At 51.8% G+C, this 124,781-nt stretch overlaps 22 protein-coding genes and 13 pseudogenes across 22 annotated transcripts; 20 read left to right on the top strand and 15 right to left on the bottom strand.

Annotated features, from left to right (window-relative positions):
- Nucleotides 1–5,408: 5,408 nt before the first annotated feature.
- On the top strand, nt 5,409–7,886 carry SAPIO_CDS7949 (Alcohol oxidase; the record flags this gene model as incomplete). The annotated part of the gene is made up of 7 exons (XM_016789702.1): nt 5,409–5,601; nt 5,657–5,689; nt 5,757–5,998; nt 6,068–6,203; nt 6,264–6,716; nt 6,799–7,514; nt 7,569–7,886. The coding sequence occupies 7 exons, from the start codon at nt 5,409–5,411 to the stop codon at nt 7,884–7,886; spliced, it is 2,091 nt and encodes a 696-aa protein (XP_016640682.1).
- Nucleotides 7,887–8,333: 447 nt separating this feature from the next.
- Nucleotides 8,334–16,490, bottom strand: SAPIO_CDS7948 (uncharacterized protein; the record flags this gene model as incomplete). Its single annotated transcript, XM_016789701.1, has 6 exons — nt 8,334–8,756; nt 8,822–8,878; nt 8,944–8,984; nt 9,404–10,572; nt 10,628–15,046; nt 15,148–16,490. The coding sequence occupies 6 exons, from the start codon at nt 16,488–16,490 to the stop codon at nt 8,334–8,336; spliced, it is 7,452 nt and encodes a 2,483-aa protein (XP_016640681.1).
- Nucleotides 16,491–17,189: 699 nt separating this feature from the next.
- On the top strand, nt 17,190–19,565 carry SAPIO_CDS7947 (annotated as a pseudogene; the record flags this gene model as incomplete).
- An 84-nt stretch (nt 19,566–19,649) lies between these two features.
- Nucleotides 19,650–27,533, top strand: SAPIO_CDS7946 (uncharacterized protein; the record flags this gene model as incomplete). Its single annotated transcript, XM_016789700.1, has 3 exons — nt 19,650–23,489; nt 23,551–25,876; nt 25,930–27,533. The coding sequence occupies 3 exons, from the start codon at nt 19,650–19,652 to the stop codon at nt 27,531–27,533; spliced, it is 7,770 nt and encodes a 2,589-aa protein (XP_016640680.1).
- Nucleotides 27,534–27,881: 348 nt separating this feature from the next.
- SAPIO_CDS7945 lies at nt 27,882–29,501 on the bottom strand (annotated as a pseudogene; the record flags this gene model as incomplete).
- Nucleotides 29,502–31,682: 2,181 nt separating this feature from the next.
- On the bottom strand, nt 31,683–32,712 carry SAPIO_CDS7944 (uncharacterized protein; the record flags this gene model as incomplete). The annotated part of the gene is made up of 3 exons (XM_016789699.1): nt 31,683–31,918; nt 31,978–32,192; nt 32,258–32,712. 3 exons carry the CDS (start codon nt 32,710–32,712, stop codon nt 31,683–31,685), a joined length of 906 nt encoding a protein of 301 aa, XP_016640679.1.
- A 587-nt stretch (nt 32,713–33,299) lies between these two features.
- On the bottom strand, nt 33,300–35,721 carry SAPIO_CDS7943 (uncharacterized protein; the record flags this gene model as incomplete). Its single annotated transcript, XM_016789698.1, has 5 exons — nt 33,300–34,333; nt 34,427–34,515; nt 34,596–35,239; nt 35,532–35,542; nt 35,610–35,721. 5 exons carry the CDS (start codon nt 35,719–35,721, stop codon nt 33,300–33,302), a joined length of 1,890 nt encoding a protein of 629 aa, XP_016640678.1.
- A 1,117-nt stretch (nt 35,722–36,838) lies between these two features.
- Nucleotides 36,839–38,833, top strand: SAPIO_CDS7942 (annotated as a pseudogene; the record flags this gene model as incomplete).
- Nucleotides 38,834–40,228: 1,395 nt separating this feature from the next.
- Nucleotides 40,229–42,490, top strand: SAPIO_CDS7941 (uncharacterized protein; the record flags this gene model as incomplete). The annotated part of the gene is made up of 5 exons (XM_016789697.1): nt 40,229–40,831; nt 40,933–41,392; nt 41,458–41,744; nt 41,814–42,119; nt 42,182–42,490. The coding sequence occupies 5 exons, from the start codon at nt 40,229–40,231 to the stop codon at nt 42,488–42,490; spliced, it is 1,965 nt and encodes a 654-aa protein (XP_016640677.1).
- Nucleotides 42,491–43,130: 640 nt separating this feature from the next.
- SAPIO_CDS7940 (uncharacterized protein) lies at nt 43,131–44,657 on the bottom strand (the record flags this gene model as incomplete). The annotated part of the gene is made up of 3 exons (XM_016789696.1): nt 43,131–43,870; nt 44,044–44,082; nt 44,258–44,657. The coding sequence occupies 3 exons, from the start codon at nt 44,655–44,657 to the stop codon at nt 43,131–43,133; spliced, it is 1,179 nt and encodes a 392-aa protein (XP_016640676.1).
- Nucleotides 44,658–46,759: 2,102 nt separating this feature from the next.
- Nucleotides 46,760–48,028, top strand: SAPIO_CDS7939 (annotated as a pseudogene; the record flags this gene model as incomplete).
- A 1,196-nt stretch (nt 48,029–49,224) lies between these two features.
- SAPIO_CDS7938 (uncharacterized protein) lies at nt 49,225–50,077 on the bottom strand (the record flags this gene model as incomplete). The annotated part of the gene is made up of 2 exons (XM_016789695.1): nt 49,225–49,578; nt 49,637–50,077. The coding sequence occupies 2 exons, from the start codon at nt 50,075–50,077 to the stop codon at nt 49,225–49,227; spliced, it is 795 nt and encodes a 264-aa protein (XP_016640675.1).
- A 1,515-nt stretch (nt 50,078–51,592) lies between these two features.
- Nucleotides 51,593–52,456, top strand: SAPIO_CDS7937 (uncharacterized protein; the record flags this gene model as incomplete). Its single annotated transcript, XM_016789694.1, has 2 exons — nt 51,593–51,970; nt 52,055–52,456. 2 exons carry the CDS (start codon nt 51,593–51,595, stop codon nt 52,454–52,456), a joined length of 780 nt encoding a protein of 259 aa, XP_016640674.1.
- A 4,179-nt stretch (nt 52,457–56,635) lies between these two features.
- Nucleotides 56,636–57,083, top strand: SAPIO_CDS7936 (uncharacterized protein; the record flags this gene model as incomplete). Its single annotated transcript, XM_016789693.1, has 2 exons — nt 56,636–56,645; nt 56,716–57,083. 2 exons carry the CDS (start codon nt 56,636–56,638, stop codon nt 57,081–57,083), a joined length of 378 nt encoding a protein of 125 aa, XP_016640673.1.
- A 1,492-nt stretch (nt 57,084–58,575) lies between these two features.
- On the top strand, nt 58,576–59,208 carry SAPIO_CDS7935 (uncharacterized protein; the record flags this gene model as incomplete). Its single annotated transcript, XM_016789692.1, has 3 exons — nt 58,576–58,732; nt 58,803–59,124; nt 59,190–59,208. The coding sequence occupies 3 exons, from the start codon at nt 58,576–58,578 to the stop codon at nt 59,206–59,208; spliced, it is 498 nt and encodes a 165-aa protein (XP_016640672.1).
- A 423-nt stretch (nt 59,209–59,631) lies between these two features.
- On the bottom strand, nt 59,632–59,976 carry SAPIO_CDS7934 (annotated as a pseudogene; the record flags this gene model as incomplete).
- A 92-nt stretch (nt 59,977–60,068) lies between these two features.
- On the top strand, nt 60,069–60,539 carry SAPIO_CDS7933 (annotated as a pseudogene; the record flags this gene model as incomplete).
- A 3,388-nt stretch (nt 60,540–63,927) lies between these two features.
- On the top strand, nt 63,928–65,424 carry SAPIO_CDS7932 (annotated as a pseudogene; the record flags this gene model as incomplete).
- A 627-nt stretch (nt 65,425–66,051) lies between these two features.
- Nucleotides 66,052–67,626, top strand: SAPIO_CDS7931 (Ribosome assembly protein rrb1; the record flags this gene model as incomplete). Its single annotated transcript, XM_016789691.1, has 2 exons — nt 66,052–66,256; nt 66,353–67,626. 2 exons carry the CDS (start codon nt 66,052–66,054, stop codon nt 67,624–67,626), a joined length of 1,479 nt encoding a protein of 492 aa, XP_016640671.1.
- A 668-nt stretch (nt 67,627–68,294) lies between these two features.
- Nucleotides 68,295–71,747, bottom strand: SAPIO_CDS7930 (WD repeat domain-containing protein; the record flags this gene model as incomplete). Its single annotated transcript, XM_016789690.1, has 4 exons — nt 68,295–70,896; nt 70,992–71,134; nt 71,220–71,368; nt 71,576–71,747. 4 exons carry the CDS (start codon nt 71,745–71,747, stop codon nt 68,295–68,297), a joined length of 3,066 nt encoding a protein of 1,021 aa, XP_016640670.1.
- Nucleotides 71,748–74,885: 3,138 nt separating this feature from the next.
- On the top strand, nt 74,886–76,097 carry SAPIO_CDS7929 (annotated as a pseudogene; the record flags this gene model as incomplete).
- A 1,034-nt stretch (nt 76,098–77,131) lies between these two features.
- SAPIO_CDS7928 (uncharacterized protein) lies at nt 77,132–78,274 on the top strand (the record flags this gene model as incomplete). The annotated part of the gene is made up of 4 exons (XM_016789689.1): nt 77,132–77,203; nt 77,284–77,294; nt 77,380–77,437; nt 77,534–78,274. 4 exons carry the CDS (start codon nt 77,132–77,134, stop codon nt 78,272–78,274), a joined length of 882 nt encoding a protein of 293 aa, XP_016640669.1.
- A 253-nt stretch (nt 78,275–78,527) lies between these two features.
- SAPIO_CDS7927 lies at nt 78,528–79,700 on the bottom strand (annotated as a pseudogene; the record flags this gene model as incomplete).
- Nucleotides 79,701–80,194: 494 nt separating this feature from the next.
- On the top strand, nt 80,195–82,020 carry SAPIO_CDS7926 (uncharacterized protein; the record flags this gene model as incomplete). The annotated part of the gene is made up of 2 exons (XM_016789688.1): nt 80,195–81,677; nt 81,758–82,020. 2 exons carry the CDS (start codon nt 80,195–80,197, stop codon nt 82,018–82,020), a joined length of 1,746 nt encoding a protein of 581 aa, XP_016640668.1.
- Nucleotides 82,021–82,746: 726 nt separating this feature from the next.
- On the top strand, nt 82,747–84,234 carry SAPIO_CDS7925 (annotated as a pseudogene; the record flags this gene model as incomplete).
- Nucleotides 84,235–84,679: 445 nt separating this feature from the next.
- On the top strand, nt 84,680–85,429 carry SAPIO_CDS7924 (annotated as a pseudogene; the record flags this gene model as incomplete).
- Nucleotides 85,430–85,857: 428 nt separating this feature from the next.
- Nucleotides 85,858–87,003, bottom strand: SAPIO_CDS7923 (uncharacterized protein; the record flags this gene model as incomplete). The annotated part of the gene is made up of 2 exons (XM_016789687.1): nt 85,858–86,031; nt 86,143–87,003. 2 exons carry the CDS (start codon nt 87,001–87,003, stop codon nt 85,858–85,860), a joined length of 1,035 nt encoding a protein of 344 aa, XP_016640667.1.
- Nucleotides 87,004–88,149: 1,146 nt separating this feature from the next.
- SAPIO_CDS7922 (Cell cycle control protein) lies at nt 88,150–89,917 on the bottom strand (the record flags this gene model as incomplete). The annotated part of the gene is made up of 5 exons (XM_016789686.1): nt 88,150–88,625; nt 88,699–89,162; nt 89,255–89,696; nt 89,775–89,819; nt 89,905–89,917. The coding sequence occupies 5 exons, from the start codon at nt 89,915–89,917 to the stop codon at nt 88,150–88,152; spliced, it is 1,440 nt and encodes a 479-aa protein (XP_016640666.1).
- Nucleotides 89,918–90,594: 677 nt separating this feature from the next.
- Nucleotides 90,595–91,232, top strand: SAPIO_CDS7921 (OHCU decarboxylase; the record flags this gene model as incomplete). The annotated part of the gene is made up of 2 exons (XM_016789685.1): nt 90,595–91,110; nt 91,182–91,232. 2 exons carry the CDS (start codon nt 90,595–90,597, stop codon nt 91,230–91,232), a joined length of 567 nt encoding a protein of 188 aa, XP_016640665.1.
- Nucleotides 91,233–92,032: 800 nt separating this feature from the next.
- Nucleotides 92,033–93,409, bottom strand: SAPIO_CDS7920 (annotated as a pseudogene; the record flags this gene model as incomplete).
- Nucleotides 93,410–102,987: 9,578 nt separating this feature from the next.
- On the top strand, nt 102,988–105,673 carry SAPIO_CDS7919 (Uncharacterized protein; the record flags this gene model as incomplete). The annotated part of the gene is made up of 3 exons (XM_016789684.1): nt 102,988–103,089; nt 103,217–103,547; nt 103,629–105,673. The coding sequence occupies 3 exons, from the start codon at nt 102,988–102,990 to the stop codon at nt 105,671–105,673; spliced, it is 2,478 nt and encodes an 825-aa protein (XP_016640664.1).
- Nucleotides 105,674–106,374: 701 nt separating this feature from the next.
- SAPIO_CDS7918 (Uncharacterized protein) lies at nt 106,375–108,653 on the bottom strand (the record flags this gene model as incomplete). The annotated part of the gene is made up of 2 exons (XM_016789683.1): nt 106,375–107,967; nt 108,066–108,653. 2 exons carry the CDS (start codon nt 108,651–108,653, stop codon nt 106,375–106,377), a joined length of 2,181 nt encoding a protein of 726 aa, XP_016640663.1.
- A 5,199-nt stretch (nt 108,654–113,852) lies between these two features.
- SAPIO_CDS7917 (Uncharacterized protein) lies at nt 113,853–116,660 on the bottom strand (the record flags this gene model as incomplete). The annotated part of the gene is made up of 2 exons (XM_016789682.1): nt 113,853–116,417; nt 116,481–116,660. The coding sequence occupies 2 exons, from the start codon at nt 116,658–116,660 to the stop codon at nt 113,853–113,855; spliced, it is 2,745 nt and encodes a 914-aa protein (XP_016640662.1).
- Nucleotides 116,661–117,371: 711 nt separating this feature from the next.
- Nucleotides 117,372–121,097, top strand: SAPIO_CDS7916 (ATPase; the record flags this gene model as incomplete). Its single annotated transcript, XM_016789681.1, has 2 exons — nt 117,372–120,275; nt 120,339–121,097. 2 exons carry the CDS (start codon nt 117,372–117,374, stop codon nt 121,095–121,097), a joined length of 3,663 nt encoding a protein of 1,220 aa, XP_016640661.1.
- Nucleotides 121,098–121,615: 518 nt separating this feature from the next.
- SAPIO_CDS7915 lies at nt 121,616–122,344 on the bottom strand (annotated as a pseudogene; the record flags this gene model as incomplete).
- Nucleotides 122,345–124,781: the final 2,437 nt, after the last annotated feature.

Below are 124,781 nucleotides of genomic sequence, written 5' to 3'. Positions count from 1 at the left end.
TAGATATATAAAGTAAATTATAGTTTATATAGATATTTCCCTTTTAAGCTTTCCTTAAAATTAGTTATATTTTTAATTAACTAGTTAGTTAGTTATAAATATAACTATTCTATTAATCCTCTATTTAATTAATTAGTTAGACTTAGTCCTATCTAACTCCTTTATCATATAATCCTTTATTTTATAGTACTATACTACTTCCTTATGACCTAGTTGTAGCTATATTGTAATAATATCTTAATAAGTAAAGATATTATTAGGGTTCTATTATAATATAACTATAGATAATAAGATATAACTACTAGTAGCTACTAATACTAAAAGAGGAATAATACTATACCCCCTCTATATTCTTATATATAGATTTTTATATTTCTACTCTAATAATATTATTTTCAAAGTTACCTATAGTCTTTATTTTCTCTTAGTTCTTCTATTAGCCCTCTCTTAATAAAATTATCTATCTAATCTTTAAATTATAGATTATAGAAACTATTAAAGCTTACTATAATTCTACTATCTACTATATTATCTAGAAAGCTTAAACTTTCCTTAAAAATACCTCTATAATATATTTTTATAATTTATATACTAGGAAGAAATATATCTTCTTATTTAACCTATTAGAGGCCTTCTCTTAAGATAGGAATAACCTCAGCTCTCTCCTCTACTAAAGCAATTTCAATTTAAATTAGTAGAGTTTTAGTATTAGTATTAGCTTTTTAAATTATAATAGCTCCCTTTAGTCTCCCTTTTCCTCTAATCTATTTTAGTTTTAAAATAACTTCCTTTAGCTATTCCTAGCTATTAAAATTAAAGTTCTTATCCTATTACTAGTAGTAATAGATATTAATAATTTTAAGAGGCCTCTAGTCTCTAATATTTAGCTAGATTCTATAATAATAAGGAATACTATAAGTAACTATAATAAAATAGAGATAGTAATCTTAAAAGCTTCCTTAAAGATCTTTAATTCTCTTATACTTTTTTAGAAGATAGAAAAGACCTTAAAAAATAATATACTCTCTAATAAAATAGAAGATCTTTACTTAAGCTTATATAAAAACTTTATTTCTCTAGATATTATATATAGTTAAGATATTAATAACTTAATTATTTTAAAACTTATAAAGCCTCTAAAAAACTATCTTTAAATCTCCTTTAAAATTATAAAAGTAGCTCTTAATAATAATATAAGAAAATTTAATAATAAAAGTAATTTTATATTTAAAGTAATAGACTTAGTTAATCTAATAGAAGATAAACTACTTTTTCTAAAGCCTTATCTAAGTCTTTAAAATATAATCTACTACCTTAACTAGATAACTAGTAAACTTAAAAAAACTAAGCTATATTTTAAAGATATTAACTATTAAGCTTCTAATAAGTTTCTACTAGTCTTAGAAAAACTTAATAAAAGTTTTATAATATTAGATCTCTTTATTTAAAAGCTTAATTAGCTTTAGAAAATATTTTTTTATATTAGTAAAGATATTTATATTAATATACTATTAGTAAAGAAGATATAAGATATATTAAAATATTTAGTTTTTACCTAGTACTCTAATTAAACTAAGATCTTAATTAATAATAATAGTTATTAGTAACTAAATATAATAATCTTAGAAATAGTAGCTAAAGTAGTTTAAAGTTTAAGTAAAGTCTACTTTCTTTTTAGTAAATATAAAGATTATAGTAACTTAGAAAGTATATTAAATATTAATTAAGTTTAAGATATTAAAAAGAGGTATATTAAAGTAGTTTATCTTATAAGTATAGTTAAGAAGAAAAACTTCTAGATAATCTTTAAAAAGTTAAAAATAGCTAAGAAAAGTAATAAAGAAGTAAGTAATATAACCTTAGATATCCTTTTTATAATCTTAGAAATAAGATAACTTCTAATCTCCTCCCTTTAATTAATAGATAAGCTATTATATTAAAGACTTTTTATTTAGTTCTTAGTACTTATAGAAAGCTAGGAAGTTTAAGATATCCTAAGTAATTACTTTTTTAAAAGCTTTATCTTCTTCTTATAAAAATAAGAAAATAACCTTTAAAATATATATCTTATTCTATATACTAAAAATCTATTAGCTTCTAGTTCTAATAATAACTATTCTATATCCTACTATTATAAAGGCCTAGACTATTAGATAATTATATATTTCATAATTAGGTATACTATTAACAACCTAAGAATTACTAGACTTAGTAATCTTAACTTAGAAGAAGTAGCTAGTCTTCTAAATAGAAATATTCCTCTATTTCTTCTTAAGCAGTAGCTTTTTAGGTTTCCTTAACTTATATATACTATATTTCTTATAGCTAAAGATAATCCTATTTAAGTCTTTAGTATTAGAGAATTTCTAGGTTATAATAAGCTTATAGCTATCTTTTTGAGCCTGTTTAGTTAGAGCCTCTTCTACTATATTAAGGTTATTAATAAAGTCTTTGGAATGACTAAACTTGGCTCTAATAAGTAGGTGATATTAGCTTATTTTAGGCCTCTTGGAAAAGAAGGTTTTAGTTGGAAAAATTTTTCTTAAGGCTGGGACTGTGGGTAACTTTGAAAATAATATTATTAGAGTAGAGGTATAAAAATCTGTATGTGGGAATGTAGAGGGGGTATAGTACTATTCCTCTTTTGGTATTAGTGGCTGCTAGTGGTCATGTCTTATTATCTGTGGTCATGCTGTAACAGGACCCTATTATTAGCTTGCAAGGTGCAGAGGAAGACACATTCAACCTTAATGGACTGTGAGATGCTCTCTTTGAGAATGGACCCTTATCGCGGTAGATGATCAGCAGAGACCTGAAACCCTTTATCTTATTCACCTCGTATATTGAGATATCAATGATATGCGTCTGAGCCCTAGAGCCATTCTATTATTAGAATCTCTCACACGACAAAATGCGCCACGCAAATGTGGGTTGAAATTGGACGACAAACGCTGCGCCACACGAAACACACGATGGATGTTCAGGGTTGCATTTCCATCCATGCGAGGAAGGATCAGCCCGTCACTAGCCCATTACTTCTTGGCCACCAACACCGTATCCAACGCTCCGCATATGCAGAGGTAAAAAGGGGCGCGGTTCTGGTGTTCGTGACTGGGCCAAGGAAAATAGAAGCGGACAACTAGGGGACCGACTCATTATAAGCGAGACGGCCGCACCACCGCAAGCAGACCTCTACCTTTCTCACTCAAGCCACCAATCAGCGATAGCTTGGCTCTTGGGAAAAGGAACAGCAAAAATGCGCTCCCGACTTCCTTCCAGAATCGGCATCTTTCAGTTAATCTTACACCTAATATCCATAGTCGTCGCTTTCACCGCCATAGGGGGTACAGGATGGAGTGCGAGAGAGATTGTTGATAAGAGACGCACCAACCTCTTCTTCATTGTCTACATAGCAGTATGTTCTCTAGGCTTACTTCCATCCGGCATACAACTGAAACGCGCTGACACTTCGTCTTTTGACGTAAGTGTGCCTGGATAATTATCCTTAGCATTTCCGAGATCGTCCCGCTCGTAGACATGAGGGAGAAGTCGAAACGCCTCCGCCGCACCTACCCAGGTTGTCTGATATGCCTCCACTTTTGTTCCGTCGCCTTGGCTGGTGCTGGTCTAGCTGCGTTTATGCTCGCAGACTGGGGCTTTTACGAAGGATATAGAACGCCCCAGGAGCGAAAGCAGTTCCATGGCCCATGGACGGAGATGACCCTTGCGTCTCTTGTGGTTTGCATGTACGCTTTGACGCCGCCCTGGTCGTTGTATATATATATATATATATACAGGTAACCATCGCTAACCTCAACCTCCGCAGGTCGGTCCAGTTTCTCTCGTGTATCATCTCGTGTTGTTATACGTGTCGCTCAGCTCGCCAAACGAGGAGGGAAAACCGAGCTGCTGACCAAGCTGCTCGAGAAGCCTTCGAGGCTAAAAAAGCGCTAAAACAGGCTGCGGAACACAGCAAACCCAATGATCAATCCCCTCTCGAAAGTAGAGCGTGATAACTGGGCGATAAATTATAGGAGCTCGGTGGTGGCGATATTAATACTACAATTGTACTTGAATGTCGTTACTTGGCCATGAACAGAGGTGTTGTTCACTGGTGAATTCAGCATTAGTCAAATCTAGCTACAGAATCGGTGTCGATAAAGTCAGCTCATTAATACTGTGAGCATCATAACGGAAAGGGCCCTCACGACGGTTTCCGTGGCCGTTTATCATCTAGCAATGTTATTCTATTCTTCGTTCAGTTTGACAACGGCCACTTCACCATCAACTTTGACCCGTATAGTATGCCCTCATCAGTATGTCTACCAACATCCAGCGCGTGCCAATCGATCGGGTCAATTTCTCGTCCCGCAAACGGATTGAGTTTGCCCGTGGAATGTAGGCTCAACGTAGCTCTTAGGACTACAATATCATTTCCATCCACGTAGGTGGAAATATATTTCGTTTTTGCATCTCTCGTTCGTATCTCCCAATGAGGATTAAGTCTGTAGTTTGCCAGTAAGTGGGGGAGGGTTGCTATTCATGGCAAAATCGGTGCCTAGGTATATTAGACGCCGTTGTACCATCTGGAACGAGGGAAATGATATACGGGCCATTCGCTAGTGTTTCGCTCCCCCAGGTCCGTCCCAGGTTGGCGAGTTGACAAAGGCGGCAAGCCACATGAGTCTAGGCAGCTCTTCCCCCACAGCGGTATTGCCTCATTGTGGTGATAGGCAACCTCTGTATTGTCCTGCGATGCCATTTACGGTGTAAACTATCCCAGCTCACCATCCTTCCAACAAGGAGCAAGGGACTTTCTCGAGATACGACTTTTCTATTTTGACCGTCGATGTTTTATAGGAACTCCGTCAGGCGGTGAGGCCGAGAGCCATGTATCATTTCAATGACACGGGAAGACCCCAAAGACCCCCTCGGTGATCCCGGGCCCGCACACAGGAGGATCCGGACCTGTTCCTTGCAGGGCCCAAATACAACGCCTACTATTATTACGGGGCTACGGAGTATCAATATTGATGAAAAGAGGTCAGTGGTAAAAGGGGTTCATGATTACTGTATTTTAAGCGATTATAATGCTTTATTTGTTTAATACTTGATGTGTTCTGTTCTATGCGCTTTCATCCCGGTACCCAGTTTTATTATATTAGATAGTAATTAGTCTATTAGGCGGAGAGCTGATCCGCTACTATACAAGTCATTCACCTGCATCGGCAGATTTGCTATGACATGACATGAGCTCTAAAAGAGCCCAATAACCCCGCCTCGGTGATTCCTTGTTCTGAAATGATGAGTCCCTCGGTTTATAAAGTAGAAGGATTTTTCCGACAAACCCGTATTTTCTGGCATGGGACATCTCTCTTCTCTAGCCTTTCAAGCATCGCTCAGTCACCATGGTCAAGTATTCTGGAAAATTCTTGCTAGCCTTTCTTGCTCCATCACAGGCGGTCGCTATTCCCGCGCCTTGGCTGCGAGCAAGGGTCGTCACTAGCCAGGCTGAGCTCAAAGACTCATACGATTACATTGTGATTGGGGGTGGCACAGCCGGCCTAACTATCGCGGACCGACTTTCGGAGTCATGCAAACGTCGGTTAGCACAAGAAGCCGAATTATGTGTAGAAGCTAACTTTGGACTGTGCAGACGATGTCCTGGTCATTGAGAATGGAGATTTCTGTAAGTCCGTGATGTGGTATGCACATGCTTGGGCCGCGCCTGGTTGGAGCTCTAACATGATACCAAGACGACGCCGCCAATCCTGGGGCCAACCGAGGGACTCGCCAATACAGCATACGATCGGTGCCTCAATCGGGACTCAACAACCGGACAACCATCGTGAGCATGGGCTTTTGCGTAGGTGGAAGTTCTGCAGTCAACGGAATGGCAGTCATGCGAGGCACAAAGACGGACTACAACATCTGGGCTGAGCTTGGCAATGAAGGATCCACCTGGGGCTGGGATGGGATGCTCCCATACTTCAAAAAGGTAAGTCTATACTCGGGAAGGATAGTGTTGGGCACCCATCAAGACCGAAGTACGACTAATTTCGGGTAGGCCATTCACTTCGTACCTCCCGATGAGGTGTTTGCGGAGGATTTCAACATTACCTACGATATTGAGGCGGCTTGGGGCCAGGATGAGAACACTCATGTTTACGCTTCCTTTCCCGGAGGCAATGACCCAAGGATCAGTGAGTCGGCACATCCCTAACTTTGAATGGTGGGTTCTAATTGTTCTTTTCAATGTTCAGAAATCCACTACGAAGCACTGAAGAGCGTTCCAGGAGTAGACTTCCCAAGGGATGGCCATGCAGGTAGCCAAGGCGTATTCTGGTACCCTGTGTCAGTGGATCCGGAGACACACCAAAGATCATACTCACGAACGGGGCACTGGGACGGGCTTAACAGACCAAACTACGACCTGCTCACCGCGTCTCGTGTCAACAAGATTCTGTTCGAAGAGGGCGTAGCAACTGGCGTTCAGTTCATCCCTAGGGAAGGTGGTGAGGAACCCACGGTGATAACCGCCAATCGGGAAGTTATTCTTTCTGCAGGAAGTATCCACACACCGCAGGTTTTGCAACTGAGTGGGATCGGCCCTGCGGAGCACTTAGAGGCGGCGGGCATCGCGGTTCAGATGGACCTTCCTGGTGTTGGTGCTAACTTCCAGGACCATCCCATCGGCCCCGGTATCTCGTTTACATGTAAGAATGGAACTCACCCCCGAATCACTGCAGGGCTGCCTATTTCTATATCGCGTACTACTTAACTAACATGTTTATCTAGGGGGAGAAACGCCGCTAACTCCCGAAATTAAGTCTAACCTCACCGGCGGTGTCGGTGGTGGTCAAGGTCTTGTTGCTTTTTTGGATCTCCCCATAGCTGCCCCGGACGAATTTGAGGAGATTGCGTCCCAATACGAGTCCCTCAACCTCGCTGAGTACGTATCGCCAGATACGGCCGAGACAGTCCTCGCTGGATACCGAGCGCAGCAGGAGATTTACGCGCGGGAGATGCGCCAGAGGGGTCTGTCATTTATGAATTACATTATTGGGGGTGGTGCAAGTGGTTCACCGATCAACTTGCATATTACCTCTAGAGGTACAATTCGGCTTAACACAAGCGATCCGGAAGGTGACCCCGTAGTTGATTACCGCGCATTGTCAAACCCGACGGACGTTGATCTTATGGCTGCATATCTCAAGTTCCTCCGTCGATTCTTTACCACGGGATATCTTGAGCAGTACAACGCCACTGAAATCAGACCCGGAGCAGACATTGAGAGTCGAGAGGATTTCGAGGAATATATTCGAGGAGCATATAACCCTCAAGGATGGCATCCGGTGGGAACTGCCGCCAAGATGAGGAGAGAGCTTGGAGGTGTCGTTGATGATGAGCTGCGGGTGTATGGTGTTAAGGGCCTGCGTGTTGCTGATGCGAGCATTATGCCTACGCTTATTAGCGGAACAACTCAGTTGACTGCCTATGCAATCGGTGAAAAGGTAGGTTCTGACGGAGATTTCAAAGTTCCGGTGTATGTGCTAACCTGTTGCTAGGCGGCTGATCTAATCAAGGCAACTTGGGAGAATGAGGAAGACGGGGTGTGTCCTGAACTAGAGGTGGAACCAATTACAGATGGGAGTGAGGATGAGAATGCCGAGGGAGACGGGGGAGGCGAGGAAGAAGGAGAAGATGAAGACGGGACAGGCCAAGGGAGTGGCGGGGATGAAGATGAGGAGGAAGTAGGAGACGAAGAAGAAGAAGAAGGAGAAGAAGGAGAAGAAGGAGAAGAAGAAGCAATAGTGGATGATGATGATAATGATGATGATGAGGGTGGTGTAGAAGACGGCACGGGCAATGAAGGAGAAGACTAAACGTATCCAGACGAATATGGATGACGGGAAATTCTACCCCTACAGACCTTTTCATTCCCCTTCATTGTCTTTCCACCAATTGCCTGATCAGCCCTCCTTCTCGGCGATGGTTTTTGCACGGCTTGCCGGGGCCGCAGTCATCTTTGCTTGGCTAGATAGGGGAAAATGTTCATTGAAGTGAGCAGAGTCTGGAAGCCTGCCATCCTAAGCTAGAAATAGTGACCGCCTGCAGGGCCAAAACGAGAGCCTAATTCTGGGAAGGTCGGGGTGGAGAAAATTCTCGAAGGAGGAAAAAAACAAAAGAAGAATAATAGAGCCGATACTGGGCCTTCCTTTTTCATGACACCGTCACTTGAAGAGACAGACAGGAGCACTGGCTTATCAGGCCTCCCTGCCGACCCTGGCTGCGCCCCCAACTATGCCCCCTCTATCACTCCAGCCAACCACTTAATAGAGCCTCTGCTGCCAGACGCGCTTGTAGTACGTATCGGGGTTATATGGCGGCGGCACGGCCATCACCGGAGTGCGCTCAGGACTCTGCACAACGGGCCTGTCAGAGATCGATTTCCCGGTGCCCCCCTCAATAATGCTAATAATAGACGTGTCCACAGCTTTCGGCACGAGATCGAAAGGAATGTCATGTGACACGGGCCAGTCAAGGGCGGTACTCAGCCCACCAGGATTGGATTTCCAGAGCGATGTGTCTCTCACTGTGGAGTCACTAACGTCGGCGGGTTGCCCGATTGTAAATACGGCACTAATAGAGGCGCCTTTCTCTGTACTTATACCTCCCACGAGTTCGAAGTTTAGGGGATTCCGACTGCTGTGCTTGGTGAGTGTAAATCGCATCGAGGCCTCAATCCCTTCATTCTTTGAAAATCGTCAGCAGCAGGGCACTTCAGGCTCCGTGAATTGGGGGAACTCAGCTATCTTACAAATTTCCAGTTCTGGCCAGGGGCAAACGTGGTCTCCTGTTTGTACCGGAAACCAACCTGGGGGATAGCGTTAGAATGTCTTCAACGCATTTCCGAATCTCAAACCGAGACATGGCACGTACAGTCATCCAGTTCAATTTATCCTCTCCGATTGGGAATGTGGCTGACGCGCTTGCGCCAGCCGTTTTGGACATCTTGTCCTCACGAATGTCAAAACCGCCCGTCAGTCCCTTCATGTAAAAGATCGGAACGTCGTTGGGTGCATGATTCATTATTCAACTGACCTCCGACTTAAAAACCATATAGACATCAGGCACAGGTTTAACCCCTATCTGTACTGATCGACTAATCGAGAAAGATCCTTTATATATCAGCTTCCCGAGGTCGGGGTCAAGTTTCAGCTAAGGTTTGATGGCATTGTTAATTTTTGCTTCCTCTTTACTGTCTATCCTGAATGTTCAAGAGTGGGTAGTGCTCACCTGGAAATTGTCTCTCAAGTCGGCCTCAAAGCCATTCCTTCACCCTTCAATTCATAACCCCCCCCCCCCCCCCCCCCCGATGCACCGAAGGCCGAAACATCACCTAATTTGAACCGCGACTCCGTAGGCGGCTTTTCGTGCTCTATCGATGGTTTCTCAGGCAACATTGGTGTCCCATCTTCCTCCTTCTGCATCGGCACCGCCTGTGTACCCATTGCGTCGCCCAGAACCACTGGGTTATTTCGCGCGTATGCATACAAGTTCGTTCCATCTGCGAGACCAAGTGGATCAGCGCTGGTCCAACGCGCGAGCCACGGCACCAAGTAGCGAGCGCCGTGGTAACTCAAGCCCGTCTCGGCATCGCGCTCGCGCTGCAGGAAGTGGTACCGCTTGGGCGGGCACCAGGGGGTGTTGACTGTGGAGGTGGCAAGGTACGATGTTGCGCCAAAGGGGAAATACTCCTCGTACGTGAGAATCTCGGCCGACGGGAGGAGTTCCATCGCTGATGACGATTGCTGGGTGTTAAGGATTTGGTAGCGAAGCACTTGGTCTGTGGGAAGTAGCATGGCGACTGAGGAACTTGGTGTTGGCGAAGGGGAGGACGAAAGGGGTGGTGGAGATGGAGTGAGGCGTGTGTCGATTATAACTGCCGATGGCGCTGCTGTAGAAGAAGGAAGGTCGCTGATGCGTAACGTCTCAACTGCTTCACTAACAGTGCGGCCATCCCCGGCATAGCGTAGATTAATTTCATAGCCCTGACTCAGATAGATAGTCTGCGACTTCATGGTTCCCGTGGATGTGGGCGAGCTAGGAGAGACTTGGTTGACTGATACTTTACGCACACGCTGGCCGCCCGAATCGTACGAGTACCACGTCCTCTCGGCCGCTGTCGTCTGTGACCGACATGACGAGCGTAATTGATCCTTCCAGTCCCACTGAAGTTCCCGAACTGCCGGCATGGACGTCATGTTGCCCCTCTCGTCGTACCCATACTCCTCCCTAGTTGATCCAATGTACGTTGCGGTCAACATATTCGACATGAAAGACGGGTCGAGCAGGTTGGGCTGAGCATACTCGTATCGTCTCGTCCAGCCGGGGTGGTTTGCATCACTGCCCGAGTGCGCGAGAGCCATTAAGTTGCCGACAGTATCATACGTATACCGCTCCAAGTACTTTGCAACCGCATTGCCGTCACCAGGATGGTCAATGCGAGTATGGAACTCCCCAGCGGCACAGCGGCCGCGAGCTGCCTCCATTACCGTTGGTTGTCGCCTGTCCAACATGTTCACGCCCCGAGGCCTCGATGAGTTGGTATGTGGCGTCATACGTGTATTCCCACTTTGGCTCCACGACTGTGTTTCGGAAGAAGATGGTTTGTTGAGATTTGTCAGTGACGCACGTCACGTTACCCATTGGATCGTAGAAATACTCGAGGGATTGGAGCAAGTACCGCGTCGGGAATGACGACCAGTCACGTTCTGTGGTTACTGAGACGAGCTGGAAAGTTTCAGGATCGTAAGAGTAGGTTGTGCTGACTTTGTTGCCGTAGTCGACCCGCTCGCGCTTCCGCCTAGCGTTGTATAGGATGCTGGAGACGACTGTCGTCGCGACTGCCTCTCCGCGCACATGGGCTGTAATACTGTTGACGAGACCCCCATCGTTATAGCCATACACGACGGTGGTGGAGTCGGGTCCTGTTACATGACGGAGACGATTAACGGCATCATATTCGGAATGCGACTCGAAGAGAGGGAGGTCGGGGTCCATCTGCGCTAGCGTTCCATCGCCCCCATGATCGAGAGCCTTGTCATACACGGCGGCAATCTGGCGAGAGCTAGCTATACCATTCCCTTTGAAGTCATATTCATCGGTAACCACAACTCCAGACTGATCGAACAAACGAAGTGGTCGGCCGCGCGTGTTTCTCCGACGCCCATCTGTGCCGTCAGTTAACTTCTCGCCATATTCCTGCTTCTCAACTAGCAGCTCTCTTGCCCCAGGAGCATCGGTAAGACATTGACCAACGAAACGCCTCAACGCGTCGTAGACCCATCTAAGCTGACCACTGCGGCTATCCCATTGGTATAAAGGCTTCCGCATGACGTCGACCAGGAACCACCGCTCTCCTTGCTCGGCGGTGGCATGGTGAACAAGATCCCCGACCATGCTGAATCGCGATTGTGAGACGACAGAGCCCTTGGCATCCAGAAGCCTGGATACGTTTCCCAAGACATCCAACATGGACGTCGTTCGCACCTGCTGGAGCGTAACACCTCCCGGTGGACTCGTTCCATCTCCGTATATAGTCCTATTCAGCGCGACGGTGCAAAAGCTCCTGCCTAACACATCCAAGTGAGCCGTCGATGGTGTGCCAGCATGGTAGCCTGCCTTGAGAGCCGCCGTCTTGCCATTGGCACCTCTTAATCCCTCGAGAAGACGGGACCCCCAGGTCGGAACAATGTCCGCTCGAGGCAGCCGTGCTAGATAAGGACCCACGTCCGTGTCGGTTGTCGGGTCTTCCACATTGACCGTGTCACTTCTGTCCCACGACTTGACGTGCCAAGCGCCGTACACCGTCTTGGTCCATGTCCGATCGGGGAACCACACGGTAGCGATGCGATCAAGAGGGTCGTAGAATATAATGGGGCTTACCCCGACCCTGTGCTCAAACCGAAACGCGTGCGTGTCGTCGAAGAAGGGTTCGAACTCGCGCACCGGCTTGCCTTTGTTATTGAAGACAGTCCAACCTAGTGATCGCCACCGCGGCGAGACGGCCGCGGCACTATCTGGAGTTAAAGTCCCGTCTTCGACGCGCTCTTTAGTTTGAACAACCCGGCCATGGCCGTCCATGTAAGAGATTTCCAGACGCAGACGTCCCGGACCCAGTTGCCCGTGAAATTCGCGCTGAATGGATGCCGAAAATGCCGGCGCTGCTTCGTAGTCGTACAGGAATCTCTGTGTCGCTGTATCGAGGAGGGAAGAGGCGGCCGAAACTGGGCCAGCCGAAAACGTTTCAATGGCTTGTTTGTCGAGGAAGGGCCGGAAGGTGGTGTGGTCAAGAGCGTCGCCCTCAACCAGATCTGGCTTACCCCCTATCGCGATGCAGGCGACATGCCCAAGTTCATCGAAAGCTAACTCGGAGCGGTTGCCGTTGGGATCCTGCATCACGTATGGCTGGAGGGTGCGGTAGTCAATGGTTGCCTGGGTCGTATTGCCCACCTCATCGGTCGTGGAAACGGGACGGAGACTGTACACATCGTAATCTACGATGGAGTAACCCTCCGAGAAGGCAGTGTGGAATCGACAGGGCAGGAAGAAGTGCGAGCGGGCTTCATCAAGCTCGATGTCCGCAGGGGCGCTTACGGTGGGATGGAAGAAATGGCGGCTAGAAGGAACCCACCAGTTCCCATCTCCGTCGAGATCGACGTAACCTCCCTGTCGTTCAGAGATGCCTCCCAAGATGGATGCAGGCGGGTCAATGAAAGCCTTGGCCGGAGGCGACGCCCCAGAGTAGATCTCGGTGACCAGATCAGCCGGGAAGCACAACTGATATGACTGGCCGTCCAAGGCCAGTGATTCGAGGGTGCCCAGGGGCAACAGATTTAACAAGTCATTGCTCCGGTAAACCTTCCTGCGTTTTTCAACGAGCATCCGCGCCTTCGCGTTCGTTTCTCCGGACATCCCTGTCCCGAACGGCACAGTCGGGATATCGCCGATATGCCGAAGTTCTTCGATAATATCCTCGCTCGCATCTAGCTTCAGGTTATGGAATCCTTCTGCCAAGGGTTTCACCACCCCTGCAACCTGCCAAGTGGTGTGGGCCGCAGGTTTTGGGACAAGCCATGCGTCGTCCTCATCCACCCAATTCGTCCAGGATGTCTCTTCGTACATAGTGATACTTGTCTCCTGCGCCGCAGCCGCCTCATCGGTCGGCTCGGTACGCCCCTTCGCTCGTCCATAAGCAACAGTGGCCACCTTTGTCGGGTTACCAAAGGCGTCAACCTCAAGAACCAGCTTTTGAAGAACGCGTGGGTCCTCAACATCCACACGCTCAATGCGAGTGGAGATGCTCTCGCGGTCCGTAACCAAAAAGATAGCGTGCTGCGTAGCAGAGGGAGAAATGGGCTGGAGAATATGGACGGTGAAACTGTGTTCCTCGACCACGTACGGCACCTCGGCATGTGGCGTGTCATCAGCCCCATATATCTCGGATCGCAATACATGGCCCTTGAAAGATCGGTAGGCTTCTCGGGTAAGCTGAGGGGACATTGAAACCGACTTGGAAGTTGGGGATAGTCGCGAAAGCCGCGATTCATCCAAATGGAGAGTTCCAGAGAGGTTTTGCAGGCTACTGCGTGCACCAGTGTGATACCATGTCTTGGTCACCTTCGGGGAGACAGCGGTCGCCAAGTCCTCATTGACCCATGATCCACCACTAAGGACGACAAAGGACTCGGTGTCGCGCGTCTCCACCATGGCAAAGCCCCTAAATTCTCTCTCCACACCGTCAAAGTAACCATCATGGTAGCAGTAGGTTGTGATAAGGCGAGTTTTAGCAACGTGGTCGTATTGTGTCACACTTTCGACACACTGGACTGGTGTCGGGAGTCTTGTTGTCCAGGATCTCCCAGCCTGTTTGTCTTTTAAGTAGAAGCTTGTGGACGCGGCGTACTGGATGACCGTCTCGGCACCCATCCCGTTTCTAACTCCGATTAGGAGATGGGGCTTAACACCTCCCATGAGATCTAAGTACCGCATTCGAGGCGAGCTATCCCCAGGGAGACACGACGTCCATACTAGACAGGACGTCCCGTTCCCCAGAAGATCGACGGCTGTCGCCCTCATAGAAGTCTTATCGTAGCCGGTAGGGAAGCTACCTAAGAAAACCGCATTGGTGAATGCATTACCAGCTTCATTAAAATAGCAGTTTGCTATGCCGTCGCCCGTGATGTAAATGAGGTCAGTGGTCCCGGATCCGTCTATGTCAGCAAGAACGACGCGCGTCTCCTTGGGCATTGCTCCAAAACCGGAGCTCGATTCCAGGAATGGGCTGTTACCCATAGTGACTTCTGCCCCAAAGACGCCATAGCCCATGTTGGGCCAATAGCTAACGGAGCCACTGCGGATACGAGCGATGTCTATAAGGCCATCCCCCGACATGTCGGCCAGGTAGATGCTCTCTTCAGGGGTTGCAAGAACTAGCCGTGGTCCCTTGTCCGCGTCTGGGCAGGCCAAAACAGTCTGCCACTCTCCATATCCACTAATGCCTAAGGATGGACACCATGTGAAGATTGAGGGCTCGTCAGCCAATAAAATGTCGGCAAGGCCATCGCCAGTGAGATCCATGAAATGGCATCTAGGACTTTGCGAGTCTATGTGCGGGAAGGCGGGAAAGGGTGTGAAATTGTCCCAGCCTGACGCCGTGTCGCCGGAAGACGGCGTTGTCCTGGCCCAAAAGCCCCATGCTTCGTCGTTGGGTGAACACCGAACGACGTCCAGTGACCCTTCCCCCGCCACATCTGTGAAGGTGACCTCAGCCATGGATGTGCTTGGCTTGCATGACACCGTTTCGCCTGGTGTGAAGTGGGGAACGAGTTGGTCGTTCTCGTCCTTGTTGGCGGCGCTCTCATTCCTCTTGTAGACCCATGCACCACCAGGCGCGAGCTCGGTAAGGATCCCCGGAAGCCCCTCGCCATCGAGGCCGAGCCAGCGGTAAAACGAGCTATCGGAGGGAATGCCCTCGAGGCTTTCAGAATCAACATCACGCATGGGGACCCGGCTCATCTCTTCCAAAGTGGGACTTGGGTGTAGCTGAACTCTAGTGGCGGGAGACTCTTGCTCGCGTACACCGGGCGAGAAGAAGCTAACGACCCCGTCCCGGACTGGCCACGCAGGGGAGCAAATCCGATGTGGGCAACCTTGACAAGTTTTGTTGCCACATCATCCTCTTGGTAGCTCAGTTCAGTTGCAGACACAAGAGTCGACAGCGATCCAGAAGCAAATCCTTCGGTTGGAAAATGGTGGAACATGAGGATCCGTCGACAAAGGCGATAGGTTCTAATCTCAAACCCGGCGCGGTACGACGAAAAGGAATCTTCCCGGCTTTCCCATGCCAAAGTGGCGTCATCTGGCAGCGGGCTCGTAATATCATGCTCTCCGTAGTCAAAGACCACTTCAAACATCCATCCGTCGGCCGGTATACTGGCAGCACGCAGCCGACCTGTTTCAGCTCCTGGAACCTGATTGGGCATCTGATTCCCGTACTTGATACTCTCGAGATACCGATTCCGCGCTCGGGAGCTGGTCGTGCGATTGGATTCACATGGATGATCAAGCGGCACATTAGCAGAGTCCTCCTTCTTGTACGAGTACCAAGTCACGTTTCCTTTAGTGTCGTACGTCTCCTGCAAGAGCCATGAGAAAATCCTCTTTCGTGTTCCACCAACGTCGCCGTCGCTTCCGTCATCAAAAATTTTGGCCTCGTCCGTCAGACCGTAGACACTGATCGTACCATCCCTAGACAGAGTTCTCCACCAGCAGTCATCGGCATTGTCGACATTCATCCACCGCTCGACCCGCGAGAAGGCGCCTTCAACTCGCGGGACGTATTGCCTTACACGCCAACCAGGTCTGGTCTTATCCTCGAAGACCAGGTTCCCACCGCTGTCGACAAGTACCTTCCCGAGGGCATCAGTCCTTGCGCGGCGAACGAGATCTTCGGTTCCCGAGAGGACAAAGACGTCATCATCTCCATACCGCGGGACACCTTTGTCTGTCTTTCTCGTGACGTGGGCAGCGTTGATGGAAATGTCCCAGCCAAGACCGAAGGCGCTGTTGCCGGCGCCAGTCGAGTAAGTGAGGCTAATGCTAGGGGTGGCCGACGGGCTACGCGATGGTGTCGTGGAGATTGGGACTGTTAGCGACGCCGAGCCCAAAGAAGGATTCACGGCGAACTTTTCTCCCATAGACCGCAGGGCTCCACCGCCTTTCGGGAGCGTGATGGCCGGGAGGGCCGGTGAGGTCTCCTCTAACTGGGCTCTCGCGGAGGGGAATCCTCCCGTAGACTCGCCGGTGCTACCAGCGGCGTGCAGCTCGGATTGAGCGATAACGGACCAGCTTTGATGGGTAGTTGCCGCCACGTCTGGCTGGTTCTGCTTTGGTTTTGTATTCGTGGGCGTTTTCTCAGGCATTTTGGTAGTTTCCCACAGGAGCGCAAGATATACCTAATGATTACCCCGGTTGTGCTTGAAACTTTCTTGACGTGTTTCCAGTGTTTCCGACGGGGGATGCTAATTATGAATAATGGAGCGGAAGATGAAACCGAGTTGGGAGCCCGAGAAGAATACCTAGGTAACAATAGCATTTCCGCGATCGCCTACTTTTGCCGTTGATATGGTTGATATTTTGTCCTCTCCAAGCATATCCAATCATGGAGCTCCGGCATGTCATGAAGTCTCCAGCCATGGGCCATGATGGTCATGGTCAGACCACACCTGCTTTGACCTCCAGAATGCATCCATTGGATGATCGCGATCTCAACGCCCTTCAACATACGGTCAAAGCAGCAGGATGCTCCCACTCGAGGCCAAAACCGCTCATGACGATTCTCACGATGATTTTCATGACGATGCATGTGATCTCAAACATGCCACCCTCGAGTCCCCAGCCGGGCAAAGAACTCATGCCTGGAGAAGAGAGACCAACTTATACGTCCCAAACAACAAATACGATGGGTGCACAGATCCCAAGCCCATCACTTCCTGCTTTTGCCTGTTCTCTTGTTCTTAATCCGTGCACTTCTAGTTTACAATCACTGCCACCCAGCAACACTTGGACGTTGAGAATTTTCCTACGATAGAAGAAACAAGCAAGTACTGTTTACGACTGAAATGGCGCCGCAAAAACGAGAGGTGTGGCAGGTACAGACGCCCTACAATGTCGGCGACAAAGTGGAATACGGCGGCGTGCTGTATCGGTGCATCCAAGCACACACTGTTTTCGACGCATCGTGGACCCCTCCACAAATGCCGGCCTTGTGGGTCCGGGTGGATGACGACAACGGCGACGAGGAACCCGAGCCGCCGCATCCTTCGGGACGGTATCGTGCCCAGGGCGTCGTGACAACGGTCGAAGGGACGCCCTGCATTGGCTTTGTCGTCAAGCTAGTGGACGTCGAGCTGCGCACGGAGACAGAACTCGGCACAGCAACCACCACCGCGGAGCCGGCGGGCACGTACTCGATCGAGTACACACTCGACGAGCTGTCTCGGCCCGACAAACTGGCCGCAGATCTCAAAGTCTATGCGTACAGCTCCGAGGACGATAAAGAGCCCGCGGCGGTCTCGGTCGTAGCATGGGATGCCGGGGAGATTACCACTCGAGGCCCTGTCGTGCTGGAGACGCCGCAATTTCAGGCCCTGAAGAAGCGTCTAGTGCCTCTAATGGGCAGTATTGACTTTGACCAGCTGGGAAAAGACGAGTTGAGGGACGACATTGCCTTCTTGGCCGAAAAGACGGGCGAGCCCCAGGAGCGCATCCAACGGCTGGTTACGGCGCACCAGGGCGAGAAACTCACTGGCATATCGGCTGACATCCTTTACGGTCTCTCTCAAAAGGGTACCTCCGAAGACATTACCACTCTTGTGTCCCAGGACGGCGCCGTGCTTAAAGGGGTGCTGAATCGTGCAATCAAAGCGAATCTTGTGCCATCGAAGTCGGAGGCAGAGGTTGACGACTTCGTGGCGGCGGCCAAGGAGGCCAGTATCCGCCTAGCGTCTGGGGACATGGAAGGAGACACCTCTCGTTTCGAAATCGGGTCACTGCTGCGGTCGGTCATCTCAAATCCACAGCAGTTTGTTCGGGACTTTGCAAACTTCTCGGGAAATACCATCTCTGAATTCTGGAAGACCATCGACGAGAAGCCCGAGTACGCCGGCAAGACAGCCCAGCTGAAGCAAACGGTCCGTCTCGGTATTTTGGCTTGCAACCATGTGCCTATGGTAGACGCGATCCGCGAGATCCTACCACCTGAGGAGACGACCAACCTGTCTTATCTCACAACCATACCGCGGAGCCAGTGGCTGGAAAGAATCGATAAGCCAACCGTTGGTGTTCCGCCCGAAACCCGCGGCAGGACCTCGTCTGAGCGCAAGTTGAGCTATGTCAGGTCGATTCAGGGACAACTGGAAAGATCCTACCCCATGGACTTCCTAGTCAACCGGCTGCAAGACCACGAGGCCTTGAGCCCGTTGCCGGCTAAACCGCAAGTCATCAGCTTCCTAGACAAAGCCAAAGCCCACGTCGACCTGAGCACAACACCCCTCATCAAGTACCTCAAGGAAAATCCGTCCGCGGTGGACGACTTGGAGGATGCCCCGCTGGTGACAGATACGCTGCGTTCCGTGCAACGCATGCAAGCCATATCCGGGTCGCTCTCGTGCGGTGCCGGACTCGTGGCAGCCGGGTTCCGGTCAGCCTACGAGATAGTGCGATTTGGCCAGTCCGAGTTTGTCGACTTCGTCGCGAATAAGGGCATATTGGAGAACAAGACTCATGCTCTTCTGACCTTTGACAATGCCATCCGAGCCAGCTCCATGGCCATGACGCTCGTGGCAAACTACGGGTGGTCTCGGTCACAGCCGAGTCTTGCGGCATACAGAGACCCGCAGCTCCCTTCGGAAAGCGGTGGTGACACCGATAGCATCGGGATTCCAAACTGGTCTACCCTCTTTGGTGATGAAAGTACCTGTGTGTACGATGACACTCAGGCTGTAGACGGACCGCTTGCCTACTACGTCGATCTCCTCCAGTTCCTGGGACGGCAAAGCAGCAAGGTCGAAGGCAAGACGGCTCGCGACATTCTGTTCGGTCGCCGGCCAGACCTAGGGGACGTACAACTGACGACTGCGAACGCTAAAACGCCGCTTCCGTACGTCGATTTGGTCATCGAGACACTCGAGGACGCCGTTTCCCCGCCCCCCGTGTTCCAACCCTACAGTATCCCGATGATCCCGGCAATACATTTTCTCGACCGTGGCAGCCTCGACTTTGGCCAGATCCGAAGTAAACTCTCCTTAAGCGACTACGCAACCGTCGTCATCGTCAAAAAGGGCGCGGCCTGGAATATCGAGGACCTCAACTACACTTACTCACTGACCTTTGACACCAAGAAGCTTCAGATCCGCATCGGGAACCGCAGTAGACAGACGACGGGCAGTGCCGGGGAACGAGCGGCCAAACCGCAGTACCTCAACGTCGATGCCTAGGATAAGAAGCTCGCCAAGTCTGGATACCCGTGGAACCATCCCTTTGATCTCTGGACCGAAACAACACGCGTCTACCTCAATCATATGAGCGTGCCTCGCCACGTCCTGATGAAGGCCATGGCAGGTCCGTCGGGCCGATGGACCCTGCAGATGAAGGTGGATATGGCCCTGGAGCGATACAATATCAGTCCAGCCGAGGGCAAGCTCATCATAGGGCCCGCTGTCTGGCCGGATGGCGAGTCATCCAATGCCGACTTCAAAATGTGGGGATTTCAAACGGAATGGCTGGAGCCCATTCATGACCCGCCCATTGTCGATCCGCAGAACAAGTTCGCGTTCATCGAATCAGGGTTGTGGTACTCTGTCTTGATGGGGCGCATTGACGTGCTGCTTCACCAGTCGGGGATGCAGTACGCCGAGCTCCTCAACGTCATGCAGTTCCCAAAGCTGCTTGGGGTCGGCCAACTCGCCATCTCGGCCCACCCCGACGCTGCCCCTGATACATGCAAACTCAACGAACTACAGCTCGACGGGGCCACGGCGAGTTCATTGGTCATCATGTGCCGCTTCATGCGCCTCGCTAGGAAGATGACTGACTGGTCCATCCTTGAACTTGGGTGCGCCCTAACCGCCTTCGACGAGAACTTCGTCTGGACCCCTAACAACGTGAGGACAGCGCTTGTCGACCTATCCGGAATAGATGATATTGCAGATCTGCTGGGGCTAGACCGCGGAGATGTGTTTCCCTTCTATGGTAACATCGGCGCGGTAGCCTACGTCGATTACCTCCAGGACATGAGTGTCGACGCGAGACAGCGAGCACGCTCCTTCTATGCAAAGCGATTCTGCGACCGCACTGTCGTCGACGATCACCTTAACCCGCCAATCTTCAACGATGATCCGGATACTTTAAACGGGCATATAAGCGACAGCGCGGTTGCTCTTGCGATGGGTCTCGAGATTGCCCCGACGGAGGTCTTGCTGCTGGCCGAATTCCTAGGCCTCGACATTCTCTCCCTGCAGTCTCTGTCGTCTCTGTACCGCCACTCCGTGCTCGCCAAGGGACTAGGCCTCGAAATTGTTGACTATACTGAGCTCGTGTCCATCACCTGGGCAGGTTCCCCAGAAAGTATCTTTCAGTCGCCAGAAGCCACGCTAGACTATGTGCGACAGGTCCAGAGATCTCTGTCAGCGGGTTTCTCCGTTGAGGAGCTCGACTTCATCTGCCGGCACAAATTTCGACCCGAGAGCGGCTTCTGTTCTTCTGACGATGATCTAGTCGTATTTTTCTCCGACCTGAGGACTGAGCTGCAGAAGATCGTGACTTCAAACACCACCAACTCGTCAACCCCTGACAAGTACCCCGACCTCCTGCGATCCAAACTCGCTCTAGCCGTCCCAGACTCGGCCATTGTTTCACAGGTTCTGTCCATCCTACAAAATACATGTTCCACCACCGTCTCGGTCGCCGGTGGCATACCCGATGATTTCACCACAGCGGCTACAGCCTCCCCGGCTGGACTGTTTCGGAATATGGCCCTCGACGCACTCACCTCGACCATCTCGTATACCGGTGCCATGGAAGACGACCAACTTCAAGGCCTGCTCGGCCTCGACGCCGTCAAGGCAAGCAGCGCTTTACAGGCCGCGCTGGTCCAGATCTTTGAGGACCCAAGGCGCTTTCTGACCAGGCAGCTGCGTTTCCTGTCCAGACCCACCTTCAAAGTTCAAGGAGAGTGCCAAGTAGCCGTGGCAGCGATCGCCACTAGCTTGCCTAAGTCGCTCGCCTCTCGGCTATTCTTTGATCCTGCATCCAACACGTTGAACTTCGCCGGCGTCATGACCGACGCAGAACTTCAACAGCTCCTCGCCGCCAGCCCGGCAGGGGACACGGCTTTCGAGGCCGGCATCCGAGCTCTGTACAACGCCGCTGAGGCGGCACAGGTCCCTTCTGATGCGGAATTGTTCATGGATAGCGCCGAAATTGGGCTGCTGTTCACCCGGCTTCAGGACGAGACAGACCAACAGCTGGTCGACAGGAGGATTGGCCAAGTGATCACCAGGCTGCTGCCAAAGCTGTCGCAGATGCTAAGCTTTAAGCTTCTAGTCCAGAAGCTGTCGGAATATCTCAGCTGCGAGCCCAGTATCATGGCGGATCTAGTTCAAAAATGGTGTCACTATGGGGGCAAGCATTTTGGCCCCATTATGCTCAACGCCGCTTTTGTCGAGAGCAACACCAAGGTCTCCATAGCGCGCAGTGAATACCCGCAGATGTTCGAAGCGGTGATACTGCTCCAGAAAACGTTGCTGGTGTTGAATAAGCTCAATCTATTATCTCGCGTCCAATGCGCATGGCTGTACGAGTTCGGGTCCACTGCTGAGGGGCGGGCACAAGGATGGCTTGACCTAAACAGTTTGCCCGTCGTGTCCACGCCATCTACCGCGGCTACTACAGCCGTTACATTCTCAGGTCTGTTAGCGCTGCTGGATCTGGTATCCCTCCAAGATATGCTCCCCTCAGGGCAGACCTACCTCGACAGGATCTACGGGCAAACTTCCCTGCCCGAATCCGATGCCGTCGTCCTTCTCGGCGATCTTTGCGCAGCCAAGAAATGGACGACCCGTGATGCCGAGTATTTCCTTGGGCCCCTCGGTTGGAACACCCCGCTTCCTGTGGCTCTCAGAAAGGTCGACACGTTCCTCGCCCTTCTGGCCGCGATGAGACAAGTCAGTCGTCTCGGCTGCCACGCCGAAGAAGCGTGGGGTTACGCCATATCGCAGCAGACGATGAAGCAAGCACTGTCATCGGTGCAGACGGCCAAGTCTCACTGCGACCAAGAAACATGGCACGTCGTGGCCCCAGGTCTTCGAGATACCTTGCGGGAAAAACAGAGGGCCGCTCTCGTCTCGTACCTCCTGGCTCACCCATCACGGAAGATACTACCCGCCTGGCACGGGACGTACGATCTGTACTCGCACTACCTCGTTGACTGCGAGATGAGCCCAGTCCAAATGACGACGCGGATTCTCCAGGCAACAAACGTAGTCCAGCTATTCGGACAGCGGTGTCTCCTCAGCTTGGAGCCCAACGTAGTAGCGGACGCTCCGGAATGGCAACAGTGGTCCAGCATTAAGGCATTCCGCGTCGCGGGCGCGGCAAGGCGGGTCTTCGTGCAGCCCGAAAACTATCTCGAGTCCCCGCTGCGGGACGACAAGACTCCTTTCTTCAAAGAGTTTGAACAAGAGATGCAGCAGGGAGGCATCGCCAAGGAACTGGCCGAGGACGCATACCTCCATTATCTGCAGAAGATGCAAACTGTGGCCCGGCTCGAGGTGCTGAGCATGTACCGACACCGGGGCGGTACAATAGAAGAGTCGGGCGATGTCGGAGTGGTTGCCGAAGACACGATCTTCGTGTTCGCGCGCACCAGATCGAGCCCGCCCTCGTACTTCTACCGCAGACTGCTCGATGAGGTCCAGTGGACGGCCTGGCAGCCCGTCGACATTGGCATCACGGGCGACCACCTGATCCCCGTCTTTTGGCATGGCAGATTGATGCTGTTCTGGGCCATCTTTACCGATAGACCCGGAACTGGCAAACTTGCTGTCCCGAATCTTGCCGGTGGTTCGTCCACAAACATGGAAGTCTCGATGAGCGACACTGAGTCCTGGTGGGATATCAAACTCGCCTGGAGCACCTTAAAAGACGGCCGCTGGCTGCCAAAGTGTCAAAGCGAGTCGTCTATTCCTGTATGGAAGAACACGTCGAGATGCACGACCTTTAACAAGCCCGCTGGGGGAAGCCAACGAGGGCGGTCCCTCATCACTTTCCGAGTGCACGGCGGGGAGGACGACTCGTCGCTTCAGATTGATTGTCTGCAATCACAAAATATCAGTGTTGGTTATAAGCTGGGAACTTTTACTGTGAGTATCATATCGAGCACGTTCTATTGCATCAAGCCTTGACTAAGAAAAAAAATCGCAGTTTAACAGCGTAAAAGGATCGCCATTCGTTACCTACCCGTCCAGGGAAAGACCTATTCTCTCCTTGGGAATCCCTATTGCCGCCGATCCCAGAAAAAGGATCGCACCTCTCCCGGGGACACGGCTGAGGAACATGGGGTTCGGAGAGGAGGATGATGACGCGGCTTTTGAAGAAGAGGACGATGAAGCGGACGATAAAACGGACCATTCTCTGGTGTTGTTTGGCGAGAACTTCGCATCAGATTCGGGGATGAGCCCAATTCCGAAGCAGTTCAAGGTGCTAGACGATACCCCGGGCTTATTCAACATCATCTACCCGCACCAGACTCTACAGTTCAATGTTGGCCAGCCGTTCTTTTTCCAGCACCAAGATCGCAGCTTTTTCGTCAAGGCGGACATGGTCAAAGTCCAGAGGGAACTCGAAGTGCGCCTCCCCGACCCCAACCCCGCCAACATCCCTTCCATACCTCCTATCAAGTTGCCTGTCACCAAGGTCCCGCTGTTACCCATCCCCGGCGACAAGAGACCCGAGATCTTGGAAGTTAGAAACCCCTTCCCCGATATCTCGAACCCAGCCACCGATCAAGGGCGGCCATCCACCCTGCGAATCCGCTCCCTCATTAGCAACTCCGGGCTTGATGCGACTCTTCTCAGGAGAATCCCTGAGAGCCCCCTGATCGTGCGCCGATCAGCAATGACACCTCGCAAAATTAGCATCACCGGCGGCATGAAGATTCCATCGCTCGGCAGCACGCTCCACATCTACAGACGGGACTTCCCAGATGAGGCACGCTTCCGCTTCCGCACATTCTACCACCCATACATTGACGACTTCATGGACAAACTGTCAAAGACGGGTCTTGACGGGCTCTTGGACCGAGACAACCAAAACCGAGAAGAGATAGACCTTTTCGCTGAAAAGAATCTCTACGGTCCCGACGATGCCTACATCGCGACAGACGGTGGCCATCCCCTCGAGGACGTCGACTTCAGCACTAGCGGGCCTATGTCCGTCTACAACTGGGAGCTGTTCTTCTACGCGCCGCTGCTCATCGCCGAGCGGCTGAGCCAGAATCAGCAGTTTGAAGAGGCCCAGAAGTGGTTCCACTACATCTTCAACCCCCTCGACGCGTCGTCTTTTGAAGCACCGGGACGCTTCTGGAGAACCCGGCCATTTTTCAAAATGCAAAGCGAAGCTTACCGGAACGCGAGCGTCGACATGCTCCTGCGCATCCTAGCTTCCCGCGGGAGTGCCTACGACCAGCTGGACAGCGACAAGAAGAAGATACACGACGATCTCGTGATCAACGTCGACCGGTGGCGCCGCAATCCCTTCAACCCTTTCCTAATTGCTCGCACACGGCCCACGGCCTTCCAGAGGGCTGTGGTTATGAAATACCTAGACAATCTAATCGCGTGGGGCAACCAGCTCTTCAGCCAGGATATGGTTGAGTCCATCACCGAGGCTACACAGATCTACATGCTTGCGGCCGAGATCCTGGGCGAACGCCCAGCCGAGATCCCCGCCCGCGCTGTGCCCACGGTCCAGACCTACAACAGCATCCGTGCTTCTCTCGACGCGTTCAGCAACGCTCTTGTCACCATCGAGGAGTTCATTCCCGTCTCACCCGCCGTGGCGCCATCTATTGTGTCCACCGCAAACAACCCCCAAAGTACCATGACGCCCACCATGCTCTACTTCTCCGTTCCCCGGAACGAGAAGCTCCTCAGCTATTGGGACACCGTCTCGGACGCTCTCTTTAAGATCAGGCACGGCATGAATATCCAAGGCGTCACACGCCAGCTCGCGCTCTACCAGCCCCCGATCAACCCCATGCTGCTGGTCCAAGCCGCCGCCTCAGCCGCCGCATCAGGTGGCACCATGGATCTGGGGAGCATCCTTGGCGATCTCAACGCGCCGCTGCCATACTACCGCTACAGCACCATGGTGGCCCGTGCTATGGACCTGTGCAACGACCTGAAGGCGTTCGGGGCTGCTCTTTTAGCAGCGCTCGAGAAGAGGGACGCGGGCGCCCTCGAGCTTCTGCGTGCCGTCCACGAGAGAGAGGTATTAGACACAGTGCGCGCCGTGAAGCAGGGTGCCATTGATGAAGCGGTAGCGTCGCTCACTGCCTTGCAGCAGGGGCGGCAGGTGATTGAGACGCGTCTGCAGCATTACCGCGGTCTCAAGTTCATGAACGCGAGCGAGCAGAGCCACCAGGGATTGGAGATCCAGGCGCTGAACTTACAAAACACCGAGATGATGCTGTTCCCATACGCTGCCCTCATTGCACTCGTGCCACAGTTTAAGATTGGCGCACCGACTAGTAAGTTTTTTCCACGTTTGAGGACCGCCAACGTGAGCTAACATTCTTGTCAGCCATCGGTGCCGACCTGGGAGGCCAGGCGTTTAGTATGATGGAGAGTACGCTCGCCAAGGTCATTAGCTCCATGATCTCGATAACGAGGGCCCAGAGCGCCATGGTGGCCACCATGGCCTCATACGAGCGCAGATGGGAAGATTGGACGCTGCAGAGGGAACTGGCGGAGCAGGAGCTGATACAGCACGACCGTAATGTCGACGCGGCCATTCAGAGGGTGGAAACAGCCAAGAAGGATCTCGAAGTGCACGCTAGACAGACAGAACACGCTCAGAGAATCCACAGCTTCCTCCTGTCCAAGACCACATCAACGGCTCTGTATGACTGGATGATCGGCCAGACCTCGGCCACATACTTCCAGACGTATCAGATGGCCTTTGAGACGGCCAGGAAGGCGGAGCGCGCATTCCACTTTGAGCTAGGTGACGAAGACGCTTCCTCCGTCTCGACTCCCTTTATCCGCTTCGGCTACTGGGACGGCCTGAAGAAGGGACTCCTGGCGGGAGAAAAGCTAGCGGCCGACATCAGGCGCATGGACCTCGCCTACCTGGATCGCAATCACCGCCAACTCGAGCTGACAAAGTCGGTCTCGCTGGCGCAGCTCGACCCAGTGGCGCTGATCCAGCTCAAGGAGACGGGCGAATGCTCCTTCTCCATCCCCGAGGCCATATTCAATCTCGACTACCCAGGCCACTACTTCCGGCGCATCAAGTCCGTGTCGGTCACGGCCCCATGCGTCGCCGGCGCCTACACCACCGTAGCAGTATCGCTGACCCTGCTGAACTCGACGACACGCATAACGCCGGCGACTGGCAAAACCTACGTGCGGCAAGGCGCTGCCGACATCCGGTTCAGCGACGTCTATGGTTGTGGTGCCGGAGGTTCGACCATCGCGACCTCGTCGGCGCAGAACGATACTGGCGTGTTCGACCCCAGCGGAGCCGACGGGCGTTATATGCCGTTCGAGGGAGCGGGCGCTGTGTCGTCGTGGCGCGTGCAGTTGCCGCCGCCCGAGATAGCGCCCTTCAACCTGCAGTGGTTGGCGGATGTCGTGGTGACGCTGCGGTACACGGCGCGGTCAGGTGGAGACACACTGCGGGCTGCGGCTGTGGATAGTCTCAAGAAGACGGCACTTCGCGCCTTTCCTGTCGCGCAAGGACAGAGCGGGCTCGCGAGGGCATTTAGCATCCGCCACGAGTTTCCCGATGCTTGGAGCTGCTTGCGGCGCGGCGACGGGTCGTCTAATAGTACGAGCATGCTGAACTTGTCGTTAGAACGGTTTCCGTTCATAGTCAGCGCTGCGGAAAAAGTGGTTTTCCGGCGCGTGGTCGTGTTTGCGCGGGTGGCCAACTCTTTGGGTGGAGATGAGGGTGTGGGGGTGACGTTGGCCTTTGGGGATGACGCTATCGAGCTCCAGAACGGGCCGTTCCCCGACGTCAAGGCGGGACAAACGGTGATGTTTGCAGGGTTCAGTCCCAGGAATAAGGGTCCTGGCATGTACAAATTTGGTCTGTCGAGGGGGGACGACGGAGAGCCGGTGGGGGAGGACGAGGTCTTTGACTTGGTTATTGTGGTTTATTATGAAGCGAAATGGAAGCAATGATGGACTGGGACCTTGTATGGATTGGCCCAGATCTCTTTTATCGTATTCTATTTTAGAATGATAGAGTGAGAAGGTACTTAACGGCCGGAGAGTGGCTCGGTCTTGGCACTATAATATTATCGTCCGTCCATCCCCTGGCTTGCCTTGCTGGGGATTCAAGGTCGGACTTTATCGCAGAACTAGCGGTCTGCCTCCTTAGAATCTTTTTGTATTCTCGGAAGATTACAGCCCTCTGTTTTCCAAGGGTCCTAATTGCCCTGACACTTTGAACGCATAGGCACAATGCATAGGCTTTCAAATGGATGATTGAGACAGCACTTCAAGGTTTCTGACAAGAATTGAACATTCCTAAGAAAGAGGGCTCTCGTTCGTTGGCATTGCGTCCCTCAACGCCTTCGCAACTTGGGGTTGGGGATTCATAAGCGCCCAACCTAGTGCCGTTTTGCCGTAGCCATCTTTATGAGCGGGATTAAATTTCCCAGTCTCTAGAAGGAGCAAGATCATATCCACCGATGCGCATGGAGCTGCGTATGCAAGTGCAGTCCTACCATCGCCGGAGACCGCTGCCACATCTACCCTTGGACATTCTAGGATCAGCTTCGCAACTGCCGTGGTTTTCTGCATGGCGGCGCAGTGAACCGCCGCACGTCCCGACATGTCGAGTTGGTTGACAGCAAGTTGTGGGGAGGAGAGAAGTAGCGGGATTGCATCGATGAGGCGGTGAGTGATTGCGAGATGTAGAAGCGTTTCTCCTCCTTTCGTCACCACATCAGTCTCTACCCTGGGAGAATCTAGAAGCAGCTGGAGTATGTGCAGCCTTTTGTGAATAATTGCGAGCTGCACGGCAGTATAACCCATTCTATCCACGGATGAGATGTCGGTCGCTTGGTGCGTTAAGAGAAAGCTGACGACGTGTGGTGCATCGTAAATCACCGCCAAGTGCAGCACCGATTCTCCTTCTTGTCCCTCAAAGTTCACGTCCACCGGGGTTCTCTGCAGGAGAAACGCTGCAACGTTGCCGGCACCCTTGGCGATCGCCTCCCGGACCATTGTTGTAGCGTCGGGAAGGGCTGTTGAGGAATTTTCACGCCTTAGCACGAGAGACGTGCTGGCTGTGCTTGTAGAGTTATTGGAGTTCAACTTGAGCATAAAATCAAGATCGCGTTCCGAAAAGGCTGAGTCCTTGTCGGCTTCGATACAAAGTTGCAGCATATTGGCACTTCTAGCCACTGCTGATGAAGGAGAAGAAGAAGAGACATTCTCGACAAGAAGAGAGGACAATTTCGTCCGCGAACCCTTTAGGAGTATCAGGATGAACCCAGCTCCTGCGTCAACAGCGAGGCGCCAAGCCAGTTCGAGATTCCTCAACGAGCAGCTCTCTATTGCACGTGATTCGAGGAAGAGGCTACACAGGGCGACGTCTCCCTTCGTGATGGCGACATGTAAAGGCGTACGACCATCGATATCCTCGATATTGATATCCGCTCCATGCTTGAGGAACAAGCCGGTCAGCGACCTTGATCTCTTATCTGTGGCATAATGGAGGGCAGTCTTCCCCGCGCCATCGCAGAAATTGACGACGTCAGGGCATCGCTGCGAGATAGCTGCGGCATGCGCGGTGAGGTCGCGCTGGACATAGACGTGCAACAATGATGTGCCGCTGGAGTCTCGGACGCGACAATCTGTATGGGGCCAATTGATTAAGGTTTTTGCAGCGGCCGCAGACTGAGTCGCTAACGCCACTTGTAAAGCTGTATTTCCCTCGGGGTCACGGATATTCGGGTCTACATTGCGGTCATTGAGCGCGAAGGATACAATGATGCTACTGTCACCCACGGCTCCGACGTGTAGTAGAGCCTCTTGTGGCATACGGATGTGCCAGCAAGAGGTCCCGTGAAAGGGGTGGCTCAGCCGCAAATCGATACAATGCCGCCACCTTTGAGCATATCGAAGTAAGCGGTCCTGCATCCACATAGTTGAAACGGCGCAGGGGGCAGGGTTACCGGGTTCAAACAAGGCCGCGAATTCTTGTCCCTCCCACGATATCAACGACTCCCGGTCTTCCGGCCATGGTGTGCTAGTATTCCAGACCGCTGGAGTCATAATTTCTAACAACTCCGGTTTATTCAGCTGCTCGCGAACGCTAAAGGAAATTAGCTCTTGACGATTGTCCAGAACGAGCAGATCCCACTCAATTCCTGGCCTGCTCTCCGACGTGTTATCCAGTGGTGAAGAGGCCACACCGTGATAAACAGTGGACCAGATATTTATGTTTAAATGGTGCAACGTATGGAAGATTGAGTCACGCGTCCCTTCCGACAGATAGGAACTACTTCCAAGGAGGAGCATGAGAAGCGAGCTCGAAAAGTACTTGATGGGATGGCCGTCTTCAGAATAGGTTTGGCCCGATCTGAGTATTGCCTCTAGGGCGCCCAAATCCCACAGGTTGTTATTTGGGTTCAATTCTGGGAGCATCGTTATCAGACGCTCTACACGCCAAAGGCAATGCTCGAACGAGGATGCTCTCGAACGTGAAGATTCCGGGGTCCAGTATGGGGGATGATAGCGTCCCGTGAAGTATCCATCGAAATGGTCTCTTGATAGAAGCGCCCAACCCAATAGACTCATACCAAAACAGTCCGTGTCGTTTACCCCTGGGTGCTGAAGCTGACCCGCTCTCCTCTGAAGGCGTTCTAGAAATGGGTCAAGCGTATCGAGTTCCAACATGCAAGCGGTATGGACTAGCGATTGGCCGTTTGATCGTTGAGCTAAAAACTGGAACGGGACATTATAGGACCATAACTTTTGTGCTTGTGTAGGAAGACCGGCGGGAACAGGGGCTGAACGCCTACCAGGTGAGGCAGCTTTGGCGTTTATCTCGGCGTTTAGCGCAACACAATAACGCTCTGCTAAGTCTTGTAGCCATTGGTCGAGGGATTTGGAAAGACGTAAGAGCTGTATCCATGAACGTTCAACCAACGAAGATATTATCACCGGGCGATGTTTCGAGTCAAATAAGAGATATGCGAGGCAGCCTCCTGCCATGGCTGGGACAACTCCCTCCAAGACATCCCAATGAGTGTCAAAATAGACGGAGATGGTCGAGTGCGCCAATGTCACCCGGTCCCTAACACCGGCCGGGTGCGCATCTAGCCTAACCAGTCCAAGGCAGCAGTCAAGGGTCGTAGTGCGACTGGGGAGATTGTCTTTCTGGAACCTAACATGGTCGGGGTCCAACGCCAAGATGTGTCGAAGTTCGTCTAATGAAAGTGGCCCGATGAAATGAATCCAAGCAAGTATTCGAAAGGCCTGGTCAGCATGAGTATGTTCCCGAATCCGCGCCAAGGTCTGGCCAAATGCGGAGTCGAGCGCCCCTGGTAAGTCCTTCAAAGCCTCTCGGCGGCGGTATATCGTGTTGTGACTCAGAACCAGAGTGGTATGCAATGAGGCAAGCAGGAACCTTTCGTACATAACAAGTTCATATTTTAGTTGAAACCGTACCATAGGTGGACGATCGATGGTGGAATTACTTACATCCCGTTGGCCAGTGCTGATATATATTCCTGTATCTCGTAGGCCAGGTCAGGAGGCAAGAGCTCGGGTTGGCGGGCTCTTTCATGTTCAACTTGTTCAGACACGACGGCGTAGATATCGGCATTTTGAGGTTGTATAGTTTGAACCTCGGCATCCGGAAATACTCGCTTTACCATACTTGTAATGGATTGCCGTCCTATGAAGAAGAAAGACGTGGGCAACGGAAACTCTCGACAAAGCGTAAGCAGATGTTCTGCGTCCCCACACTCGTCGAGAGCGTCTATGCATACAAATAGCCTTTTGACCAACGGCGCCAGAAGCTCCAGAACGCGGTACATTTCTTCAATCGTGGCAGTTGGTCTGCGAAGCTTGATATGAGAAAGACGAACCACCTCAACCACTTTGTCTGGAAGTGAGTCGAATTGGCCAAGAAGCTGCCGAAGTAACGCTCCCACAAGAGCAGTAACAGGGTAATTTCCGGTCCTCTGGTAGTCACAATAGAGGTAAGTTACGTATACACCAGTTCCGGATGCGTTCACGTCACGGAGGTGGTCAATAACGCGAGATCTTTGGAAGGTCGTCAGAACGCATGCCAACTGTGATGCTCGATTATTCTCACATTGTAAAGGTCTTTCCCTGGCCAGGATCACCAACCCAACAGATGGCTTTCGCGCAATTGTCAGTCTGGGAAGGTTGGAGCCACTGCTGAAAGCCGGTGTCACGAAGGATCCATCCACAAGTCCCGAGAAGCCTCTTTGCCTTGATCTCTTCATGTCTTGAAGAAGGGTCGATTGGCGATAGCCATTCAAGAGCTTGGCCATGCAGTTTATCCGCATGGTACTCCGAAAGTTCTGCCATCAGATGTGTCAGGTAGGGTCTCACCATCTAAGACGATTAATGACCAACTGACCTTTCTTCATCTCCTCCAGTTGCGTCAAGCCTATCTGAATACGATCGATACGCTGGGCGGAGTCCGAGATGCACGATGCAATTACGCACAGCTTTTCGAGCATACACTCTAGTTGCGCGGACTGTTCAGGAAAGGACGCGGCCATCTGGGACAGGGTGTCGCCCTGGATCTTAAAGTGAGAGATGACTTCTTTATGTGACTTTGACATTTGCTGACTATGCCAGGACTCATTTAGAGTGGTGACAATACAGATTGCAGGAGGCTCAGATAAAAGTCTTACCAATTTTTCATCACTAGGCAAAATTCAAACGTGCTTTGCATGGCATGCAGCTCAGATATGAGTTCCTGGCATTGCTTCTTATCAAACGGCCATCGAAACCGGGAAAGGGCCGACTTGATGCTACCGGACACTGATTTTTCTGGAGTATTATCAGACGAACCAGCAGGCGACTGAGATCTAAGTTTCCTCGACAGCTCCAACACGCGTGTCTGACAAGCTGAAATCGCTACTGTGAGCGCGGAGTCGTCCGCTAATGTCATGTCTCTGGCTTCATCGGTCTTCAGGAAAGCCTCCAGTTTCTGCAATGTGGCCACGAGCGCGTTTACTGTCTTAGAAAGTTGTAGGGCCTCTTCGGGCGCCGATCGGATGCTGACGGCTGTGTCGATCACTTTTGGGATTTGGATGGCCAAGCTGACCAGCCCGGCCACTGAAGCTGCTACGCCGAGAGCTTCCATCGGGGGCAAGGTTGGCAAAAACAACTAGTCGATTTATTCTCAAAGTATATCCATGATTGAGTGATGCCGGAGGACGGCTTTGGAGGCGGGGGCGGGCGACATAAGACCGATGACCACACATCAGGCTGCTATTCGTCAAATCGTTCTCAGGGCGCTCACCAACATGAGGCGCGCGCATTCAAGCTCTCAACTGCAATCACGTGGGCTGCTGAGCTTAATGTATGTGAATTCGCACGCATGGTCCAAGACGCCCAGCGTGGCTTAGTCGTGGCTATGCCAGGGTGTGATAGCAAGAGGAGGGAATAATACGTCGGGTCGTCGACCAGGATCAGGCAGCCGTCGCCAAATTGCGCTGTTTTAACAATTTTAGTGCAGGAGGCACTGTTTTGGCCTGCTTTTCTGGCAGTTATACTAAAATGGCTCGTACTCACGTTCGAACCCGTAAAGCGCCATTGCCGCTCATTGAGGTCATCCGGTCCATGAGAGCATGGTCGAAGAGGTCTGCGATAATATCTGTAAAAGTGTAATAAACATGAGACATCATTTCTTCACTCCTGTCATACCAACATTAATATACAGATAAAAAATTAAAGATATGTCAGGGCGTTATCCCACATCCACGTCTGGTCCGCGGCTGGCAGGCCGAGATTCCAGTCTGCTAAGCCTACCGTATCATACGACATCGAATCATTTCTGACGATAGCCTGGCCTTCCTGCATTTCGCCGCTTAGAGCCATCTGTGGTACAAACGAGGGTTGGCCCTGTCCTCCTTGTCCGAGATCTTGCGGCGCGGATCCCACCAGCTCCGCAATGTTCAACACACTGCTTCGCACCGTCCCATAGGCACTTTGAGAGGCTTCGTTGGGCATCGCGGGAAGTGCATCTGCTGCTGGCTCTCCAAATGGAGAAATCGCCATGTCGTTCTTGCGGCCAAAGCCAATGTCTCCCCTCGCATTGATCAAATGCTGAGTTTCTTCGCCCGCTATGACATGCATCAAGTCTGTCAAAACCTCCCTTAGCTGGGACCATATCGGCGCCAAAAATCCGGTGTCTTTGGCTACTTTGATTAGCCTCGCAACTCCACGCTTACTTTCCTGCCCTTGATCAGAGAGCGGGTCAGCAAGCGCGATGATGCTGAGGATGACGCCCGCCGCGAGAGCATGGACCCCGGCGTGAGCAGCTGCTGGGCTAACTCGGAGCAGTTTAAGCAGTTCGGCATGCTCTCCGATGAGCGAGGTGCGCACAGCCGAGGACCAGCACTGGTTTCTCGCCTTTCGCTTCAAGTCACGCATCAGCTCCGCCTCGGCTTGTCTATCTTGGTTTGATACCGGTAGAGGGAGGTCGATATGGAGAGGCCTATCTAAGGTTATTAACGGGCGGAATAATATAACTTGGGCGTTGTCGTAAGATATTTGTAGCGTTATGGCCTGCAGCGCAAGTTTCCGCAGAACCGGATCCGCGCCTGGGCTGTCGTAGGAGCGGCCCAAATAAGTCTCGGGTCTGAGTTCATGTCCAATGTTCCGCTCCCAGTCGAGCAATTGCCTGTGGAATGCGGAGATCTGCTGGATCAGATCGCGGGGTTTTCGCCGGCGACCAAAGTAGAGGTCGCGCATAATGGAAGCTATAATTGTGTATAGTTTCGCTTTGTTCATGTTGTAGGAATTGGTACTTATTGTTGAAACAACTCCACCATCACTCACACCATCGACAGTACCAGGGTTATCCTCAAAGCTCAGCGGTAATTCAACTTGGCATTCGTCGATGACTACTATAGGCGGGCGACCATATGAAATTGCCATAAAGCTGGGACCTGACAGTTAGCGTTGGCTAACTTTAGGTGGTTGGTCGCGGTGGTGGTGTTTGGTTTGGTGGGACAAACATACCCCGAGGTGATGAAGAGAACCCACCACAGGCGGCGGCGAACCTCTCGTTCATGATCGTCAACCGATTTCCAAGTGTGCTCCTGGTGCAAACCCATTCTCATCGCAGCTTTGATGGTGGCTTCTACAGTAACGGAAGCAGCGTGCGTCTGACTTACGATGAAGTACGCGCTGCCTAGAAGGTAGTTGTAAACCCTCGCCTCTATCGTAAACTCTTGCATAGACGGCAGAAACCAAGCCCCGGCAACTTGCAGGATTTTCAATTCCAATTGGGGAAAGTCCACACCTTGGCATTTCTCCTCCCTATCTTTCTGCGGCATGAACCGGGCGCCAAAGAAGCAGACAACAAGCATAAGATAAAGGAAGCTCTTGTCATGGGGATCAGCCATGCCACTGACGACGATGGGGTGGGCTCGGGCACTAAAGCTAGGCTCGTGAAATACCGTGAGGTACCAGTGCATGCAGTCGGAGTACGATTGGAACAACGCCCATGTTATCGATGGTGATGGCAACTCCATGCCAATGATTTGAGAAACGGGAACGGGAGGTCGCTTCTCTCGTGGTGTATCCTCAGACGGATTGGCATCGGGGATGGCATCGTGAACCTGGTTCTTTTTACAGTGTGTATATCGATACTTGTGGAAGATCTGCAAGGCCTACTTGTTAGCATTTAGGGTACTCCTCGAGTCAATAGGGATGAAGTCCCCCGTACTTTATCTACTAATCCGATGGCTGATGCTCTCTCACGGGGTTCTCCATCCGCCATTGAGCCGCTAGAGAAAGGTATATCTTCTCCTAGTATGGAAACCTGACTTCGATACGGAAGCGGCCGGTGGTTGTCCTCCAAGATAGGCGAGCGGGCAGATATGCTCAGTGAAGGATGACTTGGAGCAGCATCCGGAAGGGCGGGCAAGGACACTCCACTCTTGGGACGCATACGGTTGGACCTCCTGTTTGAAATTGTCAATTATTGATCGTCAGCAGCCACAGTTCAGGCTCCATCAAGGCCTGCCTTACCTAGTCCGTTCCGTCGCCTCGGTACACGCCTCATTTGCTCGAACACATAAAGGACAAGGGCGCGTGTTATCACACTGGATGCGGAAGCACCGAGGAATATGTTAGACATCATTGCCCACCCGAACGAAATAGGCTCGCTGCATATGACCAGTCGACTCCGGACTGGTTGGGGGCCATATGGAGTCAGTCTCGGACTCTGGGCCGGAGGGTTAGCCTACCTTCAACTTCTGACGCCGGCACCTGGCGCAGGCGTGCCGAATACGCTTGCGTTCCGTCTCCATCACTTTTGGCCAGTCAACGGGGCCTAGGGAATGGAGCCGATGTTCATGGGGAGGAAAGGGCGAAATGATTTGGCGAACCCCACAAACGGATACCGGCTCCTTTAAGTGAGCCGGTGCACGACACTAAGATTGACGTTACCACGGGCTGCTAGACTTCAAATGAACTGAATTGAGCTAAAATCCCCACACTTTGTTATCCTAGTGTCTCCGCAGCGCTTTGGCCGAACTTCCCAGTTAGTACTAGTCCACACGAAATAATGCATCGGCTCCAACACGGCTCATTGCTCCCTGAAATCCTGGGATCACCCGGCTCCTCCTAGGAGCTCAGCCTCTGATCAAGCTCTTACCTGATGAAGTACCACTTGAAAACGAAGTTCCGTCATTTAATTGCTCGAGTCCGTCCGTCCAATATCAGGCCATAAGGTGTCTCCTCGTTCGAGCCATTCCTCCACTTTGGGTGGTCTCAATTGCCATTGTATTCGCGTTGTTTCCTATTCTAATCTACTCTGCGTCTTTGTGAATCTCCCTCAAAGAACAAAATTCCCACCCATAAAGACGTGGAGACTTTTTCGTTTCGGGATTAGCTCACGAAAGGTGACCCCGCCTCCCCGCTTCCATGGGCCCAGACGGAGCCGATGAGAGCCGGTCACATGACTCGGCTTCCGGCTCCCTGAACCAGCTCCAGGCGTCTCTCCATCACCATTTGGACGATGTGGTGTGGATGAAAGGAGGAGACATGCCTCGGTTTGCGCCATATGTCCGGATCCTATTCGCCTCGTGATACTCGGTGTACTGAACGAACTCGGGATATATCAGTATTCATGACTCCATAACCTCACACAATCATCGAGACCATTGTGTTGAAATCATCTAATAGCCAACGCAATTCAATTCACCCATCTCCAAGCCAGCCGACGAAAAAGAGAAAGGAAAATTGCCTCCTACAACATGGCTCCTACCAAGGGTCCTTCGTCCTCCACCGACGGCTTCTTCCAAGTCCTTCCCCGCATCGAACCCCAGTACACCTCCCCCACCCTTACTACGCCGGGATCCCAGTCTGTCCAAACCGCGTCCGACGACCCAGTCCTCGCGCGAATCGTGCGCCTCTACCTCCCCGCCAAGGCCCAAGCAACCGTGGGTGCCGAGCTCCATCGGTTCTCCCGCCGCGTGCTGCAGCCCGCCGTCCTCGATCACGTCGTCGACGCGGAGACGAACCTCCCCTTCCTGCGCCCGTTGACTACCTTCGGAGAGGAGAATCGCGAAGACCCTCTTGTTACTTCGGAAGGGTGGAGGGCGCTGAAGAAGATTGCCGTCGAGGAGCGCGTCGTCCATGCCGCGTACGACAAGTCTGTTACTTCGCATAATCGCCGTGTCGAGCAGTTCGCGCTTCATCATGTTTGGTCTCACTCGGCGGCACTGACTATGTGCCCGTTGTCCATGACAGATGGCGCGGCGACCATGCTTTCTCGCCATCTCAACGACCCTGACGGTGACCAGCCGGGGAGGCAGGCGGTCATTCGAGAGTCGTACCGAAGGCTGATTTCGAAGGATCCCTCTGAGTCATGGACCAGCGGTCAGTGGATGACGGAGAGAACTGGTGGAAGTGACGTTCGCGGCACGGAGACCCTTGCTCGCAGATTAAGCGCCCAGGAGATCGCCCAAGATGCCCAGAATGGGATTTCTCAGGATATCATCGGGCAGCCCCTTGGCCCCTGGCGCATCGATGGCTTCAAGTGGTTCAGTAGCGCCACGGATTCAGACCTGACAGTTCTCCTTGCTCAGACTTCTAAGGGTCTGAGTGCTTTCATGGTTCCAATTCGCCGTAGGGCCGGCAACGGCCGTGCGTACGCCAATGAAGGCGAGATCCCAACGGAGCTCAACGGTATCCGCATTCAGCGCCTCAAAAACAAGCTGGGCACCAGGGCTGTCCCTACGGCCGAGCTTGAAATCAAGGGAGGCCGCGGTTGGCTCCTGGGAGAGGAGGGCAGGGGTGTTAGGGAGATCGCCGCCCTGTTCAACATTACTCGAATCTACACTTCGGTCGGCAGCGCCACAAATTGGTCGAGGGGTCTCGCGATCTGCCGTGCTTACTCCAAGGCACGGACGGCCCGTGGCAAGTTTCTCTGGCAGCACCCCCAGCACCTGTTTTGGATGGCTGGCGAGACGGTCAAGTACTGGGCGGCCACGCAATTTGCCTTCTTTGGCGTTGCCTTGCAGGGATGCGTCGAGCAAGGTTGGAACGAGGCCGTTGACGGCACGGCTGCCTCGCTACTGATTCCTCGGGATCCCGCTGCTCAGGCTGCGCTTTTGCGACTTTTGACCCCGGTGATGAAGAGCCAGGTGAGTCTTGCGGCCATAGAAGGCGTGAGAGCTTCTATGGAGTGTCTTGGAGGCGTTGGATACTGTGAAAATCATGAAGATCACGGTGTCCTGAACATCAGTAGGCTCTTCCGAGACACCGTCGTTCAAGTCATCTGGGAAGGAACCGTTAGTGTCATGGCCGAGGATATCGGCCGTGTTCTCAAGGACAAGAGAGTCGGCGGCGGAAATGTGATCCCGACCGTCTACGCTCAGTGGGTGAACAGCGTCCTGAGCCAGGTGAGCTGGGAGCTCGGTGGTGAATGCGCTGCCGTCCAGGAGCGTTTGCAAGCTCTCATTGACCTAGTCACTTCAATTGATCATGCCGAGCTCGAGTACCGCGGAAGGGATATCCTCCGTCACCTCGAGGTTGTTACCGCCGCTACCCTTCTTCTCTTCGACGCCATTATCGACGGTGATGAGATTGCGACGCACATTGCCAGGCGTTATGTTCGTTCTACGACACTGCCTAACAGTGACTACAACAAGAAGGAGAAGCCGGACTGGAAGACGGAGCTGGAGGTTGACCGACGCATTTTCTTGGGAGATGGCTTCCGCCCGGTTAACAGCAAGGGCAAACTGTAAATCCAAAGTGGATGGTTATATTCGTGCAGTATATGGATGTCAAGTTTTATACGTGTATTTTCTCCCCCCCAGTGTCGTCCCAACGTACCAAATTGGACTCGACTTCGACGAAGCTTGATGTAATTTTATATTATTTAGTCCGTTAGATCCTATTTCTCTCCCGTGTATTCAAAACTAAACTAACACCTGGTAAACACTTGAGAGACCACGTTCATGCTAGCCTAGAAATGGGTTTCTCAAGGCGTTAAAAAGAGACAACGTTATCAAAGAATGTCGCCGAGATGCAAGCTCGCGGGTAGGACAAATGAGTAACTTATCCATAACTGTCGGAGATATAATATAAAAGAGGCGTGCAGCGGGTGACATTACGTCTTACAAGGATGATTTAGAGTTAGCCTGCGGTGGTGAAGCTGGTGGCGATTCGCTAGGATGTAATCTTAAGATTATGACTGTTGCCTCAGATTTCTTTCCGAGGTTGGCGCAACGATTAAACTGGGGAATACCTGTGTAAGGAGCTGGAATACCTTCAACTTGCGGCATTCTGCGAAATCGGACTGAAATGGGACACTGCCAAGGCTGTCAATTCGGTTCGTCATAGTTTATGATCCAACACTCCTGGAAGGAACTCGGAGGCAGTGCCAAAAGCGATATTTATAGAAATCAATATTTCCTGGGGGGTCGGGTGATAAACAGAGCGCGCGGTGGTGTTGTGGTGTCAAAACAGAGAATCACTAGGGCCAAAATAGTCCATCTTCTGCCACTTCTGATTTGACAGGTGGCTCGACCAAAGAGCGTTGTCAAAAGTGGTGCTGTCAGCGCCTGTCACTGGGAGTTTGGTCCTGGGGGCGGGGCCCGCGGGTGCTCCCGCCCTTGTTTCATCCAACGAGTCTTTCAAACGTTCTCTTCAACGGCCTGGACACCGCCTCATGCGAGTCCTGAAGGAATCGGGAAACTCTTGGGCATTCACTCAAAGCGGTTAACACAACGCCCAATTTCGTCAAGACCCAAATCCCCCTGTAGGGCTCGAACAAATTACCTGCCCATCATTGGCCGCAGCGCTGGCGGTGTAGGGCCTGGCGTCTATCTCGTGATGGCGACTGGATATCCCGACCCCTGCGCAAAACCCCTGCGCCGTGAGCATTCAGCCCCAAGAAGGCCTGGCCATGGTTGCATTGGGAGGAGCTCGAGGACCAAATATTGATCCTCTTGCATGCTGACGGTATGCACGTAAGATATTTTGCCTCTTTGGGAGGTTTCGCATCTGAACACGGCAGAGATAAAAACCTCCCGACTCTCTCCCCGAAACAAGTGATCAAACTTGGACCCTTTTTTCCCCCACAGCCCGCATTGGTATTCGAAGTTGCCCGCCCACGACGTTTTCTTTTCTATTTTTCGATGTCATCCGAATCCTCCAGCCCCTCTCAGGACCTCTCGACTGAGGAAAAGGTTCAGTCGGACAGCTCTGGCTCACCCGACGGTAGGAAACAACACTGCAGAAACCTCAGCAATTTGCCCTCGCGTCGCGCCCGCCGCATCGCGCAAGAGCATCATGGAGCCGACACCCGCCCGCATGTCACCATAAGCACGCGACAAATTCTCATCAATTTTACACCACCCGAACCTGTCAAAGATACGGAAGCGAAGAAAAAGGCCCGCGCCGAAAGGAAGAAGGCTCGCGAACAAGTCCGCGCAGCTCTCCGACATGTCCAGCAGCCGTCCTTTGGGAGTCGACTACGTCTTCTCGGCAGGACGCCCACCTCGTCAGACTTGCCGATAAATCGCTTCAACGACAAGGCCGTGCTGGACGCCCGCGATGCCTGCCGCTTCTTCTTTCCTGCGAGAGCGTCCTTGCCCGTTCAGGTTGTGGACTTTTATGAGAAGAGGGCGACGCGGTATACACGTCCGTTGTCGGAGATAGACAACATTGTGCAATCAAAGCCTGACGATGTGGCTGTTCGTTGGGTTCATCTTAACATTGGGGCCGGGCTTCTACAATCTGTAAGACTAAAATTCTGATCCATGGCCAAAAGGGCGATGCTGTGAAACGGCTAAGAATCTGCGAAACTGGGGGCTGACAAACTAATACCTTTCTCCCATAGACACTAGAGGACATTTTTAACTATAGTGGAAGTGCAAAGCATGGGAAGCCGTTCTTGATAGCAGGCCACCCGGCCTGGCCGTATCTTGACAATCTGCAAGTCATGACGTTCTACAATCGCCACATGTACGAGGAACAAGTCGAGGCGTGGAAGTTCCTATCTGAGGTCGAGTCGTTGAAGAACGGTCCCACAGAAGATATGCTCAAAGGTTTCAGCGAGGTCGTTGCTGATGACTTAGAATGGCGCGGTCAAGTAGCTCAGCAGAATTTGGAGTTTTGGGAGCTCGTCAAGGCGGACTTTCCTTACACCATGCGTGATAGGGTCCTCGGAGATCTGGACCTGCGGAACCGTAAGCTGCCGAGCGACGTCTCCAAGCTTAACCAGGCTGTTTCGGAACACCCTGCTTTCAAGGACTCTCTCGTGATGATCTCGCATTGGCGGGCGTTTCACCGAGAAGACGGTAAGTGACATGTCACCTACTAGTCAAGCCTGTCTCCATATGCTCACTCTTGCACCCAATCGCAGGGTTTCTCCTCACCTTCTCTTCTCAGCCCGGAATAAACTACAACAGCAACGAATTTCCAGACTACTTGGGTGACGCGGACGAGATCATGGAAAATCCACTCGCCTCAGCTCTCGCGTATCTCTCACACACCTTCCTGGATTCCGGGACGTCCCGGTGGCATAGAAAGACCGCCGAGTGGCTGGCTGTTTTCCTCATGACAGAAATCGCCACGACCCCGAATAGTACGAGAGCCGGCAGTGGCTGTCCCGAGCTGCTCAATGCGTATCAAGACTTGGCCGTCCTCCTGGTAAGTCAACAAATTCCGTACCCAAAGGCGAAAGGCAATCAAAACTAAACAACGGAAAAAACAAAATAGAAAGACGAGCAAAAGAAGCCGTGGGAGCGTGGAGAAGCCGTCCAGCTGGTTCGGAAGTACCTTCGCAGCATCGACGAACTCCGGGTTATACAGGCCGTGACACTGCGCAAGTTGGATCTAATGGAGAAGCTCGTGAAAGATTGCGAAAGGATGGAACAAGAGTACGAAGCCGCTGGAGAATATGCCAACGTAGATCCCGAAGCTGAGTCGATGGTCGATCGTGCGACTTGGGCCCTGGTCCAAGTCACAGCGGAGAAGACGAGCTTCGACGCGATTCTAGATCATTACCAGACAGCCCTCAACGAGGTACATCCTTTTCCATCCCCCTTATTTGCAGGAGCTCAAGCCAGACTGACAGTATTTGTTAGCTGTTTCTGTTGGGAACCGTGGAGCAAAACGAACTGGCAATCGTGGCAGACCACCAGAACAAGGCCGTCATGCTCTTCACCATCGTCACCATCATTTTCCTACCTCTGTCTTTCTTCACTTCCTACTTCGGCATGAACGTTAAAGGTATCGCTGAGGCCGAACACGACGAGAAATACTTCTGGTTGACTTGCGGCATTGCCGGATTCCTAATCGTGGCTGTATTGTTCCTTTATGCCTTCAGGGTTCAGGCAGCTCGTGCTGCGAAGAGATGGAGGAATTTTAAGAAGGCCCAGAGAAGTAAGATGTAAATCTTATATCTTGGTCACTGGGAAACGCATTCTGAGGAGGCAGTTATATAACATCACGGATGCTCTATAGGCGCTACAAACAGACATTAGTAGATTTGATGTCGTAACCGTTACATCCAATTCAGTTAATTTCCTCCGTGAACTCCACCCTTGCCCGGCAAAGCTTTCATCGTCCTCAAGAAAACGCGATATTGGTGTATGACTAGCGTGTTGAAGTACATCAAATGTATATGCTCCAGTCAAACTTTTCGCCTATTGAAATGCTCTCCGGTGTTGGCAGGATACTCCCCAACTGTCCCTTCCCCCAGTACGAGCGTCCTTGGAACGACCCTCGGATCGTGATGGAAAGGAACGAGGCAGGAGCGATGGGTATTACTAGTAGAAATCTGATTGTGGAAGTTGTCACCTTTGAGTTGGGTCAAGTAAACTGAATTGCTTTTCATTGATTTTCATTTTTACTACTCTCAGTCCACCACACACGGGCGTGCTAACGAGGAAAGGACAAAATTATCTTCGACTATTCCTTTGTTTGAATAAAATTGAAAATCCTGGGTCGAACCCATTGCCCTCCATCATATCTATTCGGAGAGAGTTGAGCTTCCTATTTCCTGCCCCGAGGTATTCACGGATCTGGCCGCAGTTACTCTTCGTCGGCGGCCTCACGGGGGCGTAGTGAAGGGAACAAGGGAATTGGAGGCCCGTCCATTGGCCGAGGAGGCTTCCTAATGAGTTCATCCGCGATTTCTCCAGCGCCAGACAGTGCCGCCATTTGGACAGCAAGCCATTGGGTTTTGATTAGAATTTCGGTTTTATCCAAGTCGCTGCGTTTGACCCTAAGCGAGATTATATGCCCCGTCTCAACTGGCCGACTGGAGGAGGCATACTTCGTCCTAGCCAGTTCCGGAAAGGTCGAGCTGGGTGGCGTCCATGCTTCTTTCAAAGCGTTGCAAACCAAGTTTACCACCTTCTCAGATTTGAGGTCGATCTCGGGAAGAGAACAGTGGTTAGTCCGCTTTAGCTTTCCAAGCCTTCGCTCTAGTGCACCGACAGCATCTCGTGGAAGCCAATGCCACTCGACCTTGAATGTGGCAATGTCATTGTCATTCGAAGTCGGGTTATCGGCTCCGATCCACTTCAGTCCAAAGTAGGCTTTTGACCAGTAACTTTGAAGTTCGGGGCTAAGGGCGATCATATTCCAAGCCTTATCGGAAGATCCGAGCTCATCGGTATCCGGGGCTAGCAATTGCGTTAGCCCAGAAAAAAGGCTAGGGCTTAGCAATCCTAGCGACCTGCTAAGAACCTCTTGGGTATTCGTGAAGTTGTCCACGTTGTTATTCGCGGAGAATGGCCAGATGTGGCAGGTTTCGGGGTGGCTGGATCCTGTGATAACGCACACGGCTCTGTCTCTTTCTAGGGCCTAAGACATATCTTAGCATTTGTTGCTTGGAAGAAGAGAGGAGCCAACCTCCAGTGACCTACAAGTTGTGATTCTTCTTCATTTCGTGGAACCTCATCATCATTTCGATTAGGTTGATATACTTTCTCAGACTCACCCCGTTCCGTCCCCTTGGCCGATGCTAGAGTCTTGGCGACTTTATGTTTTCGCGATGTGGTTGGGTCACTTAGGTGTGAGGTTGGTGTTGGGCGCTTCGATGAAGGAGTTGTGGAAGCTCGCATTTTGGAATCTCGTTGAAGAACTAGAGGGCAGCTTATTAGTACAGTTAACATCAAGAGAACAGGAGACAGCCTCAGGTATATTATACGTACATATTGCCAATAAAGCTTCAGTGGACGTTAGACGACGGTACTGGAAGTACCCCTCAGTTCTGGATATCAGTCTGAGAAAGCCCAGGTCGCTAAATACGAACGAGGATAGCTGGACCAGATTAAAGGCGTAGTCTTTGACATCGTACTCCTTTGTATGTTGGCTACGGATTGATATTTGGGCTCTCCTAGCAAGATGCAGTCGCTCCTCCAAATCAGGCAATAGGTTCAGGCCTTGATCGATTTCGGCCGGCTGGTTGAAAACTGGCTTTGCTTGATGGAACCGGATACCTTGCTCGGAGAGTGTAGTTTCATTGGCCGTGAGAAACTCGTCGCCTTCTTGGTGGAGCTGTCTGCTCTTCATATGGCTTGGAATTCGCATGCACGGACAAAGGCAAACCATGCTGAATGTGGGTTGGTATCGGACTGGACTTTGGAAGAAGGTGAAAGGGAAACAAGTTGCAAAATTCGAACATTACAAGATAGTAGTGTTTTTGTTGTGAAATAGGACTTAGGAGGAAAAAGGCCAGCACAATTGAGGGAAGCCAATTTCAGCGACCGAGCATCAAATCACGAAGTTTATTAGATAAGCCATTGAGCGATTCAATGTTGAGAGAGAAAGAGGAAGGAGGCTCCAATTGTCCCCTCTTAATGTAGTTTGAGGGTGAGGTCTAGGTGTGGAAGGCGCGGCAGGGTATTAATATTGAGCCAAAGAAAATGTACGGTGATGGTCGCTACTTGGTCGACGACATGTTTGAGCGATCCAAACCCAGTCCTTGATCTCTCTCCATGTCCTCTGTCCACTCCTTCCTCCCCATGCACAAGCCAAACATACAGCGTTTCAAAGCTGACCGCAGAGATCTGCCCTAAGATACTGTCGAGTTTGTTGAGCTTAATAGAGGCTCTGATACGCAACCTAGCGGTCCTAGCATCGATTTAACAGCGACCAAGTCCAGTCAAGGCTCGAATTCTTTGACACTAGAAAGCAATTGAGGTCTTTGGCCCGCTTCCCCACGTGTTAGGATTTCGCCGTCAATCAAAACCAAACTAGCACCTCCAGACGAAGGTAATAAACTGAGCACCGATTAGACCTTCCTCCAACCAACAAGGAACCGACAAGGAGCGAACGAGCCTCACCACCTGTCATTTTAGAACAAGGCCTACAAAAGCCCAGACAGGCATCCTGCACAACCAAGGTGTTCTACAAACTGTCCCCTGTTAGGAGACACCCCTCCCCGGAAGATAAAGACCGGGGAGACGGCATTGATATGGACCGTCGGGGATACGGCGATAAGCAGCCACCGGCAGACGTTGGCGGTTGCTGCCGGTGCGTGCCGGAAAAGCCCTGGCCCAGTGGGACCGGGGGCGGGAGACGGAGCAATATTATGTTCTAAAAATAAACTCGGCAGAACTCAGGGGCACGTGATCAAGGAAACATGCTTGAGAAGAGACTCAGGAACAGCTTGTTCCTTCGTACTTCGTATTTTCTCACAAAAGCGTTGATCCTTTCTAGTCAGGATTCAACAATGAAACGTGAGCCGACCGTCTTGTTTAGACTAGTGCGTCCGTGATCTGGTCGGTGGAAAGGATGACAACAGCGAATTCAGCCACCTAATTATGTCGAGGCTGGAACAGACGAGGTGGCCTCATGTCGATACACATGATGGGCAGGGCAGACTCGCACATGCTCCTTGCCTGATGTGATTGATGCAGCGTGCACGTGCAACTTGACCGTTTTGGACCACGAAGTCATACGAAGTCAAACATCGAAGTACTTCGCTCGATCGATGTCCCCAATTTAATCCCGACTCCACTGCCGAGGTGCGTTTCGTGCATTTCAGGGGAACATCCATCTCCAAGGCACTCTGTGGCGGCGTGGGTGGCTGTGAATTACAGGGGCTCGCTAGTCGCTGAGCTGCCCAATTATGCTTCCAACCTCCACCTGTAAGGGATGAAGAAAACGCTCCTGACTCAGGGGCCAGCACCGCCACGACAGGGGCTCCAATCTAGGCCAGGCAGAATCAAGAATGGGAGACACTCAGACCAAGAATCGTTGATGATCATTCTGGTAGTATCCGGAAAGTTAAGATTAGTTCATAACTAGTTTATATTGAGCCCTGTGGAACCATAATCCAATCGCTTATGCCGCTTCATTTCTGGGCGTTTTTGGTTTTTTTTTTTTTTTTGGTCCTTTGTCAAAACGCGGGTGCAGCCCAGACCGCATCCCAAACTTTGATTGTTGATCCATTGTGTTTTCCTCATTCGGCCAACACTCCAGGCTTTTTGGAGGATTTATCCCCAGTATTGTAATCCGATGCTGTCCACGAAAACACACACGATAATTACCAAGAGAAATAGGATCGGGTTTTCGTTCTCTTTGCCTTCCATGGCTTTGACACGTCCACCAAATCTTGATCTCCGCTAATCCGCAATTCCTCTTTTCCCTCTCGGACTCTTGGCCGGCACCCCTTTTCCGGCTCACGAACCCTCTCCCTCCACTCAATAATGGCCTTGGCCCGGTCCTTCTCACCCAGCTCCCGCCGGATATGGTCCTCGACGAAGTGCCTCCCGAAACCCTTCGTCCGCCTCCTCGTTGTCTGCCTCGTCTGCATCATTTTCGTCATTTACCTTTCCACACGACAACCACCCAACCGCCCGCCCTTCGAGCCGCCGAACCTCGACCTGACCATCAATGGACAGAATATCCACCAAGTCCCGACCCTATACCCGCTCCACCCCTTTCCCCACACGCCGATCCAGAAACCGCTGGAGGACGAGAATGACACGACGCCGAAACCTTGGCTGACCGCGGTCGTCAGCGCCGCGTGCGATGTGGAACGACGCATGCTAATCCGGTCAACATGGATGCACTTATACCGAGACCTTCCTTTCGACAGACGCTTTGTCGTTTCGAACCCAGGCCCGAACTGGACCGAGATTGTGGCCATGGAGAATCGCACGTTTGGGGACATGATTGTTCTAGATCACCTGCAGGAGGACCACATCACCGCGAATACTGTCAAAACGCTCGAGCTCTATAAATGGCTTCTCGGCCAAAATCGTACCTACGAATTCGTTTCCAAGATCGATACGGACCTTTGGCTTAACGCCCGTGGATTTTGGGACAGGTTTCTCGTTCCGAGGCTATCTATCAACGAGGAAGGTCGCGTTACTAGTGCAGTGGAGAGGACGATAATCGGGCAGCTCTATTACAGCAACAAAGGTCTCACATTTCCACACGGATCAATATACACGGTGACATGGGATATCGTGGAGCTCCTGGTCGAGCTCCAGAACCAGTTCAACGTCGTGGTGCCCGAGGATATGGCTGTCGGGCTGCTCATGCTCAAGGGGCAGCAGACAGTCAACTTTGTCAACTTCAGGGGCACGGAGAAATTCGACTACGCCGACGGCGACTCACGCCAGGATGGGACGGCGTGGGCGAGGAAGGCCACACATTCTCAGGGGAGCCTGCATGCGCTGTCTGGGGAGGATGTGATTGCCGTCCACCAGCTCAAAGATAAGGCGTTGTGGTTCAAGGTGGCCGAGTGTTTTGATGAGAGCGGGCTCAAGAAGATGTCTGAAGGACCGGAGGGGAGGCCGAGCAATTTAATGCTCTGGCACGATTTTTGGAACTGGATGGGCGTGGACGGGCCGCTGAGGCCAAGAGTTGACAGGATACCCCAGCATTTCTGGAGTGAAGAGAATGGTAGTTGGATAGTTGACGGTGTGTGGAACATGGGCAAGACGAAAACGGGATACATAGAACCGTAGGGGACGGGGCGCTTGTTGCATTAATTGTTTTTAGATGTCCTTTTGTACTTTTAAGCGATAGCATTATAATAGCGATTTCTTTTCTATTCAGAACTATTATTTATGAATGTGTCGAAGAAATTGAGCTAGTTCAGCTTCGCGTTCAGAAGAGGTTTCCTCAATGTTCTCTGGCCTAAGTCGACAGCCCGGTAGCCTACTCCTCAAATCGACACTGCTTCTCCGTGGCGAGTTCTCGTCTTCTACGGCAAGATGTGAGAGAGTTGACGGTCATTCCGAGACTCTGACTCTATGAAGTTGTTAGATGGTACAGTGTACTAGACTATCAAGTATTCGATGAGGGAGGTGTTGTTATCCGTCCAGGAACACCCCTTTGTCTGAGGGTGTTGTAAACTGGTATCGGTTGATAAATACCGAGATGTAGTTATGTCTTCTGCTGGTGGCCTTCTACAAATGTTAGCCTACCTCCCTTGCGTGTAGACTCGAGTGGGACCAAAGTTCTCCAGGTCGAAGATGATGATAGGAAAGATACTAACGATATCTTGTAGAGACTAATAACAGGGGAGGAAGAGAAATTTTAGCCAGTCACCTTTGTACAACATACGAAATATTGCCTTAGCTGATTGACCGCTCCGAACCATCAAAGAGAAAACTACAGCAAGGGCAATAGGAACAAAGGGAAAATGACTAAAAAAGACTAGAAGAAACTAAAAACGACCCCGGATAAAAAATAAATAAAAAGAGACAGGAAAGGATGGGGGGGGAGAGAGAGAGAGAAACACACAAGACAAAAGAGACAAAAGGAAAACGCCAAGTCCAGATTTTCAGAGAATGATCGATAGTAGTTGTTCTTCCACTGCCTCTTCCCAAAGCCCGTTTCCACATAAACAGAAGCAGTTACCCTAACGTGCTAGCCGTGAGGGTGGCTCTTCCCCTGGGATCTCACTCAACATCGGATTGAGCAATGACTCGGTATCTCCAACTCCGGGCCCTAGACGTACCCACCGTCTGCCATGACCCGGTATCCCTAGCTTGTTCACGAAGTACATACATGCCCACTAACTGGCTGCGGATACTGGCTCTCGTCGGGTCTCCTCGTCGAGGAGGAGGGAAGAATGGAATATCAAAGTCTAGAAATACCAAGTTATTATTATCTTCAACGCAGAGGTTCGTAAATCGCAAAACGATGGTAGGTAAGTCTACTCACGTCCTTCCACGAATCTTCGGACAAACCGCTCGGGTACTTCTTTACCGTATGCGGCCATTGACATATTAGTGAAGATGAAGGGGGTGCCGGCCCTGGGGGAAGTGATAGCAGGCTGCGGGTTAGAGTAGAACTCTATGTGGCCCCCTATAGCTATTCGTTCCCAGAGATGGCCAATCTCGCCTGGATATCCCACAACCCCAACTTGCCGAGGAGTTACAGGCCGACCGTCGCCTGTGAGGAACGACGTAAAAAAGTGCATGATTTCGTGTGCCACAGAAATCGTCATCTGAAATAGGAACTTCTGATATTCCCAATCACTGTTTGTATTGCACATAGACCCGATTATCTGAGTCATGGTTAGTCAAGGCGTGAAATGGTTATTGTTATCAGCAAAGAAAGCTCACATTTCGGTGAAGAAGCATCGTGCCAGCATCGGGTGGAGTGAAATTCTGCAACTCGCTCTCTTCCTCTGCCGTAGCCCACTGTTGCTGAGTTCGATTCGTAGCTGCTTCTCCATCATCCACCCAGCCCAAGATCACATCGGGAAAGTTGAGTTTCATTTTTTCCAGGAAGAGGGCTACAGTAGCAGGAAGACGGCTGTAATCGGGGTTTCGACTCTTGGGATCGAACAGACACATGTCATTCTCCCGACGCCGTTGGTGGATAAGTTCTTTGGCGGCACTGACCATGGCTGCTTTTCCGGATGGTGACTGGATGAGGTTGAAAGCACGGTCGAGGATATCGGTTACCTTCTTTCTCCTATTGGATTGTGGACGCAGGAGCTCCAGGCTCCCGGCTTCGTCAGAGAATACATTCACATTTTGGAACGTAACTCGGGCGGACATGGTGCTGAGTGATATCGAAGAGGGTATGGTGAAATAAATTGAAACAAAGTGAAGTAAGAATATCGAGTGGCTTAAGGAAAATGGAAGTGTCTGAGGTAAAAGGGAGGTATCCTTCTATTGAATGAATGGTCGTTGCAGAAGAGGATTCGGGAAGTGGACGGACTCCATCGCATCCTTTATATCAGACGGGAACAGTATCGAGTGTCTTAGTGTAGAGACCCGCCGCTTTGGTGTTCTAATTTTGGCCTTCCTTCCCACAGGTCGATTGTTTGCCAGGTCCAGTCGGGAATTCGGTCCAAGCAATTTCTCGTTTGATTAAGCGCCGAATGCCATCGCCAAGTATCATTTGAGGCAATCACAACAGGCCTGCGCCGGGAGCCACGGAAAAGATTGGGTGCTATTTTAATCTGGGCGCCAGCCGCCCCCTGCATCACGTTTCACGCATGCCCTGGCCGCCGTCGTAGCCGCCACTTGAGTGATGGTCGTGCGATATTATCCCATTCCGGCCCATTCCTTCCAGTGAAGCAACAAATTATGGCGCTGGATCGGCGACAACCTAAGAATCCTGATGGTTGGAAATGCATGTTTTCATTTTGCTCTTTCCAGAGATTTCTATTTGTTGCAGTCTTTCTATCTTTCCAGCGTATACTATTTATAGGTGCAGTTGTGACTGGTACCGTTCGAAACATTGCTTTACATCAGACTGTTTTACTTCAATCGTACTTGTAGCCCGGTGACTGGCCCAGACAGAGCCAGCTGAGCGGTTAACTTCGTTCGGTCAGAATATGTCGTGCCATTGGCACCACAGGCAGTTGATTCGAAACTTCTTGGCACAGGAGATGTTCCTCCTTCTGCATATTAATACTTCCATCCAGTGGACCACTAAGATAGATTATCATATTGAGGCACAATCCATCTGTGTTGGTCAAGATTTGTAAAAGAAGCCGTTCGTGGCGGGTGCACAAGTCAGACCTGTGACTGGTCATCGGTCACCTGACAGCCATTTGTCCCCTCATCAAGAGCAATCAATCAGCTTCATCCAAGTTTTATGTCGAGTTCATATCTGCCCCAACCCCATCCGCAACTGGCCCAGGACCATTTTCACTGTCCGCAAGATGACAGAGCTTCCGACTATTTCCAATGAGGGCTCCCGTCCTCGACCGTTGATGGCGTCTGTTGAATCGCTGGGCCCGAACCATAAGGCCCACCTTGTCAATGCAGTTATGAATGTTCTCTCCACAGATATCGCCAAGGCAACATTGGCCCAAATTGTAGACGGAGCACCAATAGCAAGTGTAGAACGGGATCAATACGGCGGCTCGAACCTTCATTATCTCCATCCACTTTATGAACGACACCAAAATCTCTGCCCAGGTGCAATGGACCGACTGCTGGAGCTGAGCGCGCAATTTAAACTCGATAGCCTCAAACTTGCCGCCGAGGTAATGCTTTTGCTTCCCTTCCCAACAAGTTGATAATGGAATAACGTAGCAACGTTAACATCTTGAAAAGCCCATGCACGCATTCATGACAGCGGCGCCTGGATCGAGAGAGTTCAACACAAGGCTAGTCGAGCTCGTCGCCCGGGCAATACACCAGATCGCCGTCAACCTCAGCAAGTCAGAACCCGGTTTTCACAAGGACGATGACTTCACTACGTGGATGCCGTCCAAGACGGACGGGCACGGAGACGATCGACTGGGTGCGATCCTCTTGGAAAACTACCAGAGTATGATGCCCCTGAAGACGCTCTTCGTTCACCGTTGGTACACGAACTACGATGGCTACCCCGATGGGGTTCATGATGGCGTTGGTTATTGGGCAGAAGCACGTATCATGGGTGGTGTTGTGTTATTTGATCGGCGTGATCCGGCGAAGATCCCTGATGCCAATGTACGAGATGGTCCTCTTTGTTCTCGCGCCCCCCCCTCCACTCCTAGCCTTTAAAAACAAAGCCGAGCGACTAACATCAAAAAGCCCAGTGATATTTATTTTCATTCCGACAGACTTAACGTCACTTACCGCATCTACTGCCTCCTCGATGAGCAAAAGAGCAAGCTTCTCGAATTCCTGCTCCGTCAGAACGCTGATGAAACGGACTGTCCTCTACCGATCCTCGGCGGTCAGGAGAACCGCAAGAGAGTCGATGCCGAGGAGCCCGTCTTGACGACGGGGATCTACCGGGATCCGTGGGAGAGGAAAGAAATTTCGCCAGATGAGGATATTAGGCGGACGAGGAGGCGTATCATGGATGGGATCAACTACAATAGCTGGGAAGATTTCCAAGCTGCAGTTAGGAGAGGTCGGAAGATGGAGGATGAGTGGCTTTCTCGCCATTACGGCGATTTTGAACAGGGCGAACAGGGTGAACAAGGATGATTATATATCGAAACTAGGAGCTTGGGAAATGGCTAATGGGTACATCAATGATTGATCTTTACATCCGAGACTACCGAAGTAAACACAACAAGTTCTAGGACAATCAGCTTCGGGGAAAGTTTCGTGGTTCTCCGGCTCATTCGCCCCCTCGTCTGCACCTGTGTAAAAGCCCACCCAACAACGCGTAACGATGCATTTAAGAGCGGCCGATACGCCCGCAAAGTGACATGAGTAGATCTTAATACTTGTACAGGAGAGGGACTTGTGGAATCGTGGTAGGTCTCAAGTTTTCCGGACTCGTTGCGTTGGAGCCTCTAGGGAAATTTGGAGACCCTAGTAACTGCTAGTAATTGCGGGCAGCCAATCAAATAACTCTATTTCTTGACGACTTTTCCGTTTTTGTCCCTCCGTAGTTCGTATGTTTTGCCTTGATCTTGATGCTCTTCGTTGCTTCTGTCTTGAGCTTTTGATTCTAGGTAAAGAGTGTCAAAGGGACGAAGAATGAAGTCTAAAAGGTAAGAAGATGTTAAGAGAGAACTGGAAACAAGGGTCGGTTTAAACTGAATGGAGGGATCTAGAGGCAGTGGACTCTGTCTTTGTCTTTGCGTTTTACGATGGATTCCTCTGAAAATGGTATGCAGAACTTCTTTGCGTTTGGTTTTCCGAAATTTACCTGTTTCCCAGGGGTATAACTACAGATGTCTTCTCCAGATTGCAGGATGAACACTACTCTCTACCAAACCAAAGCTGGTTGTCCTGCAACACATTTAATTTTAGGATTTAGTTCCCTTGACCAACAAAGTTGGAAAACGAATGAAAGCCCTATGGAGGTGCATCAGCCAGGGTTAGTTGTCTCTATCCACCATCAAGAACAATTGTACAGCATTGTCGTTAACAATCAGGATTGGTTGTTCTCATTTTACAGTTAAGGAACGGCTACGATTGCTTTTTACACAATGCCTTTTCCAGATGACCAAGTGCCCATTTTGTCGAAAGACGATGGTGTCGAGTCGTGGCTAGGCGATGGTGGAGCCGCTATTGTTTTCGTTTTCGTCGATGGTATCGATCTCGAGGCGAGTCCGGAAGCCAGTAGGGCTACGAAGCTTTCCGTCCAGGCCGCTAGCAGCGGTCAATGCCAGGATTAGGATGTTGTTGAGTGCTTTCCCACCGAGGCTGATGTGGAAGACCCCGAGGATTGGTCATCTAGGTGGGAGAAGCCGTATGCCTCTCGACTTTTGGAGAAAACACGAAAACTTCGGAGAAATTCTCTTCTTTTATGTCACGATCCCGATGGCGGTGTTGTCGAGGGCCGATCTCTGTTACCCGATGATGTAAGTTGGATACGGCTTTGTTTTGTTTTTGATGAGGAGCATAAGCAGGCTGAAGTTTTGGACGAAATTCTTGGAATTATGTTGGTTGCCCGTCGGAAGTGGCCTAGCGGCGTCATACACCCATTACAAGGCAGTTTAGGCAAAGGGTTCGTCATTTTGCCTCCATGTGTTCGGACCGTTCCGGACTGAGGACCTGTTTCCCGCGTTGGCTATCTTTCTGGAGCTACGGGCAAGAGGTGTTTTCCGTCAGTGGGAGATTTGGACGTTGTTTTTTCACGGTCTGAAGCGCGAGCTTTGTTCGTCGAGACCTGCCCTTTCTAGACGAACGCTTAGCGCGGAGTTTCCTTGTTATCATGCTCGTTCGCATGTTGCTGGAGGCTCATTTCATGTTTCGGCTCTTGTTGTGAGGCTGAAGGATTTAGAGTTGGAGACTTTGCTGCTGTGGCCGTTCGAGCAGGCTTTTCAGAGAGGCCTTGATGGCACTTCTTCGAGTTATGGCTGTGAGAAGCCCGAGGTAAAGTTGTTGGCTGGATTACTATCACAGCCAGTTTGGCTTTGCAGGGCTGAGGAGGACGGATTAAAGGAAGAGGCATCGACTTGTGTGGTGATGTAGTGTCAGATCGAACAGGTGTTGCTGTTGGGGGCGAGTGGCAGGTTGAGTAGACTACAAATAGATTATGTTTCTAGGGCTATCTTCTAACCTTGGCCGCGATGGGAAGCTCTTTTCTCCTCCTTAACTTTGTTCATAGAAAAGCGCGTCCCATAGCCCCAAGGTCACGGTGCTCTTTATAGGTCGTGATAGAGATGCTTCGAGTTTGCCTGGGGGTGTTGGGGGGCCTGAGACTTGGTTTAACCAATGGGGTGACGAGAGGAGTCTAGCCTCTAGGGAGGTTTTGGCGTGGCTGATGGAGCTACGCGACTATCGGTGACGTTTACTCTGTTGTGTTTCATGGAGTCGAAATTACGGAGCACGGGCTGATAATTTGAGTGACTTTTGTTGAGGGGTACGCTACCATGCTTGAGTCTGCTCGGAAGAGTTGTACCGAACTGACGTAGTTGGGGTTTGCAGGGAGTCGTGGCCGACTAATTTGATTTCTCTTTACGAGTCTGGTGCGTTGTTTAACAAAGTTAGAGGTGAGTGTTTTGGTGTTGACGGTCCAACCGCTCATGATAGATAACCGTTGCAATTAGTTTAGTAGTGTTGAGTGTTGAGTTCAGTCCTATGACGGCTGGTTTTGCGAATGTTGATGGGTATTATGTTCTTTCTTCACTTTACAAGAGTCTCTAGAAGATGCGCTAACTGGCTGCCAAGCCTGTACTGTACATCGGCGATCTCGATAAGCTTGAGTTGTTGCGGGAGGCTGTACCTTCAGCTTGGGCGGCTTCTTCTCAGATCTCGACGGATTTATTCAAATGTAGAAAGAAATATAGTTTGTTCACGGCAGTTAGACATCGAATACATCGGTCAAGAATTTTCAACCCATTAACGCATCAGTAGACCCTGTTCTCAACTCAAGTTCGATATTTCAGTATGGTACTCCTCTTTCCATGCTCTCCATCCACCCGGAGGCTGATTTGCAAGTCACCAAGACCTAAGTGACCTGGGCTCACAGGTTCACCACGCAGAGTGCCTGGGTTCTCGTGCCTCAGCGTATAAAAGGCTCTTGCCCTCGCTCTTCAATCAACATCGCGAGTCGCTTCTCCACGCCACTGGCGCTTGCAATATCGAAAATATACTCGGCGAAAGTTACAACAACGGCCAATGCTTCTCTGCTGAGGCTCTTCATACAGGGATTTTCCTCCATCACCACGATGACGAAGGGCAGGCGGCGCTGATTGAAACCCCAGGTAAGACGATACACGGGCAGGAGAGTTAATGGCCCACGTCTGCCAGAAGCTCCAGGCCACCACTGCGTGGAGGTGGACGATTCCATCAGGTCCCAAAAAAAAAAAAAAAAAAAAAAAAAAAAAAAAACGTTCTGGATAAGAAGGACCTTGCGAGATCCTACTGATTGGACTTTGAAGAAGACTTGTAGGTTCTAATTTAGGCTAACAACTGCGGCCCTCTATTTCCTAGCCGCATTTCCGTTCATTCATCCCCAGTCTGTGTGTTCTACCTTCATCTTCCTGTTCTCTTCCTTGTTTCTATTTTGAACCCTTGGCACTAAGTAAAGAGTGTCGAGGGGATGAAGAATGGAGCCTAAAAGAGCATAGGAAGGAATGGACGGTTGGTACTGAATGGATAGATCTACAAGGGACAAGAAATGCTGTCTGAATGGTAACAAGGTACTAAAAGAGAACTAGAAGGAATGGGTAGTTAAAACTGAATGGAGGGATATTGAGGCGATACATTTTATCTTTACCTCCCCTTCTTTGCTATTCGCGGTTCATTGAGAGCTCCCTTGTTAATCCCCCTACCATTGTTGTAACTTTACGATAGATTCCCTTCGAGGAGGAAAGTGGTGCCCCTTTTCGTTTGGTTTTCTGAAACTCGTTTGTTGCCTTGGGGTATATAAACAGATGGTCTCTCGCAGTTGTAGGCTGCCTTCCCTTCTTCTTTCCACAACGAAGCTACTTTTAGTCTTCTTGGGATCAATGGACGCGATAGCCTTTTCATTTTTCCTGTTTCCAACGAGAGCGGTTAGTCTACCTCGCGGAAGTCTCACTTTACGATTGTACAGGTAGGTATGCTCTGCAAGCTGTGTCGCACCTAGAGGCATGATGATATTCTTGGTATGCCAGTTGACCTCTAATTTAAATTTACTCATAGTTTTCGGCGATTCTTTTAGTACCTGGATAGTAGAGCAATTGGACGACTGTTCGACTTGAAGTCAAAAACGAGTTTACAATGGGGTTGTGTAAGTCTACGATTGAGGAGAATAGCTTTATCTGATTTCGTATAGAGTCGAAACTAATTTATTTTGTTAGCTGCTAAAGCTCAGGATAGGATCCTCGCCGCGCTAGATGAACGTGAGCGGTGGTGTTACGATCGTGCCATGGAGTATGCTGTCCGTGGCGAGATGAAGGAGGCCGTTGCATCTTTCCTCAGCGATCGCCACAAGATCGGGCAGGGTTCTGCGTTCGATTTTATTATCCTCCAGGCTCATACGGATAGTGTGGAGCTCTTTAAGGAGGGTCTTCTTGGGTTTTATTACGCGAAGGCAGAGATTGCGGAGTCATGGACGAGAAGTGGGAATTGTGGTGTGAAAGCTAAGGCTGAACAGACCGAGCAGACCGAGCAGACGGGACAGACTGGGCAGACTGAGAAAACTGAGGAAACTGAGCAAACTGAATAGGCGAAGAAGAGGAAGAAGACTGAGAAGACTGAGAAGACTGAGAAGACTGAGAAGACTGAGAAGACTTAGTAAATAGGCTACACAATGAATGGAGGAGTGGGAGGACGTGTTGGAGCAGGTGTTGGCAGTGACAGCGGCAGTGGAAATGGCAATGGCAGATAGCAGGTTAGAGTCCAGGGCGCTCACTAAATTGAATTGCTGTGGGGCGTGGCAGCTCCTTGGTTCTGCAGAAAAGTGCGCCATATCACCTAAAGGTCACCATGCTCTTAGTTAATTGGGAGTGGGTTGTCTCGATTTTGTGATGGGGCGTTAGGAGCTGTCGTCCCAAAATCGTTCTGGAGATTTGGTGTGACTAAATGGGAGTCCAACGGAGTTCAACGGAGTTCAAGGGGGTTGGAGAGTTATCTGGTTGGCCAGAGGAAGTCAGAGGACGGCTCTGTTGTGATAGTTCCCAAGAGTGCTAAAGATAAGCACATCAACTATCGACTATAAAAAGGAAGGTTTTTGGTGCGTCGCCGTAATCTTTTTTGCAAAAACTCTCCCTCGTAAATCACTTTGAGCCCGAGTTGGTTCTGGCTTCGACCCTCATCCTTTCTTTCTTTGAATGTCTGCTCGGCTACCGCATAGCTGAGATTCGGAGTTTCAAATTGTTCCCTCTACCAGCACAACTATTGTGAAGGACCATCACCCCAGGCAATCCCGTCATCCCGGTGAAGACTGCCGTGTTGGGACCCGGCCGATTGGTCTGCGGGAAGCAGAAGGAGCCAGAGCTCATTGGTTGTCAGAGACTGGTGAGGTTACAGGAAGATCCGCTCGATCTGCAGTTCCGTACATTGCGATGCGGGGTGGCGCGGGGATGGTTAAAGCTCGGGACGAGACAGTCCTACCGTCGTCGTTGCCCTGCTCTGGGCGTCACATCGTGGGGGACTGCCGTCTGAAATACGCGTATAACATTGGCTCGCCATGGCTCAACTACTCGTCAACCATCGGCTGATACTTTATCGGATGACAAAATATTACGTGGGCCTCGTACCCACGGCGGTTTTTCGGTCCTTGGCGGTGATGCTAACTTTCGAAGACAAAAGGCCGCCTGTATATCATATCAAGAAAGCTGATCAGCTTGAATGGCTTCACTCGCTTCACGAAACCTGGAGACCGTGGTAGGGATTAGCCGAAATTTTACGGACACCGGGGGTGGCGGGCGCGGAAAGATCGCTTTCTACTTGCATCAACCCTCCCCTAAAATTCTTCATAGGCCCGACTACGTGCAATATGGGCCGAGGAACTTTCACTTAGTGTGGTTTATGAGCGGGGTGAGAAAACATATGGCGGACGGTAATGAAACCTCGTTCGGGAAAAGAATGATCAACATCATCCGGATACGCAGTGTAGCGTTGGGAGGTGGTGTATATAAGCTAGAGACTCTCTTTTCGTCCGTTGAACGATTTGCTTCTTGATTCCAGAGATTTTTGAGGTTTTCCATCTCGCCAAAATGTCACGATATATTCTACCTTTGTGCCTGGCTTCCATTTCCCTTGCCCAGAACTTCGGGCTGCCTTACCGCCCGGACGGCTCCTTCGTCTGGACCCAGCCGGCTGATACGGTCATTCTGGGACAGTATGGCCACTCCGAGCCCGTTTACCCTTCACGTACGTCATATAGAAACTAGATCACAATCAACCGGAGCGGAAAGGAAAAGTTTACTCACTTTCTTCGTAGCTGAAACCTCGGGGGCTGGCGGGTGGGAGAGTGCCCTGGTAAAAGCCCGCGATTTTGTCTCTGAGCTCACGCTCGAGGAGAAATCCTACATGGTCACTGGCCACCCCGGGCCTTGCGTCGGAAATATCTTTCCAATTCCCCGCCTCAATTTCAGTGGCCTCTGTCTCCAGGACGGGCCAGCTGCCCTCCGTGATGCCGACTTCGTAAGCGTGTTCCCGTTGGGAGTCACTATTGCGTCGTCGTGGGATAGAAAGATGATGTATGGCAGAGCCGCTGCTATGGGGCGGGAGTTCAAAGAGGAAGGAGCTCAGATAGCGCTTGCGTAAGTGGCCCCTGTCCTGTATAGCCCCCTCTCCTCATCAAGACTAACCTCGCTCGATATGCCAGACCGGCAGCAGGGCCCTAGGTCGCTCAGCCTACTCGGGTCGTAATTGGGAGGGATTCTCTCCTGATCCATATCTAAGTGGCGTTGCTATGGGTGAGACCGTCCGTGGTTTCCAGTCCGCCGGTGTCCAGGCAACAGCAAAACATTTCCTCCTAAATAAGTAGGAAATTATGCAGAATCCTACCCTAGTGGATGGCGGATTTGCTTCTGAGGCAGTCTCTTCGAATGTTGATGATCGAACTCTTCGTGGGTGGCCCCCAATCACTAGCAGGAAATCATTGTTTCGTCCAGCAGTAGGGCATGAAAAGCTAACCACCCGGTACCCTTTCCGTAGACGAGCCGTATCTCTAACTTTTTGCCAATGGAGTACATAAAGGTGTGGCGGCGATCATGTGTTCCTATGACCGAATCAACTGGTCTTACGCCTGCCAGAACCCCAAGCTTCTAAACGCCTTGCTGAAGGGTGAGCTCGGATTCCAAGGTACCCAGATCTATCGGAATCTTTGGTAATGACGCAGGTGATGCCGCTGAAGCCCCATAAACCAGGAAGTATTTGAGTTTGGCACCCTCGCAATTGGTGGCGGCTCCGGAAGTGGCCGTTTCACAAGCCTGGTGAGCCCTCTTGTCGCGGTTCGCGCTCGTGCGGCGGAAGAGGGCACTTACACCCAACACTGGCTGAGCAATACCCTCATCGCTGCCTCTGATGTCTCGCGATTCTTTGCAACCCCGCCCGAAGCCTGCCTCGTGTTCCTCAAGTCTTGGGCCAGCGAAGGTTATGACCGAGAGCATCTCGACCTTGACTGGAACGCCGACGAGATCGTTGAAAGCGTTGCGCGAGGATGCAACAACACCATCGTTGTAACACACACAGTGGTATCAATATGATGCCCATTGCCGACAACCCCAATGTCACTGCTATACTCTTCGCCCATTATCCCGGGGCGGGCTGGCTCCCTTACACTATTGCGTATAACGCGACCGACTACGACTTTGCCCCGATAACTGCAAACATCACGACGACGTCCGAGCAGTCTGATCTCCAGGTTTCGGAGGCAAGCCCTTCCACGATTATCACGACTTTGTCCGTGGCAGGATCAACCGTGGCTCAACTATATCTAACTTTCCCAAAGAGCGCGCCGGCTAGGACACCGATACGGCAACTTCGCGGGTTTGACAAGAGAGCTCTCGGTGTGGGCGAGGAGGCCCAGGGGTATAAGTTGCTACGCCGGGATATCAGCTATTGGGATACGGAGGCGCAGCAGTGGAGGATTGTTGAACGTGTTTTCAAGGTTAGCGTCGGATTCAGCAGCCAGGATCTTGTTGAGTTTCGCTACGTTCCAGCCCGTATCTGAGAATGAATGAGAGGAAGGGAGAAGTAGATTCAACTTAGGAAAGTTGGAATGCAAGGGCATTCTTTCACTTCAAACTTTCAATTCGGCGAAGGCGATTATAACCCCTACTCAGACTATTCCGTGGCGAACCGATAATGCATTCTTTATTGGGGATCGCCTGTAACGGAGCAATGACCGCGTAATCATTCATGTCCTGATAACTACACCACTCTCCCTCTCCACTGTCCGCCGCCTCCTCGTTGATGGCATTCTCGGATGCTTCCCGGTCAATGATGGATCCGTCGAGCCCTCACACTGGCGACATAACCAAAACTTCCGGAGGTACAGTGAACTGAGCCCTGCTTCAGGGCCATTGTTTAAGAATCTGGAAATCCAGTCGGATTGGCGCCCATTGAAATCCTGGTCCAGGTTGCCACAGATGCTGCAACACCCTATCTCTGGGTTGTAGCGCGAATGGAACAGTTCAACCTCGTCCTCAGCAAAATCGAGATATTTCGTGCCTTGGTTGGAGGATAATATCGAGGATATCGCGAATATGAATAAAAATGGCCTAAGAGACCATTTGCCACCGCCCAATGCTATTAGAGCGTCCTCGTCCGGCCAGGTTACCAGGAACCCCAAGATGGGACAAGCGGACAGGAACAGGATTTCTCGAAGAGCAAGCCCTAGGGCCTCCGGCGTCCCTAGAGAGGGCCAACGCTTGCCTATGACCCTAACATAAAACCGATACCATGACCAAAGGGGACAACATAGGAGTTTCCAGATTTCCGAGAGAAAGTGTGCTCCGAAGAAGAGGAAGCCAAAATAGAGAGCGACTTCCGATTCCATGTAGGGGCTCAGAATTGTATTAAATCGGTCGTGGAGGTGGACTTGGCACCAAATATCATTGAGATATAGATGTAGTGCAAGGAAAATTAACTGCACAAATTGAGCGTCTTTGATCAGGGAGCCTTTCTTCCTGGCATCTTCTCTGAGGGTTAGGAAAGCCAACTCTCGCTGATGGGCTGGCTCGTCGCTATCACCATAGATCGCGACAAAGTGTGGCGGTGGTACGTTGCGCGGTCGACGGAGCAACAGCCACACCGGTATGAGGGCTACGACAGTAACCCAGAGTATAGTGTGCGCTTTGCACTGCTTGCTATCAAGTCGTGACTGGCGAGCATCGGGAACAGCGGTCTCGTTCTTGCAAACTATCCCCAATACAGGCGATACGACCCAGTTAGGGCAGGTGTGATTTGAGGATTCTATGATGCCGTACTCCGGAGTATCACCCACGAAGTCCCGCTTGATCATGAGGTCCCGCTCGGTTACCAGTGTTGGGTACCCAGGAGGAGCTGGTATGGAGGAGGTATTCCCCCCCAACCCACACTGTTGACTCAGTGCTCGCAGTGCCTAGACAGGACAACTCAGCATGCCTTCCCCTAAGCCCATTCTCCGCTACTATAAATGTCACATACCTCATCGTGGCATAGGAGCGTAAATTCCTTGTGTGCCGTCCATTTCGCGTATCGCAGGGCGTCGAACGACACCCAAAACGCTACGCCGGCCAAGACGAGCGATAGGCAGGCTACAAGTGTGGCGACTAGCTGACAGCTCTTGAGCTTTCGAAGGTCGCCTAGTCGGCAGTTCTTTAAATAGGACACGGCTCTGTGCAGCTTGTTGAAGACCTCGAGTGCCAGGACGCGGGTAATATAAGCAGTGGACCTCACTACCCTGGTGATTACAGCTTTCGTGACCTCGTAAGAATTTGCAAGAGAAAGGTTAGTTGGCAAGATATGATCGAGAAAATCACCCAAGGACTGGGAAATAAGAAAGGAAGCCCTTCGAAAAGATTCCATGGCTTGACACTCGGTCACGACACGCCCAAAGAGATGTTTGTTACTCTCGAATTGTAAGACTATGCGGGTGAAGAGGGGTAAAAACATTGGTAGGAGCCTCAGCCTGGTCAAAGTGAGGCGGTCTGTGTAACCGTGATTCACCTGCATATCATGTGTTGGTACGGAGGCAGAATCGGCCAATTAGGAGGGGCGAGCGTACGAGATACGAGATGGTTCGAAAATCTAGTCAGTCAAGTAAGCAAATATGCCTTCCGGTTAGCCTCTTTTCCAGCCGGGCTAACGGTCATACATGAGCTACCTGGCTAGGGCTTAGAAATGGTTCGACGTGCGGGTTCAGCACTGACGGAGCGGTGAGCCACGAGGCGAGCCGGGGGTCTGTACATGTCTGACCGAGTACCAACCCGTGAAGCGAGAGCTTTAACTTTCTGCCGAAGTCTCTTTGCAGTGAAGTAACCGGTAACTGGTGAAGTAGTCTGCGAGAGCCCCAGGCGGAGAGGATCTGAAGATACGCTTCATCCCTTTCAATGCTGTTCAATAGGAGAAGATTTACATATAGGCCCAAGCGTCCTCACACGAGGAAGTGGGAGATGAGGTCCAATCATGATAGATATAGTCTTGGTTAATCAGAAGCCGCAACCCAAGATGTCTTACTCGATAATCTCCAGCCCCCCTTGGTTCAGAATTGAATAAAAGTTCCCTTTCTCCGGCAACTAATTCCTCTATACTCTTTCAATTGCCTTTACGTCCCCGTCGTCTTCGTCCCAGATAGCGGTGATGGGCAGCAGCTGGACGACGAGGGAGTAGAAAAATGGGCCGGGACATTCGGTGATAAGCTGAGACTTCACCTTCACCGGAAATGGTTTCATGGCTCAGATGGGAAGGTGACGGGCAACAGGGAGGCGAAGTAGGCACTTCACTTTGAATCCATCGTCAGACTTGGGCTGTGTTAGAGTGCCCGTAACCGGCCCGAAGAGCCGCCGAGTACGTTGTTCTCAGCTCTTGGACGATGAAAAATTGACTCGTCAATTTTCCAGATGCAGCCGTAAAAAGGCCACGCCTTTGTGTTACATTCGGACATTCTGATGTTTTTCCACTTGGCATTGATTATTGATTCAACCAAGATCTTGCAAGAAAAATTTCACCCACTGCTGAGATGACACGGAAGAACGTGGAACTGGAACAATCCTGAGTCGAGTCAGATGAGCAATCGTCTCAGGTAAAAATTGCAGGTCAGGAGCAACTTTGGCACCCAAATTGTGGCTGAGCATCAGGCAAGGATGCGGCCCGTACCTCCGATAACTCGTAGGACCATTGGGAAATTTTTCTGGATTACATCAAGCCAAGAGACCCATCGCTGTCCCCTTTACTCGGCGACTGTGTGCTTGACCGGGGTGAAATTACGCAAATCTATCTATCTGTCCTGGAAAGAAGCATTGATATTAATATCGTATGGCATCACTAAGCTGACTCAGTCGGCTTGCGCACTAAACCAGGCAACTTGCGGTGATCCAGAGCTCAGGATATCATATCCCCTCAATTCTGCATCCATCATGGATCTCAACGCCCAACACGACAAAGCGGTAGCTGACATCTCAGCTGCTGTCAAATCTCTTCACGCCCGCAATGAACCCTTCTACATCGTCGACAGTGCAAGCGAGACCGGTGTCGGTTCTTCTAATAACAGCGGCTCTAGCGGCGGCGGCGGCGGCGTCGACGTCAGCAAGCTCAACAATATTCTATCCATAGACCCCGCTGCAAAGATGGTCACCGTGGAGCCCAACGTGACCATGGGCGAACTTTTGCGCGCGACGCTCGAACACGAGTTACGGCCCGCCGTTATGATCGAGTTCCCGGAGACGAGGATAGGGAGGGCGTTCTCCGGGAGCATAGCCGAGAGCAGCTCTTTTAAACACGGCTACTTTTCCGATTCCGTGAGCTCGATCGAGATGGTCCTAGCTGATGGACGTATCGTGAACGCATCACTATTCGAGAACGGAGATCTGCTCAAGGGAGCAGCAGGGTCGATGAATACGCTGGGGGTTGTGACAAAATTGGAGATGACACTGGTCCCAGCTTGCAAGTTTGTCAAGGCGACGTACAACAACTTTAGAAGTCCAGGTGAGATGATAGATGCCGTACGTCGTTTCATGGAAGACACCGAGTACGAGTTCATCGATGGCATCGTCTTCTCGGAGACACACTGCGTCGCGATTACAGGGGAGCTCGTTGATGAAATCCCGCGGTCGTTCGAGCCTCAGAATTTCAGCGGATCGTGGGATCCGTGGTTTTATCTCCAGGTTCAACAAAGGACTGAGAGGTCCATGGTGGGCCTAAGCCCCATCGACTACATCCCCCTCACCGAATATCTCTTCCGGTACGACCGCGGCGGCTTCTGGCTCGGCAGCGAGGTCTTCAAGCGTTTCGGAGCTAATCCGTCAAATCGATTCACGCGGTGGTTCCTCCATCGCCTCTCAAGCGGGCGCAAGGGGCTCAAAGAGGCGCAGGAAGCGACATCTGCCTCCACCGTTATTATCCAGGACGTATCGCTACCGTTCGATACGGCAGCGGACTTTATCAGCAAAGCTACCAAGACTTTGGACATTTGGCCCATGTGGATCTGTCCTGTGCGAGACACACCGGCGCCGACGTTCCACCCACATGCAACTGATGCTGTTGGCCTGGCGATTCCAATGCTCAACATCGGCATCTGGGGAAAACCAAAAACCACTTCGAGTAAAGACCAAGGCTCGAAAGGGATTGTGCAGGTCAACAAGGATCTCGAAAATTGGGTGACCGAGCTCGGCGGGCGGAAGACACTCTGCACTCCTACATACTACACAAGCGAGCAGTTTTGGAAGTTGTACGACAAGGGGTCGTATGAGGCGCTTCGGCGGAAGTACGGCGCCACGGGGTTGCCAACCGTGTACGACAGAATCTCGGCTAGTGAAGCCTCTGGAAAGGGTCGATCTGTAACGTGGCCCTCGAGGTTCACAATATCCAACGATATGAAATTCGGCCAGGCCCAAAGATCTAGCGCCACCCGCTAGCCGAGAAAAAGAAGCTTGATGATATGTTTTGTTCAGGATGAGTTTGGAGTTGAAAGGTTTTGGGCATTATAGACAGGCATGAGGGACGTTCACGACGAGGTTCGCAAATAGCTACATTTACAGGTGGGGTTATACGATATCTTTAAATACTACGATTAAAGTCTAGTGATTTCCTAATAAATTTTTGCAATATAATCTAGAGGATACTAGGAAATAGAAGTGACATGAACACTTTGAACTTCATCATATCCGCCTTGTTATCTGGGCCATTCCCTCTTTTCAATGAGAAACCAAGAATCATGAAGGTGCGAGTTACAAAAGCACGCACTGGGTACATACTTTTACCCCTCCACATTTCACCATTTCAGCCACAAAGCCACAGCGATGAGGGGCAGTCGCAACCCACTTTTTTTTTTTTTTTATCTTCGATTTTATCCATCTCAAGGCACACCTTTGATCTCGTTGCGATCCGACGGTCGCTAAAACAGCAACGGCTCATTTCCTGAGCCTCGACCTCAAACTCGGTCTCGTCTTTCGACATCGGCCCTCTTTCCCCCCGAAAAAGACCACCTCCTACTCAAAAACCTTTGAATCCAGGCAAGACAACCCCACCAAGCCTACCCCACCATGTCGAAGCGGCCGGGCCAAGACGAAGCCGCGGCGGGCGGCGCCCTCAAAGACCGCGAGCGCCCCGAGCAGATGGACGTCGACGACAACAAGGACATGGGCGAATTCGCCGACGAGTTCGAAGATGAGTTTGAGAGCGAGGACGAGATCATGGAGGCCGGTGTCGATGGGCGTCCTGACGCCGAGCGCGAAGCCGAAGAGAAAAGTAAGTAGGATAGATATATTTATGAATACTTCCTTTCCACCTGTATTTATTTTCTACCCTTCTCTCATTGCTAATTATTTGTCCTTGCCTCTACAGACGCCATGAGCGTAGACCAAGGCACCTTCATCATCGGCCGCCACAAGCTCGAACCAGGCCAAGTCCTCGCCCCCGACCCAACCGCCTACGAAATGCTCCACTCCCTCAGCACCCCCTGGCCCTGCCTCTCCTTCGACATAGTCCGCGACCACCTCGGCGACAACCGCAAGGTCTACCCAGCGACGATGTACACCGTGGCCGGCACGCAAGCCGAGTCCTCCCGCTCGCGCGAGAACCAGCTCATGGTGATGAAGCTCAGCGGCCTCGGGCGCATGGAGCGCGAAGGCGAAGATTCGGACGACGAGGGCGATGACGACGACGATGAGGATTCAGATCCTATCCTCGAGAGCAAGACTATCCCGCTCAACTCGACGTCGAACCGCATCCGCGCGTGGCAGCCCAACAGCGGTGCGACTGCGACGGGCACGATGCCACAGACGTTAACGGCCGTGATGACGGAATCTTCCGACGTGTACATCCACGACGTAACCGCCCACCTCTCCTCCTTCGACAACCCCGGCCTCGTCATCTCCCCCCTCCAAAACCAACCGCAATACACCGTCCGCTCCCACAAATCCGAAGGCTACGCCCTCGACTGGTCCCCGCAATCCACCTCCGACGCGCGCCTCCTGACGGGCGACAACGACGGCCTCATCTACCTCACCTCCTCGACCAACGGCTCCTGGGCCACCGACGCGAAGCCCTTCAGGGGCCATAACAGCAGCGTAGAGGAGATCCAGTGGAGTCCCTCCGAGGCGTCGGTGTTCGCCTCTGCGTCGAGCGACGGCACGATTCGCGTCTGGGACGTGCGGAGCAAGAGTCGGAAACCAGCTATTACGGTCCAGGTGAGCGGGACGGACGTAAACGTCATGTCCTGGTCGAGGCAGACGACGCATCTCCTTGCCTCGGGCGCGGACGATGGCGTTTGGGCCGTGTGGGATCTGAGGCAGTGGAAGAGCGGGAGCGGAAAGCCGAGTCCGTTGGCGAGCTTCGATTATCACAAGGAGCAGGTCACGAGCGTCGAGTGGCACCCCACGGATGATAGCGTTATTGCCGTCGCGGCGGGCGATAATACCGTTACGTTGTGGGATCTTGCTGTCGAGTTGGATGATGAGGAGAGTAAGGATACGGCGGGCGTGCCGGATATCCCTCCGCAGCTACTCTTTGTGCATTATCATAATGAGGTTAGGGAGTTGCATTGGCATCCTCAGATTGTGGGGAGCCTTGTGGCGACGGGTGAGCAGTTTAGCGTCTTTAGGACGATTAGCGTGTAAGGGGCATGGATCACGGCTGTGTCTGGAGGAGGGATTGGATGGGTAGAATGGGGAACCAGGTTTAGATTGCATTGGAGGTATAATGAGCAAACAAAAAGTTACAGTCCTCTTTCAGTTCATGGCCATCATACTCCGTCGGTTTGCCCTGTCCCAGTGCAGGCAAGTCAGGAAAGTTCGGTCAGATGCCAGACCAGCCCTCGTAAAGAAAGCTGGCGACTCGAACGGACTCGACGGACGAGAAAAGCTTATGTTTCCCCTCGACCGCAACGAATTGACAAGAACACCCATACATATCCCAGTATATCAGGACGCAAAAACTCCAGAGGCTTCAACGTAGTGTAGTATTGAACAAAGTATGATGCACCCTCCACAAAAACGCCTTCGCTCCCATCTGCAACAATTCCTCCCAATGCACACACAAAAGTTTCCCGAGTCTATGTCTGGTCTTCCTCTAATCAAAAAAACTCCCCTCCCTTTCCACACTCGACCCAGGCTCCGACTCCCTCTCTCGTGTCGTGTTTCTAATACATGTACAGTCTACCCAATCCCTTCATACTCATACATACATACATACACACAGCTCCGGAAACGTCCCATCCTCAGAGCAGCCTCCTCCTCCCCCAAAAACAAAAGCAAAGACGCTTCCCAGCCTTAGCCCAAAAGCCCCATCAGCTCCCGAGCGCAGTCACGAGCGTCCCGCATTTCCCGCACAGGAATCTCTGCTTCCCGTTAATCTTCTTCGCCTTAAAATCCCGGTTACCGCACTGCACGCACGCCGTCTCCTCGCCCTCGTCCGTCAAGTACTCTGACGGCGAGTCCGAGTCATCCGGGTCGGTGTGGTGCTGGTGGTGTGACGATCGCCGTCGAGAGGAGGCTTCTCCTTCGCTTCTGTACTTGAGCGGGTAAGGGTGGGCGTCTAGGGCTTTGCCGTTGGCACCCTGGGATTGAATCTCGAGCGGCGACTCAATACCTGACGTAGTAGTTGAGCGGCTGGCACGTCGTCTCGCGCTGATGACCAGATCCTCGCTCGAAACCGCATCGCTCACGGGAGAGACGGTACCCTTCTCCTTGGCTCCCGTCCCAGTACCGCCGTTCGTCTGCGTTGCGCTAGCTGTCCGTCTGCCCTTGAAGCGCGACGTAATGTTCCATAGGGCATGTGTCCGTCCTCCGCCACCCCCTCCGCTCTCCGGTTTAGGCTCCTCAACCTTTTCGTCAATCGGCTTAAACGTAAAGCCCGGAGCTGGAGGGCCCTGCGGTCCATCTCTTGAGGATGTCCTCTCGGACGTGGGACTGGTTGCGAACGCGCTTCGAGTACTAGGCGAAGCAGTGTACGGCTGCCGTCTCGCCTCGGATGCCAGATTCGCCAATCCTACGTTGATCGGCGGCGCCTTTGGCGCTCCTCGGGAGGAAGGCCTTGACCGTGAGCTGTTCACAGCAGTTATGCTCGTGCCGCCAGCCGAGCCCGTACGGCTGGGCTCAACGTCCTGTCTCCACGATAATATCCGATCCGACGAGGCACCCGGCCCTGCCCCAGTCCCCGCTCCTGCTCCTGAGGCAGCGGTTGAAGTAGCAGCGGGATGGGACATGGACGTTCGCCTCGAGTGAGGAATGCTGTTGCCGCTCGTCCGGGTGACAACACTACCACTCCGAGCCAGAAGGCCACCAGCAAGCTTCTTCGAAAAAGTCGACCCCGTCTCCCAATTCTCGTTCCGGCGCTTCTGGAAGGCGCAGTCTTGACGGAAGACCTTGATGACGCCCGTGCGATCGCTCGTCACGATAATGTTTCCGTCATAGTGGGTGGATCTAGCAATATACGCGGGGGACTCCTCAGGCTTCCGCAAGTGGGCCAGCGCTTCGCTGGTGCTCAGATCCGAGAAGGCAGTTTGGCTCGCGTTTGTCTCTTCTCTACTGAGAAGAGTAACCGGGGGCGGGTTGCAAAGGTCGTAGATCGGATCACCGGACTGGCCGAGAAGTTTCCGCGTAGCAGTCGGCGCGAAAATGGCCGCCGTCAACATCTCAGTGTGAGCGTCGAACGACTCATAGGGCCGCTTGTCCTTGCTCTCAGCATCTGCGGTGCTCACGGACCATATGTACGCCCTTTTGTCTTCGCTTCCGCAAATGATGTACTGGCCATTGTCGCTGAAGCTAGCGCGCATCTGCGTAAACTGGTTCTCGTGCCCCTTGAACTTGGCAACGAGGCACTTGTCTTTGAGGTTGTAAACGCGTATACGGGAATCCGTAGACGTCACCAAGACTTTAACGTCGCCCTCTCCCCCTTCGACAGGGATCGGCATCGCCTGCAGACCCGTAATCTTGCTTCCCTTGGCATTCTTGCCGCGGGAGGACCTCACATGAATCTGCGTGTGGTACTTGAGACCGTCGGTCTCGTAGAAGAGGCAGAGTCCGTGGAGCGTCCCGGCAATGCAGGTGGTCCCGTCCGGACTGAAGGCAACGGCCGTGACCACCTCGGGCAATTGAGCCGAGTAGGCGACGGACTTGTCTGGGATACTCCAAAGCCTCAGGGTAGAGTCGACGCTGCCAGCAACGAAGAAGCGATCGTCGCGAGGGTGGAAGGCTACGCTTGCAACTGGTTCCTTGTGCTGAAAGGCACACAGGCACTCATTTCTGCTCATATGCCACAGACGCACGGTCCTGTCCATGGCGGTTGACAGAAGGAAGCTGTTCTTGCTCCAGCTCAGATCTAAGACCTCTCCCGTGTGGCCCTTGAATTCACGAATAGGCTTGCTCCGAAAGACCGGCGCACTGAGCTTCTCTGCGCCCGAGTCGTCAATTTCCTCCTCTTCGTGGAGCTTCCGGTCTTCGTGGGTGGCAAGGACGGCAAATACCCGGACGACCTGGTCGCGACCGCCAGCGGCAAGGTATCTACCACAGTTACTGAAGGCCAAGGCCCAGACGGCTCCGCCAGTATCCTGACCCTCCTTTCCGTGACCAGGCAGAGGCACGGATGTATTCGGTTGGCTGTCTTCTTGATCCTTCTCGTCCGATTTTGGCGGTAGCGTGCCAGCTAGCTTCTGGGCAAGAAAGACATGGTTGAATTCGCGCGTCTTCTTGTGGTGTCTCTTGAACTTGATATAGCGAGGAGGTTCTTTATGGTGGGGGATGTAGACGTAACCGCCGCCAGAGGAAGTGAATACTCTCGCATTGGTACCGTCGGTCCTCTTCTCGCTCGTGTCGGAATCATCATCGTCGATGAGGTCATCTTTCTTCTTCCCGCCGCGCATACTGAGCAGGCCAAGAAACGACCCCTTCCTATTGAGAGAATGTGGTTAGCACAGTATCACATCCAGGATGACCACCTAGCTTCTAGTGTATGAAATAGAAGGGGATGAAAAGGTAAGATGTACTTCTTCTGGCCGTCGAGGGCGCCGGTCGACTGCTTGAAAGCAGCGTCAGGATCGGCTCGACTATCGTTTACGGGACTCTCTGGTGGAACCGAACGGCCGCGAATGGATTTAGCAGAGTCGGCGGTGGTTTTTAGGAGGATATGCTGTTACAATCACCAGTCACCAAGTCAGCAAGCCATTCCCTCGTATTCTAGCCGAAGCGGAGAGATCCAAGTATGGTTGGCGAACCTGGGAAAGAGGATCTAGAGGACTCGAGGACGCATTAAAAGGGGCCGTCGAAGATCTCGTAACCGGTCTCGCCTCCTTGGCATCCTTGCTCGTAGACTTTGTTGACTTGGTTGAGAGGCGCTTCCCGTTCGTGGGGGAGATAATCGGGGCTGCAAGAGGAGGAGGGCTTGAATTAGCAAGATGAAACGACAGGATTCTATCCGGGAAAGAGGTATGCAGAGAAAGGGGCGGAGGAATATAGCGGCAGACGCAAACCCGAGGCTTCAAAAAGGCCCCATGTGGATGGATCGCACCCCACCAGGTCACGAAAGACAATGAGTAGCGGGAAAGCGGTGAGTAGGGATATTGAGACATACAAGGAAGGTCAGTCGTAGTCCGCGATTTTAGACTCTTAGACCGTGAGAGGCTTCGGCCGAGCTTCTTGGTGTTGATGGTAACATTCGTCTCAGAGGTCGGGCTCGAGGGATGGTTGGGCGCGGAGGTAAAGTCGGCGCCAACAGGCACTCGAGAGGCTTTGGAGACGGACATCTCCCATGATTCGGGGCTAGCGGCTCTTGGATCAATGTAGCGAAGATATGTTGGATGCCTGCCTACTCAGGGTTCGGTTTGACGCAAGCGCATCCGGGGTAAGCTGCGGACAGCCGCAGGCGCAGCGATCCGAGTTCGCGACGTATACGAGACTTGCGTACGCAGGAGGATAAGTGGATGGGTCCAAAGGTGGGCGGGCGGGCTGAGCAAGCTGGTCAGCGGCGGTGTGAGGCGGGAGGTGGGACGTAAGGGCTAGGCCAATTGAGGAGGCTAGCTGACAGCGTAGGTGTTGGAAAGGAATCGAGTTCGGGGACGAGATCAAGAACGACAGACTCGAGCGGTGTCTATGTACTGTAAAATGGGATTAAAACTGATGAAAGGAATGATCATATCCAGTGCAAGCAAGTCGGTGTCGATTGGGATTAGAAATGGCAGTCGATTCTCGAGGAAGGAAAAGCATGGGCCATCGACCAGGGGCATATAGGGGAAGCTGATGAGTGATGGTTCAATTGTTGCGACAAGATTCGGTGGGTCTAGAACCGTTTCGGGGTGTTAGTGGCGACGAGAGCTGGTGAACGATGGAACATGAAGGGAACATTGGAGTAATCAGAGGGATCAATTGATAAAGCTTCAAATTGCTCGAGCAGGGATCTCGGGTCCATGACCCATACGAGGCGATGGAAATAAACTAAATGCCAGGAAGGAGCACAGACGAAACTCTTCGCCTCAGCTTCTCCTCAGGAAGTACAGTGTAGCAATGTACAAGAGTACCGTACCTCAGTACCGTCGTCCGTCCACACTAGTTAGTGCCTGGCAAATAGGACAGAGCCTCCCTGACCAGGTGTCCTGTGCTCGAAGGTTTAGAAGACCTTGAGCAGAGGAAACCACCAAACACGGAATCGTCAAAATCAATTTGACCCAGACCGATTCTTCCCTCCCCTTCGACAAAGCACACTTGTACGAAGTACTGTACTTTCCAACTGTACAAACAACAGTCAAAGTACAATCAAGAATTGTACAAAGGTACTCGCCTTGGCTGACGTGATATTGTGATCTTCCCACAGTCTCGGTGCGCTGAAGGAAAGAGCAAACCCGACTCTCGACGCCGCAATCAGGTGGTGATGGTACGTGTAATAATGAAGGTAATAATCGCTTATTCTAGGCTGCCGCCAAACAACACCTTGACACCAGGCCAACCTTGAAACCTGGAAGGGAAGTTGAACCAGTGTGTCGGATCGGGGTGGGACAGAAAGGGAGGTCAAGGTCTTGAGGTCTCGGGTTCTCAACAACCCTTGCTGAAGGGATCAATTGTCTTGGGGGTTTGGGTCTGTATCGGTATGTATACAAAGGAATATGAGGTATTCAGAGACGAGGATCATGTGAAGATTATCAGAGCAGGACATGCTCATCCTGATGCTAAAGTCGCAATCAAAAATGGAATTTATTATTTTTTTTTCCAGTTGATCCTCTTTTTCCCTCGAAGTTAGAGGACCTACCCTCCAGTATCCTCGACAGGGTTCTGGTCCGGATGACCCGGAAGCAGCGGCACTCAAAGCCCTGGCTTCAACTTTTTGTTGATAGTTTAGTTGGTTCGATACACAAAAACAGCAATCAGCCACTGGGCTAATTTCAATTACGCTTACAATCACCAACGGTGAAATCAAATATTCTCGTGCTGTCATGAACCACAAGGCGATAATGACAGGCAGCCATGGACTTATGATCTGCCATCCGTGGATCGACTCTCGGCTCCCTTGCACATCAATATCAATCCCTCAGCATGATGTGAAAAGTCAAGAGTGCCTTCTACGAAGTACTCCGTACTCCGAACACTGGAGGTGTGAAGTGCACTCCACCACATGATCAGTACCCAGCGGTAGTAAGCGGCAGCTGCATTGTGGTCAAGGAGGCTATTCCAGATTTGTGGCCTCTACAAGCTATAAATGTGCCTGTCGGAGGCACCATGACGTCGATTATGATCTTTGAATTCGGATGGAGATATTCAGACGAATGTAAATTTTGCTTTGTAAATTACTTGGTCCCCCTCAGTACGGAGTACTCTATTACCATTACCTCGCCACCCATCAGAATACCCTATCCAAATACCTGGGTGATAGGTGGGATGCTAGTTTATAAAGAACAAGCATGCCCCTTTCCGACGAAACCATCTCCATTGGGGCAGGTTCCCAACCCGTTTTGGGACCCGAATCGTGTGGCGTGTGGGCCGTGGCAAACAACAGAAATAACCAGATGCATGGCAAACCCTCGAGACAATCCTACGATAGAGCGACTGCAGATCCAGCCAGACCAAGAAGAATCTCCGTGTCTCGCGTTTTCGAGCTAATCTTAAGTTTAGCGTCCCCTTTCGAACTATCAGGAGCTGTTCCGGCGGTGCTCCGAGTCAAGGGATCAAAAACTGCATTTAGTCTTAATGTGACTGTTCATGCACGTGGAGGCTCCCAAGGCCAGACTGACTGGAAACCTCTAATAGGTTCTCGTGGATGCCAGGAGATGCGAGCAGAGGTGGGCAATGTTAGTTTATGAAGGCAATAATGAACTACCAATATCCCGAAAACGCATGTGGGAATTGGATTTTCTTCTTTTTTTTCCTTTTCTGCAAAGTCAAATCATGTTCGACATTCCAGAAGAGCTCTCAGGCTTCATGATATGGATTGATCAATCTAAAAAATTACCAGCACCGTTAGGCTTCGGATGATGGACACCGTTATCCTCAACATCGAGATTCCCAACTCGAGTCATCAAATCCTCCCGGCACCGCATATTGTTACAACCTTTCAGTTCCGCAGTAAAATTAGCCAAGTTAAACCAAAAAAGCTAATTTTGGACTTTTGTCGATGTTCTTCAAGTTTCTCGATATAAGGAAGGGGAAGCCAGAAAAAAAAATTAAACTATTGATATTTTTCCAAGACAAGAGAAAACCGCCTCCGACTAAATTAAACTAACGTCCATTTCAAACCCGACCTGTTCAAGGTTGCCCCGCGCCCCACCATTTGACCTGATCAGCATCACTCAACTCTTGTTTTTGAGCAAGCGCGAAACCTCAACCCACCTCGATCCCAAAAGCAACCCCCCCCCTTCCCCAAAGAAAGAAAGAACCCAACATCGAATTCACTGACGATGAAACTACTACGCACCTCGCGTGCCGGAGACCTCTCCGAGCACGCCCTAACCCTCCAAGCCGAAGAATCCGACGATCTCTGGAATGCCTACAACATCATCCTCCCCAAGGACGTCGTCCGCGCCGAAACCACCCGCAACGTCTCGCACACCACGGCCCTCGGCGCCACCCAAACCCAGCGCGTATCCTGCATCCTCGCCGTCACCGTCGAGTCCACCTTCTGGGATCCCACGGTCCCCGAGCTCCACGTAAAAGGCCGCATCGTGACTGAGACGTCGGTGGCGAGCCTGGGCCAGTACCACACCCTGCGACTGCAGGTGGGGAAACCCTTCACGATCGATCGGGTCGACGGATGGGATACGGTGTCGAAGACGATGCTGAACGAGGCCCTGCGTGTGGATAAAGACGGCGCCGTGGCGGCCGTCGTGATGCAGGAGGGTTTGGCGAATATTTGCCTCGTTACCGAATCGCGGACGATTCTGCTACAGAGGCTGGAGCGCAAGGTTCCCAGCAAGAGGGATAACGCGAAGCATCTCTCCGAAAGCATGCGCGGGTTCTTCGACCTCGTTCTTACGAATCTACTCCGCGAGATCGATTTCGAGCAGCCGCGGCCTCTACTCCTCGCGAGCCCCGGGTTTGTGGCGGCGGATTTTAAGAGCTACATCGGCTTGCAGGCCGTCAAGGCTGAGAGGCCCAACAAGATACTCCTCGCGATGATGAACAACGCCACGACGCTACATTCTCCCAGCGGACATCTGCACAGTCTCAACGACGTGCTCAAGAGCCGCGAGGTCACCGCCACGATGAAGGACATGCGCTTCACGAGAGAGGCGCAGTACATCAACCAGTTCTACGACATGCTACGGAAAGAGGACAGCCGCGCGTGGTACGGCCCCACGAGCGTCGAGAAAGTCATCAACGAGGGCGCCGTGGGCGTCGGCGGCGTGCTGCTCATCAGCGACTCGCTCTTCCGCAGCCAGGATACGGAGACGCGCAAGAAGTACGTGGCGCTTGTGGAGAAGGTTTCGGGCGGTGGTGGAGAGGCGCGCATTCTCAGCAGCGCGCACGAGTCGGGGCAGAGGTTATCGATGCTGGGGGATATCGCGGCGATTCTTACGTATCCCGTTTATGAGCTTGAGGAGGACGAGGAGGATGAGGCGCGGGCGGTGGAGAATGAGGTTGAGCGGCCGCTGGAGGGTAGCATAATATGACGACGATTAAAATGGATGAGATGATACCCGTGCATGATAGATAGATATATATATATATATATTTTTTTTTTCCCTTTTTATTACCTTGTCCCCTAGTTGATGATTCAAGAGCTCCCCTCTCGTGGGTGTTGGCTTGACTCGAGCTACCCCGCACTTATTTTTTGATACCCCGCCATGCCATGCCATGCCACAATTGCATCGCCATGTGCTGCCATTTGACAATGACATCACACTCGGAGACGGAAAAGCTTCCATGTCCTGCCTGACGAGCTCCATGGTTTAATCTTCCACGCGAAGGAGTCTTTTACCCTTTGGACTAAGCACTATTGATTCGAAATCCACGGGCATTATCGGCAGTTTCACGATCATCTATAGGCTTTTTTTTGCAGGAAGCAAACAAAAAGACGCCCGATGCATGTCGGACTTAGGGGTTAAGACGGCAACAAGAGGAACAAGAGGAACAGGGAAAGATCTCCCCACCCACCTAGTTTCGGAATCGCCATCATCGGCATCCATGTCAAAAGGGATTGATCCTCTCGAATGGACCCCCATCAATCATGATGCCTCATCCTCAATGTAATCAATGCTTTGTAATGCCACATTCACTTCGCCCCTGGGAAACCACAAAGGTCGATGTCCGTTATTGTCTCGCTGCCTCCTAAGATGACGTGCCCGCGGGGTCCTAGCCATATTCGGCCATCGTCTCGGGTTCCGCAAGGAGCGGGAGTAGCATCGAACTACGTTGGGAGGAGCCTCGACTCCGGCAACGGCAATGTCAATGGCAATGGCGACAACCTTTAGCAAGCCTGGATTTTCCCCCACCCCATCCCGGACTCGGCGTGCTTTTCGACCTTTCTTACAAATCGATCTACGACAGCTAAAGTATTAAGCTGGCCCTCTGCCCCCTCGACTCGTTTCTGCATAGACCAGAAGTTTCCTCGACTTTCTTTCAGAATTTGATCAAAGATTGTTTCCCTCTGTGTGAACTTTAACATTGACCCCCCTCTCAACTTTCCCCAGCGCGAATCAACACAATGTCCGCCCTCACTCTCCAATCCAAGTTTAAGCTAAACAGCGGCCACGAGATCCCCCGCCTCGGCTACGGCGTGAGTTTTACCCTTCCCCCACTGCCCGCGTGATACTCTTTGTCTTCTCATCCGAGCTTGCTAACATTATTTTGCCGTAGCTTTGGGAAACGTAAGACCTTCGTTACTCGCCCATACATACCTTTGATTTAATCACCAATAGATCAGTGTTCCTAACATTGAGTGTCTGTAAATAGTCCCGCCGACAAGGCGCAGGAAGTCACCATCGACGCCCTTAACCACGGCTATCGTCATGTTAGCGAACCCCCACCCCTTTAAATCCAATCTCCCCCAATCTCCTGTTTTCTCCTCCCCTCGAATTACTAACAACTCCCCCTCCCATACCTCCAGATCGATGATGCCGCCGTCTACAGAAACGAAGCAGGAGCCGGCGCCGCCGTCCGCGCCGTAAGCGCCACAATCCCCCGCTCCGAAATCTTCTTCACCTCCAAAGTCCCCGGCCGCGGCCTCAACTACGCCGACGCCAAGGCCCAAGTCGACCGCACCCTCAAGGAGACGGGCCTCGACTACATCGACCTGATGCTCCTGCACGCTCCTTACGGCGGCTCCGAGGGCCGGAAGGGCGCCTGGAAGGCTCTCGTCGAGGCCGTCGAGGAAGGGAAGGTCAAGTCCATCGGCGTGAGCAACTACGGCGTTCATCACCTCGATGAGTTGGAGAGGCATATTGCCGAGTTGGAGGAGGAGAGGGGCGGGAAGGGGAAGGGAGGGGTTTTGAGTGTGGGGCAGTGGGAGATTCATCCTTGGCTTCCGAGGAATGACATTACGGAGTGGGCGAAGAAGAGGAATGTTGCAGTGGAGGCGTATAGTCCGCTCGTGAGGGGGAAGAGGTGGGGTGAGAAGGCTGTTGTGGAGCTGGCGAAGAAGTATGGCAAGACGGAGGCGCAGATCTTGTTGCGGTGGAGCTTGGATAAGGGCTATATCCCGCTTCCTAAGAGTGTTACTCACTCTAGGATCTTGGAGAATGCTGATCTGTACGATTTCCAGCTTACGCCTGAGGAGGTTGCTGGCTTGGAGACGACGGAGTATTCTCCTGTTTGCTGGGATCCTACTGTTAGCCCCATCGATGGCTAAGACGAAGATGCCTCAAATCCATTGAGCATTTGCAAAGCTTGTTAGAATAGACTAGACGACAGATTGGTCTAGAAATCAAAAGTTCCAGGAATATGTCACGCTTGTCCTCGTCTCTCTCTCTCTCTCTTTAGAGGAACAATTGTTGCTTGTCCTCTCTCACCGAAACGGGATGGGAGATCACGCCTCCCGTCTAAAATTCTAACTGATTAAACCAAATAGATTCCACACCAACCTGAGGCCAAGGGGAATGCCATTATTGGGTTCCGCAGAACTGGGGCAGCGCCTTCGCAACATCGGCATCTAGACACTCCTTGGCCACATCAAACTTAAACTGCCTCCCCGCAACGTCAAGACTGTTCTTCGCCAAGATCGTCGCATATATAGCCAAACCCGTCGCAATGACAGTCAACACGGCAACATACAAAGCGACGCACTTCTCAACAACACCGAACCTCCTGCCCAGCAAATTCTTCTGAAGACCCTCCTCCGGCTCATTCATCACGGCAATGAGGCGCTCGATATTGGGCCCCCAGCGGCGGTAACTGGCGAGGTTAAGACACCGCTGACGCCCACACGTGCCGAGCTCGTAAAAGTCACGCGGCGGGCGCTGCCCGTCCAGGAACTCGCGCGTCCTCCTATCCGAGGGTCGGAAGAGGAGGACGAAGCTATCAATTGCCTCCTCGATGATGGCTTTCGGGAGGATGAATTCCTCGGCGGGGTCTCTGGACTCGAGATGGTGCTTGAGACAGAAGAGGTGTTCATAGAACATGATCCTCTTGGCTTCGACGTCAATCTGCAGATGTTCCATTAGGTTATCGGTCCACCGCACAGTGTACCCGTGGCGATCGCAGATGTTGGCCATGGAAATCCCCGGCGGGATATCCCTCCTCTCGGTAGGAAACGCCGTCTGCGTCTTGAACTCGGCCGCCACGGCATCCTTGAGTGACTTGTCATTCGGCCACGGTAGGCAGCGGCTATGCACGTCTGGCTGTGACGAGTCGATGGCGATTGTGAGAAGCAGCCTACTGGCCAATTCCAGCGATGAGGCAAATTTCTCCGCGGAGGGAACACTTGGCGGCGGCCCCGTGCGCGTCCCGGCATTCCGGGTCCCCGCCCCCGCATTCTGCACCACCCCGGCGGCCGCGTTGCGCATTTCTTCCTGCAGCTGCCTGACTAGGTCCGATTTGGAGGCATTCGGATTTTGTCTCAACTTTTCAACGATCCGCAGCGCCGCGTCGCGGTCAGTCAGGGCGAAGCGCTCCTTGTGCCCGTTCTTTTCTAGGCTGGAGAGTTGCTTTATCATGTAGGTCCTGTATCGCACGCTGCGGGCCGCGTTGAACGGCGAGTCGTGCAGTCGAGGCCATATTTCATTTTGTAATGTTGTCAAGGAGACCAAGTTCGCTGGGATGGGCTCTGCACGAGGCATGTGAGGTTATCGTGGAGGTAGGTAATCGGGATTGGGTGGATTCTCAGTGTTATAGATGTTGCGGGGCGTCTTGACTTGGCCAAAATTGAGGGAAAGCCGTCCCTCCCGCAGAGAGGGATGCAAGGATAATTGAATCTTCGCGACCCTACAGGCAGGAAACATACTAGGGCTAGTTCATTGGCTAGGGCCTGCATTTCCAAGGCGAGCGTGACGAACAGGGGCGTTATCCAAACGCCGGGGCAGGCTGAGGCTGAAGCTGAATATCCCCTCCCCCCCCAAAAACCCTTCCTGCGTCGTCATCCTGTCAAGAGACTGAAATATGTATTAACTCTTCTTGCCTGCGCAATCGCCTCCATATGCCATTTATCGACCCTATCTTTAGATCAAGAGCGACCTGTGCATCAACAGATAATCGATCCGCTCGCTTTGCCTTATATCACCCGACTCCGACATCCCCGGACCTGGGCGGATCCGAGCGTAAGCTCCTCGTAACAATGCCTCAGGGCGCACAGGCCTCTCCAAAGCCAGCGGCGCCTTTCGACCAGAGCTCACAAAGCAATGGAGACGCCAACATCGCAGCAGGCCGATCCGCGACGAAAAGTAGAATTCCGACCAGATGGCTCAAGCTCTCCATCTTCAACAGATTCAACAAAGATCCCGACCCGGGCCTTACCCCAGAGCCGGACCCGGACTGGGTTCAGTGGGAACAGGCCGCAATCCGTTGCGGTGACTCACGGGAGGCAATGTTTAGAGAACAGGATTTCTGGTGCCTAACCGCCGAGGGAAGCAAGCAATATTACGTGTCGGTCTTGGAGGAGGACCAGGTCTGGTCTTATGCTTCCGATAATGCTAGATGGGCCAGGGCTAAGAGCACAATGAGGATGCTTCTGGCCGACCTGAAAGATTGGGATGTTGAGTACAGAGATACACAGCTCCGAATGGTAGCTAGGAAACCCCGAGACACGGGATCGCCGACCGTGACGCTGATTCCGTGCGTGCTCCTGTCCTGCGACCGGAAGTCCTTGCGGAGAGTTAAAAATGGAATCGCGCGGTTGAGTTGGTCTAGGCCCGATGTCCAGGATTACACTCTCATCCTAGTATCCGGCCTGGAAGGTGGGACGAAAGTGGTCGCTCCGATGCAGATCAGGGACCTGGACATGGGCGAACCTATACGCATCTCCGGCTTCGAGGACGATCTCCATATCCATATCGAGGGCTTCACTCGGCTCGCTCGCTTGGTTGCCACCCCTCTCTCTTTGACGCCATCCCCGGCTGAATCTCACGGCCTTTTCTGTGTCGCAAGCGTTACGAACTTTGAGAAGAGGCTCCTGTCGCAGTGGATATCTAGAATCGGCGGCCTGTTGTACGTGGAGGACAGCGAAGAAGAACGAATCCTCGCGTTGACCGCCGGGCACGGCATGTTGAAACACTTTGTCCAATTACGAAAACCGAGCGAAGAGGTGTCCTCCCGTACTACTCTGCGCCATAAACACACGACAAACTTCCCTCGCGACCCTAACCGTCTGGGGTACACAGACATCAAACGCATGCACTGGGTGAAGGACGGAGTCTTTCCGTCCCAGATTTCCTTCCTCACGACGCTGGAGCCACCGCAAGAAGAAGAGAATTCACGCGATGCACGAAAGTATCTCCCGTACTCCCTCGGCTGGACCGAAAGAGCACACGACTTCGGCCTCCTCGAGCTGCCGCCGTCGCTCTTGGCCGCATTCGGAGTTCCTCTGGTCGGTAACAAGCATCTCAACAAACTCTGGAGTTCTGCGGGGTTCACGGTCGAAATGGATTCTCTTCGTCTTAATAAAGACGAATTCGGATTAAATCCGCGCCGGATACAGGAGGTTGGTATCCTGCTGAGACCGGGCCAGACGGTCTCAGCCCGGCTCATACCCGGAGACCATCAACTGGTCATATCGGAGATGGTATTCGATGTCCAGAGACTCATGCTGTCCCGGCCATTAGGTGAGTTAATCTCTCTTTGCCCGTACTTACTTCGTGCTAGCTTTGCGAGTTACTAAAGCGCCGTCTAACGGTTTTCTTAGCCCAAGGAGTTTCGGGATCGTGGGTCGTCAAGAACGGCGTCTGGTACGGCATGATAATCGCCATCTATGACCCGGAACCAGCAGCTCTTATGACAACCAGCATGCAGCTGATACAAGATATCTACTCGCTATTCGGCGGTTATGTTGTCCCTGGACGGAGGGAACCCCGGGTTATCAGACCTGCACAATGGAAGGACGTTTTAAGGCTGATTTCAAAGAAGCACGAAGTGGTAGAGAGAGCGGCGGGCTATCTCCACGGCTAGGGGATAGCGCCTGCGCCGCAAACGCCAGGAAGGGGATGCGGTGAATGGAATCTTTTTTTTGGGGGGGGGCGGAGGGGGGGGGAGAGCGCTGTTTTCAATGTTGGGTCATTTCGAGGCAAGGGCGACAAACATCTCCATCGATTTCAATTGCTTCGGCAAGTACCGCTGCAATCTGGATTACTCCAAATATTTGATCTTTAACTTTATACTTTAGAATATCCTATTTTATTTATTTTTATTTATTTATTTATTTTTTTTTTCTCTCCTTCCACCCATCTTGCTCTTTTCGTTCTCCTCCTACGTCATTGTTCCTGATCTTCAGTGCCTGTCATAACTTTTCAGGTCGCAAATGTCTTGCAGAGTGCTGAAAATAGGTTCAACCAGGACCCTGACAACAAACACACGTGATTGCGCTCCCTTCTCGTGGCAGGTGGCAGGTGGCAGGGACTATTCTTAGATGTTGACGCGATACGAAGTACACACAAACCAACAATCTGCTTTGTCTGTGCTGGCATCAATGCACATGCTCCAGTTTCAAATTCCCATTGCACTCTGCTCCAGTCATGTTATGGCTTGTGCTACATACCCAGCCCCAAATGAACTGATAAATTCTGCAATTCCCTCCTATCTCCTTCCTAACTTCCTCAATCTCTTGATCTGCGCCACCACCCACACGACCTTAAGAAATCAATTAGCAACGCCAACTTCCAATTCTCCGAGCAAAGGATGAACTCCCGGCAAGCCCACCAAGCATACCTCCGATCGAAACGAGCCGATGTCCCCCGCTTATCCAAGGCCGAAGAACAACGCCTAGAACGAGAAGAACAAGAGCGAATTCGGGGGGAGCAGGCACAGATCCAGGCCAGAGCGCGAGCGGCCGCGGCGCGGGATAGAAAGCGAGCGCGAGAAGAGGAAGACCGAAGAGAGAGAAAGCGCAAAGGATTGCCTGCCGTCGCTCCTAGAGCTAGCCAACATACCATTTCGTGGTTTGCGAGGAAGCCGACGGGAATTGCCAATCGGGGTCTGGAGGCGCTCGTTGAGGAGGGCGGGGAGGAGGAGCAAACAAGTCTATCGAAGCAATCGGACAAACTAGAACAGAACCGGAGTGATATAAATACGGAGGCACGGCAAGAGGATAACCCTGTTGTTCGACCCCAAGGCATACTGGAGACTGTGGATCCAAACAATCAAGACCTGGAGCGGCGTCGGCGGAATACCACAGATGATTGCGGTACCCACAACGATATTCAGAACACCCTTGGACTCTCGACCCAGGACCTTGAACACGACCTAGAAGAATTGTTCTCAACTCAATTTGCGCCAGAAATCTCGGAAGTAAACGTCGAACCGGCAGCCGTCGACGAGCCCGCTCAGAAAAGGATATCATCGAAGCCCACTTCGTCGCATAAACCCTCTCCCATAGCAGAACCAAATGTCGACATCGGCGCTACTTTCGACCTTGGGTTTCTCTCTACACAGGATCTTGAGATCACTTCCGACGACCTCCTCGAGATCGGTGTGAGTAGCCACCCTCGAGTGGAGGCCAGAAATACGCCTTCCATCCCGAATGTCAACCCGGAGCCATCTTCGATACAACCTGGCGTGTCTATATATACCGAAGCAGCGACCAGAAAGGACGCCATAGCGACGGATATACCACTCCTTAGCACCCAGGATCTTGACCTATTATCCGACGACCTCCCCATATCGGGATCAACCGACGTCAATTCTCGTGCCTATATACAACATTCCCAAGCACATTTCCCCACAAAACAGGCGACTCCGGCACCAGAACCCCCAGAAACTCCACGGACGGCTTCTCCACCAAAACCGCCACCCTCCTCTTCTCCTCCCGCGGAGGAACCACAACCGTTCTTCACAGCCAGCGGATCGAACGAGCTACTATCCCTGGCGATTTTAAGAAGCCGTCGGGAAGCGGAAATCGAAAAGTACGCCTGGCGACCAACAAAGCCAAAGCCCCGCGAACCGCAGCCCAAGAAACCCGTGCCGGGGAAGGAGAACAGGGCACCCGGCCTAGGCGGAGAGAACGACGTGTTGAGGCCAGGGAAAGAGAAAATAGACGCCACACCTGTGGTGGCGCCGAGGAAACGGACGCAGATGGCTCGGGTTAAGAGCGATCTGTATGATCATGAGTTTTGGAATGGGTTGGATGATGATGATTGGGGTATCCTGGACACACCGGCGAAGACTTGATGCCGGCCTGGAATCTTTTCTCGTAAATATTTTTAACTTGTATACTACAGCATGATATAGAGGGGTGTTGGGGTCCCCACACAATGAATTATGAATTTACAATAAAAATATGGCATCGACACGGTGTCTGGACGATCTCACTTCCTTCTTGGACGCTACCAGTCTCGGACGACAGGGGCCCGATCTGATCCGAAGCCCGACTTGCAACCTCGACACCCGTCCCACGCATGTCAGGGAAGCTCCAGTTGAAGCAGTGGCAGGCTTGGTTGCGATAGCAGCTCAACTGGAGCTTCTAGACACGCTCGTCAGGAACAATGGACAAATACAGCGATAGGATAAGGAAACCAGGGCTGCGTAAATAAACCTACCAACACCACACATTCCTGGACCTCTCTATCAACATTCCTTTCAACCACCAAACAACATCGCCAACAACAAACTAATAATGAACACAAAACAAGTTCACAGAGCTTACCTGAAGTCACGAAGACCGCCCAAGATCTCCTACGAAGAACAACGAAGGATCGAGCGAGAAGAGCAACAGAGAATCCGAGAAGAGTTAGCCAAAAGACAGGTGCAGGCAAGGGCCGCCGCTGCGAGGGATAGGAGGCGCAAGAGAGAGGAAGAAGAAAGACTGGAGAGGAAAAGGATGGGATTGCCGGCTACGGAAGCGAGGTCGAGCCAGGAAATTATCACACGTTTCTTTACAAAGGGGCCGTCTCCCGGTAGCACAGTCAGTAATGCAAAGCTGGGCCGTGAAGGGATCGAAGAGGACTGTCGCAACACAGACAATCGGTGTGAAGCACATCAGGCTCTGCCTTCCGAGGCGACACTCGATTCGTCGAAGCAGGATCCTATTGATGAACTTAACGGGTTCATATTAAGCTCCCTACAACTATCTCACGAGGTAGCCACCGCAGAGCAAGCGTCAGAGACCGCGCAAAACAAGTCGATTCAACCTAGCAACCACCCGGCAAACCAACTACCAACAAACGCCCATGGCTACTCGCCCTGCGGGGCCCAGAACCAGGGGAGACCTAGCGCGCCACCTGCCAATCACAAGGCGACTGATCCAAACGAAAGTGATTCGAAGGCAGACCACGCTGTGGCTGGGGAAGAATATGACGAGCAGTGGTGGGATAGCCTAGATGAGAAGGACTGGGCATCCTTAGTCGATATATCGGCTCGTGGATGAGAAAAATTGGTACGGGCGTTGGCTCATGGTAGAAACGATACAGGATACTAGATTCATGAATTAATGACGAGGAATGATGCGCCAACGGAAGAAACATCCCCGAGACGGAGCATGTAAAAACCAATGCGAAAAAAATTGAAGAGGTATCTATGAGAAGACCTTCCTACTCCTTAGTACCTATCCATGCAGAAAGTTCCCTTCCAAAACCGGGTCCTCCCAACTCGCTGTCTAATGCAATTATAAACGTTAAAAAAACAAAACAAAAAAGAGATCAGCCTCCATCCTTGACGCCGCGGTATTCCGGTCCACACCTTTGACCCCATGCTTCCATAATATCGAAAAAAAAAAGAAAAGAAAAAAAAAAGAAAAAGAAAAGAGTACCATGAAACAGGCTAGTTTGTAAAGCAGAAAGGAGTAAAAACAGGGTTCTAGAGAAAGATCCCGACCCACGCTCCTTTGTTGGTGACATCTGATTTGCAGCCGTCGACAGCACAAAACACCTTGGACTGGGGCGTGAGTCTCGACGATCCGTCTGATGCTCGGAATCTGGATTGGTTCTTCGTCGTAGGACGTCGGCTGTCGAAGCAGCTTTGGCAATAAACCTGTACAATTAAAAACCAGGTTAGCAACGGTTTGTTCCTGGGTACCGCTCAAACGGAGAAGGAGCAGTTCTGAAGACAAAGCAAAACAGGGGGGAAACGGTAGAAACTCACATGTCCACAAGCCTTGACAGCCCAGAAATGATGCTCGCCCTTTTCTCTCTTCGCGCGCTTCTTGCCCGTCGAACCATCCTCTCTTCCTCCTGACGGGTCATATTCAAGTTCCCCGCTACACGCCGGGCATATGACGACCACATCCTCGCCCGTATCCCTCGTGAAGCCTTCGCGAGCTGGGGGGACAGTCATCTTGGGAGGTGGGGGAGGCGGGGGAGGCGCAGGTGGTGTAGTAAACGCCGCTCGTTGGTAGTTCAAGTGCAAACCACCAATGGCTGGTTCAAAGGGGGCTTCGTTCATGAAGTATCGGAAGGGTGGCGCGTTACGGATTCTAGCCGATCGACCTGGTCCGTCATGAAGCAATGCGAATGCGTTGATGTAGTCGAGGGCGGCGTTCGGTAGGAAGTTGGCACCTAGAGGTCTTCTATGATCCGCAGTCGGTGGCCGACGTCTGGTCGGGGCCAGATTGGGTAACGCCAGGTGGTCCAGGTTTCCGTTTGTTCCAAGGGTAGGTGCAGGATCCACGGGCAGTGGTAAGCGGTTGTTAAGATCAGGTGATTGTTCCCTGGTGAGGTCGATGACAAGGCTTCCCCCAGGTCCGTTATTGTTATTTACGATGTTTCCCCCCGTCATAGTAATACTATCGGTGCGGTTCAGGGTTGGTGGGCTTCGTCGTTGTGAGTTTGTTCGGCGGCTCCTAAGGCTTCCGGTAGATGGTTCTCGACGAGGTGGGCGGTTCGAGGGAGGGCTGTCGGGGAGATCGGTAAGGTCAATCACGGCTGGCTGTCGAGGATCTCTAGGCCTCGCACCGAGCCAGGCAACCTCGACCTCAACCAGCTCGTCGGCATGTACCGTCGCCATGGTGGCGGTAGTCGAGCGGATTGTTTCGCGAGAGGGGAAGAGGGGTTCGCAGATGCGATCAGCACTATGCGTGTATTCGTGCGGCCCAACTTGTTGCGCTCGTGTTTCTGCCGAGGCCGAGTTTCGTGGTTCGAGAAGAGGTTGTTCCAAGAAACTGGCAGGGGGGAACTAGACGACCACGCTGGATCGGATACAAGATGAGGTGGAGAAGTGCGGCGGTCGTCGAGAAAGGGGCAGGCTTGTCGCGTGGAAGCCTGATGTGGTGAGGGGGTCAGGTTTTATTCAGTCGAGGCGACACCGCTCCAATTCCAGGAGAGATAATGGTGTTGAGAGTCGAGAATTGGGAATGGCGAGCGGAGACATTAAAGGTCTGATCAATCTTATGTCGTTTTGGTCCTTCCCATGACACCAACTTCAAGGAATGTTCCTGCTGTGTTTTGGTGGTGGCAACGAGCGAAGATTATGTAAGCATTCGGAACCGTTTGGGATGTCCCAAAGTCCTGGCACTGTACCAGTACATGGGAAGTCCACCAACTTCGCCCTTATTCTGGGAAACGCAAGTACTTGGAGGAAACACTGCTAACAATGACCGTACTCAAGAAGATTTGGCCTTACCGAACCTAATCCGAGTCTCCGGGGTTAACTTCAAATTCAACTCCGTGTTGTGTGTGAGTGATGAAGTCACTTGAAGTTTCTTTGGTGGTTTCTTGGATAACCTTGCTGGATCGTCTGTTGGTCCAGGTCCAACTCAACTGGTTAAAGAGGCCGAGGTCACGAGAAGCCGATGGCGATCTTGTTCCCCGTTTCCAGCCTGCCTGTCACCACGGAGATAGGGAATTCTTACTCCATCCTGCCATGCCTGGACATAATGATCGAATGCTCTCAAATAACTTAGGGAGCCTGGCATGTAAACTACAAATCAATTGACAGGGAGAAAGACGCCACCGAGGGATTGAGAAAGACACACAATTCCCACCATCGAGGAAGCAGACGCTTCATTGACGTGTTTCACTTTTTGAGTCCTTGCAGAGGAACTAATTTACACCCATTGTTTGCCCATACCCCTTTTAAATCGGCTCAGAACAGCAAAGAAGAACAGCATTCCAAGTATTTAACATATACGCCTCCTCCTCCCCAAAACTATACTCACTCCTTCGCCGCAAGAACAGTAACAACCCCATCCACATTAACAACCACCAACTTCTTCCCCTCACCCCCCCACCGAATCCCCGAGCTCGCAACAGAGCTCCTCAACGGCTCCGACCACGCCTTCGAGCTCTTCGTATACTGCTGCACCGTCACGCCGCTAGCGCCCGCCGTCGCCAGGAACTGCCCCGTGTAATCCCAACTAAGCGACTGCACGGACCCGCCGATCTCGAGGACCTTGGCCCTTGCGGCGTCGCCTTCCTTGCGCAGGTCGAAGACGGTGACGGTGGTCTGGCCCTTGGCCGTGGCGGCGAACCAGAAGCCGTTCTCGGAGAAGACGAGGGCTTGCACGGGGGCGCCGAGGGAGAAGACGGCGGCTTGTTCAAGGGTTTTGGTCATGAAGAGTTTGATGTCGCCGGACGTGGTACCGGCGGCGAAGAGGTGGCCGTCGGGGTGGAATGCACACGTCGTGAGGGCTGTCTCTGTGTCAGTAAAATAGTCATCACTAGGGAGGGGGGGGAGCTTCCCCAAGATTTAGGTAGTACATACCGGAATCCGTGTAGCAGCGACCAACAGGCGTCAAGGATTGAACATCATAGAAAACGATAAGTTTATCCGCGCCCACGGACGCTACGAACTCTCCAGAAGGATGGAGCGCAAGCCCCGTAGCTGGACCAGCATGCTCTGTGAGAGAAGCAACCTCGCGGCCGCTGTCGTACACCTTGACGGATCCCTTGGCCGTGGAGACGATGAGCTTCGTTCCCGTCCAGATCTCGTCCGTGACGGGTTCGTTGACGGCCAGCTGCCTCTCTACCTTGCCCTCGTCGATCGAGTAGATGGCGGTGTCGCCCTGGGCGGAGGAAATCGCCGCGTAGCTTCCTTCCTCTTGTATCGTGAGGGCGGAGACTTGGGAGAAGGGGAGAGATGTCGAGGATTCGGTCGTAAATTCGGCGACTTCCTCGGCGGTCACCCACCCGTCGGGAATCGGTCGCTTCTTTCGACTCTTTGATAGTCTAGAGAGAAAAGAAAAAGAAGCCATAGTTAGTATGAGAAACAAATAATAAAGACAAAGAGGAGAGTTTTGTTCACACCCGGGGAGCCATACTTTTGTTGGATTTCATCCACCTTAGCACCAAGCTCCTCTGATAGACCCTGCACAGAATCTATCGCCATAACATCACCATTGGCACCTGCGCCCGCAGAGACGGTGACCTTGGAAAGCGCATCGCGCGCCTCGTCCCGCTCCTTGGTAAGCCTAGCGATCACGCGCTTCGCCGCGTCGTTCTGATACAGCGCCGTCGAGAGCTCCTCCCGCGTGCGCGCCAGCTCCTCCATCAACGTGCGGGTGCCTAGCGCCACGGAATCCCATTCGTTCTGGAAGGTGGCGAGGAGGGCGGGGATGGAGGTCAAGGTCGGGGGTCGGGGGCGGACGACGCGGGAGGTCTTGAGGGGGATGAGATCTTCGGCGGTGATGGCTTCGTTCGTCTCGGGTTCCGTGCCGTGTTGGTCGATGTATTGTTCGATGAGACGCTTCTCGTAGACGGCGCCTGGACGGGATGGTATGAGTTTCAGATGTACTAGATGTACTGGCAGCTGAATCAACGGGACTTCAGATAGCTACTTACCAGACTTCTTGGAGAAGACGGGCTCCTGGGGAGCTTCCCCAGAGACTAGACGAGCTGTCAGTAAATGCAACCAGCGATAGCAGAGAGCAGAAGGGGAGAACGAATCGAGGGTTGGAGAATTCAGTCTTACTTGCGCAGAACATTGTTCACTCCTGGATCAAGCTTCCAATTCTGCAATACGGGTTAAAGGTCGATAGATTGGAAGTTGGGTTCGTGGGCAAGGGCTGGGAGTAATGGAAAACTGATGACGCGACAAGGCTACCAACTCTCTTCAAACACAAGTTCGCATTTTCGATGTGGCTGTCAAGAAAGCTAAGATCGCAAAAATATCAAGGATTGGCATTGGCAGCTGGCAAAAATATCATGTCAGATGGCAAACAGCTGATTCTTTTAGACAGCTGCAAACGGGTGTCGGTCTCTAAAAGTGGGTCTGACAGCTGCAACTTCCTTATCTGCGATCACCAAAGCCATTGCTTCATTTATCCCCAAATCGCGTCACTGGCCTGGTAGAACCTCAGATAGGCCCTCCACACCAATCTTTAGCCAGCCCTTTTCAACTAAGTGCGAGAAGAGCCCTTTTTCCTCTTTTGAGCAAATTCTAAAACCAGATTCAATAAAACTGCACATTGCTTTGTTTTATTTTTGTTTTTATTTTTTTCCCCTTCCTCTCCGGTCACCGAAAACAGCAGGCTTACCCGGGAGGCCATCATATATCTATAACATTCCTTTTCCTTTCTTTATCTTTGCGAGCCCACCCCGGCCACCTCGGCCATCCACTCACGTTCCCTCTCACTTCTCTTATCAGTCCGAAAGCACCAGGATGGCCACCGTTGCGCCCGCACGACTACCCGCTATCTCCTCCCTTTCCGGCCTCTCCCTCGCCCAGCAGACCGAGATTCTTGACCTGCTCTTCGAGCCCAGTCCCTCCATTCACGAACTTCTCCTCCCTCTCTTCCGGAAAAAGGGTGAATTCGCCTCCTACGATGATTTCATAACCGAAGCGCACGCCGTATTTTCGACCCTCCGAACCGATTCTTCGCCCACTTCTTCCGACGAGTACCCTGATGCCCGGGCCAAACTCCACTCTATTTTGGGATCTCACCCGAGGCTTGGGGCTAAAAAGGTTGAGAGTGCCCAGTCGGCTGCTGAGCAGGCTCAGTTGCAATCTGGCGATGGCTCTGAACTGGCGGCTCTCAACGCCGAGTATGAAAAGACGTTTCCTGGACTGAGATATGTCGTGTTCGTCAACGGACGGCCGAGACCCGTCATTATGGAGAATATGAGGGAGCGCATTGCCAGGGGAGACATCTCTCTTGAAGAACAAGAGGGCATCCAGGTAGGCAGGAGACGTGCATCATCATCAGTGTTCTCCCTCACCAAGATCCGCAGACTTACACCGTTCCACAGGCAATGTGCGACATTGCACGAGACCGAGCCGCCAAACTCCAGCGTGTCTAAAAAGAGTCCACGATAAAGATGGCTTTTTGGCATCAATAGGTGTTGAGCACGTGCTCATACGACTTCGGTCTTCTCAAGTCCAACAAAGGACTCGGTTGAACAAAAAAAAAAAAAGGGACGACGACATCTTTCAATTCAGCTCTGGCTCACTAACGTATGCGAAACAGAACATTGCTGTTGAAGGGTATCCTGGATTTGTTTGCACAGTCCCTCCTTTCCCCGAATCACAGTTATACCTGCTCCTTGCTCGAGGTTTCCCCCAAGTTTCGTTCCGGTTCATTCTCTGATCATCTCAAGGAAACAAGGACAAAAAGGTCGGCGCATATCTTGAAATAAAGATTCATGCACTCCCCTTCTCGTTCATATCCATAGTTTCGATCCACACAGACACAGCCAGGAAAAACAAAAAAGAACATTTTACCAAAAAGACACAATTGCCTCCCCCATATGAGTCCCCTGTTCCTAGACAAATCCCTGGCCATTCCATATTTCAAGTCAAGTCAAGTCTGCCTCCCCCAATTTCCCAAACCCAAGGTGAAGTAAAACCAAAAAAAAATAAAACAAAAGAAGCAGGCTCCGACGCCAAGCAGCATGATAACCTCCCAATTCGCTTGCAATGGAAAGAAAAGAAAAGAACCGCCCGAAAAGAATAACGATGCATGCATGTTCACATAGGCCGAAACAAACAAAACAGTCAACCAACTCCCATGCTCTGCCGCCAATGAGTGATGATAAATACCGCCAAAACAACATCGCCGAGCAATGCGTTTCTTTCCCCTCCGAGAGGAGGGGCTTAATCGTCACACCGACCTTACGGCCCACGATATACCATCGAGCTCGTCGAGATATTCCTCAAACGAATGCCCGTCCTCGCTCTCCGTTGCGCTCCCCGATCCGGGCCCGAAAATGGCACCGAAATCGGAATACACGTCCTCGGGGTCATCACACGAGTCGTAGAGACTATCATGGTCTGCGGACGGAAACGCCTCGCAGCCATCGTCGTCCTCGTCATAGAGACTCCGCCTCTCGTCACGGGAAATAGTACTAGTCGGCTCCTCTTCTTCTAGAGAATCGTCGACTACTTCCCGAGCGAGCGGCGATGTCGGAGGCGACATTGATCCGTGATGACCACGGCTACTACTGGTATCCAGCGGAGGAGGCACGGGGAGACCCTGCAACTTCTGCTGGAGCTGGGGTGACCGGACCATGACCCTAGCATTGGGCATAGCGAGCGGTTGGACACTGCCAGCACGATTACAAGAAGGCGGAGAACGAGGTGACGACGATGACGACAAAGAACAGGCATTCGGTCGCTCGGCAAAGGTACGCGTTAATACGCTGCTGAGCTCAGTCCAGCTACAGTCCTTTAGCCGCGCCCTTGTCAGGTTGAGGGTAGCAAAGCGTCGAAACGATCTCGCCGAGTGGTTCGCAAGTAGACCTCGCCGTACCATCTCGGCGTGGGTGGCCATCTTCAAAAACCTCTTATCGCCGTTGGCAAGGCCCTCGCGGTTTAGGATATGAGTGGCCGGTAAAGAGAAGGGCTGGGAGAGTCGACTCGTGATCAGTTGAAGCCTCAATCGCCGCTTCTTGCAGCTTAGGGAGGCGGTGTTCGGTCCATCGACATCGGCCGCTGATCTCGCACGCTTCAAATTCGGTCGTGGAGGAGTAGAATTGTCATATCGGAAGTTGAATTGCGATACGGTTTTAGGATCGGAGGTGACGAATGTGAAGCGGCGTTTCGTGTCGGAGGATTGCACCTTGGCTCCATGCGGGACTTTCTCGAAAAATGTAGGAGTCGACTGAGCGGTTTTAGAGCATGGTGGCGGTGACGGCGTCGACGGTGTTGGAGAGCATACGCCCTTCCGAAGAGGCATCGAAGGTTTTACCGTGGTAACAGCGGTCGATTCCTCGATCTCGACGTAGATAGCGACACCACTCGATTGCGAAACGGCGGCCTGGAGACTAACAAGCTCACCGCCGGGACCGACACGGAGCGAAGCGGTATTGTGGCTCCTCGGCGTCGACCACGAAGGGTCTACTACCAGCTGGACAGGTCCGGGACGGAACGAATCGGTCGAAGTAGGTCCATGATGGTCGAGGAAGCGCGAGTGCATGTGGCGTAAAAGGTGTAGCGGCTCTGTCGGGAGCGGCTTGAGAGGACTTAGCTCAACGCCCATAATTTCGACGGGCATTTGAACTATGTTCCTCTTTTTATTGTTGGAGGAGTGGGGAACGGTTATAAGGCGGAGGGGGGAAGAGAGTTAAGAGAAGGAGGGATATCGTTGTCGATGATGATGGGCAGCGGCGCCCCCCGCATGCCTTATTGGGGAATGGTCGACATCCACGGTTTCGAGGCGGACTAAGGGCTTTAGCCTACTTTGTTGGGTTCGTCTTGATTAAACCTAGGTGGTCTCGACGTTCTTGTTTGATTTTTGTCTTCGCTCGCAAGGGTCCGAATAATTGTTTTATTTCGGGGACGATGCTAGTTCGAATTATTTTCGTTTGACCGACATCATCTGGTGAAAGAAGGGGGGGGGGAGGAGAGTTGAGTCTATTGTTCGAAGGCGAGGAGATCGGTGTGTTAAAAGGGGGCAAGAGTTGGTCGTGTGGTCGTGTGCCCAAAGTACGAAATTCGAAGGGGGTTTAGTCTGGACAACTGCAACTCTCACCTTTCTGGGCTGACTGGGGAGGGGGGGCGTGTGTTTGTGCGCGGAATGAGAAGAAAGTGAAGAAAAAGGTGTTGTCTTGGCTTGGGAGTGAACCAGTCGGAGCTGGGAAGAGGGTGGGGAAATGACGAACTGGGGGGTGTGTGTGCAATTGTTGGTTCAAAAGACGGAGAGAGAGGGACTGGACCCAAGTCGCTGGGAAAAGACCCAAGCGAGAAGAGAAGGGGAATGGAAATGCGATCGCTCTGATGGGCTGAGCGCTGAGCGCAAAGTGAGCGGACGGAGTGGGTGTTGCTGTTCGCTGGGGCGGTATGGGTCTTGGTTTTAGCGGGATTGGCGGTACGAAGGGAAGTGGAGAATGGGAATCGAACCAAGACAGGACAAGACCCAGACAGTTGCGGACGGGAAGGGAAGGGAAGCCAGGCAAGCAAGTGGACTGTGGAGCACCGGGACTGATGGGGCACACTGAACAAGTGAAGACTGATCAATCCCAGGGTCTCTCCTCGGCGGAGCAAAACAAGAAACGCTTTTTCGAGGGGAACCTCGTCGATCGCTTTCTTGAGACGGGGCTCTTAAAGTGTCTTGGGATCGGATAAGGCCCGGCGCGCGAAGACTGCCACCCCGAGTCACGATTATACACTAGAAATGCGAAATTGTAATCGGCTTCTCTCGGCTTCCCCCTATTTGTTGCAAAGAAGAGTTCTATTATAAGATCCTCGAATGAGTGACTTATTCGGCGAGTGAAGATCGTCGCTGCACGCAGGTTCGAAAGTTCAGTTCAAGCTGGGAGAGACTGGGTGAGCTCTTCCGACCAGGTCTAGAATCCAGAGCCGATAGGAAATCAGACAGTGACACTGAATGGAAAGCCGTTGTTTTCCAGAAAAGCAAAAAAAAGATGAAACCGAAAAGAGAATTAAGGTATTTTCCGAAGGGACCTCGGTATTCAAAGAAAGCATGGGCTGTTTTTCTTCGTTTGTCTTCTCATTAGGCTACCCTCGTATACTGCGGTTGTTGTTTTGTGTCGCTTCGAACATAAGAGCCCAGGTCAGGTCTAGAAGTAGTAGCATCATGACGAAGGTGTGTTGTAAGTGGGACATATTAATGAATGAATGAGAGGAAGACGGAATCTGACCTGCTTTGCCAAGGGAAGAGACCGAAGGATGTGACACGAGACCTTTGTCGAAAGTGGCAAGGTTTCCGGCTTGTCTCTTCCATGGTCGCTCTGGTCTTTTTGCTCGTCTTTTCTATGGGACGGGTACTATGAGGTACATGTTGAGTTCTCTCTTCTCCGCTTTCTTTCCTCGCCAGTTACTTGCAGGCAGAGAGGTAGAGAGGTACGAGGTATACTTCTTACAACAAGAACCCAGCTCCAAGGTTGAATGTAAACTGCATATGTCTGTGTATTACCAGGGTCATAAGTAGGTGGTAATTACACCTTAGTTTACAAGGGCCACGATTGGGAATTGGGAAAGGATGGGGAAGGGAAAGGACAAGGTCTGTACTCCGTACACTCGTCTTCTCCTCATCTCTCTCCGCCCGTCTGCTGTATGGGGTAATAAAGCAAGACGAAGCCAGTCAGCGGAGGGGCAAGGAGGAGGGAGGGATTGGGATGGCGGGGGCGCCGAAAGGAGGGAGATGAACGGGAAAGGGAGGTGTGCCACTACTTTGGACCAAAGAAAAAAAGAGATGGGCGGCTTCCGATGGGGGTCACCGAGCATTCGATGTTGAGCAAGACTAGTGAAGTTTTTCCTTTCCTGGGTTCTTCATTTTACGAAGGATTTAAATCAACTACTTTCAGACTTGGTAAGTTGGGGGGCAGAGATGTGGAAAATCAGACTGTTTCCCTCCTCCCCCCCTTGTCAGTTTGTCACCGTCAAAACGGCCGATGGTAAACTTCTAGTGTAACTTTGTAGCTTTCACTTTCCCGCTTTTCGCTTCTCCCCCCAATCCTTTTATGGAGTAGACGAAAGTGGAAAGGGAAGCCAAATGGGGGAGAGTGGCTCTACGAAGTAGTGTATACGCATACTGAGTAGTAGGGAGAGAGTGAAGCAAAAGGGAATAGGAAAGGGGGGGTGAATGGATTCATGTTCCAGCGAAGAGAAGAAAAAGACAAGAAAAGAAAAAAAAGAAGAAAAACGGAATTAAAAGATGAGTGATCACATCACCCCCAGTCTCCAGACCTTCGGAGCATCTTGGGTCCCTGGATTCTTTCAAGTCCGGTACGGCATTTCATACTGTAACCAGGGAGATGGGGAGGAGAGAGGATTATCCTGCCAGCGCCAGGCAGAGACCTGCGAAGTACGTAGTACGAAGTAGCAGTGCTACGAAGTAAATTACTGGATTCTGGCTGGCTGGCTGAACCACTGGACGACCAAGACGCTCGCTCCCCTGGGGTTTTCTGGGTTTGAGAAAGATGGGGGGAAAGGAGGGGGGGAACGCGGCAGACCTTCCCAAGGACGCGGTATCGGGGATTGGCATTTGGCTTTTTTTGGGGTGGAGATGCAGGGCTGGGGTGCTTTGATGGTCCAGAAGCTTGATTCGCTTTTGTCCCGGACTTCGGATGGAGAGGATATGGAGGGTATGGAGGGCGGAAATGGGGGGAGAGGAAGGGGTGAGGAAGGGAAGGGGGTTTCAATTCGAATCACGCGTGGAGGAGGAGGTGAGGAGAGACGAGGGCAAAAAGTCTGGAGACGGAGGATGCATTCATCCGGTTCGCCACGCAGTGTGGTTGTAATGGCGGAAGGTCGACGCCAGCAAAAAAAAGGTCAGGGTATTGGATGTGGCGCACAGCCTTGGAAGTACGGATGAGGATGGAAATGCACGTTTTTTTTTTTTTTTTTTCTGCAAGCCAGCTTGATGCCAGCAAGGACAGGCAGACGGTGACAAACAGCAGAGAGGAGATGCGTATGTTGGGGGGCAGGAGGACGACAGCACACACACCTGAGGTATCAATCAATCGAAAGGGTTCGTGTCGTCCACTAGTGAAAAATAGTCGTACGGTTCAACGGGCTGGGATCAAATGGATCAAATGGTATTGGACGAACCAGGGGGCGAGGAAAGCGCAGCACTGAGCCAGATGGCACGGGACATCGCCAGGCTTCGTAAAACTATGCTACAGAGGCGAAAAAGAGAAAAGAGAAGAAAAAAATTGGCTGAGGCACGCATGGTTCAGCGTCGTGGTTTAGTTTACACGACGCTCTCGAGAACTCTGTCCTCTGTCCACTCTGACCATGAGCGGACAAGGGACATCTCGTCCCACCAATGCAGAATCGAGCAGGGCAGCAGATCCGGTTCTGGAACTGGTGGCAGATCAGGACGAAGCAGGTCACAGAAGAAAGCGAGGCAAGTCGCTTTGCTGGCTTGCCTGCCCTTGCTTGCCCCTACTTGCCCCATCGCATGAAGACTGAATGAAGACTTGGACGACGGAGCATGAGTGGACTCAATTCAAGATGAGGCCTTTTTTTCCCCCCAAACCGTCGAGTCTAGCCCTCTTCTGCTATTTCCTCCGGATTAATCATTATCAATTAATCAATCAGAATCACTAGCTTCCAGAAGGACCCTCTCTTGATGAAACTAATACTAGCTTTGGACTGGACTGGATTGGTTTGTCTTGTGCTGTCTGATATTGTGGATTCTCGTACGGTCGCGATGGAGAATGGACGGCGCGAGGACGATGACGGACATCACCAAGAGGAGAACCCACTAAAAAGGAACAGGTACGAAGTATTTAGTGTTATTTTATTATTTATGCATCATGTTAAATTGAACAACATTGAAGCAACAGGCTCTATCTTTCGTAGTTAGTGGGCAATGGGCACACGACACCCGCTAGTGTAGGGCCAGTTCAAAGCGTAACGGCCTCCTTGGCAGCGTCATCGATCCCAGTAACGCAGCAGGGTAGCAGCACGTTGCATATAAAGGTATCAATTGGGATCCATCGTCTGGAGAGCTTCAGGGTTCCTGGCCCCTCCTGTCCCCTCCTGTCCCCCATCTATGTAATACTTAATACTACTACTAATACCAGGCGGAGTAATATTACTGGGGTCCCCCCTTTCAAGTGGACCGAGACGGGAGGGGGTGTGAGTTGCTAGTTGTGAGAGTGTGGGCGACTGCTCTTGGTCCTGCCCAGCGTGCCAAGACTCCAATAAACCGGATCTGGGGTCTCCTGTTGTTGCATGATTTCAGGACCTCGAACGAGCAGGTCGCGCTAGACTCGGCACACACAGCAATCGAGAGGGCACCGTAGCACTGAAGGTTTGAACGCCCCGGGGGTCCGCATCCTTGGGGCGGTGGAGATCAGTCCGGCACCGAGCAGAAAACGGGCGATGGAAACGCGTGAAGATCGAAGGAGAGAAAAACACCCGGCAGGGGACGGGGAGACAGAGAGATGAAGATGACTTGGCGGAGAAAAGCTCCGGCTGCGGCGTCATTGAGGAGCCCCAATGGCAAGATTAGATTTTAGTTTAATCCATTGAATGCTTTGAGGAATTGACTGGAGGTAAGAAGTAGTATGCGTACGAAGGATGATCAATTGAATGTATGCACCCCATGTCTCTTCCCCTAATACTCCGTACATCAATCTATACAATAAATACCTTTCTTTGTACATGGATGTTAGTTGGGGGAGCATCGAAACAGAAGATCCAAACGCATTCGACACACACGAGGCACTCGGCTTCGAGGCTACGCAGAAAAAGCAATGTGAAATATAAGGAGAGCCGACAGGGGATCGTTCTCCAAAGGACGAAGGAAGACTGGGGGATCTCTCACTTGCACGGAGTAGCGTATCAATGTGATGAGGATCGAGGATCAATATCAAATATCAAATGTAGCGTCAAGCATCGCGGAAGACACCCTGCCTGCTCCTCATCCGCTTGAAAGCGCCAGTGCAGTCCGCGAAGATGGCGGTGGCGTTGTCTGAGCTCAATCAGGTACGAGTACTCGCTGCTACGACAAGCCAATAGGCAACAACGGTGAGACCCCGAGGACAGGTTTGAAACTTGACAAGTATTTAACGGTACTCATACACATTTCCAGCCGGGCTTCCCAGTTTGAAGAGAAGACGGAAATGTGCCAGGTGTTCGCAGGAGCCAACTCCGCGGAGTATCTCTGTCCCGAGTCAAACGTCACAGAGCAGGTCGGCACTGGTCTGGTGAGACAGTCTTACGGGTTGCGGAATATCACAGTTTGCTCAGAGTGAAGTTGGAGGTCCAGACCTACTTCTACTGCTTGTACCGAGGAGGACAAGTTAAGTTTTTTAACTTTGAGCTGCGTTACTTGAAACGCCGGTAGCCGTTGAAAGGGTCCTCCCGGACGCTAATTTTGACCGCTGTTCATTCCCTCCTTCGTATGCTCCGCTTCATCATCGCCTCTTCCTCCTCCAACCGTCGAGCCCAGGCAGAGCAGAGGTATGAGTGGGAAAAAAAGGGGTAAAGAGGGATCATCCTCTTCACGAGCCACACCACGCCAACGATATGCAGACCATTAGACTCTGCATATACACGATTCACAACATTGGACTACTACTCTGCTAGTATCTGCAGAAAGGGTCGCTCATCCACTCGTTGAGCTCTCAGCCCAAACCCGCCCTACCATAGTGTTCGGGCAACAATGATCCACCAGGCTAGCGAGTTCTTGGCCTGGCGGCACAGAGTGGATCCTTTGGCCTGTATGGCTGTAGTGTTTTACGAAGTAAGATGAAAGTGTGCTATTCTTGTCGTGTGCAGAGTAGTGTACATCCTCTACGTCGTTGGACGCGGGATTTGAGGACGTCTTCAGAGATCTCGGTAGGTGAGAAAACGTCCGAACCCAACAACCTTGAACCATCGACGTGCAGCACTCCTAGCCATTATTAGCAGGAGTGTGGCTGTCTCGTGAAGATGCCATTACACCTGTAAAGTACCTCCTGGGTAATCCCGGATCGACAGCAATGTGGAGAAGAAGAAGAAAGGGTCCTGACAAGTCGATCACAAGAGAGATCGCAGGGACATACAGCTAGATCAATTGCTGCTTTGGCTGATATGCAGAATGGTCTGTGGCGCTCATTAATGTTAAACAAGCTAGCGAGCTGCACCTGAGCTTTGGTGGTATTAGGTTTTGGGAGATCTTCCTTCCTGCGAGCGGGCCCCTAAGGAAGGGCGAGAGAAGAATTGACACGTCGTAAAGAATAAATTGCCCTGCTTGCTGCTTGCACTGAGGTATGGCGGACTGGTCCACGACATCTTGCTCGAGGTCTGTACTACTCATAATAACATTTGATGCGAAGCATGTGCGAAGCACAAAGAAGAGGCGGGGAAAGCTCACATCCAGATGCAACAGAGATGCAACAGAGATGCAACAGAGCTGCAACTGGGAGGCATGGCACAAACAAGATTACAAATGAGAGAGCTTCCATCGTCGAACAGGCATGACTAGAACCCTTCCAATGCTACCACATGCTGCAAGGACAGCGAGCTTGAGCTTTCTGGGGCTTTTCCCCCCCTCGCTAACGATGCACACCTGTGCCCCCATCTAAGCATTCAACAACCTCAGTCCCCAAGACCCCTTTCCTCTCTCTTCTTCGTGCATAATATACGGACAGGGAGGGCGCAGTTGCAGCCTGAACGTCTTGATACTGTCCTTGACGGCTGGGGAAGGACTCATTGGTGGTGGTGGTGGTGGTGGTGGTGGTGGCGACCCAGCCAACGCAACGCAATTGATCATACCCCGGATTGATGAGATGCAGCGGTGCCCCAGCCGTACTTCGTACGTGAGAATGAGTGGTTGAGCTGGGAGATTATTGTTATAGACTGCCAAGTACTTTGCTTTTCGCGATGCAAGGCGTTTTGGACGCGCCGTCATTCGTCAGAAAGAGACAAGAGACCAGGATGGAGCAGGGAACGAAGGAATACAAGATACTTGATGCTTGAAGGGCAGTGCAGGGTGTGAATGGGGGGGAGTAACTCGTACGATCTCCCACCTAAGAAATCAACCTATTCCATAAAGTATCTAGTACCGAGAGTGGTCAGTTACGAGATCCAATTATTGTCACGAGCAAGCGAGAGGAACGGCAGAAACGCAGAAACGAAGAAAGGAGGGGGGATCATGCTGGCCAGGATTCCCCAGTTCCAGAGGGGGGAACGAGTTGAAGGCTGCAACTTAATCCGTTCTGGAGACCGGGACTGACCATCCTTTTAACACACCACTTGAGACCCGCTCTCAGGCAATCCATCGGACCTTGGACAGACGAGAGATGATCAAGTCCAAAAGTACGCTAACTTGGTCGTCATCTGCCGCTGCCGGCTCCTGTTGGCTTGTTCCTCCAGTCGATCTCGGCGCCTGCTAGTTTAGATTATTTTCCGCGAAATCGTGGACACCACAATCCTCTTTCTTGGCCTCGCAAGCTGCAAACGACACTAATTCATTAGTACTTGTAACTATTAATACTCCAAGGTCACGTTTCCGTACGATGTTTCACGATGATGTCTCCACGAATCGGGGTCGCAATCAAACGGAACTGATCATCCACAGTTATTAGTGTAGTGCAGGATCTGAGATAAACTAGCAACTAACAGAGAGTCTCGCAATGACAGAAGAAGGACGCCGTTGTCGGCGCTCCATCAATCTTCTCTTTTCCAGGTCGTGCGCCAACATTGAAGAGGGTGTGTCGTCACCGCGGTCCCGCCCCTTCGCTTTGAGCTGCTGCGCATCAAATCTTAATTTCAGCAAGTGAATTGATGCGCAGGTGCGGTTGCTCAGGCTGCTTTCGCCTTAACCTTGCACAGTTCCGGTGACTGTCTGTCGTAACCCCCCCCCCTCTCTCTCTCTCTCCTTCTTTTTTTTTTTTCTCTCACTTCCCTCCAGTCGCGATGCAGCTAATGGTAATCGTCTTGCACCGCACCGGCCAAGTTGGGATCCTGGCTCCGTCCATCCCAATAACACTTAAACACACTTTCGAGCAATGGCGTTAACAGGCGTCTTGAAAGTTGATAGTTGACGAGGAGGGGCGGCGCAGGGACCGTATTCGCGTCCTCTTTTGTCCACCACCCTTCGCTTCATCGCGGTGCATCGCGAGACACTATGGAAATATAGTGAGGGCTACGTTGCCTGTCCCCGGGTTGACGGCTGCGCGTCCTCTCGCCTCCAACACGCCTTTTTTTTTTTTTTTTTCCCTCATCTAGATCCCACACACCTAGATCCTAGAGAGGCGTACTTCGTAATGTGTGACGAAAGCCATCATCTACAATTCCGCCCCATCGTCTCGATCTCGAAGAGCTGTAACAAATCCCTCGCTCTTCGCGCCCTCGCTTGCCATTTCCCCCAAGAAGCTTCCCCATCCGGTTAGACATGGGGAGGGGAAGCTGGGAAAAAAAGAGAGCGAGAAAGCTGGCTCTCGCTAAGGTGGGGGTCAGATTCAGGCTTATTCTGCATCTGCTTCCCATTTCATATTAGTCTGGGGACAGGGATGTCGTTGTGTGGTGGTGGTGGCAGCAAGCCACAAGACCAGAAACAGAAGTTGATCACTTTCATGGTTTCTCTCTGGGAAGCATTGCAGGGGGCAAACCATCACATTCGGAGGGTCCCGGTCGAGTCAATCTGGGGTTTTTGACATGGATCTGGTCCCCGATGAAGCCCGATATGGTCCCCGAAGAAGCTGAGATTCTGAAATCTGACCACAGCCGTGCGGTGCGCCTGCCCCCAACTTGGCCTGCACAACGAAGGAAACTGACGAAGGACGAAGTACAATTGTAAACTGCGAAGTGCATCGTGCTTGCACAAAGTCACTTCAATGTTCGTATTTGGCAAAGTTGCCCTGTGCGCTGAGCTTACGTGAGATGGCAGACGCTGGCAGCTGTCAATCCCGGACCAATGACGTCTTCGACAATTGTTCTGGAAGCCCCAAATTGACTTCCAACTCTTTTTTTTGGCTTGACACTTGTCAGACGCGCCTGGCCACCCGCGAAGTCGCGTTCGGCAGTCGCAGCCTAGTCGGCGAGGAGCGTACACGACAGATCTTCAATCCCCGGTTATGACGCAGTGAACATCAAGCCTCAAGAGTTGTTGTTCTATATCTCTTTATACTGCCTCGAATCCGAGAAGCCACCCCCATTATGGACGTAGATATATCGGGCGGCGTACCAGCTGCCTTCGACCCCTCCAAGCCTTTGAAGGGCATCGTCGTGTGCTGCACGAGCATCCCACCAAACGAGACTGTATGCCCCTCCAACTGCCCCTCCATGTAGAAGCTCGAAGTAGCTATAGCTCTAGCTAGCTTGTTCCCCTCAAGCTCTTTCCAGCCACCTCTGCTAACAAACCGCACTCCTCTCTCCCGGCAAACAGAAAGATATTGAGCAAAAAACCACGAACCTCGGCGGCATCTTCACCGGCGACCTCACCGTCGAAGTAACCCACCTCCTCGTTGGTGACTATGACACTGCAAAGTACCGCCATGCCGCCAAGTCGCTGGCCCACGTCAAGGCCATGGATGCCGGCTGGATAGAAGCTCTCACGGATCTATGGCGCGAGGACGCGCCCATCGATTTCGCCGCCCTCGAGAAGGAGTGGCGGCTCCTGCCGCTGGAGACCGGCGGGGCCGAAGCTGCTAGCTTCGATGAGGAGGAGCCGCCGAGGAGAAAGAGGTTGATGGTTTGTCTCACTGGGTTTTTGAACCGTGAGTGTTCGGTCCAGAAAAGTCCCTTCCACCTGTCCTGTGTAGTAGATCTAACATACGGTTTTTCTTCTTTCTTTCCAGTCGAGGAACGGACAGCTCTCCAAGAGAAAATCACATCCAACGGCGCCCAATACTCCGGCGAGCTCAACAGAAAATGCACTCACCTCATCGCAGCCAAACCGGAAGGCCAAAAGTACCTCGCCGCGCGCAAATGGGGCCTCAAGGTCGTCTCGCTCGAGTGGCTCAACCAGACCATCGAGCGCGGCATGATCCTCGACGAGAAGTACTACGACCCGTTACTCCCACCCGAGGAGCGGGGGAAGGGCGCGCGCGACGATCCGGAGGTGGCGTTGGGGAAGAGGCAGAGGCTTGTGAATTCGTTTGTCGAGCCGGAGGGTCCGAGGCGCAAGTTGAGGAAGACGGCGAGTATGAAGCTTAGTTCGCAGAGGGAGACGGTGTGGGGGGATATCTTGGGCGGGAATAGTAGCGGCGGTGCGAAGGATGTCGCCATTGAGCAAGCGTCGGCGCAGGAACAAGCTAACGCCCGTGCCGACGACGTAGCTTCGGCCGCAGCGGCGCCCGCCCCTCTTCTTCCCCGACTGAAACCGGACGCCGGCATCTTCTCGACCTCGTTCTTCTTCATCCATGGCTTTGACCAGCGCAAGTTCGACATATTAAACCAGACCATCACGGCGCTCGGAGGCCGCGTCTGCCGTACCCTCGACGAAGTCTGCCTCGCCCGCGCCCCCGAACACCCCTGGCACCGCTTCCTCGTCATCCCCCAAGACTCGCCCTCCATCCCGCCCGAACTCTCCCCCACATCCCTCCCTTCCAATCTCCACTCCGACGAAACCACTACCACCCCTCAAATCGTAACGGAATTCTTCCTCGAGCGCTGCATCCACTCCAAAACCCTCCTCAATCCCCAATCCCACGTCCTCGGCCGCCCCTTTTCCAAATTCCCCATCCCGGGCCTCCAGGACCTCACGGTGTGCAGCGCGGGATTCTCGGGCATAGATTTGCACCACCTCGATAGGGCCGTGCAGCAGCTTGGCGCGCGGTTCGATGAGACCTTTAGGAGGCGGAGCTCGCTGCTGATATGTAAGGATCTGAAGCTCGTGAGGAAGGAGAAGTTGAGGCTTGCGCTCGAACATGGGATCCCTGTCGTTGGGGAGAAGTGGTTGTGGGAGTGCATAGCTAGAGGCGAGAAGGTACCTTTGGGAGCGTACATGTTTCCCGAGCTAGGACAGAGAGATCCCGAGAAGGAGAAGAAGGCGGAGGAGAAGAAGCAGCCGATGCAGAGGACAAAATCGGAACCCCCAGCTAAAGTGCTGACAATCGGCGGTTTCGCCGTCGATTTTGAGGAGGAGGATGGGGATGCGCCCTCCGAGGCGAAGAAGAGCTTTGCGATGACGGCGTCCGCGAGGAATTTCCATACGGCGCGGACACACATTTTCGATGATCGGGATGACTTTACGATGGGCGATGCCCCAATGGCAACGACGACGAGACCGCTGAAAGAAGTAGCCGTGAACACCGTCTCGTCATCAGAATCCGCCTCCTCAAACCCCGGCCCTGTTCGAGAAGAAGATATACCCCCCACAAAAAAACCACGCTCCCAAGGAGATAAACCCCAACAGAAACTACAAAAAGAAGAAGAAGAAGAAGAATCCCGCCGCCAGCGCGAACGCGAACGTTCCAAGCGCCAAGCACGAGAACTCCTCGCCTTCTCGTCAAAACTAACCTCCCTCATCGACCCCTCCACCTCCGCGCACCCCACCACCGCCACGACCGCCGACGCAACAGAAACGACGGCTGGCAGCAAAGACCGGCGCAAACGCGGTATCCTAGGCCGCGCGGCGAGCGCGTCTTCCACCACCTCAGGTCTACTAAGACAAATGGTCTCCGAGGAATCGGCGCCCGGATCCTCGGATAGCAAGGCGAGGAGCGTATCCGTCGTCGACGGAGAGGACGAAGGTGAGGGGAATGGGGAGGGACATTCGACGCTTACGCAGGTCGGGTACGATGACCCTGGCGCTGCGGAGGCGAGGGCGCAGATTTTGGGGAGGATGAAGGGAGAGAAGCAGGAGACTTTAGGGAGGGGGCGGAGAGCGCGGTCGGGTTGATGAGGCAGCAGTCTTTGGTGGTTTTAATAGTTTAGGGTGTCTTTCTTTTTTTTCGAAATGTATAGCAGGCTGGGATACATCGATAGATATGGATGCAACAGCACAGGATAGATAGTATCATGATGATGTATGTCCCTTTGCAACATGGCGCATTCGTTTTTGAAGGTTACGTATTTTGATTGAAATATATTATCATGCGGTTCTTTAAGGCCCCTTCATACAATTCGGCGAGGAGGACTGGGACACATCTGAAGAGCAGCTCGACGGAGAGAGCGGTAGCGAGTACATCGCTTCTTCGGAAACAAAAAGTTCACGTCTATCTCAAAGATTAATTAGAGTAACCAAAACTTCATCAGGAGAGCCTCAACTGGGAAGAAAACAAAACACACTCGTCTCTCTCTCTCTCTCTCCGTATATTTTGAGGGTATCTGCCTATATATAATCGTGACATGACATGACTTCGTGCGACATTATTCTGATCCATTTTGACCATCCATCACATCTTCCCATCTTCTCGTCTCCTCATCCAGGGCCATCTAAGACAGTGGTACAAATGCAGATGTTCCCAGCCAAACGAAATAGGGAAAAAGAGCCACAATACACACCATCTTCCTAATAATCGTATGTAGAGAATAAAGCAAAACACAAAAGGAAATGCCAATGTATGAGAAACGAAAAGATATGAAAAGAATGAAGCTCCATCACAGCGCAGCAGCTGCCGCCTCGGCAAGCACGGTTAGCAAGCTAGCAGCTGCACCACCCAGGCCAGCAGCATACAGAGTATCGCTGCCTCTTGGCTTCCGCTTAGTTTTATCGTCTCTATCCTTCTCCCGATGGTTTCGCCGCCTATGGGAGTCCCGGTCCCGGTCCCGATCTCTGTCCCTCTCCCGATCGCGATCGCGATCTCTCTCTCGATCACGGTCGTGGTCGTGGTCGCGGTGGTGCTCCCGGCCGTGCTCGTCCCTCCGCCTCCTCCTCCTGCGCCTCTCGCGATCCTCCCTGTCTGGCTCTCGGTCTCGGTCCCGGTCCCGATCCCTATCCCTGTCCCTGTCCCTATCCCTATCGCGGTCTCGATCCCTATCCTTCGGACTCCGCTCCGAGTCGTCAGCGGGCGTCTCGTAAGGGTTCGGTCCGAAGTGCACTTTGTTCACGTTCTTATTCTTCAGGATAGGCTTCGGCTTTACGGTGCTGGACGGAGACGTCTTTTCCTCATGCTCGCTCGGTGGATTCACGATGAAAGGGTACGGGTACGATTTTGTTCCCTTGTCGTCGTCTTGCGACTCCCCGCTCTTGTGGTCGGGGCGCGCATCCCTCGTCTCCTCCGAAGTCTCGCTCTCGCTCCAGTTGTCGTTGTCGTCGTCGTCGTCGCTCTCTGTCCCGCTATCACTGACCGGGTACGGCGTCGCGGAGTTCTGCCTCCTCAGGTGTCCAGAAGCAGGGTAACTCCTCGCAGCTTCATGGCGGCGCCGAGCCTCTCTTACCTCAGCGCTCTGTCTCGCAAACTCTTGAATCTGCTGGGGCGACAGGACACCGAGGACAGCTACAAAGTCCGGGCGGGCCTCGAAGCGCATGCCAGCGCGATCCAGCACGACTGTGCTGATGAGGTCACGGTTAAGCTTAGTCCAGATAGCGTCGGAGGAAATTTCGTTGCCGTTCTGGTCGGGCTTGAGGCGAGGGGCGCGGCGTGGGGGGCTGGAGCCATAGGGAGGTGGTGGACTACTACCAGCTTCGCCATACAGCGGAGGGACGAAGCGGGGTGAGGCACTGAGGGGTGTATAACCCTCCGCGGCACTGAAGCCTCCTGCTGACAGATATCGATCGTTGGGTGAGCCCGATGGCGGTGACGAGCTGTAGTTCTGGTTCTGCATAGCTTGCATGATGGCGGGAGAGACATACATGCCGCTAAATTGGGTAGGCAGATCGTTAAGTTGGTTCGGCCGGTCCATGCCAAGTAGATCTTGAGTGGAAATGAGGGTGCTGAAAGATTCGGCATCTGGAGGACCCTTTTCGTTGTCATCATGGCGGTTCGCGAAGGCCAAAGTCTCGTTGGAGTGGCGGGGGTGATCTCCAGAAACCTTGACCGAAGGGCTAAACTTTTCGCTTCCTACGGGGGTATACAGGTCCCTGGGACTCCTGTCTTTGGGCTGGTGGTAAGATGTCGGCGACGTGGTCAGATGGGGGAGTTCGTGATGCCGCGGTCTTTCACGTTCGAGCAGACCACGGACAGAGGCTGGCTGGCCATTGTCCGAGGTGCCGGAAGACTCGAGCTCTCTGATATAGGCCCTCAGAACTTCCTACAAAAAAAGCATGAGCTTCACGGTACACAGCACTGAAAAGGCAAATCTATACACAACACAGCAGGCGGTAAGGGTGAGCAACGACGTGGACGAACCTTGTGTTTTCTCAGAACCTCTCGCGAGAAACCTTCGTGCTCCAGCTCATCCCTGAAGCGTTCCCATAGAGCGTTCTCGTCATCGACAAAGCCCGAATCTTTCCTTGCAAAAATCTTCCTTGCGATGGCGTCAACCTTGTCTTTTATCACGTCCAGGTTCCTGTCGTCTGAGTTGATCGTTGTCTTGACGGGGCTCTGCAGCTGGACGGTGTCCAAGAACAAGTCGACCTCTAGCTTCTGCTCGTCGAGCTTTTTGCGGATGAGCGATAATAGGTCATGTTGCTCATTTCCGGAGATGGCGCCGCTTTCGTACTTGGCAAGGACGGTTTCGAGCTGGCTTAGGGTAAATTCGCAGTCCTCGATGGCGGGGGTGAGCTGGCGGTAGTAGACGGGGCCTCGGGAGGAGTTGAGGACGGAATCAGGGTCGCCGGCCTCGATCTTGAGGTGTTTTAGGGCGGTGGACAAACCGGAGATGGCAGGCACGACATGGTCGAAATCGGACCCTGCCTGCTTGGCCCGGTAATAGAGCGCCAGCGCCGAGGTGCTGACAGCGTCAATGTTGGAGAGGATCGAAGTGGGGCCGGTCATCAGTGATGTATGTGATGTGGGTGTGGATTGTTGCAGGTTTGGATTCATCATAAATAATTGGAGAATATTTGCGAATAAGAAGGATCAATCGCTCTCGAGACCGGGGGCGGGGAGGATTTTGGTGACTATATCCTAGTTCGATCGTCGCGAAATGGCGACGACGAGGCTCGCGGAGATGGTGGGGATTTGCCGCTTGCTTCGGGTAGGGCGAACGGCTCACAACAAATAGCGTAACGTGATCGTGATCGTAATGGGTTCTCTAGGCGACTGAACGAATATGAGTGGCACGAGGCTCCCGGATGGCGAAGTGCTTGGCGTGCACATGCAAAACACCCCCGTCTCTCTTTGCCTCAGTCCGGGGAGAGTGTAAGTCGAAGACGAAACTGTTGGGATTTCAGCTTGTGGCTGTCTACGGTGGGCAGGTTGAGAATATGATACAAGTGTTAGCGATGGGAGTGATGGAGTGATTGAGTCGGAACAGTAAGGTGAGAAATTGGGCAGAGGCAGAGAAAGACGGGTGAGGGCTTGGCAAGAAAAGGAGGATTTCCGAGACAGCAGCTGAGCCATGTCCGGATGGAGGATGAGTCCTCAATAAACAGGATCCAGAAGAGGTGCAGTGCCCAGTTCCAGAGTCAAACGGTCACTCACAGTGACTGGAATGACTGGAGTGACTGCGGCTGCGACTACGAAGTACAAAGTATCTATCACGGCTCAACTCGCTCTTTCCAAGAGCCAAAGAGGAGCGAGGTACGAAGGTAGAGGCAAGTACCCGGTTGTCGAGAGATACAAAGAGGGAAGGAGGAGAGAGTGACGGAGAGAGCGACGGAGGGTCAAGTGGGACTTGACATTGGAGTTGAGGCGGGGCCATGATGTCAGCCTACCAAACAAGCAGTCACCACTGCTTCGTGCATAATATTTGATGCAGAGACACGGATCGAATCAACGGATGCACCTTCTCAACGCAGAATAAGAGACCCTTGCGCGGACCACGGCGGGCGCCAGTGGGCAACCGCAGCCATTGCAGGGCTAATATCACGAGCTACTACTGTTTCCGGGCTAGGCTTGTACTCCGTACGAGGCATCTGGCAGGATAGCTCAGTCTGAGGTCTTCAGAGAACAGCATCGGGTTCTGCGTGTTAATATCGCAGAATATCAATCGACAATTGATACCAAGCTGCAGACGCCGTCAGGGTCCCGAATCCTGATGGAGATGCCAAGATACCATGGTTATGGTCACGAGCAGGTTCCGCGGCGATTTGTGGTACTCTGGTGTACCAGCCAGGCAGTCAGGCTCGTCACAGCTGGCTGATCAATCACTCGTGCTCAGTGACGCATATACTGTGAAGTCGTGGTGGCAATCCCGCCGTACGGAGTGCTGCCAGGATTCCCCCGGAACGGGTCCAGAGAAACAAGTCGTGCCCTATCTCGTACTGGTCAACTGGTTCGGAGTTCAGGGCGCTCCCGAGCGGTGGCGCAGGGATTCCCCTCACTTTGACAATTGGTCCTGGCGCGAGCTAAGAGAGCCTCGTTGCTTATTGCCGATAATCCAGTGGATGCATCGATCACCATTCTTCATTCTGCCCTTCCACTACGAACAGCAACGAGTTCACAAGATCTCTTGATCGAGAAAAGCTCCAGACAGTATCCGGCGCTCGGGGCTGTCAGGCGAGGAACCGTGGGTTAGGAAAATTAACAGCCTGCCTTGTGACCTCTCCGTCACCTGTCCTTGAAGGTTTCCAATTTAGAAAACTGAGGTGACCGGGGTTTCACGGCGTCGTTTAGCTGGCCTTGCCTGGTCAAGGACTGTGCTCGTCCCCGTGTTCATGTTCGGCGACGCCCAAGCTTCGGACAGTATCCCATCGAAGAGGTTGTTGCTTTCTGCAGCGCTCTGCGCTGGATCGAGGAGAGTACGAGGACCCTCCGCGACTGAGGTACAGAGTACAGACCGTCTGCAACGGGCGGACCAATTGGTTGGAATCTTCATGGATTTCGAGTACTCCGTATCGACCATGCTGAGAACCAGCCACTCTCTTGTTCTTGTCTGACGGGGACACACCAATGTCTAACTTGCAGCCATTCAAGCCACAGCAACGCGAAACAGCCGTCAACCCTCCCATCCACATACACCAAGCAGGGAGCCAGAGAAGTGGCAGGAGAGATCTTCCACATTGGACATTTCCTGCATCCGGAGGACAACTTTACGAAAACGGTTAACAAATAAACGTCCTCTGGAGGCCTGTCTGTTACTTCGCCGTGCTGTCGGCAATTCATAACGTCATGCTTTCATCCTTGGAACTGTCCTTCGTCCTTCGAGTGCATCTTCCTTGATTCTCGTTCCTATCCTTGGCATTAACTACCCTCCACGTGGGCATTGGCGATCGTGTTCTCTAAGACGAAGAAGAAGCAAACAAAAACAATCCGGGCAAGAAAACGGGGCTCTTCCCGGTCCAATCGGAGATGCCATGCTGTGACGTCGGCCATAATTACTAGGGCTAGATATCTAGTCTAATAATTCCTTCGCAATTCGGATCAATAGATGGAAGGGAGGAGATGTCCAGATCCACTCCAGTCATCCCTTACATCCAGAAAATCTCCCCCGGTCGCAGCTTTGCATTGCCCCGTTCCAGGTGCAGGTAATGAATGCCCTTACCCTGCAATTCCCAATCGAAGGTTTCGAATCCCCATCGTGGATCCAGTACGAAGTAGAAACTGCGTAGATGCCTATTTTCCGGAGACCCTTACCCGTCAGCTGCACGACCGTAAGACCTAAGGAACACGAAGAAGTCTTCCGGAACTAAACTAGCTAGGACTTCCGCCTCAATCAACCGCGTTTCCCGGTTCAAACGGGCTCAGCTTTCGCTAAGCTTTCGTCGACATGCAACTCCCCCTGCAGTGTGCGGATGGGACACGAGAAAAAAAAAGTGAGGCGAAACAAACTTGAAGAAAAAAAAAAACCAGAGCCTTCGATATTAGTGTCACCTTTTTGGATCATACAAAGCTGCGCCACTTGAGCTACGAGAAACAAGGTGGCATCGTGACCTTCTAGAACCAGTCCCCGTAACGCAAGGGAGTACCTTCCTGTGGAGAGCCTTCTCTCTTGGCTTATTTCGCCACCGCAAATGAGTTTACTCTTTCGTCCCGTCATTTGGCTTATATCGGATGAAGATCTAAAGATAAATGAGGCTTTAGAGCCTCGATTATAATCTACCTGATGTCACAGTCCAGGTTGTCGATCCTAAGCTCATCTTGGAAGAGAGGAGAAACTCAGCCCCCCGTGTCTGAGACATGCCTGGCCCAGCCACACTCTCGCAGAGAGATCCCTTCAAGACGAGCAATGCAGAAGTGACAATTGGACTACATTGGTTCCGCCGTCCTCGACGGACGCTAGGCGGTAGGCATCATCGTAACGTCCATCTCCGCACCTACAGTGCTTCACCTGTCCTGCACTCACTCTTCCTCCGTCTCCAACCCCTTAGCCCCACCGAAATATCAATATCACGCCTCCATCACCAAATCGCGGAATGGCGCAGGGGGGTCTTTGACAGCTCGGAGACCGAGCGCCCGTGTACTGAGTAGTTGGAGCTGGATGCGACATGTGGCACAGCTACTTCCATCGGCTTCATATGCAGCAGGATTCCCGCACGTTGTCGTAGCATCGGGTTGGAGTTACCCCTTTTTACCGTAGCGCAATATGTCACTAACTGAGGCTACACATTGAGAGGACATGGACGACGCTTCTTCTAACGCGCTGATGGTCTCTGAAATCGACCGCCTCCGTGCCCAGATCAATGAGGAAGCAGCTTGCGAACACGTTCCAGCCTCAACAATGGCAAACCTTGCACTATCGAATATCCTTCAAAGGCTGCCGGGCTGAGCTCTCTTATTGCGCGTGCCAATTACCAGGCTCACATCCGTCTTCACGGCGGATCATTCCCGTCGTGGCTAATGGGGCCCCCGCGGGTCTCTGACTTTGCCTGTTTCTCTCACAGAATATCTGATTTGCATCGAGTACGTAAAGCTAAAGTTACTAGAGACTACAATGGTACCGGCACCGCCAGCCTTTCTGTTCGGCATTCCGTTCGAAGGGACGGACCATGGCATTGGGCCCCATTTTCTCTTCATGGAGGAGTTGGCGGGCAGCCTGTGGGTCTGGAAGGGCCTCTATTTAGAGTCGGAGAGATACCCATTTGCCAAACGAGATCTCTCTACGCCGAGTCTCTCCATGACCTTCTCTAGAGCCAAAGGCGTTGCCTTGAGAAATGCCTGGTGCGAGAAAGAGCCATTGACAAAAGCTATCCTTCAGGTCTTTGGGGTTGACCAGGGCTGGGATGAATGGAAAGAGTCGGCGTTAAAGGGAAACGAGGGCGATGAACATTTCGGGGCTCTTGTGGAAAGGTCTTCTCGGGAAAAGGAGCGGTGAATCGTCCAATATGAGTCTTGCAGGGTAATCTTGGTTTGACACGACACCCGGTCGCCAGTTTATTTTCAGGCTACGAGATAGTTACTTTCCTCGCATGGGTAGAGACACAGCGGATACTTGCATGATATCGTCACTTCAAGGCCATAAGCTTCCGGACTTTGACGAGGCACACCGGAAGGCATAGTCTCCGTTCCGGGTTCTCGTGGCCACCCTCTCCGGAGGTAGTGGTGGCCTTACAGAAATCGTAAGCCCCGTTCGTAGCCGGTTCGTTTCACTTCTAGACTGATCATGAAGATGAGGCTGCCAAGTCTAGTTCACACTCGTCATAGAGATATTCATGATCAGCCAACAGTGCCATACTACTCCTGAACTACATTCTACGTCTCTGGGAGGCCGTATCAATGCTAAATTCAGCCCAGTTATTGACCGAGTGTCAGCTTCTCAATAGTTGTGCCGACAGCCCTTCACAGCCTGCACAAACGAGGGAGACGTGAAGAGTAAAACCGGTATACTGCAGCATATTTGTGACACAAGCACAAAAAAAAGGAGAAAAAAAATCATCAACTTTCCAAGGCAAAAGTATTACATCCATCTTATGTTTTCTTTTTACCCTACCGGTTATCGCAAAGATGCACATTGTAAGACCATCATCCCGAGCCAGTCATCTTTCAGACATCTCCCCACCTCCAGGCTGTGCCACAAACACCACACAGACACTTAGCTTTTCCAACTCTCTGGTATCGTAATACAACTAATCCGCCTCAGGCCCGAGGCCTTGTTTACAACGTAATCCTCTCCAACGAATAAGACGCCACCTTTTGGCTGATGAGGTGCCCAATCTCTCGCTGCGACCTCTTAACCACCTCCCCACCAGACACCACCTTCTCCTTCGCCACAGCCTGCTTAGCCTTGAGCCCAATGGGCAGCATACAACCCTCCGCCCGCTGAAGTTTAGAAAGCGCCGCGGGGCCATGTTCCCGCACCGCCGTCCCGTACCGGACCACCTCACTCAAAAGACCATTCAGCTGAACCGCCTCCTCTAACCCTTCCAGCGCGGCGCTCACCTCGAGCTTCAGCGCCCGGAGAAAGTCGCCGGTCTCGGACTCAACGTCCGACGAGAGCGAGTCGTTGAGGAGCCATCCTGTGGGCCCCACGGCGTCGACGCAGCGCGATAAGAGGTTCGCAATCAGACAGATACTATCGTCCGGCGGCGCCTCCGGCTGCGTCTGGCCCGCCACCGCGTATCCGACGTCGACGTATCTCGACGTCCAGGATCCCCGTACGAGTTCGGCGCGGAGGAGGAAGATGAGCGAGAAGATTTCGTCGGCCTTGAGGCATGTGCGTAATGCCTTAACTACCGTCTGAGAAGAGTGCGTGCTGAGCTTGGCGAGTGCCGCCGTGAGGCCGTTTGCGCGCGTGCTGTTCTGGTCGCCGAGGTGGTACTCCGTTGCTTGGATCTGTCGGTCTAGCTGGTCGAGTTCCATCCGTATCTCCTCGTCCTCTTCGCTCTCGTGCGCTTCCTGTGTTAAAAACTTTGGCGGTGACTTGAGAGAGTCCGTCACGTAGTCGAGACTCCTCATGATGGCGCGAATTCCCATGAGCAGCTCCGGAGGCCCGAGTTTGGTAACTAGAATGTAGTTAACGAGCAGTTCCAGAGTCGGGTCAACCTCTGCTAAGCGTAGGGCGAGACCTTCCGCGAGGACGGTATCCGACAGCTCCGGTCCTAGGTCTAATCCTCTGAAGGCGGCCCGGATGTTACTAAGCGTAAGATGTCCCGCAACGATGAGGTAGATGAGGACGTTGATGCTTGCCAGCGCCAATTTAACTGCGCCATCAGCATCTTCACAGTTCGGATCCAGCGTAAGTACTCGGCCAATAGCGTAGAGTACCCAGCGGCGATCGACGATCGGGTAATCGGAGGGATTCGAGTGCCATGTCCAGTCAGGAAGGGATTTGTTCTCTGTTCCACTTTCCTCATCCTCGTTCGTCGTCGCTAGCTCAACCATGAACTTGCTCGCGAGGAGCTTTTCGAATTCTGCTAGGTTGTCGTCCACCAAAAGCGCATCCGCCTTATCCATCTCCTGTATGCACGTCGACATATAGCTGCCTGCTATGGAACCGGGGAGCAGTGTTGATAGCGCGGACGAGCGCAACTTCTTGCCAGGCCTAGTCGCAGACACGGGGACATCCTTCGGTGCACCCTTTCCGATGGAATCGATAAGGAGGCCGTCGGCATAGGAACGTTTACCTCCGGACGCAGGGGGGTCGACCTGCACAGCAACCAAAAGATTGTCGTAGAGACCTACAGCAACGTCGAGGCGGCGGAAGTAAGCGGTAAGGGTGTATGCAGACTTGGATTGCTCGCTTCCGCGCTTCGAGGTGATTTCTGACAGGTCTAGGGGGACGGTAGCTTGGAGAGAGTGGAAGGTCGGGTTATATAAGTTGAGGTGGGTGGGCGAACCGGCTAGGATCGAGTGTCCGGAAAGTCGAAGATACGACGTCGCGGCTTGCATGAGGAGGGTGTGCCGTATGGTAGAGATAGCACTAGTGATGTTATAGACTACCAGAGTGCTATCCTGCAGCTCAAGCAGCGAGCCGGACGGGAGGTGAAGCTTGTAATCGTAGACTGTCTCCGCGTTCGATGTTGGCTGACTGGGGATCGGCGTAACGTGAAGTTGTAGCATATGTTGCATCGAGGCCGTGGAATTCTCAGATGGCAGGATTCCTAGAACAGACAATTGCCTCTCCTGAACGCCGTTTCTCACTAGATGTGAGACGAACACAAGAGTGTCGGGCTTAGCTTCGCTGACTGCCAGGCTTTGTGGGAAGGCAGCCGCGAAGGCATCCTTCCGGCCCTCAAAAATGCCGTCAATGACATCGGCTGCAGTTGTCATAGCAACAAGCTCAACGCTATACTCCGAAACTGGGGTTGACATCTCATCTCGCGAGAGTTTGCTAGCAGATTCCTTCCACCTCTGTTCGAGAGTCTCGGGGTCCAAGGAGATAACGTCGCCATTAGCGCAAATGATTAAAAGATTTCCCACAAGGCGATGCACGTTTTCGGGTCCAGTAGAGCTAGTAATAGAAGGGGAAACTCCGATGTAGCGAATGCGGGAGGATGTTTTTAGGTGGCGCGTCTTGGAGCTAGATGTGGTTTTACCGGCGCTATCGACGATGTCCCTAAACAGCATCATTGACTGGCCCGTCGAATCTCGGGTCGCAATATATGTGTAGCGCGCGATACCTTGACCTTTAAGAAGACGTATCCTCAGAGATATCGGTGAGCAGGTAAAGGTTTGCTGGGGAGGGATCGGATACGACGTGATCAATCTCGAGGCCGAGACCTGAAGAGCTTGTTAGCAAGGAGTGTGCCTGCCTGCCTGGAAATCGGTTGAGCATTCCCATACATCATATAGATTTGCAGCCTCGCCATTGATTCCAACGACAACCTCCGGCCGTTTCCTCTTTCCATGGCTCGGGTGGTGTCCAAAGACCTCGCCAATCACATAGGATCCCTTCGTTTGGTCCAAAGGCCGGGGGAGCTCGGCCAGTACGTAGGGCTTCTGTATCTTGTAATTGGCCGACATAATGGCTGGGCTAAGTTTGACTCTGGCTCAACCCAGAAGAACAGGCCAGATTCGAGATCAAAAACAACCGGTAACGTTAGACGATGTCGGGCGCAGCAGATGAAGCCGCTTGACTTAGGAACGGCGCAGCGAAAATGGCGACCCAGAAGGAGGAAAAAAAAAATTCTGAGGAACTGGGCTGGCAGCTGGCAGAAAATGTTGGAGGGGCGCTCACCGCCTTTGGAGTACAATGTACAAAGTACGATTGAAATTCCCCAACCACACCCGTGCACAGACCGGAATTTTAGTGGGGTCGAGGTCTTCAGGCTTCGCTCTCGCTCCTTCCCTTGAAACTCAAGTCGCGTTAGTAATAATTGAACTTTGGAGACGCGACTCGACCCGCGATTTAGATCACGAACAACCTCACTTGCAACACTTGAAGTCCTTTCCCGCCCAGGTTATATGCCCCTTTCTCAGGAGAACGCTACTCAACCTTACTTGTTTTTTTCCTTCTTATACTAGTCCTTTTTCTCCCCTTTTTGTCATCTATTTTCTCTAAAACAATGCCCCTGTTCCCTCGTTCCTAGAAGCCCGGTCCTCTGATCCTGTGCAGGTGTGTCTGAGTAGGGTATGGCTTTATTGCTTCAACTACAATGATATGCCATCTTGACAGCCTGTCTAATACTGATGATGCATGTGACTTCTTTTAGGAGATACCCCGAACCTCTACAAATGACTGCCCTCACCTGCCCTGCTATGATTTCCCCAATGGCTGAGGAACAGCCACTAAGAAAACTACATCCCTTCTTCACTGGAGAAAGACCTCCGACACAGGCATTTACATCTCAGAATGGAGCTCCCCTGGAGATAACTGAGAATGCACCTACTCCAACGACCCCTGATGTCACCAGTGACAGCACAGCAAAAGGGACCCGACCTCGGAAGCGGAGGAAAACGGACGCCGGCGACAAGAGTTTGGAGGAAAAGGGCCGTCGGACTCGGAGAAAAGTTACGGGTTCTTTGGATAGCGCGGCAATTGCGAGCATAGGATCGAATAGCCCTGAACCTGGTGCAGTCGTGTCGAATCTCGTGTGCAACGCATCCCCTGATCCAAATGCCATTCCGCCTACGGAGCCAGACTCGACAATACCCCCGAAGGTGCCCCACGAAACTCTCTCCAACCCGCCACTGAATGGCACTCCCTCGACGGAAACCAAATCGTCCAAAAAGATCATCAAGTTCAATCCGAAAACAGGAACGTTGGGCTCTCCTCCCAAGCCGAAACCGAAGTGCGAGTCCGTCGTGGCCAGTGCATCTGATTCTTCCTCGACGGGCCGAAAGGGCAAGCGAAAGAGTCTCGTGATACGCATTAAGTACGGTCACGATGACGAGAGTCGGGAGAGACTCGGAGGGCAAATTGAACAAATCCTTGTGCAACCCGCCAACGCAGCTCAACCAGCGAACGTTTCCAAGCAAACCCCGAAATCCCACACTACCGGAACTCCAAAACCTACCCATCCCTTCTTCTCCGGAAAGCCGAAAAAGGCAGGACTCGCGGCAGGTTCCCCAAACGCTGCCGACACTCCTGCTAAGCCCCCCAGGCAGGTCATCTTTTCCTCAACCCCGTGCTCCCCGAAACGACCCCGTGCGGCACCACCTAAGCAGGGACTCACTTTTGGCATCAAGTCGGCGGGGCTGAAGGTACCCGGTGCCGCCCTACCACTGTGGCCCCCTCAAGGCATGGCGCACATTCGCGCTCTAGACTTTGATTGTTCCACACGGGTACCACCGCCCCAGCAACACTCTTTCCCACAGCGCAAGTCAAAGGGTTACGCCGTGAGCCTCTCGGATAGTGAGTCCATTCTACAGTCAACCGCGCGAACTATCAACTTCTCTTCCATCCTTGCATCACTCCGACAGGCCAACTCCTACGACATCCCCCCTCCGCCTCCCGAGCTCAGACTTCCCCAGAAGCACTTTGAGACAGGGCCAAAGATTCAACGTCGAATCAAACCTCATCTAAAGACGCATCATGGTCCTTCTCGCCCTCGCCCGTCCATCGTCGACTCCAGCGATGATGAATTGGGCCACCAAGTCCACCCCGCCATTAACAAACTCTTCACCTCGTTGAAATCTTCTCTCTCGGCATATGATAGGTCTGACTGTGAATCGTCATGCTGGGCTCAGAAATATGCCCCTCAAACCACCGCTGAGGTCTTGCAGGCTGGGAAGGAATGCACACTGCTGAGGGAGTGGCTTCTGAACCTCAAGGTCCAATCTGTGGACACCGGCGCCACCCCCGACGCCGGCCCGCGGGGCAAAGCCTTAAAAGCCGGTGGGGTTCCCGGGAAGAAGAAGAAAAAGCGGGCCAAGCTGGATGGCTTCATCGTGTCCAGTGACGACGAGGCTGATGAGTTGGATGAGATTTCCGATAGCGAGAACAATTGGATGTCGCCGAAGGGCAAGGGATCCGCAAAGACGGTTATTCGGTGCGGTGATCTGGCCGCAAAAGCTAAGGATTCTCGGCTCACTAATGCTGTCGTCATCAGCGGTCCCCACGGCTGCGGAAAGACGGCCGCTGTCTATGCTATTGCCAGGGAGCTTGACTATGAGGTCTTTGAGATCAATGCAAGCAGTCGTCGAAGCGGCAAGGATGTCATTGAGAAAGTCGGGGATATGACGCGTAACCACTTGGTCCAGCAGCAACGCAATGGGTTGAAGGGGACGGAGGGTGGAAACGACACCGATGCTGACGAGACTGCTCTTGACGTCAAGTCGGGGAAGCAAAGGACCATGGCAGCTTTCTTTAAACCCAAGACGACTCCGGTAGCGAAACCCGAGCCTCAAGCCAAGGATTTAGGGGACAAGCCAGAGGCTCCGGCCAAGGCCACCCAGTCGTCAAAATCACAGAAACAGTCGCTCATTCTCCTGGAAGAGGTTGATATTTTGTACGAGGAGGACAAGCAGTTCTGGACCACCATCGTGACCCTCATTGCGCAGTCTAAGAGGCCTTTTATAATGACTTGCAATGACGAGAGCCTTGTGCCACTGCAGAGCCTAAGCCTACATGGAATTTTCAGGTTCAACGCCCCGCCAACAGATCTCGCTGTCGATGCAATGCTTCTCGTTGCCGCGAACGAGGGCCACGTCTTGGAGCGGCGGGCTGTTGAAGACCTTTACCTAATGCGTTCCAAGGATTTCCGTGCTTCACTCGCAGACCTGAATTATTGGTGCCAGATCGGGGTTGGTGACAGACGGGGCGGCATGGACTGGTTCTATTCTCGGTGGCCCAAGGGCTCGGATCTCGACGAGAACGGCGATGTAGTCCGGGTTATCAGTGAGGGGACATACCGCGCTGGCATGAGTTGCTTTGGGAGGGATGTCATTGCTAGCTGTCTCACCCAGGAAGAGGTGGAAGAGGAGCTCGTCAATCAGACGTGGGAATCGTGGGGTGTCAGCTGCGATGCTTTTCTTCAGGCCAAGAACCCCAAGGCGTTCGTGGCATGCAATCCGGACGATGCATCTTCAAGGGTAGGAAAGCGGACAATTGAGGGGTTGGCTGCATTCGAGGATCTTGCCGAGTCCATGAGCGCAGCGGATCTGCTCGCAAACGGTGGATTCGGCCAAGGCTTCAAGGTAAGATGATTCAACCATTTTCCAGCCAGTAGTATGTGTCATTTAATCTCTAACTTTGAACAGGAACGCATCGACCCAACATTGCCGGACATTACTAGCCGGGCTAGGGACGACTACATCCTCGGTCGTACTCTCCTCGACGCTCCTCTACTAGTGTACCACCGCCTTCTCTCGAATTATATCTCGACAGCAGGCAAATGCCTCGCCCGAGAAACATTCAGGAAGCTAAATGAGAACGAGACCATCGCGCACACGCTCCCTCCTCTCAACGAAGCATCCGCCGTATCCAACATTCGAGCCGCAGTAGGCGAGCATCAAGACTGCCAGGCCATCAATAGGATGGACATGAGCCTCGCATTCGACCCCATCGCCGCCTCGGACAAATTCCCCACCAGTGCCGTCGGCTACCTCGACCCTTCCGTGTTCGATCGCACCATGAACATGATCGTCCTGGACGTCGCCCCCTTCGTCCGGACCATCGTCGCGTTCGACGAGCGACTCAAGAAGGAGCGGTTGCGGCTGGGTACCCTCCTTAGCGAGAATGGCGGCGGTCCGCAACGGCCGGCGAAGCGGATGCGTCAGACGAGGAGTGCCATGTCGGCGCTGGAGGGGGGTTCGAGGAGCACGACTAGGAGGGAGAAGTATTTCGCTGCGGATATTAACCCTTATCTGGTATCCAGGACAGGGGGGAAGGCGTGGCAGACTGCACTTGATGAGGTTTTAGAGAGGGAGGCGCAGGATGCGAGGTCGAAGGCTGCGGAGGAGGGGGATACGGACGCGACGTTGTCTGCAGGAGAAGACTCAGTTGGCTCGGGGGCGTGAGCAAGTCGGGGAGAAAAGGAACGTCCCAAGTTTTGGTATACAGAGTGAGGACCTTTCAAGTCGCGGCTTTCGCGTAGATTGAGAATAGTTTGGGACCACATTAGGGGACTCGCATATAGACGGTTACGTATCACTTGATCCCAATGATATTCTCGGATCACCAAACTGAGTCTTGCTGCTTTTGGTCTTTTCTTGTTTTTTTTTTTTTTTTTTTTGGGGGGGGGGGGGTTTTTTTTTTTTTTTTTTTTTTTTTTGGGGGGGGGGGGGATCTTTTTTCTTGTGATACCACATGGATTGAACATTCCATCAAGTCATTCCAACCAAGGACGCCGGTTCTGATCATTGTCTAAGTTCACTCTAGATCTGCTACCTAGTCCCGAATCCTGCAAGAACAAAGGAAATCGTAAAATAGTACATCATCCATGCTGTGTCTTCGACACCATCCTGTTTCTTCTTTCTTCTTTTCCATTTTCTTTTTTTTTTTTTCTTTCCCTTCCTTTTCTTCTCATTCACTTCGCCTAAAGAGCCCATCTAACCCTCTTCTTCCGGGCCCTCCCACCATCCCACCGCCTCTCCGGCACACCCTCAACATAAACAACAGGCCTCACCGAGCTCCTCCGCCTCTCATACCTCCAATCCCACTCGAGATCCCCACCCCTCCCCAGAGGCCCCGAACCGTAGGCATACTCGCCACCAGACATCCTAGGGACATCATCACCGTGCTGCACGACCCTCGACCGCGAAACACTCCTCCTTCTCCTCTCTCTACCCCTAACGACCGATCTCGACCTCGCGCGGTATGTGTACTCCCTCTCATACTGCCCACCGAGGTTCTTATGAGAGGACTTCTTCCTGTCTTTGGATCTTGCGCGGTGTAGGAGGATCGTGGCGAGGCCGAGAGAGGCTAGGAACGTCCCCGCCGTCTCACCAATACCGTGCTCCTTCCCCCGCTCGGTAACAGTAGGGGTCCGCGGTCGTGATTCGCCCCGATGGGGTTCGTCTCGGGGCTTGTGAGTCCTCCGATCCCTTGTTCGGCCTCGCTGATCTTCGTCTTCGCGGTGATGACCGTCATGCGAAGTTTCATCGCGGTACTCGTCCCGATGACGCGAGCGATCATCCCTCGGAACCCACCTTTCCGGAGACGAGGATAGGGACCGGCGGCGGTTGCGGGCCCCGGATGAAGGAGGGGAAGGCCCCCGCGGACGATGGCGACGATCTCTTGACGGAGTCCTCATGGAGGTAGGCATTGTATCCCTTGCTTCTTTTCCCTCTTTCTAATATCGGAGTTTAAAAGAAAATGTTTTCGAGTTCTGGCGTTTGCTAAGTAGCGTTAAAAGTAGTAGCTAGATAGGGTCTTATCCAAATACACACTCGGGGTCCTCTCCCACCATCAGAAGAAGACAAGGTCGGCCATATATATATAAACATCAAGCCCCTCACCCACAAAGGAAAACAAAAGCCCATTGAGCCTCAAAGCCCTCGCCCTCGCCCCCCTTTCCCACACACACCTTTCTGTGCTTCCTTTTCGCACCGGGCGTCCCTTTTATCTGCCCTTAGAACTGGTCCGCGCCGTCCCGGTGATAAAGAATATATAAAAAGAAAATGGGGGGATGACCCTTGTCTGCACAAACATCGACACCGGCTCAACCGGTCTTTCACTGCGCTTGATGAGGCTCCCCTTCACCAAAGTCATTGGGCACTACACCAACACACAAAGATCCGATAATAGAAAGGCACCGCCCGATGACGTTCTTCGAGGGGGAAAAAAAGGTTTCAGTCACTTTCTCGGTCGCCGAACCAAATACACCGCGCACAGGAGTGCAAAAGCGCAAAAAGGGACTCATCGGCTACACAAGAGGCGCTTCCCATACACAAGGCAAGCCTTAGAGCCTCGCCCGTCTTCTGCTCGCCTCGCGCTTTTGATTTGGGGTACTTTTGTCACTTTCGACGCGCGGTGGCGTTTTCGCCACAGCCGTGCCCATTAGGATGTTTTCCCTTCGAGTCGCCCCGGTGTCTAGTTTGAGTCATGAGACCGGGGGGTGAGTGCCTTGAAGTTGTACACGGCGAAGTTGCCCGCGCAATCTGTGGAAGATGGTAGACGCAGGGCGGAAAACATATGTCGCTCACCTCCCGGGATCTTCCCTTCCTATTGGTAATGATGGGATTTCGGTGGAGGTGTCGAGCATGCTGTTTTTTGATTGCTCCAAATCTGGTCACGTGCGGGGCGGTGCGCCTCACCCTGTCCCAATTCCGGGACGAGGCCGAGTTCCTCCTCCACCGACTACCAGGTATTCAGTCTTCCAAACATGGTCTACGATTCCACATTGATATATCATTTCATCACCATGCCTCTTGGCCTCAATGCAATCCTTCATTTCGAAAATACGATGTCTAAACTAATTGCGGAAATGCTATAATCAAACTATAATATTAGACCGAATAATTATATAATTATATTATAAAGTTTTTTAGCTATTTTAATCTTAATTTTTAGTTTATTATAAGCTAATTTTTAAACTTATAAACTATTTTAGATTTTAAATATAAAACTTTATATAAATAACTAATTAATATAAAAATTAATTTTTAAATATAATTAAAATCCTATAAATATAGATTATTAAATTAAAATAAACTTTTTAGCTAAACTAAGTTTTCTATTTTAGTATTTTGTAGGAAAATTCAGTAAATCCGCGGTGACTACAGAAATATTTAAAATCACATATTTTAAAATTAACTTCTATTAGATTATCAAACCTATCTTACATTTTAATAGCTATTAATAATAAAAAATTAGAAATAATTTATCTTTTAAGACTCTCTAGTAATTAATTTAAGTATAATTATACCTTTATATTTAAATATATATTTCTTACTTATATTTTATAAATACTATTTAACTATTTTACTCTATTACTAATAGATAACTATCTTAATTTTATTATTAGTTATATTTATCTAATATTGTTAATAGGCTAGTATTAGGATTATAATAGTTCTGACTGCTCGGCCTTCTATTTTAGTTGTATTGTAGCTGTGATACCTTTGCCTTTACTAGTCTTTAGAGTATTATAGAATTTTATTTTTTAATTATATATTTTAAAATTAATTTTTATTAGATTATTAAACCTATCTTATACTTTAATAGCTATTAATAATAAAAAATTAGAAAAAATAATTAGAGGATTAATATTTAATTTAATTAAATATAAAAATATAGAAAATATAAGATTAGAAATAAAAAATAGATTAACTAGATATTATAGAGTAGATAGAGCTATTTACAAATTAAAATAAAAAGGTAATTTAAAAAATATAAAATCTTCTTTTAATAGATTATCTTCTATTCTTTATAGAGGATATTATAAACTAAATATATCTTATTTAATAACTAACTCAAAACATCATATAAGAGCTTTTATAGTAAAAGGTTAAATAAATAGTAAATAAAATAAAAAAGAATTATAGTAATAATAAAAATAAAGACATAGTCTAAACTATTTTAAAAAAAATAGAAATTAAAATAATAACAAATAGAATAAGCTAATTTATACAAGAGTATACAAAATAAGTACGCAGTTTAGTACCTCAATATCAGCTTAACTTATCTTTATAGATATAGGAACTATATAGGGTACAACTATTTGTCAATTAAAAAGTTATATAAGCTAGGTTAAATATATT

This window comes from Scedosporium apiospermum, assembly GCF_000732125.1.
Source record: "Scedosporium apiospermum strain IHEM 14462 chromosome Unknown SEQ_SAPIO_0113, whole genome shotgun sequence".
NCBI classification, from domain to species: Eukaryota; Fungi; Ascomycota; class Sordariomycetes; order Microascales; family Microascaceae; genus Scedosporium; species Scedosporium apiospermum.
This window is presented reverse-complemented; position numbering and strand designations above follow the sequence as displayed.